The sequence below is a fragment of the Zootoca vivipara genome, chromosome 16 (genome assembly GCF_963506605.1).
Source record: "Zootoca vivipara chromosome 16, rZooViv1.1, whole genome shotgun sequence".
In the NCBI taxonomy this organism is placed as follows: domain Eukaryota; kingdom Metazoa; phylum Chordata; class Lepidosauria; order Squamata; family Lacertidae; genus Zootoca; species Zootoca vivipara.
The window spans coordinates 4,625,781-4,769,959 of NC_083291.1; the positions used below are offsets into that span (position 1 = coordinate 4,625,781).

At 43.9% G+C, this 144,179-nt stretch overlaps 1 protein-coding gene across 1 annotated transcript; it reads right to left on the reverse strand.

Annotated features, from left to right (window-relative positions):
• Positions 1–41,822: 41,822 nt before the first annotated feature.
• ELAVL2 (ELAV like RNA binding protein 2) lies at positions 41,823–97,164 on the reverse strand. Its single transcript, XM_035140883.2, has 7 exons — positions 97,093–97,164; positions 94,164–94,407; positions 72,756–72,859; positions 61,218–61,371; positions 56,295–56,520; positions 44,409–44,447; positions 41,823–42,504 (listed from the first exon to the last, which is right to left on the reverse strand). The coding sequence occupies exons 1-7, from the start codon at positions 97,162–97,164 to the stop codon at positions 42,174–42,176; spliced, it is 1,170 nt and encodes a 389-aa protein (XP_034996774.1). The 3' UTR covers positions 41,823–42,173.
• Between the last annotated feature and the right edge of the window lie 47,015 nt (positions 97,165–144,179).

Consider the following 144,179-nt stretch of genomic DNA (forward strand, 5'->3'; position numbering starts at 1 on the left):
CTGCTAGGAGCTGGGATGATCCATCCATCCATCCTTTGCAGAAGAAGCATGCAGCTGTGTGGCAGAATGTGCCCGCAGAGCAAATCGCTTCAGGAAGACTCGGGGAAGCAAAGATGCAAATATCTGTAATACATCAGTCATCAGATGAGAGTCTGACACGCACACAGCACCAATTAAGCTCCTCAAAGCTGGTCTGACAGTTTTATTTTGCTGGTCCCACATCTATTCTGGCAGCAGTAAGAATCGTAAGCCCTATTCAAGTCTGAAGGGGGCTTTTAAGCACATTCCGCTGAACGCGCTTAGAAGACACGCTGCAGTTGGGGGAACCAGCCTTATCAAGATTTGCAAGGGGGATTATTATTATTATTACTATTTTGTTTCAAATTATGTGAGGGGTACAACAACAACAACAACAACAACAACAACAACAACAACAACAACAACTTATTTATACCATGCCCATCTGGCTGGGTTTGCCCAGCCACTCTGGGTGGCTTCCAACAAAAGATTAAAAATACATCAAAACATCAGTCATTAAAAACTTCCCTAAACAGGGCTGCCTTCAGATGTCTTCTAAATGTCAAATAGTTGTTTATTTCCTTGACATCTGATGGGAGGGCGTTCCACAGGGCGGGTGCCACTACCGAGAAGGCCCTCTGCCTGGTTCCCTGTAGCTTTGCTTCTCGCAGTGAAGGAACCGCCAGAAGGCCCTCGGAGGAGGATCTCAGTGTCCGGGCAGAACGATGGGGGTGGAGACGCTCCTTCGGGTATACTGGGCTGAGTCCGTTTAGGGCTTTCAAGGTCAGCACTTTGGAAACGTACTCGTTTCTAGTACGTTTTGGAGATCCCTTCACACTGGCCTGCTCAACATGGACCACGGGTAACAAACCGTATGGGAAACAGCCCTACTAGAAAAGCTAAGCAACAAATTGAAAACAGCACAGGGACAAACCAAAGAGGATGGCTTTGCCCCCGCGTGGCTCCCCTTTATTACATACACAGCCCAACGGGACAACAAGAACCCACTGAGACATACAAATCGATATGGGTAACTTGACCCAACAACCCCATCCCCTCTTGTAGACGCAAACAAAACTCGCTGCAGTCCGCTGAAGGCAACCAACCCTGGGCCCTAAATCTCTCTCACTACCAATGAAAACTAACAGACGAATAGAAACAGAACCTACCCATGAGATGTTGGCAGAAAGAACATCGCACACGCACTATGTGAAAGGATGAAAGTTTGCCATCACTCCTCTCCCTCCCCTAAACTTTATACTGTCTATAACATTAGTGTCTCACATCAAATATAACTGATCTGTAGACTCTATGAACTGAAAGCAGAGACACTGTGTGTACTTTTGTAACCCAAGAAAATCTTAAAAACTTTTTTTTAATGCTGCCCCCCCACTTAGTGCCCTCATCCTTTATGGCTGAACACCTGAACAGGGTTCAAGTCCTTGCCCATTTCCCCTCATTCCTTTGCAGCATCAGACACGACAGGTGCTGGGTATTTGCACTTTTGTCAAAACCACAGATGTTTTCGGTGGGGCTGTAGCTCAACAGCTTTGCAGGCAAAAGCTGTTTCCGGGAAGGGATGGGAAGACACCCTGCTTAATATCCTAGAGAGCATACGACGGCTGCCCGAATGGTATATGCTCAAAGATGGAAAGAAGAAACAGTCCCAACAAAAGAAGATTGGCAAATAAAACTGAGTACGCAGTGATGGTGAAACAGAAGAATAAGAGACCACGGTGAGAGACTCTGTTTAACAGAATGGGGGAAATGTGTGGAATATATGAAGACAAATCGCAATTAAAAAACATTAGCAGGATTGACATTAACACAAGCAGTACAAAACAACAACTTATAGAGAGCAAAAAGATTAAATTTATTAAAAGGCTGGAATTGGTTATGCAGCAAGATTGTGATATAAAATAAGGAACTGCAGAGAGGGAAGTAGAACCAAATGTTGGTTTTGGTCTAGGTGCCATTTTTGTGGTAGAGTGCAGAGTGGTCTGACTCGGTATAAGGCAACTTTATATGTTCCAATGTTTTGACCCCCATTTTTAGCTGGGTGTTCATTCTGCATTATTTCCAAGGTGTTTATTCTACCTTTAGTTGTTGCTTTGTGTACTTTACTAAAAGCTATGCTTAGTTGTGGTTATGTACGTGACCTTGAGAAGCATATGGAAGGCAATCCATAAACAGATGATGATGATGATTGTAATTAGTATTGTTGGTGCAGAGGCAGAAATCTTCCTTGGTATGAAACGGAGGAGACTTTCCCCCCATACATGCAGAAAATGCCAGACGGGGAAGAGAAGCCAGCTTATGCAAATTAATCGAACGGCAGCCCCTCCCCTGCCAGTGTCCACGATCTAAAAAAAGGCAGAGGTGAGCAGAGTGGGTCCTGCCCCGATTACTTGACCTGAGTGGTGTAGCATGGGGTGGGGAAGGGGCGTTTGGAAAAATGTTGAGGGTGCAAAATTTCAACACCTGGTGCTGCCTCAATTCAGCTATTCTGGGCTCCGTTGAAAAAGAATTCTCCATGTGAACTAGGAAGTGACCTCTCCAGACAATGGAACAACTATTCCATTGATAGCCATGTTCAAATATATAAAAGGATGTCATATAGAGGAGGGAGAAAGGTTGTTTTCTGCTGCTCCAGAGAAGCGGACACGGAGCAATGGATTCAAACTACAAGAAAGATGATTCCACCTAAACATTAGGAAGAACTTCCTGACACTAAGAGCTGTTCGGCAGTGGAATTTGCTACCAAGGAGTGTGGTGGAGTCTCCTTCTTTGGAGGTCTTTAAGCAGAGGCTTGACAGGCATATGTCAAGAATGCTTTGATGGTGTTTCCTGCTCGGCAGGGGGTTGGACTGGATGGCCCTTGTGGTCTCTTCCAACTCTATGATTCTATTCTTTTCTTATCTCTACAGCAATGGTCTCCTGGGTGATCCAGACCCTGTTAGGCAGTTGAATGTGCATGCGAACTGTGTCCATTTCCCTCCTTCCTTTTTGCATGGCCCCGGGCACAGGCAACCCAGCTATGCCACTGCTTGCCCTGAGCCACAGCTTTCTGCACACACAATTATGAGCAGGGAATTAGAGGGAACCCGTTTTGCTTGAAGACTTGTACACACACATACTGGGCCAAAACTGGGTCTTCTGGGTCTTCATCCATTGGAGGAACAGCAGGTGGAAGGAAGGAAGGGGTGGCAGGTGCAATGGGCTGCCCCAGCCCTTGGCTCTTCTGTGCAGCCCTTCATGGAAGCTGCTTTAAGCACCTCCATCAGCCTGCATGATGGGCTGATTGCGTATCTCAGACAAGATGCTCTTAGGACTGCAAGGCTCCCTAAAGTGAAATGGGAAATTAAAAGTTTTAATGCTGATGTTGGGAAGCTCGTAAGGAAAGAGGCCTTATGCTTGATTAATGAGGCCTTCCTCGGAGAGCATCCCCCCACAATGTAAAGGGGGGGAATATAGAGGAGACATAGCTAAGAGCACATTTAGAAATCTTTCCCCGTTGCCGCTAAACCTACGAGGCAAAATGCAAAACATTGCTGGTAAAAGGCTGTCATATTAAATGAATGTTGCCAGCAACCCTTTTCCTGTTCTCTCTTGCTGAAAACGTCTGAGCACATGGATTTACTGCAACTTTCACATACTGAATTTTAAGTACATACGGCAATGGCCATGGAAAATAAATGTCTATTTTGTAACTAACACCCTACTGGCATTCAAATGTGGAATGGAAACACCTGTGTTATTGTTGTTGTTTTTGCCTGTCTTATGAGACGCTCCACAACATCTTCACCAATTTGCCCTCACAAGGTGTCATTCATCACACAATAAGAGCTCTGCTGGATCCAACCAAAGTATCCTGCTCTCAAACCTATATAGTTAGATGTGATGGAAGCTACAGATTCTGCCTGGTCCAGTAGGCACCTTGCTTCCTGGTCTACCCTGTTATGAGACATGCCTGCATTTGAGCTAATGGCCAGCAGGGCAGACTTCGGGCTCCTCTATATTTAGACCTGCTGTGACCATAGTGGAGATCGGTCAATGCCACCCAGAGAGGTGAGCAGAAGATGCCAGAGCCTGCCAACCTGCTTATGTGCCCTATATGTCCCTTCCCATGGGCAAGCTCTTCTGCTGGCTCGCTGGCTCACATTCTGCTTTCACGGTAGTTCGGTTTCCCTTCACAAAGACCAGGGGTAGCCAACATGGCGCTTTCCAGACATTGTGGACTACAACTCCCATTAGCCTTAACCTTGACCTTGCTGGCAGGGGACTGGATAATGGGAGTTGGAGTCCACAGCATCTAGAAAGAACCAGTTTGGCTACCTATGCCTTAGACGCTGGCCTTCGGTATGATCTGGATTTCAGATTGACTCTCCTGTAGATTTATTCCAGTGCTGCATATTCTGGTTCCTGTTTCGCTGGGGTGCGCTGCGTTTCAGCTCCTCGCGAGCTTGGCTGCATGTCAGTACCCAGATAATTGTGGTGAAGTGGGGGGGTCCTTCATACAATCCACAATGCACACTTCCTGAATCCTAGTGCAGCGTAGTGGTTAAAGAGTCAGACCAGGACTGGGAAGACCAGATTCCACTCAGCCATGAAGCTCACTGGGTGACCTGGAGGCAGTTTTCCTCTCTCCACCCAACCTACCTCACAGGGATGTTGTGAAAATAAAATTAATACAGTAGGGGGACCATGTGCACCACCTAGAGCTCATTGGCGGAAAGATGGATGCAAATGTAATAAATAGTAAAATTTAGCCCAAATGTGGTCCCTGTAGCCTTCTAAAAACAATGACTAATATGGGCATCAGGCTATCCAGTACCCCACTATATAATTTGAGCACAGACCGATGAATAATTTAATAGGGGATTGAATTTTGAAGATGTGTGTGCTTTAGATCTGTTTTATATTGGGACCTGTCCTGTGATCATTTTTGGATTAAATACATTTTATAAATAATAAAGAAAATGCAGATCCAACTTCCACAACTTTCCATTTTTATAGCAATGAGAAATGTCCCCCCCTTAAAAAAAACCAAACAAAAATACTTTAATTAAAAAGTGCTAATAGGTGTGTGGAATAAATATGAAAACACTGATGGCTTTCCACATCCATGTGAAAGCTTCCCCCCCCATTAACAATACACAGCTGTGCCATTGGGCCAATTGGGCCATAAAGATGGGTAGAGTTTATTGCCTCTATTAAAATATTTTGGCATTGTTTGTTCATTAAGTCCAGAACTGTTTCATTATCGCTTGGGTCTGATAAACCGACAGAGAAAATGGAAGATTTCTAAGAGGGATAGCCTAGATCTTTTGTACAACGATTCGTTCCGGATCATTAGCCTTGATGGTACCAGCAGATCCTGGACCCACTTGTGGCAATGAATAGTATGGAAAATGGGTGTGTGTGGAAACCCTGTGTTCTCTGCCCATTCCATTATTTACAATAAGCTACTTACAATATAATGGGACGCGGGTGGAGCCTAGGGCTTGCTGATCAGAAGGTCGGCGGTTCGAATCCCCGCGACGGAGTGAGCTCCCGTTGCTCGGTCCCAGCTCCTGCCAACCTAGCAGTTTGAAAGCACGTCAAAGTGCAAGTAGATAAATAGGTACCGCTCCGGCGGGAAGGTAAACGGCGTTTCCGTGTGCTGCTCTGGTTCGCCAGAAGTGGCTTTGTCATGCTGGCCACATGACCCGGAAGCTGTACGCCGGCTCCCTTGGCCATTAAAGCGAGATGAGCGCTGCAACCCCAGAGTCGGTCATGACTGGACCTAATGGTCAGGGGCCCCTTTACCTTTAATTGTGATGTGATGGTGAGACGTTGGGTAACATTCTAAGGTTTGGTCCAATAGTGAGTAGAGCAGGGGCCCCCAAACTTATCCAGCTTCGGGCCAGTTCCTCCGGCGCCAATCGCGCGGCGGGCCAGAGGGCAGGGGAATGCGCTCCCATACGTGTGCACACTCGCTTTTGCCGGCGCCGGAAATGGCTTCTGCACATGTGCAGACATCATTTCCGGTGCACTTCTGGGTTGGTGCAGCACCAGAAATAGCTTGTGCGCGTGCGTATTGGAGCGCGTTCCTCCGGCCGCACGTGCGCACAAGCTCTTTATGGCGCCACGCCAACCTGAAGATGGGCCACCGCACCACGGCGCGCCGATAAGAGCGGCCGGCAGCGGGGGTCTTCGGGGGCCGCACAATTGGCTCACGCGGGCCGCATCCGGCCCCCGGGCCTTAGTTTGGGGACCCCGGAGTAGAGGATGTAACGCAGGGATGGGGAATTTGTGGCCCTCAAATAATCTCTCAGGTTCAGCCCCCTCCTGACACACTAAAATATGCATTCTTTTTAGGGGAAACATCCCACTCCATTTAGCTGAAAGGGTCTGATGAGATCATATATTCCTGTGGAAAGTGCAAGTCTAGGCAATTTTCGGTTTACTTGCCTTTTCTCAAACACGCCCGTATCTCAGGAATCCAGTGAATAGGAAAAATCTGTATAAAAACAGCGACACCAGCTCCTGCATTTAAAAGGCTTCTAGAAGCCGAGGAAGTGTAACAGCGGGCAAGCTTAGGACATGTCTGCCGAATGCTGTCAAACTCATACTTTGATTAAGCATAATAAAACTGAAGAGGCAAGATGCTAAAATGTTAATGAAGTGTTTTTGCTTTCCCAGTCATTGCCATCTAATAAAGTTGGCTTGATCTGTTTGCAAAATAAAGTCATATTACTTGGGACTCAAGGGTAGTCCTTTGGCTGTGGGAGGTAATCGTATTCTAATTTAATAGCAAAATGGCATGCATAGCTAAAATATCTATTATACCGGCTCTCCAGTTTCCAGAAAATTGCATATTGCAAAGGGATGGAGGCATGTCAGAGCTTGTTAAACTGTTGGAATTAACATGTTTAAACTTCATTTACAGCATACGCGATTTGATTCATTCTTCGAGAGCCCATTAACAGAAATAGCTTTTAATGAATACCTTAAATATGTTGCTGGGGAGGAAGCAGTCTACTAGGCTCCCCAGACGCATATGAAAAACAGAAAAAGTTGCAGTAGTGTAAAAAAGTAATCAGAAGAAATGTATCTACACAGAAGCAATGCTGTTTAAAATTTCTGTGTGTGCCTGTATATTCTCTCCTTCCCTCCTTCTCTCTCTTTCTACACACATGCTACACAATGCTTCCCTATCATCTATCTATCTATCTATCTATCTATCTATCTATCTATCTATCATCTATCTGCTTTTTATCTCTGTGTTGAGGTGCCTGCTAACTTAGAGAAGTAAGTCCTATTGAACCTAAGTGGGACTTAAAGGGAGCAAACACGCTCAGATGTATTCTGTGACACACACACACACACACACACACACCCCTACCTGGTTAGGAGTTCAATGCGTTTGTTAAACTGGAAAATGCCCAGAAACACAAAGCCAATCAGTGACAAAACAGATATGAGAGGCTACCGTTAAAATCCACACCAGGCATTTAAATCAGGATCATGCCACTTTAAACAGTCCTGGGCTTCCCCCAAGGAATCCTGGGATCTTTAGTTTGTTGTGGGGGGTTGAGAGTTGTTAGGAGAGGACTTCCGGTTTGCCGCCATTGCCGATCGGCGGGGATCGTCTCGGTCTCCGAGACCCCCACCGCCACCAAGAAGGGGGAGAGTCGCGCGAGCGCCGCGACCACCCGTAGAACCCCAGATTGAGCGTTCTGGGGGCTTGGATTTCCCAGCTGTGCCCCATTTAGTCACGATTCGCTGCCCGGGAAGCCCCCATGCCGGGGGCGCCGAGAGCAGAGGGAACGTGACGGAGCCTTGGGTCCAGTGCTACTTGGATGGCGGAAAGCTCCGATCCGACGACAAGGGAGCGGCAGATACCTTCAAAAATAGAATTCGACCGTGAGTAAAAGAACAAGACTTGATTTGAAAAAATTAAATTTGGACACGGGAGGGGAGTTTAAATTACAAGGGAACGGAGGTCGCTCCCCCCCCACCGATATTTCAAGCAACAGCTAACTAGCCTGCAGCCGTGCTTTTGAAACGACAAGAACTCTCTTAAGAAAGTTAACTTGAGCCCTTCCCTTAGGCGGCAGAGCCAAGGGAAGAGAGGATTTAATCTGGGATTTCTGCAAGGGACGTCGTGAGGCTAAACGATTCCCCCCCCCTGGACCCTGGGAGCGGGACTCTGGAAGCCATTACCAGCGGAGCCGGGAGGAAACAAGGGGAAAGATTGCAGCCTTAAAATAGCCTTTATGTATCAATATTGGTGAACTTTGGATGTATGGTTACAATATAGTGTGATTTTGAGGCAACTTTGAGAATTAAGAAGCCTTGAACTCTGGATGCTAAAAAAAGAGAGAGCCTTTATTTTGGATAAAATAAATAAAAGACAATAGCAACACCCTGGGAACTAACGTACATGCCTCGTGGTGTAATACGAGAAGACAAAGAACTCAGCTAGACAAAACAACCGACATGCAGTCAGAAGAGATCACTGTGCAACAGATTTTGGATTTTATCCAAGAAATGACTCAGGAACTGTGTAATCCCAATAGGATTTTACAGCCCCAAGTGGGGATTTTACAGCCCCAAGTGGAAAATCTACAACCACAAGTGCAGGAGGAAGAACAGGACTGTAAGGAAAATTTTCAAGAAGAAGAAAAAAAGGAGCAGTCGGATGAAGAGCAACCAGTGAGAGTGGCAGAGAAGGACTTTTGTTGGATTCAAGACTCTCCAGATGGAGACGAAGTCTGGGGCTCTGGCCTGTCAGTGAGAGAGGGAGGCCAGACCTCAGTTAGAGACAATCAAATTGTGGTTGAAAAAGATGACTGGGACTGGTTTGGTGTCTCTCTAGTGAGAGAAGAGGGACACAATCCAGTCAGAAGTCTCATGATAATGGGGGACAAGGAAAATGAAGATATGGGAGGGAGACAGGCTGAGCACTTAAAGCAACAAAAGGGGAAAAGTGGAGAATGGTCTGGAATGGAGTGGCTCAGGGAGGGTGTGGGGTAAAAATGTATTTTTTGTGAAGTATTATTTAAAGGACGGCTTATGAAGTTTAAGAATTGGAAAGGATTAAGGTTCAAGGTCTAAGGATTACGGATCTGGGGGTGGCTCTGAGGGAACTGCTACCCAGGAGAGGAAGGGGGAAGAATTAAGAAGTATTGTAAAACTTTATAAAGAGGGAGGATTTGGGAATATGATATATTTCTTAGAGAGAAACTAGAGGCTAAAGGATGTAATTAGAAGAAGTTAAGAGGGTTACCAAAGTTTGAACAAATAATAGTAGTGATGTAAGATTAAGAATTGGAATTGTTTAATTATTCGTGAGTATTGCAAAAGCTGTATAAGAGAGAGAGAGAAAAAAGAGTCGGGCAGGGGGGACGGGGAAGTCGATGATAAGATGCTAATAAGATTATGTGATGTTTCTATATTTTCTTTTTTCTTTTTTTCCTTTTTTTATCGTTTTTGTACCTTTTTTCCTTTTTTTTCTTTTTTAATGTATCTTTTATAAAATCAATAAAAATATTATTAAAAAAAAAAGAGAGTTGTTAGGAGACCCCTGTTCCCCCCACGAAACTGCCAATCCCCTATTCCTGGGGAACAATTAGCTTTCTTCAGACTACCTTCCCCAGGGGTGCAGGAAGGGGGGTGGGGGCGGACCGCACCGGGTGCTCTCACTGAGGGGGGGTGACATTCGGGGTGCCACCCTCCCACGACTCTCAAGCCTACCCCAAACCGTCGGGGTAAGGGGGCAGCTGCACCGCTTTGTCGGCGGCATTCCCCCCTTCGTTTTGACAGTCTGGGGGTGGCTCAGGAGCCGCAGGTGGGCGGCGCGCCAAATGTCCGCCATGGGTGGCTCGCTTCGCCCCCGTGGGCGGCTAGCTCCACCCCCAGATGGAGGGTGCGTACACCGCTCCAGGCATCTGAGCAGCTATCCTGGCTTCCTCTGCTGCATTATACGCTAGTGTAGCTTGATCATTACCGGACCAAAGTTTCAAACGTCTTCGCTCTGATATCAGCAAGATCCAATACAGGTTGGGCTCATTTCTATTCAGGCCCTTCTACCACACCCGAAGCACACTGCAGCTCTGAGAACTGGGCGGTTCTGCTCTTTATGTACTGAGAAAAGGAATAAATCACCCAAAGTGTTCTCCGGAGTTTTGAAAGGAGGCATATAAATATGATCTCCCTACCAAAATGGGTTGAAGCAAGCACTCCACAGGAGAGGTCCCTCCCTGTCTGTCTGCTGCTACAGACACAGACACACAAGAGTCTTACGTAGCGTTAAAACTATCGATTCAATAAACTGAAAGCTTCAAATTCAATCCAGGCTGAAAATTCTCCTTGCAAATTTGGTGTGGGGAGCAATAATGAAAATACTGTTGCAGTCAGTCAGGTTAAAGCAACTGTCTTTTGTTTCAACTTGCTTACTTGCTACTGAGCACTGAAGTTCTGCTAAATGCTTCTTGAGCTTGGCTGAATGTTTTCTTTCAAGGGAACTTCAACTTCAGTGTGTGTGTTTTTTTAAAATATATATATATATTGCAATAAATATATATAATACAAATAAAGAACCGCTTAGAAGGGTTTCTTTTCTTTTTATAATCAAGTGGTATAAAGTTTTCGTTAAACAAATAAATACAACAAAAATAGGATCACCTGTTTATGCAATTCTTTACAATGCTACCATTAAAGGCTGTATAGTGATTGCTTTGTTGTTTTTAACTATTTATTTGTGCTTTTACCTTGAATTTTTACCTTGTGAACTGCTCTTTAATAAAAACAACGAGAGACATATTTTACTCCAAGTACCAATCTGCAAAAACAATCCAGGCTTCTATAATTTTACAATATGATTGGCTAGTTCGTCTAGGATTGGGTGTTGTTTTGTACATTATCATTGCAAAACGTTATGAAAATACTCAGTTTTTCAATTAACTGAGTACCTGAATACTTTACATATCACATTCTTAAAAGCCAACCTGTAACACAGAGCTGGTGCTACTTTTTCTTTCTTTCTTGCCACCATTAATTAATGAACAATCATTTCCATGGCATTCAGAATGACCACAGATCTTAGCAAATGAAACAATGCAACCAGCGAAAAGACATCAGCTTTCATGTATTTAATTTGACAACAAATTAAATTTCTAACCATGGTATGCCCAATGAACATGGAATATACTTACTCAGGGAGGGCACGTCTGTTAAAGTTATGTGTTCTGCACAAAGTGAACGGACAGAGCAATCCCAACTCTGGTCAGGAAGCGACAGGATAATAGAATGGTCGCATCCACTGTTCTGACACTCCCACTAGCTAGACCAGAAGGCAGGCAAATCCCTGTTCTGTGCTGTGCTATGTTCTAGGTGCTATGTTCTTGAAAGACCTACATTGGCTCCCAGTACGTTTTCTGAGCACAATTCAAAGTGTTGGTGCTGACCTTTAAAGCCCTAAACGGCCTCGGTCCAGTATACCTGAAGGAGCGTCTCCATCCCTATCGTTCCGCCCAGACACTGAGGTCCAGCTCTGAGGGCCTTCTGGCAGTTCCCTCACTGCGAGAAGTGAGGTTAGAGGGAACCAGAGGGACTTCTCGGTAGTGGCACCCGCCCTGTGGAACGCCCTCCCATCAGATGTCAAAGAGAAAAACAACTACCAGACTTTTAGGAGACATATGAAGGCAGCCCTGTTTAGGGAAGTTTTTAATGTTTAATAGATTATTGTATTTTAACCTTCTGTTTGAAGCTGCCCACAGTGGCTGGGGAAACCCAGCCAGATGGGCAGGGTATAGATAATATATTATTATTATTATTATTATTATTATTATTATTATTATTATGCCAGAAACATCATGAAGTGATGGCCATGAGGCTAACAATAACAACAACAATAATAGTAGAAAACGTAAAGATGCCCCTGACCATCAGGTCCAGTCGTGTCCGACTCTGGGGTTGCGGCGCTCATCTCGCTCTATAGGCCGAGGGAGCCAGCGTTTGTCCGCAGACAGCTTCCGGGCCATGTGGCCACCATGACAAAGCTGTTTCTGGCACACCAGAGCAGCACACAGAAACACTGTTTACCTTCCCGCCAGAGCGGTCCCAATTTATCTACTTGCACTTTGATGTACTTTCGAACTGCTAGGTGGGCAGGAGCTGGGACCAAGCAAATCTGGTAGCTGTTTTTCTCTTTGACATCTGATGGGAGGGCATTCCACAGGGCGGGCACCACCACCGAGAAGGCCCTCTGCCTGGTTCCCTGCAACTTGGCTTCTCGCAACAAGGGAACTGCCAGAAGGCCCTCGGAGTTGGACCTCAGTGTCCGGGCAGAACGATGGGGGTGGAGACGCTCCTTCAGGTATACGGGGCTGAGGCCGTTTAGGGCTTTCAAGGTCAGCACCAACACTTTGAATTGTGCTCGGAAACGTACTAGTTTAGGATCAGCCCTTCCCTGTCCCTGGAACGTCCTGTTCTGAGAAATTCCATGGGCTAGAGTCAGTGGAAAATTCCACTCGGGTGGTGCTCAAGGGACCTGCAAAGCGATATATTTGCAACATGCCAAACATGTCAGGACTGACATATCTGAAGTCGGCAGGCAACCAGCACTTCTTAAATATCCCCAGACCCCTATCAGCTACGACTGTGCATATTTCAGCTAAGTCATTATCTTCCCAAGACAGCATATTTCCCAATAAATCCCGATTTTTCAGTTTCCCATTATAATGGATTGATGTCAGTGGAGATAAACCTGGACTTTAGTTCTGTTTAAACATATGCGGGGAAAAGAAATATGGGCTTCAGTATATGGAGTAAATAGTCATTTTCCTATTGCTAGAATACCAGGGTGTGTGTTTAAAAGATTTCCCTATCTCCTGTTTCTCCAAAATCTTCAGCCTATATTAAATGAACAAACCTTTCAAATGACGCAACATTGCTCAATTTAATATCTCGAAAGTGCTAGCTGTTACTCATGCATTAAAATGCAGGTGATCTTTTCTGCCAAGTTTCAAATAACGAGGAAGTAACCTGTATTGGTGGAATCTGCAGAAATAAAACCAGAGCCTGTGGCAATATATGCATTTTCAAAGGTGAAATTCTACCTAGTCACAAAAATTTGAATTGGATCCATTTAGGCAAATCTCATCTCAGACGTTTGTTATGATTGAACGGCCCTAAATCTAAGTTCTGGATTATCCAAATCCTGAGAGAAGTCAGACGAGAAGTTATTTCCAGTGAATCTACATTTGCTCCAGTTATTCTGCCTTCACCAGTTTTATCTGTGTTAAATCTTTCCCACTCAGCTCTGGTAATTTTTTACCTTGTGGCTTGGGATATGGAGATAATTGGTTTTTTTCAACGAGCATCAATCGTTCGTGTCAACTGAACCAGCATATAACCCATGTGCTCGGCTGGCAGTTAGGGAAGAAAAAAGTTTAGAAATAGAAATAAAGTTCCACAAGTGTTGCTTTGGAGGGAAATTGATTCTGAGTGTTTCCTTTGTGCTCAACATACAGATTTGTAAAGGGAGATCAGAAGAGTCTGTAGCATTTCCTCCAAGAATACATCCCTGTACTATGTGGACTATGGGACACGGGTGGTGCTGTGGGTTAAACCACTGAGCCTAGGGCTAGCCGATCAGAAGGTCGGCGGTTTGAATCCCAGTGACGGGGTGAGCTCCCATTGCTCGCTCCTGCCAACCTAGCAGTTCGAAAGCATGTCAAAGTGCAAGCAGATAAATAGGTACCGCTACAGCGGGAAGGTAAATGGTGTTTCTGTGCACTGTTCTGGTTTGCCAGAAGCGGCATTGTCATGCTGGCCACATGACCCGGAAGTGGTACGTCGGCTTCCTCAGCCAGTAAAGCGAGATGAGCACCGCAACCCTAGTCGGTCACAACTGGACCTAATGGTCAGGGGTCCCTTTACCTTTACTATGTGGAGAAGTGGAGAAATACACTTTCATAAAACAAGAAACACACACACACACACACACACACACACACAGAGAGAGAGTTGGACACTTGGTTAGAGTGTCCAACTAGGACCTGGGAATCCAGGGTTCAAATCCCCGCACAGCCACAAAACTCACTGGGTTACCTTGAGCCAGTCACTGCCCCTCAACCAAACTTACTTCACAGGGTTCTTGTAGGGATTAATTGAGGAGGGGGAGACAACCATAGATGCCACCTTGAGCCCTTTGGAGGGAAGGTGGGATATAAATGCAATTAAAAAAAAACTTTTTATTTTATGTGAAAAGACTGGGTCCCAAATATAAAGACCCGTGGCAAAATATTTTGTCCTACAGAGGGAAATCGGGTCTCTGGAATATTAGGAATGAGCTGAACTCTTCACAAACACTTCTGTGCCCTGTAAAAAGTGCCCAGACTTTCGGGGTGACAGCGCTATGACTAGGAGCAAAAACATTCACCACTTCAGAGAGGGCTGGAAGAATTTCCCTCCTCCTTGGTTGAGTCAATGGTGCTGTTACACATGCAAATCTGATTGGTTATCTAGTATTGTAGCATCCCTACCCTGGCTAGGTGATCATCCCTTACTGGATGGGACTATGAAACATGAAGGGACGCGGGTGGCGCTGTGGTCTAAACCCCTGAGCCTAGGGCTTGCTGATCAGAAGGTCGGCGGTTCGAATCCCTGTGACGGGGTGAGCTCCCGTTGCTCTGTCCCAGCTCCTGCCAACCTAGCAGTTCGAAAGCACGCCAGTGCAAGTAGATAAATAGGTACTGCTGTGGTGGGAAGGTAAACGATATTTCCGTGTGCTGCTCTAGTGTCGGTCTTCCATTGCACCAGAAGCAGTATAGTCCATGACATGGAAAGCTGTCTGCCGACAAACGCCGGCTCCCTCGGCCTGAAAGTGAGATGAACGCCGCAACCCCATAGTCACCTTTGACTGGACTTAACCATCCAGGGGTCCTTTACCTTTACCTATGAAACAGGAAGCTAAACACACGGGCCAAAGCATTGCAGAGATGGTTTAATGCACAGTTGGGAATGTTCAGGCCAGCCTCACACCCCAATTCTTTGGTGCCTAAAATGTTCATCTGCAAGCATTTGACGCAGCCCCAAATGTTACACACAAACATCTATCTGCCAATGAAAACATTTGCCAACTCTGCATAATGTATCTATACACACAGTTCCCTTTTGGCAAAGCATTTAGAAAACAGCTCAGAACCTGACTAGCTAAATCCGTCTTCTCCCCTGCCATATTTCATATTTACATTGCGTATAGAGTCAACACAGCATGTGTTCAGCTATTTTTCTTCACAAACCAAGCATTTCTCCAATACCTACATACATTCCAATTCTTTCAGACCAATTAAAATGCATCGTTGAGTTGGCAGCAGCATGAATTATTGGTCAAGCAGCTAGCATATCATTACATTTTTACAGTTAAATGCAGGATTGCTCTCAACCATAAATATTCACGATTAAGCTACGCCGGTTAATATTCATGCATAGTCAGGCTTGGAAACAAGGGTAAAAAAACTGGGAATCTTTAAGGATGACAAATGTTACATGACTAGGTTGATATTCTCTGCATCATCTCACTAAAGAGCATGCAGCTTCAAGAGAAAAGATCTGTACCTGCGGTGGACGACAGGTGAAACCAGAGTGCATAATGTACAGATGCGAATAAGGAGAGGGCCACAGTTGTGGTGCACCACAAGTCTCAGGGACTAAAACAGAAAGAAACAGCGGAATGCAGATGTCATATCTGTCTACCACCGCTAACCATTGCCTGATGGTGTCTTTTCTTCTGGTCACACTAGAAGTCCCTGGTGACTTCCTTAAGGAGCACCACCCTCTTTGAGGTTTGTCTGTGGCTGTCAGGCTTCGGGGAATCAGATCCCTCCCCCGGTGGCAGTAAATAAGCAGATCAAACAAAAGGAGTGCAGTCTTACCAGATAAGTTCTTTAATAATCACAGCGGGAGACAAAGGAATGCATCTCTCTCTAAAAAAATGGCGTTGCTCCCAATAAAGGTTTACCCCCTCCATCCCCATTAATCTACGTCACTACGTCGGGTAATCTGAGCTTGTTGCCATTGCACGCTCTGTTCTATCACCCTCAAAGCCTGCCTAGTCTTGGGCGAAGGGGGGTCAGAAATGCTCCCCAAGGACCCTGAATCTGCCAGCTGTCTCCTGGTGGTGCTTCTTCTTCTTGCTGCTCCTCACCCAGTATTTCCCAGCTTTCCCCCTCTGGACTATGCCCTTCTGCAAACCACTGTTCTAAATCAATACTGTCCTCCTGCCCTTGGGAAGGTTCAGAAAAGGTGGGGGGGATGGCTCCCACCATTTCTCCTTAGTCCAGTCCCTGACAGTGGCCCATTAGCTTGTGGAAAGGGCCATGGGCCCAGTGGATTGCTCACAGAAGGGAGACTAATTCCTGGTGTTTCTGGGTAGGGCTGGGTGTGTATCCAGTCTGTGTATGTTGCCGCCAGTCAGGGTAGATGATACAGACCTAGCTAGACCAACAGACTGACTTGGTATAAGCCCATGTTCCCTATCTATCCTTGCAATCTCTGCTTCGTGGCAAAGCTTGAGTCAGGCAAGAAAAGTACCCAGCATACATGAAAACCCAGAAACATGTGGATCAGTTATGGGTTGCCATATTTCAAGAAGTAAAATTCTGGACGTAAAAAGTTGCTGGGTTTTTTGTTGCTGTTGTTTTTGAGAAAGCTGTTGAGCTTTTTTCGGGAAAGTTGTTGACATTTTGCTGATTTCCCGAAATTACCCCCAGACACTAATTCCGTCATTGGAATCCCAGACACGCCTGGGAAAATCCAGACGTATGGCAACCCTAATTAAAGAGAAAACGCTTGTTGCATGAGTTTTCTGACTTTTAGAAGACATCTGAGGGCAGCCTTGTTAAGGGAAGTTTTCAATGTTTGATGTTTTATTGTGTTTTTAATATTCTGCTGGGAGCTGCCCAGAGTGGCTGGGGAAGCCCAGCCAGATGGATGGGGTATATTATTATTATTATTATTATTATTATTATTATTATTATTATTATTATTATCATCATCCTCCTCACCCAACACAACCTGCAGCACCATATAGCACCCTCATACCACTTTCACAGCCACAGCTTCCAACGAAAAATCCTGGGAACTGTAGTTTTTTAAGGGTGCTAGGAGTCATTAGGAGACCACACATCCCCCCGCCTCCCACAGCTACAATTCCCATAGAATAGTTCATGAGTAGGCAAACTAAGACCCGGGGGCCAGATCCGCCCCAACCACCTTCTCAGTCCGGCCCGCGGACAGTCCGGGAATCAGCGTGTTTTTACACGAGTAGAATGGGTCCTTTAATTTAAAATGTATCTCTGGGTTATTTGTGGGGCCTGCCTGGTGTTTTTACATGAGTAGAATGTGTGCTTTTATTTAAAATGCATCTCTGGGTTATTTGTGGGGCATAGAAATTCATTCACCCCCCCCCCTTTCAAAATATAGTCCAGCTTCCCACAAGGTCTGAGGGACAGTGTACTGGCCCCCTGCTGAAAAAGGTTGCTGACCCCTGGAACAGTCTAAAAAACAATTCCTCTTTCCAAGAAACTTTGTACCACTGAGAGGGGAATAAGAGTCTTCCAACAACTCTCAACAAGCTACGCTTCCAGAATTCTTTGCGGGAACCCATGGCTGCAAAGGTGGTTTCAGAGTGCTTTAAACGTGTGGTGCCAATGTGATAATACAGTGGTACCTCTGGCTGTGAACGGGATCCGTTCCGGAGGCCCGTTCACAACCTGAAAAGGTCGCATCCTGAGCGCTGGGTCTGCGCAGGGACATTATGTAATTTGTTGCTTCTGTGCATGCGCAAAGTGTGATTTAGAGCTTCTGCACATGTGCACAGGTCACGGACACGCCGAACCTGGAAGTAACCCATTCCGGGAATTCCAGGTTCGGCGCATCCGTATCCCGAAAAGACGCATCCTGAAGCAGACGTAACATGAGGTATGACTGTAAAGAGTCACATTCCTGGAATTATGGGAGGGAGGCTAGTTTCGCAAAGCAGAGACTGGGAAATTTCCCATTCTGCCTTCTTCTGGGGGGTGGTCACCCAGTCCCGTGCTCACGGTCACAATCCTCTCCCACTTCTCCAGCAAGTAATGTACTTTTCCGTCTAAAAGACGACTCCATGTATTGGATGACCCCTATTTTGGGGGACTCAAATTAAAGAAAATGGGGGGAGATGGCACAGGGTTGTTGAGCTTTCCTTTGGGGAGGGGGGATTGTCCAGAGTTGTTGAGGTTTCTTTAAGGGGGGATTGCCAGAAATTGCTCACAAACATGCGCCGTTAAATGCGCCTCCTGCCAGTCACATCAACGGCAGAAGCTGAAAATCGCCCACCCAACGGCCAGAGCTTCAGCCAATCAACACCACCCATTGACGCAGCAACCAAAAGCATGCACAATAGCCGCAGACAGCCTCGGCAGCAACCGGTCAAACGTCCATCTTATGCATGTGTAAGACGACCCCAACTTTTTAGCATGATTTTTACATAAATAAACTTTAGACTTATACACGGAAAAGTACGATGGATGTGCAGATATCTGCTTCGGGCTGGGGCAATGATCAATCTTAAATGGAGAGGACTCGGGAGGATTTTTTTTTTTAAAAAAACCAGCCTTTAAAACAAAATATATGGGCATTTATTTAGGTCTAATGCGCAAAGATGCCTTTATTTCTGTTACACGGCGCTTCAGTAAATTCTGTTTACATAGCAATACTTTCAGCTGCCATATTGCTAGCCTTTAGAAATAATCACATCTGACAAGTGCAGCAGAAATATATGTTCTCGACTATCACGCTCCCGACAGCCTTCTGCAAAAGCGCACTTGACCTAAAAAGTTAAATATAAGCTCTTTGGAAACAAAATGCAAGCCTTTTGCCTTCCAATAAGGCACAAATGTGCATTGCACATAGTAGGGTTGCCATATTTCACACAGCAAAAAAGAGGACACCATGAAGATTCTCATTTTAAATACTCCTACTATAAGTAAGCTATAGAAGCTGTGATATATTGCTGGGGGGGGGGGCAGGAGAAGAAAAGAGGAAAGCAAGTCTTCAACCACCAGTTATGTCTACGTCTCTTCCAGAAAATATAGCCAGAGACATTTTGTCAAATGCAAAAAACCCCACCCGGACAGAAATTTCACCCCTGAAAAAGAGGACATGTCCTGGAAAAGGAGGACACATGGCAACACAGGACAGTCTGAACACTATTATTGTGCGATTGATGCATCCTGCTCTGAGCACAAATGCACCAGGAATCTGCTATGTGTTTCCCATAGCCATTTCCCAACACAATTATTGATAACCGTGTGGCTAAAAAGGGATTCCATACAAGGGGAAGGCGGGTAAGAGACCATGTGCCTTAAAAATTGTCTCAAAGTTACAAGCCGACAGATTTCATACTACGCCGATTTTTGTTTGTTTCATGCATGGATTACAATTTCAATGCTTTCAATAATACTACAGTTTTATTCAAGCACATTGGAAACCCAGAATAGTCTTGGGTCAAAGAAACACATGAGTCATCATGTCTCTGTTTTATTTAAATTTATCTATTTCCCCAAACTCTTTCTCTTTAATATAGGCCTACATCATGCTGCTAATCCATAAAACTATCAAAATAAATTATAATTATTATTATTATTATTATTATTATTATTATTATTATTATTATTATTATTATATACCCTGCCCATCTGACTAGGCTGCCTCAGCCATTCTGGGCAGTGTGGGAATGTTAGGGATGTGGATTAGGATATATTATTAGATAGATCCTATCCAAGCTTGTGTTAGCAAGCTTCCAATATCAGCAGAGTGACATTCCCCTTTTGTGCACAGCAAAGTGTGTGCGTTCAGGTTTGCTAAAACCTGTGCAATATTATACTTCCTGGCAAAGTCCCCTTTGGCCCTCTTAAAAGAAATACACAACACAGTGTTTATAAAATAAGATAGAGTTTACTTACAGTTTCATCCTGAGTTAACAGCATAATCTCAGAAAGGCAGGCTTGCTTAGAAAAGGTTACAGAAGTATTCATTTGGAGTCCTCTGGTCTCTCTCTTGGTAGCAGGCCAAGAAGAGGGAGAACCATCCTAAACGTGGGTCCTGTGCAGATGTGTTCCCATTGAAGGAGAAATGGCTAAGTGAGAGAATGGCTCCTGGCTAGGGGCTTTTCTCCCAGCTAATCCATCTCATCTGCATATCTGGAGGAACAGGAACTTAGTCAGGTGTCCCTCCAGGTGAGTTCCTGTTAGTGGACACTCTAGGAACTGTTGTGACTTGTCTGCCCTAGTGTTCCATCCCACAGGCGGCTTCCAACATAATATAAAAATACAACTAAATGGCAAGCATTAAAAACGTGTGCGCTTTTATAAAATTTATAAGCTCTCCAAGTAAACCATTAGGAGCAAGCATGTCGCATGGAAACTACACTGCCACATCTGAGGACACAGGGATATTGGACATTTTCTCCTATGAGCATCAACATCTGCAGCTGGCATCCCGTGATCAGTTGACTTATTGCTCTTATTCTTATTATTTTAAAATGAACGTGATCATCACCCTTCTGTAAGAGGAAAGCTTTGCTTCTACACCAAGGGTTGGGCCAGACATGTCTCCTGAAAAGAGGAGTTCCACAGCTGCGGCATAAGAAGGACCTCTGCTTCTTCAAGCCCCTCAACCCAGAGCTTTCCAAACTGTGTGTTGCAACACTGTCGTGCAAACACTCCCTGCACTCCTCCCAGGGCTGGAAAGGGGTTAGTTTAACCTCCAGTTTGCCAGTAAAACTGAATGGCTGTGTCGCGAAATGATGCATGTCTAAAAAGTGTGCAGCTAACGTGACAAGTTTGGAAGCTCTGCCCTCACCTAACCTCCAAAGACCACATGGAGAGCAAGGCTTCCCAAGAAGATCTTATGCCCCTTGGTCTATATTCAACCAGAAAAGTGCAAAGCCCGTGTTCAGATTAACCTTCCACCATGCATTCTAGTCTAGACAGGTATCGTTTCAATCACAGCATTCCGTATTTGAATAAGATTTTTTTTTCCTTTAAGGAATCGCACAAAAGCAAAAAACAACACCCCCTTATACTCTTGAATAGGGGACCCAGGTGGCGCTGTGGGTTAAACCACAGAGTCTAGGGCTTGCTGATCAGAAGGTCGGCGGTTCGAATCCCTGCAACGGGGTGATCTCCTATTGCTCGGTCCCTGCTCCTGCCCACCTAGCAGTTTGAAAGCATGTCAAAGTGCAAGTAAATAGGGACCGCTCCAGTGGGAAGGTAAACGGCGTTTCCCTGCGCTGCTCTGGTTCGCCAGAAGCAGCTTTGTCATGCTGGCCACATGACCCGGAAGCTGTCTGCGGACAAACACCGGCTCCCTCGGCCTATAGAGCGAGATGAGCGCCGCAACCCCAGAGTCGGACACGACTGGACCTGATGGTCAGGGGCCCCTTTACCTTTGCCTTTATACTCTTGAATATAACATGCACTAAGGATTGTATTTCCAGGCAAAGACATTCCACTTCTCCCAGACCTTTTGGCCCTGCGAGGCGGGGTATCTTTCTGTATGTATTTTTGTCTTTTTATATTGCAAAACGCCCTGTGATCCTTGGATGAAGGGCTGTATAGGAATCTAACAAGCAGCCAGCCAGCCAACTAAGCCAGCCTACTGAAATTAATAGACCTAAGTTAGTCATGTGTCCATTAACTTCAGAGGGCTCGCTCTGGGAATAACCAATGTTGCATACACAGCTAGGCCACTGCGTTCCCCCAACACAGGCCCATCTGTGCCAAAAAATTACCTGATGTTGCCAGGTGTACTGTGATGTATCCTCTCAACTACTGACCATTGATGTGTTTGGGATAGGACTTCCAAGCCGTGTGAACACAAGAGATGCTGTAAACGGGGAAAAGAGCGTTCCAAGGTGGCATTAGTATGAGCACATTGCAAGAAGACTTGGCGGCATGTATTCAAGCAAAAAAAGCAAGAACCTACCTTCAAACAGCTGATGCAGCCATACCTTCAGAGTGGAAGTATCCCCGCCATGTTGGTATTTGGGGAACTGGAGACAGACGGATTTATCATACTGGATCTTCGACAGCATGGTTCTCCTTGCGCTGCCTGGTGTTTCGACAAAAGAGACTGAAGCAGAGGCATAGGCAAGTGGTTAAAAGCAGTAACAAACAAGGAAGGACCAGAAGGGAGAGTTCCAGTCCCAGATCTTTAGGGTCCAGGCTGTGAGTGTGGCAGGTTAAGCAGATGGGAGATAGAGGAAGATATTTGGGTCTCCCAGAATCAGAGCGTCTCTGCAAATGTAGTAAACAGGAACCTGATACTTTGGAGCATATTTTCTTTTCTTGTGAATTTGGAATTCATGCCAGAAGACAATTATTAGAGGCCTTGCAACTCAATTGGCTGATTTCCAAGCTACCAACTGTTCAGGTCCTACTATCGGACAGGGATGATCAAATTACTACAGCCGTAGCTGAATTTTTGAGTGCTGTCCATGCAGAAAGGCTGGGCCATTACAAAGAGAGTTAGTGCTCCTTAATTGGTAGGTGATGTGGCAGTGTTCGGTTGTAGTATTTATATATATCTATACTCTTCCTGGAGTTAAGGAACTGACTGGGATAAGCCTTGCTCAACTGAGTCTGTATTTTATATAATCTGTATATAAATTTTATGTGATAATGTGTGGTTTGATATGCCTAATAAAGGATATTTGTTTGTTTGTTTGTTTGAGGAGGGTTGGGGAACAAGGGTCACTTCAACAGCTTCTGGGCTGCAGTCTGCACCATTGCTGACCATCGGCCATGTTGGTTGGGGTCGAAGGGAGCTGGAGTCCAGAAATCTGGAAGGCTACAGGTTAGCCACTCCTGGGGCAGAGGAAGAAGACTATGGGCTCAGGCATTGAAAGTCTAGGTTCCCAGACTCTACGTCCAGTTAGAGCCGGCAAGTCCTGCACGGCAGGGGGTCTGTCTCCATGACCTTTGGGGGTCGCTTCCAGCTCAACGATTTGATGATTCTAGGCTTCTTTTTCAGTCTCTAGCATCTGTGTGTCACTTTCTTGTGCGATGTGAGCTCAAAGGGAACAAAACAAGAGCCCCTGCTTCCTTTATAGTATCATAAAAAGGTAAAGGGACCCCTGACCATCAGGTCCAGTCGTGTCCGACTCTGGGGTTGCGCGCTCATCTCACATTATTGGCCGAGGGAGCCGGCGTATAGCTTCCAGGTCATGTGGACAGCATGACAAAGCCGCTTCTGGCAAACCAGAGCAGCACATGGATACGCCGTTTACCTTCCCGCTGTAGCGGTTCCTATTTATCTACTTGCATTTTGACGTGCTTTTGAACTGCTAGGTTGGCAGGAGCTGGGACCAAGCAACGGGAGCTCACCCCGTCACAGGGATTCGAACCGCCGACCTTCTGATCAGCAAGCCCTAGGCTCAGTGGTTTAAAGACAGCGCCACCTGGGCCCCTTTATAGTAGTATCATAGAATCACAGAATTGTAGAGCTGGAAGGGACCACAAAGGGTCATTGAGTTCAACTTCCCGCAACGTAGCCATCTCAACACGTGCTTCCCTCCGCTCCAATTTGACACCATACCAGACCTTGCTTAGCTTTGCAAATGTGCTGGCAGCTTTACTGCTGCACCACTGCTAGAAGGAAATTAAGCATTCCGGTTTTTACTTTTTTTTTTAAGGATTAATACTGAATTATTATTATTTTTTTAAAAAAATGGCTGCTCAACCGCTTTCCCGGTGGGAGCCGGTTGCAGATCTTCGCTGTCCGCCTCCTTCCCGGCCAAATTCCCCTCGGCTGTTGCAAGCACAGGGGCGTGACCTCGGTCAGGATTAAGCATATTTTATTTATTCAACCCCCCCCCCTTTACGCTGAGCATCTCGGAATATGCCAATTGTATTTGCTTTAGCCTTCCAACATGGCAAAGTTTAGTCGCCCCGAGAGGAAGCAACTCGTCTGCGGATCAGCCTGTGAGCTTAGGGCTCGGCAGAGATTTGAACCTGGGTCTTCCTGGACTGCGTCAATCACGCCGTCTGCTCCAGTGTCGGCTCTCCAATTTTACGACACTGAACTGTTATCCAGTGTTTGTAAGCTCACAGATTCTGACAGAGACGGTGCACCAAAATATGCTGCCCTGCTTAGTAACACATGCAAGAAAAAAAAATATTTATGTCTCTCATTGAGGCACAAAGCAATCGGAATTTTAGCCTGGCTGCTGCTTCTGTTAGCAGCACATTTGGTTCGTCTCCCCTTGTCAGTGCTCTGAAACACACTGACAAAGAAATGCAGATCCCCAGAGCAAAACTGAAACAGAGGTGCAAATTAGAATCACACCTCCCCGTCTCATTTGGGTATCACTTCTCGTCTTGATAAACAACACTTAGTTTCACTTCCCTACTCGGTGGCAAGTAGCCATAGCAAAACCAAGAGGCCTCAGCTGGTCCGCGGATTTGGATAAACAATGTTTCTCGAAAGACAAGAGTTATCTGCTCTTATAAAGGAACCCGCCGATCTGAAGAGCGATTCTGTAATAAGGAAAAGTTTATTGTTCCTGACAGCTTTAAGAAAAAGAAAACAACCCAAAGCAACCAAACAAAGAGAAAATGCTAGTTAAGGGTTGGATTTAGATACAGTGGTACCTCGGTTTACAAACACAATTGGTTCCAGAAGTCTGAACTTAACCTGAAGCGTACTTAACCTGAGGCGAACTTTCCCACTGAAAGTAATGGAAAGTGGATTAATATGTTCCAGACGGGTCCGCGGAGTACTCAACCTGAAGTGTACTTAACCCGAGGTATGAGTGTAATTGGTTCTGGAAGTCCGTACTTAACCTGAAGCGTACTTAACCTGAAGTGAACTTTCCCATTGAAAGTAATGGAAAGTGGATTAATCCGTTCCAGACGGGTCCGCAGAGTACTTAAACTGAAAATACTCAAACCGAGGCGTACTTAAACCGAGGTATGCCTGTACAAACATAACAACAGCAGCACAACAGCCAAACTGGCGTCCTCACAATTAATTGTGGCGAGCAGCTATTTATGTATGGCAGGTATGTCCAAAGTCGGTTTTGGGGGACCAAATCCGGCCCACCGATCAGTTAAATCCAGCCCATGGCAGTTTATTTCCTGGGGTAAAATCCTTTTTTAAAAAAGCAACAACTCCAATCTTTAAAAAAAGCTTGGGCAGCCCTCACGCATGCTCACTTCATCAAATGTGGCCTTCTTTGAAAAAAGTTTGGGAACCCCTGATGTATGGAATACATCCAATTAGCTGGTTGAAGATGCTCTCATGTGAGATGCTATTAAAATTAAATATTTTGCTGTACACACATGCACTGGGGGGTCAACAGTCACTGAAGTGGTCAACCTGGCCAGAGTGTGTGGCCAGGGTTCAAATCGCCACTCAGCCATGAAGCTTACTGGGTGACCTTGGGCCAGTCATTGCCTCTCAGCTTAATCTACCTCATAGGGTTGTTGTGGGAATTAAATGAGGAGGGGGACCATATAAGCCTCCTTGAGTTCCGTGGAGAAAAAGGTGGGGTACACATGGGGGAAAACATGATAAATACCTAAATAATGCTTTATTAATACAGTGGTACTTCAGGTTAAGTACTTAATTGGGTTTCAGAAGTCCGTACTTAACCTGAAGTGTACTTAATCTGAAGCGAACTTTCCCATTGAAAGTAATGGAAAGTGGATTAATCCGTTCCAGACGGGTCTGCGGAGTACTTAAACTGAAAGTACTCAAACCGAAGCTAAACAACAACAATGATTGTACAGTGGTACCTCAGAAGTCGAACGGAATCCTTTGAACTTCCAAAATGTTCGGAAACCAAGGCGCTGCTTCCGATTGGCTGCAGGAAGCTCCTGCAGCCAATCGGAAGCTGCGGAAGCCGCATCGGATGTCTGGGTTCCAAAGAAGATTCGCAAACCGGAACACTCACTTTCGGGTGTGCGGCATTTGGGAGCCAAAACGTTTTCACAAGCCGTTTGTCAACACGGTACGACTGTATCAGCAAAATTACTAACAGTAGATAGGAAAGTAGCCCATCAAAGTAGCACGGTTGGTAGAGCATGAGACTCTTAAATCTCATGGGTCACAGGTTCGAGCCCCATGTTGGGCAAAAGATTCCTCCATTGCAGGGAGTTGGACTAGATGCTCTTCGTGGTCCCTTCCAACTCTACCATTCTAGGCTTCTATGCCAATGATAAGGTATAAACGGCATCTCCAACTCCTCAAAAGATTCCATCAATGGTGTCTCTGAAAATTTTTCCATATCACTTGGGAAGAAAGGTGAACCAATGTCAATGTACTGGAAGAAGCAAAGATCACCAGTGTCAAAGCAGTGATTCTTCAACATCAACTTTGTTGGACTCATAATGTTGTGCGGATGCCTGATGATCGTCTTCCAAAGCAACTACTCTATTCCGAACTTAAAAATGGAAAGCGTAATGCTGGTGGTCAACAAGAGGTTTTAAAATGCTCTCAAATCTTTAAAAATGTAGAATAAACACCAACAACTGGGAAACACTCACCAGCAAGCGCTCCAATTGGAGAACAGCCTTTACCAAAGGTGTCATGGGCTTTGAAGACACCCGAACTCAGGAAGAAAAGGGAGACATGTGCTAAGAGGAAGGCACGTTTGGCAAACCCTCACCGTGGTAAACTCCCGTGCGTAAACCTATGTCCCCACTGTGGAAGGATGCATCCAGAATTGGCCTCCACAGTCAGTTACGGACTCAGGGTTAAGACCATGTTCATGGAAGACAATCTTATTTGGCTACGAGTGATCTCCAAAGAAGAAGCCTTCTCTTCACCATGAGGTTTTCTTCTTTTAATACAACTTTTTGGTATAGAGGATCATTCACTCAAGGTGCCTTACTTGTGGGGGAGCTCATGAATGAGAATTAGGTCATCATGAGAATGACTCAAGGATAGCAGGGGTGGAAGCCTGACTAGAGCCACTCACCGAGTTCTTAGATGAGCAGAAATCTGAACCAGGGACGCCTCAGCTCACAGCTCATGCTCTTCATTCCTTAATTCTTGCACATGCCAAGATAATTAGCAGTGCTATTTTGTGTACCTGCCAGTTGTTTGCTCAATAGGCAGCGGAATATAGAGGGGAAAGAGAAAGAAACCGGGGCGGGTGAGAGAGGGAGAACCATTACTGAATCCAGCTCAATGAGTCATTTAGGGGCAGAAGGAAAAGAATTAGCTCTCTGAAAAGAAGTCACACAGAGGTTATTTCCAAAGAGGGCTCTGCAACATGCATTTCACGTCAGCAAATACAAAGGCAGGCTTCAAACGACAGCAATGTTACAGAGCCGATGGACCAAGCTGTGTGTTTTGATTCCGAATGCACCTGCCGGTTGCCTTCTTTGTGTTACCTTGAAGACGATGCGTATTTAAGAAACGCCCCCCCCTTTGGTAACTCTACACATTTGCACACATGTTGAAGGAGAGCATCAAATCTCCCCCCCCTTTTATTATCACTGTTGGAGGATAAGCCATCTAACAGCTGCGACAGCAACTGTTCCAGCTAATTGCTCCCAGCTACAAAAAGAACAAACAATCACTACGGGAAGATGCTTTAACCAGTGAAATATTAATACATCTTTCAAACGTTAAAGCCTTACTATTTGAGCTGTTTTGCCTGCACAACAGAAAGATTTGGGAAGAGGGTGGGTCTTCCTCCCCCCCAATATCCACCAACACATTCCATCACTTGTCAACATCAGAGGATAAGGAGAAAGATTAATACCTGGCTTTCCATTTTCAGCAGATCCTAGAAATGGTACTTCAGATGCCGAGACACAGCTATGTCAATCTTTTACAGGCAGCAAATTCAACAAGGCCATCCCGCAGCACTATAAGGACTAAGAGGCCCTTCTTTGTAACAGGAAGACTGGAAGCTGCTCTATCTAGTTCAGCATTATCTACACAAGTGCCCTTCAGACTTAGGTCACCAGTTGCGGTAGGACTACAACTCCCATCACCCACTGCTAGCTAAGTCAATGGGTCAGGGATGATGGAAGTTGTAGTCCTACAACATGTGGGGACCCAAGGGTGAAGAACACTCATTTGCAGCAGGGATGAGGGACCTCATGTCTTGGTTCCCATTGGATGAAGAGCTGGAACACATGCAGCGTTTTCTACCCAAATCTTTACTGTTCAAAACAGAGGAGTGTACAGGCAAAAATGAGGTCCAGGGGCACAGCAGGTGAAGACAACAACAGCACACCCCCTGCAACCCCATTATAAGGAAAGGGGTCAGTGACCTGGACGATGGAGGAAGTGTTCCTGGGCGGAAGAGACGCAAGAAAGATCAGAACATTGGGCTACCTAAAGGTGGACAAGGAGGTCAACTATGGAAGGCAGCCAAGTCCCAGTGAACACACCTAAGCGACCATCGCACCCAGTGGTTGCTGGGATTCTCACAAGAAAGCTGCATTGGGGAGCTCTTGGTGTGAGATACCCCTTTTTAACACTTACAAGCCAAGAAAGCCAAGAAAGATGCTGTCTAGGTTTGTCATTGCTTTTCTGCTTCTTGGGAGAAAAGCAATGACAAACCTAGACAGCATCTTAAAAAGCAGAGACATCACCTTGCCGACAAAGGTCCGTATAGTTAAAGCTATGGTTTTCCCAGTAGTGATGTATGGAAGTGAGAGCTGGACCATAAAGAAGGCTGATTGCCAAAGAATTGATGCTTTTGAATTATGGTACTGGAGGAGACTCTTGAGAGTCCCATGGACTGCAAGAAGATCAAACCTATCCATTCTGAAGGAAATCAGCCCTGAGTGCTCACTGGAAGGACAGATCGTGAAGCTGAGGCTCCAATACTTTGGCCACCTCATGAGAAGAGAAGACCCCTGGAAAAGACCCTGATGTTGGGAAAGATTGAGGGCACTAGGAGAAGGGGACGACAGAGGATGAGATGGTTGGACAGTGTTCTCGATGCTACCAACATGAATTTGACCAAACTGTGGGAGGCAGTAGAAGACAGGAGTGCCTGGCGTGCTCTGATCCATGGGGTCACGAAGAGTCGGACACGAGTGAACGACTAAACAACAACAACAAGCCAAGAAAGCATGTTTTAGATCTCTTAACACAGGTCCCTTGCGCCTTAGGTTTCCAGAGATCTCGAGTGTACACATTTGGTTTGCAAATTACAAATATCCACCGCGGGGATCGCTGTGTCTTTAAAAAGACCACTCAGGAGTGACACTACCTACCCCCTGTGAGGTAGTATTTCTTCTTAAACCCTGTTATAAAGGAAAGTGGGCTTTCTATTGACAAGGTAAATGCAGGAATTTAACGTTGCTCTTGCGTTCTTTCACCTGAAGTGGGGTGCTTCATATCATACCCAGTAATTAGGGTTTTAAAAAAAGATCTTCCAGAACAGTACGCAGAGGAAAATGGAATGAGGAAAAGTACTAGTAAGATCATTTCTCTTTATGCCTGGGTCCTGGATGAAGTGTTAATCATGACTAAGCTTTTGTTCCCAATCCAATCACCAAGGCAAGCGCAATCACCATAAGAAAGTACTTGCACTCCACAGCAAATATCAGCAGGCAGAGCTATTCAGAGGAGACTGTCTTAATCACCCCAGTAAATATAGCCGAATCGCTTGTGGGCCTACGCTCACCTTTCGCACTCATGTGCGTAGGCTGGGGGGGGGGGAGTGTTGTCAGCAGCCAGGCTCAAAGCCCGGTGACTCTCACGCCTGAAGTTCTGCATGTGTGAATTGGCTCCTTGGCTCAATCCAAGTAACTGCTCGGGCTATGCCAGAAGCACCACCCTGATGACCAAAGGAATTCCTCCCTCCTCTGCAAAACTCCAGCCTGATGCGAGATATAACCTTGCACTGAATTGGCAGCACCACTAATGAACAAACAAACAAAATGCAAAAAGGAAAGAATGTCTAAGGGCCGGCCTTACTAAATAAAGTAAGGAATGCAACTGTTCACAATCCATCTGCATTGGTGAAGACCAGAACAACAAAATTTGTAGTCATACCTTGGATCCCGAACGCCTTGGTACTCGGACGTTTTGGCTCCCGAATGATCAAAAACGGGAAGTGAGTGTTCCGGTTTTCTAATGATTTTCGGAAGCCGAGCATCCGGCGCGACTTCCGATTTGCAGCCAACCAGAAGCTGCGCTTTGGTTTTGGAAGTCAAACGGATTTCCGGAACTGATCCCGTTCAACTTTCAAAGTACCACTGTATTGTCACCTGCTTTATTTTCAGCAGATACTTACCGTGAAAGGTATTTCTGGATCCCGTAAAAGCTGCCGCCATATTGGGGCTAGGTATGGCGCTGCCTGGTGGTCAACAGGCAACATTGCAAGCTTGCAAAATAATAATAATAATAATAATAATAATAATAATAATAATAATAATAAAATTCAAACAGGAAGCTGTCATCTTGGCTCCTCCCTGCTCCTCCCTCCCTCAGTTTTTAGATAACAAGCCAGAAAACGAGGAGATTTGGTATTAGTATAGTATTAGTATAGATTCACTGAGACTCCCTGGTAAGAAAGGTAGAAAAGTAATAAAGGGAGAAAAGTATGATGGGGGAACTATCAGAAAAGGCATGCAAGGGTAGAGGTACCACAGAATAAACAGCTGCTGAAGGCCCAGGATCTAGAAATACCTTTCACAGTAAGTACAACGGCCTTTTCCGGAGACCCCATAAAAGCTAAGGCCAAATTGGGATATGCAAAAGCCTTTGGAACCATGAAGGGTGGGGGAAATAGAAAGCAGGACATACTGTAAGGCCCTCCTGCAAAAGGCAGCCTCAGGTGAGGCGAAGTGTCAATTATGTCATGATAAAGGAATGTAAGGTAAAGGTGAAGGACCCCTGGACGGTTAAGTCCAGTCAAGGGTGACTATGGGGTTGCAGCGCTCATCTCCCCTTTCAGGCGTTTGTCCACAGAGTTTTCTGGGTCATGTGGCCAGCATGATTAAACTGCTTCTGGAGCAACGGGACACCGTGACGGAAACCAGAGCACACAGAAACGGCGTTTACTTTCCCGACACAGTGGTACCTACAGTCATACCTCAGTTTAAGTACACTTTGGTTTGAGTACTTTCAGTTTAAGTACTCCGCGGACCCGTCCGGAAGGGATTAATCCACATTCCATTACTTTCAATGGGAAAGTTCGCTTCAGGTTAAGTACGCTTCGGTTTGGACCCGTCTGGAACGGATTAATCCACTTTCCATTACTTTCAATGGGAAAGTTCGCTTCAGGTTAAGTTCGCTTCAGTTTGGACCCGTCTGGAACGGATTAATCCACTTTCCATTACTTTCCATGGGAAAGTTCACTTCAGGTTAAGTACACTTCAGTTTAAGTACTCCGCGGACCCATCTGGAACAGATTAATCCACTTTCCATTACTTTCAATGGGAAAGTTCGCTTCAGGTTACGTACACTTCAGTTTGGACCCGTCTGGAACGGATTAATCCACTTTCCATTACTTTCAATGGGAAAGTTCACTTCAGATTAAGTTCGCTTCAGACTTCCGGAACCAATTGTGTACTTAAACCGAGGTACCACTGTATTTATCTACTTGCCCTGGCATGCTTTCGAAGTGCTAGGTTGGCTGGAGCTGGGACAGAGCAATCGAGCTCACCCCATCATGGAGATTCGAACCGCCAACCTTCCAATCGGCAAGACCATGAGGCTCAGTGGTTTAGACCACAGCACACAACTCACTGTGGAATGTGGCAACCATATGGGTGCTCTGCCAATCTTTTGTGGAGGGGTATTAAGGGAGAGGGCTGCAGGGGTTGCTGTAGGCCTGGTCGAGTGAGCCTTGATTCCAATAAGTAGAGGGAAACATAAGCCAACAAGATGGATCCTTTTAGCCATCTAGCTTGGGTAGCAGCTGAGACTTTTTTCCCCATCAAGGGAGGAAGAAAGGAGGTAAAGAGCCAGCTGGTCTGACATAGGGATAGTGTACGATGGATATAGACCTCTTGTGTTCACTAAGCATCAAGGGACTGTCATGTCTACTGATGGACGCACCGGAGAGAAGCTGAATGACAGAAGGATCAGTATCCGTTGGCAGCGCAACTGTGAAAGTACCTTTGGTTGGAAGGAATGATGGGTTGGTTCGCAGGAACGCCCTATCCATCCCTGTGGAGAATCCCAATGATGTCTGATGACTGACAGCGCACTGGTTCTGAAATGCATCTGGTAGAGGTAATGCCTACCAGGAACAGAACTTTAAAGGGCAGTAAGCACAGCGAGACCTACTTTTAGAAGACATCTGAAGGCAGCCCAGTTTAGGGAAGCTCTTAATGTTTAACAGACCATTGTATTTTAATATTTTGTTGGAAGCCGCCCAGAGTGGCTGGGGAAACCCAGCCAGATGGGCGGGGTATAAATAAATAAACAAAAACAAACAAACAAACAAACAGATTATATTATTATTATTATTATTATTATTATTATTATTATTATTATTATTATTATTATATGGATGTTATAGACTCAATAGGATAGTATACAGGTCCCAGTTGAGGAACATATTTGGGGCGAGAAGTCTTGCTCCTCAACGGAAAATGAAGCAGGAACTGGTGAGCTGACATGGGTCAATCCATGACTTTGGAGAGGATAGATGGAAGTGTTGAAGCCTGACAATGCAAGGTATTGGCCTTGAGACCTATAGGTAAGCCTCCCTGGCGAAACTGTTGGCCGCCTGGGACAATTCTATTTATTTGACACCCAGGAACAGACCTGGCATCAGGTCCTCCAATATAGGTGTACTGAGGACAATCTTTCGGAGGCCAGAATAGTGTCTAGTGTTGGAAGACTGGCTTTTGAGGAATTCCTTACGTCCAACTTCCATAAATGTAGGTGTAGCCAATGTGGGTCCAGGTGCACAGAGGGCCCCGAGAAAGGTCTTACCTGATGGTTAGAGGGCATGAAAACTGCAAGGTTGGTTAAGGACATGAAAATGCAAGGTTGCCTTGGCCCTTTCTTCTTAAATCTTGCTTGGGCTTTTGCTATCAGGGATAACTGAGGAGGCATTCTGTAGCCCCTATAGCCATGGTGCTGTGAGGGCAGCAGTTGCTTCTGTTGACCAGAAGTAAAATTGGAAGACGGATATCCTGACTTGTCGGTGTCTATAGTGGTGAAGAGACTAACCTCCGCTTCCCTGAAGTGACAGGTTATGATGGAAGATCTCTGGATGAAGTTTTCATTCCCCACGTTTGAGACATTCTCTGCTCAGTCAATTGTACACTAGGGGTTTCTGCTTTGATGGAAAGCTACCTAGAGCAGTGTTTCTCAACCTTTTTTGGGCCAAGGCACACTTGTTCCATGAAAAAAATCACGAGGCACACCACCATTAAAAAAGTTTAAAAATTTAACTCTGTGCCTATATTGACTATATATAAGGGTAGGATCAGAGATAACAATTGTGACTGGGGATGGTAGCCTTATTGTGGAATTATTATTGGTGTTGTTGAGTTGAGAGCTATAATCTTGCAATCACACATTTATCTATATTTTCACAGAGGGAGGCAGAGGGGAAGTGAAGGCAGTGAAAGTAAGGGGAGAGGGCAAAATAAGGTAGTGGGTGGGACGGAGAAGGAAAGTTTTTCCTGGGGAGGGAGATATTGATGGGGAAGCGGAAGGGTTCTTCTGGTTTTGGCTTTTTGTTGCTTGTTTTCCTTTTTTCTTTATCTTTGTCCTGGGGGGGGGGTGTTGGTGTTGTGGCCGTTGGGGGGGTCGGGGGTTTCCCTCTGGGGGGGGGGAGAGGTTCCCTACCCTCTCACCTGGGTTGGGGGGTGGCGAGGGGCCCTCTCCTCCCTATCTTTCCCTTTTTCCTTTCTTCTCTTCCCTACTCCTCCTTGGGGGTGGTTGTTTCGGCGGCACCAACAGCGCCAGCGGAATCAGGGCGTCCCTTGGCTCCCGGTTCTCCACGTGGCTCCCCGATGCGGTGATCCCTCACCTGGGGGGGCCTCCCTCCTTTTCCTCTTCTCCTGGGGTGGCGACGGCTGCGGCGACGAGGCAGGGCCTTCGCGTGGTGGGAGGTCCCGGGCTTCGGAGCTCTTCCCGCCTTTGGGTTAGGTCCGGCGGGCTCACTGGGGGGCTTTAGCGGCTCCCCGCTTGATCCGCTGGGCGATTCCGACGCCCACGCGGCCGCCGCGGAGTCCGCAGCCCGGCGAGTGTTCTCAGGCCTTGAGGCCCAGGGGTCCGTCGATCCTCCGGCCGAGCGCTTTCGGTGTCGCTCCGGTGGGGTCGCCGGGCTCGCTTGGCGCCCGCGTACCGGCGGCGGCGGTTCCGGTGGTCCGGAGGCTAGGCTGGCGGCACGGGCACGCTGGTCGCTCTCAGGAGCTTCGCGCTGCCGTGCCGCGCGCCATCTTGCCTCGCCGGAAGTGTATTAGTGTTATTTATTGGCGGCCGCCAGGCATGTGACAATGCAAATCGCCCTTCTCGTCGCCGCACGTCGCGGCACACCAGCCAGCGTCTCGCGGCACACTAGTGTGCCGCGGAACAGCGGTTGAGACACGCTGACCTAGAGGAGTAGTTTGGCGGCTTCCTGCTTTGAGGCACAGGTTTTCTTACCTCCTTGCCTCTTTATGTGTGTGCCTTTACAATGAAGACTTATCACATGTGAATCAGGATTGCCCAAATGCACCCGTGAGCTGCAAGTGTTGTACTGTGAGTGTGATCGCTCGAAGTTCTATTATGACTAATTGGTGGGAGAGTTCTTCCCTGGACCAGGGATCCTGGTCTGGATGTTCTTCACAAATTGTTCCCCAACCTGTTGGAATGACTTCTGTGGTGGTTAGTATTGGTGGGGGAACATTGCCTAGGGAAGCCATCTGCAACATCAATGGAATTCAGCCATCAGTTCAGAGAATTTCCCACTGACGTGGGCAATCGGATGAGAATTCTGCACTTGTGAGTGATAAATCTCTGATGGGGAAAGAGGAGCCACTGAGTGGGGCGTGAGTGAGGTCTAGCCCACGGAATCACTGGTAGGGCAGATACGATTAGCCCTAGCATCCTTGATATTAACATTAAGACCACAGATTGATGGGGTCAGATGTAAGGACATAGTTGAGAGGTGGTTGCTTTTTCTTCCCAGAGATAATGCACATGCTTGAATGCATGTGAGGACTCCCGATGGATCGTCTGGTGGGATGGGAAGGGATGGCCCTTTGTGTCACTGATCATGAAGCTGGGACCTAGGAGGCTGATAGGGTCACATAAGGTTTTCCGTTGATTGATACAATTATGTAGTGGCATTGCGTTGTAATGGAGATGAAGGCCATCATAGGCACACCTGAGGCACCTGCCGTGTGGTGGAAAAAATTAGGAAAGACTAGGTAGGCTTCTGCCAGGTAAGATTGAGGGCTAGAAATCTCACCTTTTAGAGACTCCCAAAAGTGGTCTCCATCCAAAAAAACAGTAGTCCTTTGTGAACTGGTTAGTAAAGGTAGACTAGAATTCCTGATCTGCATTCTCCTGAAGAACATGCTCCACCACTGCTACATCGAGTCAGTTTTGTATTGCGTCTCTGAACCTGACTCTCTCGGAGGGGTTTGATGAGACTGGAGAAGGGAAGAATTTGTGTGAAGACTAGGTTAATTCCAGACAAAGACCATTGTGGATAGTGTCTAGCACCCATCGGTCTAACGTGGAATGCTGCTGACTGTGGGAGTATCGCATGAGCTACGGGAGTGGGCACATTGCTGCGAGTGATAGGATCATTCTGTTGTAGGTAGGAGTAGGATGGCTAAATTCTTTTGAATCCTCTGCCCTGCTTGTTCTGGGGAGTGGGGAGGACCAAAAAATTCTTGTCGGATTGAGAAGGCGATTCGGCCAGATCCGGCCCCTGGGCCTTAGTTTGCCTACCCATGGGTTAGGGGTTAAAGTAGGGAGAAATTGCTCATGTTTATACAAGTGGGATTTTCTTTCCCTTCAGGTGACACTCTGGAGTCAATGAACATTGGATGAGACCCGTTTACTGCAGTGGTTTAGAATTGGTTGGTGGCTCTCCAGATAGTTCGCCTATCATCTTTGACCACTGGTCATATTGGCTAGGGGAGATTTTGGTTGCTGAAGAGCCACACATTCCACATCCCTGGATTTATTAAGATGGGGAAAGAATCTGTTGTCACAACCATAAGGGTATCACTGGAAAAGAGAGTAAATGAAACAAGAGATTTTGGAAAGGGGGGGGGGGAGATCCTTTACAGTGGTACCTCGGTTTATGAACACAAGTGGTTCCGGAAGTTGAAAGTAATGGAAAGTGGATTAATCCGTTCCAGATGGGTCCGCGGAGTATTCAACCTGAAGCGTACTTAACCCGAAGCATGGGTGTAATTGGTTCCGGAAGTGTGTTCATAAACTGAAGCGTTCATAAACTGAAGCGAACTTTCCCACTGAAAGTAATGGAAAGTGAATTAATCCGTTCCAGATGGGTCTGCGGCGTTTGTAAACCGAAAATCCGTAAACCGATGTGTTCATAAACCGAGTTTCCACTGTACTTTTGCTAGTGGGATTTCATGTTTTTGTTTCACTAGTCAAGATCTATTTAGTGATATGCAAGTGAAATGCTACTGAGCTATGTTTTTTTTTTCAAAAAAAGCCTTGTAAGCTATTTTAAACAATCCAAAAAGACATACATCGTTAAATGAATAAAATTACTATTTTCTAAAGCTGCTGCCAAGCAGCTTCATTTGATAAACAAGCATTAGTGTTAAAATGTATTATTCAAACCACTTACATCAAAATTTCAACAACGTTAAGCTAAAGAGCTCCAAATGCTTTAAACCATTCATCCCCGCCCCAAAAGATGATCTACTCCCCCAAGCATTTTATAGCTGATGTTTCCCATTTCTTCTCAAGTTGTATTCTATTCTTTTAAAGATATGAATATATGGAATGGCGCACTAGCATTCTGATCATAGACAACATTTATGTGTTTGTTTGTTTTTAGGATAGTGAAGGGGGTGCAAGAGACAGCTTACACTTATTTTCAAAATAAATGCTGCCACTCACTGTTTGGAATCAAGGCAATCTTCAATATTTTCTTTTTCGTTTCCTATCACTCCGACACACCACCGAAAAAAATAAATCCTCAGCTTTCCATCTAATTAGAAGTGGCCTCTACCACTTCATAATCATATGAAAGCTTTAGTTATTAACCTGCTGATTAAAGACTGCAGAGTCCCAGTTTCAGCACACTGTTATTGGGTTGATGCTGATGGTAAACAAACATGAAATAAAGAGCAGCAAGTCAGATGTCTGCAGCAGTTCATGCACACATCAACATATGAAAACAAGGAGCACTGTAATTTAGCACCTTTCTACAAAACAAGCCATTCGCACTTCCCGTTTTGATGAAAATGATCTCTTGCCTTTACAGTACTGAACATTTTTAGTGGGTAAGGATTATCTCAGTGGTAGAACGCACAGTGTGCGCGCAGAATGTCTGAAGTTCGACTCCTGGCACTAGGAGAGATCTCTGCCTGAAACTTTGTTTTAAAAGAGGAAGAAAAGGCAGTCCATAATGAGGTTCATGAATTAACAGTTTCTGTAAAGACAGCTTCCTCCGCTCCCAATATTTCGCTCATCTCAGATTAAGGCTGGGCGATATATCGATATAGCTTCCAAAACCGATTTGAACTCCATAGTGTGATATCAGTTTCGCAATATTTGACATGGCAATACAGTGAAACCTTGGTTCCTGAACACCTCCGTCGTCGTAAGTTTTGGTTGCCGAATGCCGAAAACCTGCAAGTAAATGCTTCCGTTTCCGAACCTTTTTCGGAACCTGAACGTGCGACACGGCTTCTGCTGAGAGCAAGAAGCTCTTGCAACCAATGGGAAGTCACGCCTCGGTTTTCTGATGTTTCGGAAGCTGAACGGGCTTCTGGAACGGATTTCATTCAAGAACTGAGGTACCACTGTATATCACAAATCATGTTTCTTAGGGCTGCGTGATATATTATCCAAAACTGGTTTGAAGTCCATATTGTGATATAGGTTTCATAATTTTTGACCTGGCAATATATTGCGAGTCCGTGTGTGTGTGTGTGTGTGTAAAAGGGGGAAGAGAGAGAGCTATGCAAAAATCACAACGTGAGAAAAACCATGAAGACAGCCAATAGTTCTCTCGATTCCTGCACCCCCTTGTTAACTCTGCTGGCTCAGCAAATCACAAGAGCAGCGCCAGCAAAAACCACTATGCAGGAAAATCTGTGAAGCCAGCCAATGCCTCTACGTAGCTCCATCTTTATTTCAGGCTTCGCAATATATCACGATGTTTAGCTGGTGATATATCACAATGTTGAAAACCAGGTATCGCCCAGCCCTATCTCATATTTTTAACAATTATGGAGCGAGGCGATAGCTCATTTCCTTGTTGACGACCACTAGAGTCCTAGGTTCAAGGGGCTCAGAATGCTAGCAATCCATCCACCCTATCTCTTAGACCCTCCCCACCATGCAGAGATTGAAGAAAATAGAGCAGGGCGACAGGTTCTGCTGCTTCTCTCGACTCAAGTGTAAAAAAAGTTGTTATGGCGGTCACCATAGCAGCACCACATCGGCATCCACACTCCACACTTTAAAACAAGCCTTAAACAGAAAGGAGACCCCTGTACTACAGTGGTACCTTGGTTCTCTAACGTCTTGGTACTCAAACAACTTGGAACCCAAGCTCTGCAAACCCAGAAGTGTTCTCCTCTGCAAACTTTTTTCGGAAGCTGGACGTGCTCTGTTTTTCCGATTTTGAGTGCCACACTTCCGTTTTGAGAGTTACACTGAAGTCTATCTGTTTTTGCTATTTATTTTGCTTTTTTGTTTTCGCGGCTTTTTTTTTTACTGTGTGGAACCCAGTTCAGCTACTGATGAATGGATGGATTTGATTGTTGTTTATTCCTTTCACTTTATGAATCAATGGTCTCGTTAGATAGTCAAATTCATGTCAAACTGCTGTTTTAGGGGTTGTTTTTAAAAGTCTGGAACGGATCAATCCGTTTTGCATCACTTTCTATGGGAAAGCACACCTTGGTTTTGGAACCGACTTCTGGAACGGATTAAGTTTGAGAACCAAGGTACCACTGTATAAGCCTAACATAACCCCTGCCATTGTTGTCTCTCTTCCTGGCTTTGGCTTCAGGCTCAACTCTGCTTTTTTTTTTTTTTACAAACAGCAGAAAGCCACTCAGGTGCTCAACAGAGGAAATTTCTATTGCCTCGGGTTAACAGGGGGAAATACCAGTTTTTATTTCGATACTGTAATCACATCCACTTCTGTATGCCCCCTTACTAGCTTGCATTAACACCTGCCATCTTGAAGAAAATGCTTCTGCCACCTTGGGAAGGGGTCAGGATGCAAACTTGCCTGACTTGTGGGTGCATGTGAGTTTGTGGGACTGAAACACCCACTTTCCTCAAACCAGTGTGTGTGTGTGTGTGTGTGTGTGTGTGTGTGTGTGAGAGAGAGAGAGAGAGAGAGAGAGAGAGAGAGAGAGAGAGAGCGCTCTTATGCCCACGAAAGCATACTCAAAAAAACAAAAATTGGTAAAGACCGCTGTACAACACTGTTCTTTCCCTTCAACTTTTGTTTATTGATGTACTGAACATGAAAAAGTACAAAGGATCCAAACACAAAAGAAAACATGTACAGCCTCTTTTTAAATACTCAACAGAATATATTTTTGTTCTACTCCAACAGATGTGAATTAAGTCATACTGTACAACTTCAAATAAATACCAGCCTTACATTTTATTAAGTGCTCTGATAAACAGTGCAAAGTGAAGCCCAACAGACACATGCCTCCTCATCAATGCCCCCTTTTGCGTGGATTTTTCATTTTTATTTTCACTACAGTCGTATAAAGGCTGCAGGTACCAGATGTTGGACACGCCCCCCACCCCCACCACAATGGAACCCCATCACCTTCTGAAGCACAGGAAATTTGTGTTAATGCGGATCCCAAAACGAGTGGGGTGGAATTAGGATTAAGCCAATTGATCTGAGGAGCATTGAATGAGTCCGGCATGAGAAAAGTTGTTTTGTCACTTTAGCACACTTTATTCTCTCACAGGTTTTTTTTTAAATGTACTGTACTATACTGAAAATTTTATAACTACAATTCTTTTCTTAAAAAATAAGAATCGGAAAGCAACTGCAAATATCATGTACAAGAATGTTATGCATAGCACATTGCTTGGTTCTAAGGGGAAGCTTGTGAGCATCTCAGTTTATACAAAAAGCAGGACGGATCTATATAGTTAGTCAGTGCATCCTGGGAAAGGCTCTGCGGCCTTCAGCTTTTTAAAAATTTATTATAAGCTAGATGCTAATCAGAAAATATTTGTACTTTTTTTTGACCTTAAATTTCTTCCATACATGGTAAAGTCTTTATTATTTTCCCCAAATAAGTGTTTTTTAAGCGTCATACAAAGTTAAATTTCAATAGCATACAGGTATTTATGATTCTGGTATGAAAAATGTAAGGAATTTGTTCAAAACCTATGGTTATACTCATTTTTTTTTACCACAAACATATTTATAAACAAAAATTTGGCATCACCATAAACAGCTGAAGCTAGACTATCTACAGACAAAATTGCAACGTATCTGATACACTGTAAATTCAAGTCCTCAGGACAACAGAAATGAATTAAGCAGACCTCAAGTAACAATCTTAATGCCATTTATACAAAGGAAAAGGAAACATACAAAAACATTCAGAATTTTGAACATCACTTGGCATGTTAAATAAGGGAAAACGGAAAAACCAGAAGGAAACTCAAAAGTTATCAGCTGAAAAGAGGTTCATAAAACAAAAAAAAGATATTATTTACATTACACAAAGCTCAGGTGTTAGCCTTGAACGTAACTTTCAAAATACCTTCAAATATATCCAACGCAAGACTGCTTCTTTCCTGGTCTGCCATTGGTGCAAACCGTGTGCAAACATCTTTTTTTAATTTTTTTAAGACAAAACAATTCTTCAAACAATACTGGAAGTACATCACTAAACACCATGAGCTCTATCTGAAGGGAATTCTATAGGAAGAACAGATTTTTTTCCCCTATCTCAGTTAATTTAAATTTCTTGCCTGCTCTTATATACTTTTAATTTTTTTTCTCCTTTTGTTTCAAAACCACACAAGTTAATGTGAGCCACCTATCACATAGTAACCAGGATGTTCAGAGACTGCACCAACGATTACAAAATCAAAAACCAGCCGTGCATTTCTCAGTGATTCCAACTTCTTGAGTAACAAAGATCTCTAAAGAATTTCTACATCATAAATCTCTCTAAAGTGTTTTTTTCCCCCAACCACTGCAAATTTCCTGGTAAGTTTTAAAAGCTCACTAGGTGTCATATGAAGAGATTTCTCAAAGTATTCAAGTCAAAATATTTGTTCCAGGACCTGTAAAAAGTTTCTCCAAATTTTCTCTTTTTTATAAAAATAGATGCTTTGTTTTGTTTTTTTTAAACCCACATCAAAGAGGCTCTTATCTCTTTGGCAAGGTTCTGCTTTACGAAAAGTTCTCCATTAATCTTACAATAAGCTTTTATAATGCACCACCCCACCCCTTCCCCCAGACCCAAATAATAATAATTACAAAATAAATACTTTCAAACTTTATAAATAAAAATGTAAACTTCGAAACACTTTTCTTGAACAGACTAAACTGCAAGGCATTAAAGTGTAAATCAAACACAACGAAAGACTAAACCAACTCAAGGATCGTTAACACAAAGCCTCAATTAACTACTCACAGGTTCAAGGCAGTCGTGTAAAAGAAATCGTCTCCCCTTAAGCTCAAACATTTTAAAAGGTTCCGCCTTCTTCAAAGAAGGCAATAGAATGCATTGTGACAGGTAAAAAACCCTGCACCTCGTCCATATTCAAACATAAGATATTTAAGAAGTTTTTTTTTATATAATTCAAATACTAGCAATAAAAAATCTCGCATATTTCTTAGGATGCTAGTCTTTTATCCCCGCCCCCCCCATCTCAACACTGACTTACAAAGACATTTACTAATGTATAAAGTTTATTTTAACTTGCCTTTGTCGAATAAGTTTTCAAATATAAACTGGGCCGAGGGCAACTCATTAGGCTTTGTGCGTTTTGTTTGTTTTAAACGAGACCTGCAAAACTCTGTCTCCAAGGCGGTATCCGTTCAGGCTGGCGATAGCCATGGCCGCCTCGTCATAGTTTGTCATAGTCACAAATCCAAAGCCTTTGCATTTGTTTGTGTTGAAGTCGCGGATGACCTTCACGTTGGTGACCGCCCCGAAGGGTCCGAACATTTGCCACAGGATGCTCTCGTCTGCGTCGGGAGCTAAATTGTAAACAAAAATGCACCATCCGGTCCCCGCATGTCCCGGGATATTGATCCCCGCCAAACTGGTCATTCCATCAATGGTCATTGGAGAAAACCTACTAACCAACGGAGAGGGGCAAACACAAGAGAGAGAGAGAGACAAAAAGGAGATGTTTTATTTTAAGGAGAAGGCTAGTTCAGAACATGAATTTAAAAATGCAGTATGGTATCAGCATGCTGCACAAGTTAAAACTGAGAGCCTTTCTGCCTAGTTTTGTGCCTCAAATACGCACTGATGGAACGGCCTTGTTTCCAGCGCCTGCAAAGCATGCGTTTGGGGGTGCCAACTTGAATGAAATATTGGGGAGGGCCAGGTAAGTCCTGCCACACATAATCACATGACACAGAACACCCACACCCCATTTGAATTGCAATGGCCATCAACTTCAGGAGGCCCTGGCTCCTTCAAATATTTTATTGGGGGGTAGGTGGCAGCGAATGGATCTCGGCCCCTAGGAGTTGGCTCCTTTGCAAACATTCATTGCTGTAGCTCGGCAGTTTTCATACTAGGTAGAGCACAGGGCGCAAGCACAACTCAAGAAAAATGCACATCCAGGAATTATCATTAAGGCTTTCGTCAGGCTTTGTGGATCCCCTTCGACAAGACTATTCTGCTGTTTGCCTGCATTGGGCCTCAAACGTCCTCAGTGGCGTGTGCCTCAAAGCCAGGAGACATTTGAGAAATGCTGAAAGTGTCGGCGCTTGGAAGCCAACTCCTCATACAGTTAAAAATGAGGCAAATTGCAGCCCTCCCCACCAATTCACCTTCTCTGGAAAATCACCTTGTCACTGCACAAAAGTCGAAGGGAAAAGCTCCCCCCAGCGGGCAAAATGTTGGCCTAGCACTGGTGTCAATATTTTTGTGAAGAAGTTATTTGTAGGCTGTACTCTTATCGTACAGCTCCAATGCAGATAGGGTCATCTAATCCTTTCTTCTGCAGTGAAGTTATCTCCATTTACTGAATATTTTTGATTTGTTCCTTTATTATAGCCTTGCGAACTATCAATTGCTCAAAGATCCCCCTTGTCTTATGGCGCAGTATCTAGTCGGACCCCTGAGCTGCCCTAGGAAGACGTTAACAGCGACACATCTGACTAACAGCGACACATTATTTAGTTTCTAGTTGTCCACACCTTTCCTTCCTGTCGGGACACTCAACGTGGCGTTTGCGGACTGGTCAAACTTTGCCTTAGCCACAAAAGCAAGAACAAAGGGTCCCTAAGACAACTGGGTATTAGAAATCCAAATACTGTACTTGTCTCTTTTTAAAAAATGCAGATCTGCAATGAAATATCTACTGCAACCCTTCACTATTCGTGAAGTTGCAATACGGAAATATTACCACCCTGCAGGTTGCGTTAAGATTTACCAAGATAATACACGTGAAGGACTTTTAGCACTAAAATAATTGCATCTGCGTTACATAGCCATTATCATTGCACCAAGTGTGGCCCTTATAATGCCAAGGTTATGGGCTTGATCCCCTTATGGGACAATTGCAGGTTCCTGCATTGCGGGGGGTTGGACCAAATGATCCCCACAGGATCCCGTCCAATTTCATGGATCTCTGGACCATCTGCTGGAACAGATACAATACTATTGGCACTGGTGGGGAAGGTTGAATAAGCAAAACTCTAGTGCAGAAAGGCCCTAAGTTGTTGCAGATTGCTAGAATGATACAAAAGGCAATGCGATAAAGATTAATAAAATGCCAGCCGTTAACTGAAAAAGACAAATACCACTGAAAACAATGCTGGAAGCTCTTGAAATTATGGATGTGATGACGAGACAGAATGTGTTAAGTGATGTACTGAAATAAAAAATAGCTTTTGTTTAATGTCTGAACATGCAGAGACAATTCAACTAAAAATAAATTGGCTCCAAAGTACGTTCAACTCAAAACAGTATAATTTATTATTAGGAAGGGTTAAGCGTTATGGACCTAACACAATTCTTCATTACCTCTTTACTCCATAAGCCATATTGAGCAGATTGTCCAACCTGCAAAACACATTTAGCAAAAGTGTTCAGTCTTTGGATCGTATACCTTCAAGTGCAAGTTGCTAGTTGGGTCTTGAAAGGCTTCTCACAGAACAGACTTACAAGGCTGAAGATGCACAATCAATATATATTACCTCCATCGTTCTCTGCCCTCCCCGCCCCCGATACAGAGAGATCCTGCAAGTATCCCCACAAAGGCAGCCTTGATTAAATTTCCATTAGGTGTTTATGCAAAAGAGCAGCTCAGCCTCAGGAGGACATAAAACAAGGCTTTCCAATTCCACGCTACCAAGACAATTAGGGATTTTTTTAAAGGGACAGAACACACGTATTAAAATACTGGTTCAGAAAATGAATTTCACACAGAAGTCTTTACATGAGGGACCAGACCATTTTGTCCACACTCCCACCCCATTATTGGAAAACCCTTTGGGCTGAAACACGTATTAAGTTACTCCTGCACACGTTTCCTAGAGTCCGTTCCTCAAGATTTCTGACAAGACATTACGTTCTCGTACCACAATTAAATATTATGCTCTGGGTTTATCTTCAAATGTTTATAAATGTTGTGCCCTGCACAGACACTTGCTTAAATGTCAACCGTGCTGTCACACACTGCAAACATTTTCTACCGTGCCAGCGTAACTTGCAGAAAGGAATGCCGATTTGATTTTACTTTTAACCCACCGTGAAACATGAACGTTTTACGCAAAGCAAGAAGTTTTATGCTCAGTCAGAGCGATAGAGATAACCAAATGGGTCAGTGCTGGTTCCTATCACTTACTGTTGAGAACTCAGAAGCCACACTTGAGAACATATACACTTACTTACTGTCCAGGGGGGGGGGGGAATCTCCTCCTGCCCATCCCATATTAACTATATTTGGGACTGCAACTCCCATCATCCCTAGCTAACAGGACCGGTGGTCAGGGATGATGGGAGTTGTAGTCCCAAAATATCTGGAGGGCCGAGTTTGCCTATGCCTGGCTGAGTGAAAGGTCGGCACCAGCCGTTACCACGATTAATACTAAGTCACTTTAATCCGCTCTCAAAATGGATGTGGCGATCGGAGGACCAACTCTGCATTGCAAGTGTGACATGAAGGCTGGCAACATTAACCCCGCCATGTGGGAATCCCTTGCAGATGACTGCAGGGCCCTGGAGACAATCGGTGAGGTCAGATGTCCGCAGCAGTGACCAGAGGAGGAATGACCGCTGGGAGGAATGCAGAGAGAAGAAACACTGTGATATACTTGCACCAGCACAACAAGATGCCTTTGTTTCCCTGTGAGCTGAGAGGGTTAATAGCTCAGCAGTCGTCCTGTATCACGGGGCCTGTGTGTGACGTGTCCATGTAAACAGGAAGTAGTACCTGTTGCTGTTGTATACTTTCTGTGATATAGGACTGTGTGTATGTATCCTGTTTTTGTTCGCGTCGCAGCTTCCAGCGAGATGGGTTTGAACTCTCCCAGCTGAGTTGCTCTAAGCAATAAATCTTCTTTGTTTTAATGAACAAGGAGTCGGCGTGAGTTATTTTCCACAGGCACGGAAAGTCGGATTAAAGTTTCCGCTGCTACAGGCTGTTATCTAAACTTGGGAGGAAAGTTTTCTGGACGTTTTGAAACAGAAGCAAAGACATTTGTGACGGAGTGTACTGGGCGAGTATTTTTTGCAAGTGTCTGCAAAACACAGCTAAAATTGTTCGTAGGCAGATAGATTTCTCTGCTATCCTTCTGTCTCACAAAGCTGTGTTATTGGTAACTGCCAGTTAGACAACTGGACAGGTCAAGACTCCCCACCTGCAACAAAACATGTCTCTCCTGTATCGGTCTCCACAGTCACAACAGGCGCCCTAACTCTCCAACAGTTTGACTTCACCCTGAAGACACTCTCTTCCATTTCCCCCTGAAACAGATGGATGCCAACCAACCAAGCAAGGAGGAGCAGAAGTGCAAAGATTTGCCTTGTGCGCTCACAATGATGGATGCAACACTAAGCTGCTGCTGACTTGGGATTTGGAAACACACAAACATCTATTTCTGAGCTTTGACTGAAGCAGGAGTGGTTTGGGGAGTTGGCCAACCCTCACACACCGAGGTAGCTCCAGTCATCCTGCCGATGTCTTCAGAAGAGACTATCATTCATGACCATCTTTGAGAACCGGCACTTCAGCGGCTCTCGAGAGCGATGGCGACAGGTCACCCCTCATTGGAAGGAGTTCATCCGAATACAGAAGGGCAAACAGCCGTGCTGCTGAGCAGCGCTATTAATGAGCGACCGGAAACCAACACAAAGCACACACATACAATCTGGAACTCAGCTGCCCGAGTCTCTTTTCTTGGGGTGGAAGAGTTACTACATACAGTGGTACCTCGGTTTATGAACACAATTGGTTCCGGAAGTCTGTTCATAAACTGAAGCGAACTTTCCCATTGAAAGTAATGGAAAGTGGATTAATCCGTTCCAGATGGGTCCGTGGCGTTCGTAAACTGAAAATTCGTAAACCGAGGTGTTCATAAACCGAGGTTCCACTGTAATGGAAATCACCTGAAAAATCACCTGGGGCCCTTGGATGAAGCCCAGGGAACCCATGTAAGGTATAAATCTGTGGGGAAAATTAAAAATAAAGGATGCGTATGTCCCAGACATTAGCCACCCCTGACCTAAAGGGCTTGTTTGTCAATTAAAGAGTAGACTTGGGGTGGACAGGTGTACAAAAGCACAGGAAAGAATGCAGCAATCTTGAAGCAGAGTGTCTAAACCAGGCATAGGCAAACTCGGCCCTCCAGATGTTTTGGGACTACAGCTCCCATCATCCCTGACCACTGGTCCTGTTAGCTAGGGATGATGGAAGTTGTAGTCCCAAAACAGCTGGAGGGCCGAGTTTGCCTAGGCCTGGTCTAAACCCTGAGAATCAGAGAGGTGAGTGATGAGGCCAGTAGACTTCTCCCAAATGCAATGCTCTGTTTTATAAAATGTTCATTGCATCTCTGATTTTTTTGTATTGCAAGCCACTCAGGGAATGCAGAGACGTAACATTTAAATTTCTAAAATTAATAAATGATAAAGCTTAAGTGGCAATATGTAAAAAGAAACTGATTTGTTTTCATTCTGCCTTTCAAATCTTTCATTCCGCCTTTCAAATATGCTCGCAACCATGATTAAAAGCAGTTTTAAAAGTACAAATTGGAAGCAGTGCGTTTTGAGTTTAATGAAAGATCCTGAATTCCTAAGCATAAAAGTGTGTGCTTTATTGGCTTCTTTTGAAAGAAATTAAATTTCCGTAACAAGGTAGTCACCTTAAGAGGAAGTGGCTCGTGGATCAAGCCTGCTTTAGTCCCATTATTTAGAAAAAGGAGCATATTCTACAGGCTACAAAATACATTGGTCTGTGTTCATAAGATTCATTCATCCCATTATCAAGCCAGCCACAAAGTTGAGGTTGGATGGCCATCTGTCATGTATGCTTTAGATTCCTGCATTGCAGGGGGTTGGATTCCCTTCCAACTCTACAATTCTTTGATTCTAGGATAGCAACATTCATACAGTAGTACCTTGGAAGTCGAAAGGAATCCGTTCCGAAAGTCCCTTCGACTTCTAAAACGTTCAGAAACCAAGGCGCAGCTTCCGATTGGCTGCAGGAAGCTCCTGCAGCCAATCGGAAGCTGCGTCGGACGTTCAGGTTGCAAAAAATGTCCATAAAACTTCCAGGTTTGCAGTATTTGGGAGCCAAAACGTTCGACTTGCAAGGTGTTTCTGCCGATAATTCCCTGTCCAACACAAGCCACTTTGACACTGAACACGTCCACACTTTGACCCAATTTCCGCACCCAAAACTCCCAAGAAGCAGCTCTGTTTTAGACCTAGCTATTGCAACCTTCAAATATCTGCGGGTAATTATGCACAAACTAATTTGCACAATTATAGAAGTAAATGGAAGACTATGTTAAGCACTTGATGTTATCAGCCTATGGAATAAATTACTTAATTACGCAAATTGTTCAAGTGAAGGGAAGTTGTCACTATGAAAACACTCTGATCACCTCAACATGAGATGTATGAACAGTGACAAAGTCTTGGAATTAATCGTTGCCTTTTTATGGAAAGAAATCCTCTGGAGATGAAAACATCATATGAAAACTGGAAGTGGTGCAATAGGAACACTGTTTCTTATGTCCCTCAGTTGCCTTTGGCGAAAACCTGTCTTGAATAGCCTCTGAAACCACATTACACACTTCCATGTATGTGCTCCTCATCTCATTGTTGGCCCTAGTGAGGCTTAAAAAAGCAACAAAACTCAACTCAGACTAGATGCGATCGTGGGATGAACAAGCAAATCATGAGCATCAACAGGGTTTTAAAATCACTTTTGCAACCCATCAAAATCTATTGCCTATGCTTGCTTTTCAGCAAATTTCATAGCTAAACTGACATGTGATTCATTGTAATCAAATAAAAGTTTTGTGAATGCCAAGGGATACACATCTCTTCATTTTTTTCGGCAGGGGGATATACATGAATTCTGTCAATTAGGCAATTATCAGCATTTACTGGTGAAGAAATAAATAAATAATAGTTAAAAATAATAATAATTATTATTATTTATTATTATTTCTACCCTGCCCATGTGGCTGGGTTTCTCTAGCCACTCTGGGCGGCTTTCAACAGGAACATTAAAAACAGAATAAAACTTCAAACATGAAAAACTTCCCTAAACACGGCTGCCTTTAGATGTCTTCAAACATTCATCAAATTAATCTGAGGTTGTCAGTAGGCAATTAACGACACGCACAAAGTTCTGGGCATTTACTTGGTCGGTGGCCACGGAGAGAGAATATTTGTAAGGCGGAGTGTTTGTTGCTCTTGAATGCTTGCTTAAAAGTCTGCCCCAAAAGTCTGCCCCATACAACCTTTCAAACTCTTGCTATCACCTTTTTAATGATAATCAGTGTAGCTATTTCAATTCAACCGTCTCTTAGTTCCAACTGCTCCCATTTTGCCGTGCTTTAATCCAAAACATGCCACCACCAACTAGTAAGAGGGGCAAGAGCAGGGGTCCCCAAAACTAAGGCCCGGGGGCCGGATGCGACCCAATTGCCTTCTAAATCTGTCCCACGGACGGTCTGGGAATCAGCATGTTTTTACATGAGTAGATGTGTTCTTTTATTTAAAATGCATCTCTGGGTTATTTGTGGGGCCTGCCTGGTGTTTTTACATGAGTAGAATGTGTCCTTTTATTTAAAATGCATCTCTGGGTTATTTGTGGGGCATAGGAATTTGTTCATTTTTTTTTCAAAATATAGTCCGGCCCCCCACAAGGTGTGAGGGACAGTGGACCAGCCCCCTGCTGAAAAAGTTAGCTGACCCCTGGGCAAGAGCAACACTTTATTTGCAAACAAACAGAATCCATGTATTTCTATAATGAAGACCATTATTCTGAACCCTGAAATTTCTATATACTTGACACACAACTTCTACATGGTATTTTAGCAGCAAAGAACTAACCTTGACTGATGAAGCATAAATATCAATGCTTGGGGGGGCGGGGGGGGGCAATGGTAGTTGCATTAATGAATGCAGGATTCCCACTTTTCCAAATCAAATTGAGACAGGCATTAAGATACCTCTTTAAGTATACAGTTTTAAAGCTTTTTTTTTGCAAGTTTTACTTACGATGTCTATGCTTTATAATTAATTTACAATAATTATCATATTGCACTTTTTTTGTTTACTATTAGTGAGCTGCTCTGGGAACTAGGGCTGGGCGATGTATCAAATAGATTATCCAAAAACCGCTTCAAACTCCATTTCATGATATCGGTTTAAAGTCGATAACCAGTTTAAAGTCTGTATCATGCTATAGGTTTCATCATGTTTGACCTGACAATATATTGCAAATCACTATGTGTGTGTATGTGTGTGTGTGTGATGCAAAAATTACAATGTGGGGAAAAGCCAGCCAGTGCCTCTACATCAGGCATCCCCAAACTTTGGCCCTCCAGATGTTTTGGACTACAATTCCCATCATCCCTGACCACTGGTCCTGTTAGCTAGGGATCATGGGAGTTGTAGGCCAAAACATCTGGAGGGCCGCAGTTTGGGGATGCCTGCTCTACATAGCTCCAGCCTTATTCCAGACATCGTGATATATCAGTATTTCACGATGTTTAGCTGGTGATATATCACAATGTTGAAAACCAGGTATCTCCCAGCTCTACTGGGAACATAAATTTATGTTGAAGGTACAGGTTTTAATTAAATAACGCAGGTGTACACGACCTTTACATCTTAAGTCTCGTGTCCTAACTGTTGAACATTTGGGATGGGAGTTGAGAAGCTTGCAACACCTTTTCTCCCCACTGACTCCTGCTTCTGCCACCAGTGCAGCCAAGACAGAGCTAAGATCAGGCACCCCCAAACTTCAGCCCTCCAGATGTTTTGGACTACAATTCCCATCATCCCTGACCACTGGTCCTGCTAGCTAGGGATCATGGGAGTTGTAGGTCAAAAACATCTGGAGGGCCGCTGTTTGGGGGTGCCTGGCTAAGATGAAGGGAAAACATGGGCAGCCATTCTGGACCAGGAATATTTCCTAGACCTTTGGCGGCCCAAAATTTGAGCAGCCGAGTAGCAGCCCGAGTATCTGATAACTTGCAGAAAACTTATTAGGGCGAAGCAAAGGTAGGTATATGTTAAGTCTGGTCTATTTTACTGTATTTTACTGTATTCTAAATATAACTTTAAATGTAACATTCGTTGGGAGGTTAAGGTATAAATACCACAGATCTAGACACTGGCAAATGCACAGTGGGAATCCCCTAAAATCTTGGATAAGACCTACACTTAGAAATGAGACCTCAGATTAAAAGAAACCAGCATAATTCTCAAATCACTTCAGAAGTAAGAGCAAGAGGCTACAGGACATTCTGGATTCCAAAGTCTGCAAATTACATTTATGTAATGTGAAAAAGGGTAAGATGGAAAAAGGGTAAGATTATCAAGGAACTATATTGTTCTGGCAAATTCCAGACAGCAAATGTGTTGATACATTCATCCTGCTCTAGTATAAAGCATGAAAAACTTGCCTTGTGTTTTAATTAAGTGATGGGCAACCTTTTGAACTTGGTGTTTCAAAATTCGCAATAAAAACCCGAGCATAACTCAGGTGGTGTGTCACTTCGAGAAAAAAACCATTTCGCGATATTTATAGTTTAAATAACAAATATGTATAATTGTAATATATAACTCTATTTAATAAACCAAAAACTAATTATTTAACCAAACCAAACCAAAAACCCCTTATTTATCACAAAGTGCCCAGAGTTGTTGAGTTTTTTTGGGGGGGAGCTGCTGACCAAAGTTTTGGAGGTTTTTTGGGGGGGTGCAAAAGTTGCTTTGCTTTTTTTGGGGGGGTGCCCCAAAGCTGCTGCGCTTTTTTGGGGGGAAAGAGAACAGAAATAAACGACGAATAATACATTCGCTGGAACTAACATGCAGCACCGACATAGTCTGCCAAAGCGGCCAAATACCAGCACAGAACGAGTTAAAAAACGAATGTTGTTACACCTAATCATAGTCTGCCAAAGCGCCAGGAAAAAACAGCACAGAAAGGGTTAAAAAACCAATCTCTGGCTACCAGCAACAACAACAACAACAAAAAAGGATCCGGGTTTTAACAGCGGAGACAAGCTGTAGCGTGAGGAGGAGTGGGAGAACAAATTTGGGGGGGGGACAACAACAGCGTGAATGGGTCGATGGGGCGCATGCCAGCAGTGAGGGCTCTGTGTGTCACGTCTGACACGCGTGTCATAGGTTCTCCATCACTGAATTAAGCTGTTGAGCAAAGTGCTTGGGCATGAAGTAATATGCCATCAGAAACATGGGTCCAAGTGAAACTGATGGTCTTAATTTTTAATTGAATTTTAATTAAAATGGAAAAGTTTTAATTGAGGGAACTGAGTAAGAGGATAATTTATCAACCTCTGTGACTAGTTATCTGTGCTACAGCTATTATACATAGGTGTCACAGTGTCTTTTTTTGGGGAGGGAATTCCAGTGCCAGATTGGAGCTGATTAAGCACACCTGAAAATCTTCTGCATTGCATCACGATCTATCCTATCCCAGCAGTGAATAGGCTACAATCCTAAGGACAGGCCCTTGAAGAGCCCAGGACGGGAGTCTTGTTAGAAACAAAAAAGCAGCTCATCCCTGGCGGGGAACCCACGGGCAGCTTAGCCCTCCGATGTCCCGGGCAAGTGTACCGGGCGGCTCCCGCTATCTGCCCAGGCCTGCCAAAGGATGCAACCGGTAATTAACACCCACTGAAAATAGTCCGACTAGCTTACGAGTCACAGGCAGCAGTGTCAAGAACTAGAATCAGAGGTGCCGAAGTTCTCCTGTGTCACATTCAAAGAATGGCTTCAAGGGCTTGTGGAAATTAAACTAGAAGAAAACTTTGAAAGCTGCTAGGATCAAGTTCTGAGCCTTAAGTTCCCTGCCCTCTACTAACCCATGCTGTTCCACAAAATGGCAGTAGGAGCAGCAGTCAACAGAGAGGGAAGGTAGTTTTTCCACTTTGATACACTGAGTAGCAGGTACACTGGGTTGTAAGTCCCATAGACCAGTCTAGCTACTGCACTTGCAGAAGTCCTAGAGAGAAACACGTCCTTCTCCTCTCCCTGTGTGCCATTTCTGCTTCCTGACATTACTACGTGATGGAAGACAATGGAATGGGGGTTCTGAATTTTTAACGGGCTCTGGGTTGGGTTCGGGAGAAAAAACGTTCAATTTGGGGGGAAGAACTTTGAAAATCTCCAAGTCCCTCTGGGATGAGCCAAGGAGATCTTGCCCATCCTCTACGCCAGGGGTGGTCATGGTTGCCCACTCCATTTACTGTTGGACTACAACTCTCATTATCCCTAACCGCAGGCTCTGCAGACTGGGGATGGTGGGAATTGAAGTCCCAACAACATCTAGACAGTAAGAGCTGTTCGGCAGTGGAATTTGCTACCAAGGAGTGTAGTGGAGTCTCCTTCTTTGGAGGTCTTTATGCAGAAGCTTGACACGCATATGTCAAGAATGCTTTGATGGTGTTTCCTGCTCGGCAGGGGGTTGGACTGGATGGCCCTTGTGGTCTCTTCCAACTCTACGATTCTATGATTCTAGAAGGCTCCATCTCATTTGAAAACTTAATAGTGGGGGAAACCACTCCGGTTCACAAAATTAGTGCTGAAGGATGCCTTGGCAATAAAGTGCGTTCTCCAGTCAAAGAGAGCGAGGGTTGCGGAAGGGGTTAAAGACAGCCCCAGGGTTGGGGGTGGTGTCGGTGGAGAAGGAGTGAATGTAATAGGACCCTTTTGGGTTGCTGGGGAGAAAAGCATGTAGCAAGTTTGATTGGCAGGTACTGACCCTTAAATCCTCAGCGTCCTCCAGTTTGTTCCACTTTTGCAAAGAGCTTCGGATCTCCCTCCCGCCCACCGCCTTTTCTTAATGGCTAGCCTGACATTGCTTTGCCTGTCATGGGGTCGCTTGCTTTGCAAGGGCCAAGTAGGAATTTTGCCAATTGGCTCTTGCCATTGGTTTTTGCCTACTGCTTAGCAAACCGTCACAACTTGTTAGGTTGGCGGTTAGGCATTGGTTATTAATTCTGGTTGGTGGAGGGGCTTGGCATGGAGGTGCCTACCCCTCATTAAATTGTCGCTCCACATAGAAGTATTCCGTTAAAGGAATCCTGGGGCTCCGGGGCTCTAGTCCATACACCCCCGCAATGGGCAGGGCTGGGGCCATTACAGAGCATGAGCCTTGGGGAGCATTTCTGGTCGGGGGGAGAGTGCCTGGACACAGTTACCTCCTCTCCCATGGGGTGTTTACTTGACTTCCCTATACGGCTAGGGAAGTCGGAGCTGATCTGTCCAGGGCGGGGGACAGATGGATTAACCAATGCCCAAGCCAACACTCACATTTAATTTGTATTTGAATAAAGTTGTGGCCAAAATAATGCCAAAACCCAAACTAAAATTCTGAGTGCTCTGTGAGTTATTAGGGGGGATGTCTGGTACCCTCGATACGCCAACGCCAACATATTCTCTCTCTCTCTCTCTCTTTCAAACTTTAAGAAAGGTACAGTGGTCAAAGCAAGCCTATACTGGAAGTCGTTAAGGAATGCAGGTACCCAGAAGTAATGGCAGCTCTCAGAATTCATCCCAACATTTCCCAACAAGTACTGCGTATTCCAATGGTTCTCAAAGCTACCAACATGAGTCTGACCAAACTGCGGGAGGCAGTGGAAGACAGGAGTGCCTGGCGTGTTCTGGTCCATGGGGTCACGAAGAGTCGGACACGACTAAACAACAACAAAATTTGCGTATTCCAGCACGCAACGCCACATTCCCCTTCAGATCCAGCTGCCCCCACTCGGAACACAATGAATATCACTCACAATTTGTAAGCGTGCAGGTGATCTAGGGGAAAGCTGGGCTGGTGGGATCTTGGAGAAAGACTGCTCAGTTTGTGTGTCCCAACCCTGGCAGTCGCCATTTCTGCAGGAGTTTCTTTACCTCTTTTTCATGTCAGTGCAGCCATTCCCCAATGGCCTTAACTTCAGGCACAGGGCATTCTGGGGTTCCTCTTCTGAGCAGTGCTACCTCTGCCCCGGCACTCAGTACTGGAGCAGGCATTCTGCCTATGGAGAAAGGGCAAGTCTACTTTTATTCAATATTCAGCGGCTTGACAAGAGTATCCTTTTGATGAAAAAAACACAAAAAAAAACAAAAGAAAACCTCCGGGAAGATTAGAAAAATCCACTGAATACTGAATAAAAACAACTGCCTTTGCTCCGATAGAAGAGCTCGCCAGGACGAACGCTTTTAAGGGTGAACAAAGTTAATGGAACAAAATGCAAAGAAGTTGCCTGGATTTCGTTTAAGCATGCCATTGGCCAGGTGCTTAATTGAAACATTAAAATTAAAGTCCTGGCAAAGCCTAGGTTCCCCTACCCCCCCCCCCCGCCCAATGTGAGTATTCTGCTTCTCTTTGAAGGACACCAACTCATCCAATTCTGTTTTTGCTCTACTTTGCAGCAATTCTCGGCCGACTCCAACTCTTTATAACCTTCCTGGAAAACCCGGATTCTAGTGCAAGCCAGTGTCAAAGTTTAGAGCATGCATGTGCAAGTGTGCATACGCACATGACACAAAATCTCTCATAGCACGGCGCTAAATAGAAAACCCCAAAGCGGTTACTGAATGTAGATCAACACAGTATTTGTTTCAATTCACACCATCTGTCCTTTTCAGTACACTAAAATATCACAAGTGAAAAACATATGGCTGCAAAGCTCTGTGTCACAGGAACAGAGACCCACACAAAAAACTGTGCAAACTACTTAAAAAAACAAAAAAACCCACATTTTTCCCCCACAGGAAAAAAGAAGGAACAAGGTTAGAAGGATGATCCAGAAAGTAGAGAAGCGTGAACAATGTCCAAGGCAAATTTTTAAATAAAGAGGATTGTATGGTTGAGAAAGGATATCTGATTTAGTAGAATTATTTGCTCTAGAAGTTTAAAAATAACCCTAAAATCCTGGTTGGAAAAAAGAATGTTTCCCCATTTTAAAGCGTTACTAATTAGTGGTTTAAACTCTTCTGTTTATAGCTGCCAACAGATTGCAGTGCTGTTAAATAAGTGTTTACTGCTATGCCTTCCAGACACACACAAAAGTTTAAGAAACTCAATAACTCTCATATGAGGAAAAGCAATTCCTACCAGAGAGAGGACAACCTGGTTCAAAGGAAAATTCAGACTGAATGGTTGGGGTCTCAAGGGGGCTACTGTACATTTCCACTTACCTAAAACGTTGAGCCTGCTGAGCTAGAGGTCCGGGGTACCTTCTGTTTGGAGACTGGTACAGCTGGGAAAGGATGGCCTGGTTTGTTTTTTGGCTTGGATTGTTGGCGAACTTTACAGTGATTGGCTCTGTGGCACTCGGAGGTTTCTGTCCGTTCAAGCCTTTGATGGCTTCTTCTGCCTCAATCCGCTTGTCAAACCGGATGAAGCCCACACCCCTTGAAACTCCTGCATAAAGGTAGAAGGCTCGTTCACTGCTCTCTTCCCAAACAATGCCCACCCACCCAGCACACCCATTTTCATAGCTACATGTAAGCCAACAAGCCATGTGAAGCAACGGAGGACAAGACCATCTGCAGAAGCTGAAGAGGTCATTCCCGCCCCCACCAAGGTTGTAACACACTTGTTTCCCAAACTTGGGTCTCCGGCTGTTTTTGGACTACAACTCCCACCACCCCTAGCTAGCAAGGCCAGTGGGTTATGGAAAATTGGGATTGTAGTGCAAAAAGCAGCTGGAGAGCCAAGTTTGGGAAACCCTGTTGTCGTAGGAAAGGGAGTCAAGGGGTTAGGACAGGCTTCCCCAAACTTTGGGCCTCCAGATGCTTTGGACTACAATCTCCATCATCCCTGACCACTGGCCCTCTTAGGTAGGGATCATGGGAGTTGTAGGCTAAAACATCTGGAGGGCCGCAGTTTGGGGATGCCTGGGTTAGGACCTAACAAATGGGTACATAACCTTTTCTGCGGTGGCCCCATGCTTTAGGGGTAAGAACAAAGGGTGACCCGAAAAACAACACCTGCGGTGCTGAATATTCTGAAGTGGTTCACCATCATATCCAACCCGCTGTAGCCTGGTCCTGGTTGTGTGCAGCAACAGCTGGAATGTTGGAGGTGACACAACAGTGGGCTGCTCCAGGGAGCCCCATCAACTGTGGTGCCTTCCCCAAAAAGCAAGCCTAGATTGAGAGACCAGGGTGAAGTCAGCAGGTTCCAGGAACCCTCTTCAATGCACAATTTTGGGGGGTGATCTGTGAGTTTGTGCAGGACCTGGTGAGACCCAGGAAAGATGGGTTGAGTCTTAAAGAAGCGCCAGCAGGCAGAAATATCTTCAGTGGGGAGGTGTGTCAGGAGGAGAAGAAAATGCTACATGTGTGTGTGTGTATATATATATATATATATATATATATATATATATATAATATTATTAGTATGTTGCATTAATTGTTTTATTGCATAATTTTGGAACATTTGTCCTTGTTGTTTAGTTTTCTGGAGACTGCTTAGAGCAGTGTTTCCGAAAGTGGGCAATACCGCCCTTCTGGGGGTGGGGGGCAGACGGGTGCTGGAACGATCCAGGGGGGTGGTAGCAACCTTGTATGCAATTGGCAGGCCTTGAAGAAATACAAGCGGGAGGTGGTAGCATAAGGAAAGGAAAGGAAAATTGGAAAACCCGTTCTTACTACACCAGTTTCATCAGTTGTGTAATGACATTTACTGTCAGGTCAGGAGGTGTTGGGAGGCAGCAACCAGGCCTCCCCTGGATCCGGTGATCATGCTGGAGGCAAGGGGTTTCCAAGGCTTGGGGGAACTCTTTTCGGCTTCACCCAGGCCTGGGAAGTGGATTGTAGCCTGCCTGCCTATTTAGCCAATGGCAGGTGGGCTGCAGCGCTAGCCCCACCCTTGGGGCAGATGGGACTGAGCCATCAGGCTTCACCTGAGTAATTTTTTTCCTGAAAAGAGGGCGGTAGGCCAAATAAGTTTGGAAACTTCTGGTTTAGTGGTATTTCCACCTATTAAGCGGTACACAAATTGCTTCACACTCAACGTAATGTTAACACTTAAGCTTAAGGGATCAGAGAAGATCATAGCCTTCTGGAGGCACAGAAGGCCCCCAGGTTCTAACTCTGGAATCTCCAGGTAAAGGTAAAGGGACCCCTGACCATTAGGTCCAGTTGTGACCGGCTCTGGGGTTGCGGCGCTCATCTCGTGTTATTGGCCGAGGGAGCCGGCGTACAGCTTCCAGGTCATGTGACCAGCATGACAAAGCCACTTCTGGCGAAACCAGAGCAGCACACGGAAACGCCGTTTACCTTCCCGCTGTAGCGGTACCTATTTATCTACTTGCACTTTGACATGCTTTCAAATTGCTAGGTTGGCAGGTAGGGATGGGCAAAACCCCCTGCCTGAATCCCCTGAAAGCCACTGTTTAATTAGTACAACATAAGGCAATGATATTAGGTGACTTGGTTAATTTTCAGAATCAGGCACTTCTACTCAAAACCACGCCATTTTGCTTTTGCGCGTGAATTATTATTATTTGCCTTTCGCTTTTCCATACACGGTTACTTTGTCTGCCCAACGCCGACACAAATCTGTGTGTGGTGGAGAGGGAGAATTCTCTGGACCTGCCTTTCCTAGGTTCGGGCTATTCCCGATTTTGCACACACCGCTATGAGCAGCGAGATGTAAAATCACATGTGTCATACAGGAGGGACTGGATTAATGCATACGGCAGGGGAGAAGGCAACACACAACACCAGGACTCTACCGAGAGCCCTAGTCAATGGCTATGTTATGTTGCAGCTGCATCTACCCTCCTTCAAGGAGTCAGGCTGGAGGGAGGCATCCCCACATGCAGCAACAGGACTAATTTTAATGTGGATTTCCATTTTGCAATGTTAACTGGGAGTACGCCCTAATCAGCATTGAAGTTCCAGAGTCTACCAAAGCACAGGAAAACTTTACAATCCTCCCAATTGAATGCATGTTTTAGAAACACACATTGTTTTTAAGTAACACCCCCCTGGAATGTGCTATTATATTTTTTTGAAGAGGGAATTTCAGGGAACCCTGAAAAAACTCATTAAAGGTAAAGGGTAAAGGGACCCCTGACCATTAGGTCCAGTCGTGACCGACTCTGGGGTTGCGCGCTCATCTCGCATTATTGGCCGAGGGAGCCGGCGTACAGCTTCCAGGTCATGTGGCCAGCATGACAAAGCTGCTTCTGGCAAACCAGAGCAGCACATGGAAACGCCGTTTACCTTCCCGCTGTAGCGGTTCCTATTTATCTACTAGCATTTTTGACGTGCTTTCGAACTGCTAGGTTGGCAGGAGCTGGGACCGAGCAACGGGAGCTCACCCCGTCACAGGGATTCGAACCGCCAACATTCTGATCAGCAAGCCCTAGGCTCAGTGGCTAATTCCCGTGTAATACTGCAACAATGCATCTTTTTTAAAAAGCAGACAAAACAGCAGGCCTGCAGATAATGCAGCGTTCTCTACAAAGTATGTCTGCATAACCGTGGTTATGTTGATGGTGACAAAAACAAACCCCTGTGTTGCAATACAGAATAATCTGCTCAAATACAGCTGCAACCATGGTTATGGACATAACTAATATGTGGTACTCTAACCTTGCCTCTTGGTTTACCACAGCCCAATAGGATGCTGGTCTAGACATGCTTTTGAGTGATCCATCGGTACGGTTATGTTCTTACAGTGGTGCCTCGCAAGACAAATTTAATTCATTCCGCGAGTCAATTTGTTTTGCGAAAAATTCATCTTGCGAATCGCTGTTTCCCATAGGAATGCATTGAAAAAAATTTCCCCCATAGGAACGCATTAATTAAATTTCAATGCATTCCTATGGGAAACCGCGATTCGCAAAACAAATTCGTCTTGCGAGTCACCATCAGATGAGTCTTGCGAAAAATTCATGTTGCAGGGCATTCGTCTTGCGAGGTACCACTGTACATACTGAATTTTTCCTGTGTATAACACGCCCCCGTGTATAGGACGCCCTCTATTTTTTGGGGGGACGACGACTCCAAATTAAGAAAATCCCCCCTATGCACTATCCATGTATAAGACGAGCCTCAAACTTTAACACAATTATTTAATAAGAAAACCTAGTCTTATACACGGAAAAGTGCGGGACTTAGCCTTTGCATATGCAGTTCCATGGCTGAAATGGGACCCATGCACAGAAACCTACTTTCTGTTCAAATCAAAACCTTGGTTTAGCATAAGCAGCTGATGGTCACAAAGTCACCTGGTCCCATTTAAATTTTGTTCATGACATTGAAGAAAACGCTATCTAGCGCGCAACGCTAGGAAATTACGGCAGAATAATAATAGGAAAGCCTGCTGTATATTTTCCTAGGATTTGAAATGTGTTGGGAGAAAATAGAAGGTCCCTGAACCCTTAATAACGAGAAAGGGTGCTCCATCCTCCAGCCCCTCTAACGGATTAGTCTACTTTACTGAGATTATATTATATCAGAAACAGAAAAACTATCGAGCAATATGCTTACTAGGATAGCAGTGCCTGGAGAGTTAAGACTGAGTTTAATATTTATGCATCAAATCAATATGCCTTTCAGACTTGTTTTTTTAAAAAACCTGTGGGATTTGTTTTCCTCTAGATCTCACAGTTAATATTCTTCAGCACTAGGATAATGCAACATTATATATATATATAAATCTAAGTAGCAATTACTAGTTTGCATTTCATGTAGACTTAACCTAAGATAACAGCAGAGCACTTCCATGTTAAGATTTTGTATTTCCTTATTTTATTTTTAAGGCTGTTTATTAGCACTTTATAAGGAGTACAGGGACTATTTTCACTCGGCGGCTTGGAAATGGGGATTATAGCAGCTGTAAATTTATTACAAGGCATGAAACAGGCTTCAAAACCTGCACCTTCGAGGTGGAAATGACTCAGGGTTGGCTGACTACACTCTACAATCTATTTTAGTCCATGCATATTTATGAAAAACTCCGGCAGAAAATTGCATTTTCTGGCCCATATATACCTTTGATATATTCTGAAGGCAGGCTTGCTGTATTGGAAGGTGGAATATCTCACAACCTGCTAGGCTGAGAAAGGCGAGAGAGATAGCAGGCAACAGCTGTCCACTTACCAGTGACTTGGTCCACTAGAATACGAGAAGTAATGATACGTCCGTACTGGGAGAACAGCTGCTCCAATTCTTTCTGGGTCATCGTTTTTGGGAGACCACTGACATACAGATTTGCATCTCTAATGGAAGCTGAACTCGGTCGCGCATAGGAAACCTGTGGGATGAGAATAAAGCGTTGGCTGTTTCGTCATGAATGGCCATACAAGGAGAACGGAAAGATTGAATTGCGTTTCAAAACCAGATGGGCAATCGAAACGGAGAACCCTGCAGCCTTTGCAACTGGCACCGTGCCGATTGGATAGGTTATCCAATGCCAACAAACTATACCAAATAACTTAGACGTATATTTAAATGTCCTTGTTTTTCGCAATTGCTCTCTAAATTGTGTGCTAAGACACCAACGGTTACAGAAGTCGTTGACGCCATCTCTTTCATCTTCAGCGATGGGTCAGAATTTATAGCAAAATGAAATCAAATCAAAAGCCATCATTGACAAAAAAAAAAAGAACCAATTAGCTAAGGAAGGGAGAAACCTGAAACATATCTAGGGAGGGCAAAAGGAGAGGCAAGTACCCCCTCTCCACAGTGATCCGTGAGTCATTGGGGGTTAGTATAATATACACTACTGATTGTCAGTGTTAGAAACTCATGATATGCAAGCCATAGCTGCCAAGTTTTCCCTTTTCTCACGAGGAAGCCTATTCAGCATAAGGGAAAATCCCTTAAAAAAAGGGATAACTTGGCAGCTATGATGCAAGCTAGGCGCCAATTGGCTCCTTAAACCAGGATTACAGTCACCTAAACTGAATGCCTAGTTGCCATTTGCGGGGGCAATATGACCTGTCACCTGGGCATTGTCACATGGCCGACAGCCAGGTGCAAAATGCGCCTGGTGCCTTGCAAATTTCAAAGACTGCTGTTAGTAATAAAAGCTATAAATGGAAGCTGTACTATGATCTCATTTAGCCAAAGCAAAAAATGTATTTCCCTTTTACAATTTCCAGAACCATCAACAGGGAAGCAGGGCAAGAAGTACATCAGCAGCACCCGCTTTCTGCCCCCAGAGCCCCCAACACTTGTGACACATGAATAATAATAATAATAATAATATTTTTTTATTTGTACCCCGCCCATTTGGCTGAGTCTCCCCAGCCACTCTGGGCGGCTTCCAGTCGAGTATCAAAACAATACAGCAATAGCACAATTACAAAAGTCACAAACAATACATAAACCACATCAAAAAAGACACAACCGAATAGAAAACAATTTCGACATAAATCAAAATCTAAAACTAAGAACACATCCTTAATAGAGTTTAAAATAACTGTATTGAGCATTTGGGGCATTTACTGAGAAGAGGATCACAGACTTGCAGAGTTCCATGGATTGTGTTTCCCATCGCCCTCACAGGCTGCAACAACTACCCAGCTGGCAGCATTTAAGCCAAATGAAAAGCTAGGCCTGTCACCCAAAACAAAAATCAAAAATAACCGATGTGTTATTAGAGACTGTACTGCAATTGAAACACCAACAGTTGCAAAGGTGGCAGGCCAACACTTGTGATTCCAGGAATGGGTCCCACGGCGATCAAATTTGAGGTTTTTGTCAAGAGGACAGAAACAAACCTACCAACTGTGCCAACAAGAGAAAGCCAAGAAGCAGAAAAGGACCTAAACCAGGCATAGGCAAACTCAGCTCTCCAGGTGTTTTGGGACTACAACTCCCATCATCCCTGACCACTGGGTCCTGTTAGCTAGGGATGATGGGAATTGTAGTCCCAAAACATCTGGAGGGCCAAGTTTACCTATGCCTGCCCTAAATCCTTCTTTCTTTTGTGAATGGCAGTGCCCTGTATGTACAGTGGTACATCGACTTACGAATTTAATGCGTTCCGAACGCACATTTGTAAGTCGAACAAATTTGTAAGTCAAATCCCATAGGAATGCATTGGGAGAAAAAATTCGTAAGTCGAAGCAGCCCTATCTAAAAATCCGTAAGTCGAAAAAATCCTATCTGAACCGCATCCAAGATGGCGGACAGAGCTCCGTTCGTAAGTAGAAACATTCGTAAGTAGAGTTATTCGTAAGTCGAGGTACCACTGTAGTTGCAGAAATCCATCTTGTTCTCGCATTTTTAACAACAACCACTTTTATTATTTATACCCCGCCCATAGTTTTCCCGACTGTTTTTCCTTTCCCCTCGCCTTCACACCTGCAGATTGGCTCCATGTTTGAATGGTGCTCATCAAAGCACCACTATTTGCTGCATGACATGGCGAGAGTTGGCCTTGCGCGGGACCAACATGCTGCCTTGGTTTCAACGCCGCCGCTGCTGTAACGGACTTTGCTACGATTTAAGCTAACCAAATTTATTTCCTCCTGTTGATATCTCAGTGATTTGGACTAGAGTGAGAAAGAGGTTTGCAAGCTAAACGTGCCGAAACAATATCAAATTGCTCTTCGTAGGTTATGGGAAATTTTAAACTGTGGTGTCTCCCCCCCTCCAGCTTGCCAATGTGGGAAGGCATATATCATACTATGCAGGGCGCAGAGATTGGATGCCTGTCACCAGCCTCCAAGTGTTTTTTGCTTGCCTGGAAGGCATTGTTGAAGTTCAATGCAAGGATGCAACAGTGTACAGTATTTGTGTGTGTGTGTGCCGAACTCCGATGTTTGTGGGGTCTACTGTATTAAGTTGTATGGATTGCTCCACTCAAAAGGCTGCGCACGAGGGAGGAGGCACTGGCCTCTGGTTAAAAATGGTCCGTCCCCCCCCGATAGAAAATGTGTTTGATATAACAAAAATATTGTCCTAAGCATCCATGAAACAATTTATTTACATTTCTTGCAGGGTGGGTTTGATTTAAATCAAATGGATTTAAATCACAATTTAAATCACTGGTCAGTAAGGCTTGATTTAATTTTTTTTTTTACATTCTTGCTGGCATAATCTTAATATTTACAATCAGATGAAGGTTTCATTTTTGGAATAATAAAATTTCAGAATGGTTTTTACAGTTCTCTCAAAGATTACTGATTTGGTTATTCTAGAAATACATAGATGATTATGAAATTATTGCTTATACTGTATTTGGAAAACTTTTCTGCTGTAATTTATTGGAAGGAGAAAAGTAATCATTTCCTTAAGAACAATTTAAACAATTTATTTAACTAAAACAATAACACTGTAGCATATGTATCCATGTGTGTTAACTGATGTGGTTTAAACGATTAAAAAAAAAAAAAACCAGACTGAGTTTAGCACACATTGAAAACTTTAAACAAATCCTTATTTCCTGATGGATATAGCCTTTGGATGTAACTTAAATAGAAAACTATCTCTAAAAGATTTTTCCTCCAACAGCATTTTATTTTAAAAATCCGATTTAAATCAAAAGAAATCTGATTTAAATTTTAAAAAACCCGATATTTTTTAAAAATTGAAAAATCATTGATTTTTATCCATCCTGCATTCTTCTGAGCTGTCTTGAGTGTGAATGTGGGAAAGTGGCGTAGAAACCAGAGTCGGGGAACCAATAGCTCTCAAGATATTGCTATACTACAACTCCTATCATCCTGACTATTGGGCCAGGCTGGAATAAGAGCTTTTCAACAGGTTTTGAAGCAGAGGTTGGATGGCCAATGGGTCAGGGGTGCCTCAGCTGAGATTCCTGCATTGCAGGGGGTTGGACTAGATGGCCCTTGGAGTCCCTTCCAACCCAACAATTCTATGATTCTGCGATAGATTGCTGGAGCACATTTGGGAGGCCACAGGCTCGCCATCCCTGAAATAAATAAGCTTGACGATGGAAGAGATTGATGAATATTTCAATACTGTCGTTCAGGCAAGTTCTCCCAGCAGTTTACAGAAATTGAATAGCATCCACAAACAAAATGTGTGTGTGTGTGTGGCATCCCACTCAGACTCAGAGTAGACCTGCTGGAATAATTGAAGTCCAGTGATTTTAATAGGATTACTGAGTAAGACTCAAGGGCTTTTTTGCATCCAGAACTGGGCACTATTGCCAAGATGAGAACAAACTTGTTCATGGCAAGTTCCAGCACCTCTTTTTTTCTAGAAAAATAGCAGTGATATGACTGATATTTGCTATCGGTCAAAACAATTCTGATCACAATTTTTAAAACTCGTGTAGACAATTTAAAAAGGGACCTAGATTTTTTATTATTATTATTTTTGGTCCCAACACAAATTGTTATTCTCCCTCGCATCTGCAGAAGCACTTCACTTTATCTTGAAAGTACAGTCCTGTGGTATTTAATTACCCTGTCAAGAGCACTAAATGGCTTGGCACCAAGCCCTTTCCCTCAATCTCCACTGATTGATAGCATCAATAAAATCCACTCACTTTAATTAAACCTCCAAATAGGACCTCCTTTCGCCACTCACTACGATCAATGTTCTTTAATATGGAAAGTACAAAATGCAGAGGTTGCAAAGGGGGCTTCTTCCTCCTCACCTTCACAGTTCATTTCCTTCAGATGTTCTAAGGGGATTTTTATACAATGCATACATATTTCACCGTTCTCTTGACACGTTGGGTAATGGAAAAGATCGCCGTTAAAAACTGTCGCCTACCAAACCATACTTCTCACTTGCATGAGATTTTCTGCGGCTGTTTTTCTCTTCTTCAAATATGTACACTGGAAAGAGGCGGTGCTACTTTCCCGCAAAGTATATTTGGTTATCTATATTTTCTAACGTCCGACAACTGTAGTTCAAGCATTTATCCCGCTCTGAAAAGCATGTTCATAAATTCAGAAGTTTGCAGAATACAGACGGCACTGGAACAATTTATTACACCAGTGTATGTGTTTGGAAGTAACCCTTGCTGCCAAGTGGAAGCGAGACCTTCCTTAAATACAGAAGCCTATTTAAGCTATTTGTTGTCTTTGTCCATGGAGTTTTCTTGGCAGGGATACTGGAGTGGTTTGACAGTTCCTTCTCCAGGTGGATCACGTTTAGTCAAAACACTCCACTATGACCTGTCCATCTTGGGTGGCCCTGCACGGCATAGCCCATAGCTTCTCTGAGCTATTCAAGCCCCTTCGCCACGACAAGGCATTGATCCATGAAAAGGTCCGTATAGTTAAAGCCAGGCATCCCCAAACTTTGGCCCTCCAGATGTTTTTGGACTACAATTCCCATCATCCCTGACCATTGGTCCTGTTAGCTAGGGATCATGGGAGTTGTAGGCCAAAACATCTGGAGGGCCGCAGTTTGGGGATGCCTGGTTAAAGCTATGGTTTTCCCATTAGTGATGTATGGAAGTGAGAGCTGGACCATAAAGAAGGCTGATCGCCGAAGAATTGGCGCTTTTGAATTATGGTGCTGGAGGAGACTCTTGAGAGTCCCATGGACTGCAAGAAGATCAAACCTATCCATTCTTAAGGAAATCAGCCCTGAGTGCTCACTGGAATGACAGATCCTGAAACTGAGGCTCCAATACTTTGGCCACCTCATGAGAAGAGAAGAATCCTTGGAAAAGACCTTGATGTTGGGAAAGATGGAGGGCACTAGGAGAAGGGGACGACAGAGGATGAGATGGTTGGACAGTGTTCTCGAAGCTACGAACATGAGTTTGACCAAACTGTGGGAGGCAGTGGAAGACAGGAGTACCTGGCGTGCTATGGTCCATGGGGTCACAAAGAGTCAGATATGACTAAACGACTAAACAACACCAACATTTAAGCTATTTAAGTGCAATGTGACTTTTAAGCATGTACATTAAAACTTCTTTGCTGCCTGCATTTTTAGGTTTACCTAGAAATAAAAAATCAAGAAACATCCATCTCGCTACCAAAGAGGCAAGTCAATTTTAAACTCAAACGTGGCTTGGCTCTTCAACAGTAAGCCTGGTTGCACTTGGAAACAGAAAGCAAAGCAAAATAAATGTAGGCCTGTGAGCTCTGATACCCTTTAAAAATCAAGTTCCTTTATCCGACTCTTATATGAACCAATACATTTCACAACAAAGTTTGGCAAAAAACAATTTCAGTAACTGGGACAGTTATTGCATAGGTAACTATTAAAACTTTAGAGCAGTTGCGTTAAAAAAAGAAGAAGTTTCAAATTCCACTTGCCAACACCTCCGTAATGGCAATGCATTTATGATTTTTTAAATACTGCTGAGTGGGAAGAAAACCTACAGAGATAAAATGAAGGTTGTTTTTTTTTAAGCTATATTCCCCTGACAGGTGATAATTATACATACACACATTAATTGACAATGCCGAAGAAATGTCATGTCAAGAAATCTTCCATGAAAGAAAAATGGAATATTTGGCTAGCCTTTGCCCGGTGAGGAATTAATTCTAACCTGCACTGTGGATTTAAAGACAGGTTTGTTTGTTTTGTTTTTATTAGCCAACCAAAAAATAAATAAGTAGGAAGAGTTGTTCCAATATTCCTACTCTTCTCTCTATGAGCATTTTGTAAATGCAATTTACAAAAGCCCCAATTTGCTTTATCTTACCCATAGCATGTCCTGCCTAGAGCTGACAACTAAGCAGGTTAGTGAAGTCTAGTAAATTTAATTAGATTCTTCTATTTTTCTGAGAGAGTAGGGAGGGCAAATTGCTTTGGCTGAGCAACCGAGGAGTTTCTATCCTGGTATCATCTCTGGCTGCCCATCTCACTTCACAACGTGTCGTTGTGACTAAAAATGCAACCAATGTTATGCTTTTCTCTTCAGAAAGCATAGTATCCCACTGTTTAAAGTCTGATGACCATGCTTAACGTGCGTCAAATCCACCAAGGGCCAGGGATGCCTAAAAAGTAGCCTTCTGGCTTCTACTTCTCATGTAGCAATGAGGTATTTGCACCAAGTCCACCTTCCCTACCAAGATTTCCTCTTCTCCATCACTGTATCGGAAGGCATGCAACGTAATGCTGCCATGGCAAAAAGGGATTAGACAGAGGTCTGCCTGTAACTTTGGAAACCAAGATGTATGATCAGCAGGGAGGGTAAAGGCAAAGGTAAAGGTAAAGGACCCCTGGACGGTTATAAGTCCAGTCAAAGGCGCCTATGGGGTTGCAGCGCTCATCTCGCTTTCAGGCCAAGGGAGCTGGCGTTTGTCCGCAGACAGCTTTCTAGGTCATGTGGCCAGCAGGACTAAACCGCTTCTGGCGCAACAGGACACCGTGACAGAAACCTACCTCTTTTAAAGACCGGCATGTGAATGAGTCAGCTTTAACTAAAGCCTCTTACTGCTTTGTGCAAGCCACATCTCCTGAATCTTTACTTCATGGTTAACTGCAATGGTAGAAGTCCACTAGAGATGCAGGTGGCACTGTGGTCTAAACCACAGAGCCTAGGGCTTGCCAATCAGAAGGTCGGTGGTTCAAATCCCCGTGGCGGGGTGAGCTCCCGTTGCTCGGTCCCTGCTCCTGCCCACCTAGGAGTTCGAAAGCACATCAAAGTGGAAGTAGATAAATAGGTACCGCTCCGGTGGGAAGGGAAACGGTGTTACCGTGTGCTGCTCTGGTTCACCAGAAGCGGCTTAGTCATGCTTCCCACATGACCCAGAAGCTGTACGCCAGCTCCCTCGGCCAGTAAAGCGAGATGAGTGCTGCAACCCCAGAGTCGTCCGTGACTGGACCTAACGGTTAGGGGTCCCTATACCCTTTACCTTAGAAGCCCACTAGATCAGGCATCTCCAAACTGCAGCCCTCCAGATGTTTTGGCCTACAACTCCCATGATCCCTGGCTAACAGGACCAGTAGTCGAGGAAGATGGGAAATGTAGTCCAAAACATCTGGAGGGCCGAAATTTGGGGATGCCTGCACTAGATGGTTCCATTTTGGCTCTAAGTCCTAGAGGACCTGCTCCCTACCTTGCAGGCCTTTTTCTACCTGACCTGGGAGGGCAGGACCCTCACCAACCCCATCAGCCTCAGCTAAGGTAAAGGACCCCTGGACGGTTAAGTCCAGTGGAGACTATGGGGTTGCAGCGCTCATCTTGCTTTCAGGCCAAAGGAGCCAGTATTTGTCCACAGCCAGCTTTTCCAGGTCATGTGGCCATCAGGACTAAACCGCTTCTGGCTCAACGGGACACCATGACAGAAACCAGAGCACACGGAAACAGGGGCGTAGCCAGGATGAAAATCGGGGGGGGGCCAAGGGGCGGGGCCAAGGGGCGGGGCCAAGGGGCGGGGCCAAGGGGCGGGGCCACATCGGAGCAGCCCGAAATCGGGCTGCTCCGACTCCCTCCTTCCCCTCCGCGATAGGAAGGGACGAGGGGGAGCCAGGATCAGCCCGAAATCGGGCTGCTCCGACTCCCTCCTCCCCCTCCGCGATAGGAACGGACGAGGGGGAGCCAGGATCAGCCCGAAATCGGGCTGCTCCGACTCCCTCCTCCCCCTCCGCGATAGGAACGGACGAGGGGGAGCCAGGATCAGCCCGAAATCGGGCTGCTCTGACTCCCTCCTCCCCCTCCGCGATAGGAACGGACGAGGGGGAGCCAGGATCAGCCCGAAATCGGGCTGCTCCGACTCCCTCCTCCCCCTCCGCGATAGGAAGGGACGAGGGGGAGCCAGGATCAGCCCGAAATCGGGCTGCTCCGACTCCCTCCTCCCCCTCCACGATCGGAAGGGACGAGGGGGAGCCAGGATCAGCCTGAAATCGGGCTGCTCCGATCCCCTCCTCCCCCTCTGCAATCGCTGGGGCAGGTGGAGGGAAAGCCCCAGAGCCGCGCAAAGCGGTTGCCTGGCTTTCCCTCCGCCCGCCCCACAGCCAGCCGGCTAGAAGGGAGGTCTCCCTTCTCCCTTGCTGGCTGTGGGGCGGAGGGAGGGAAAGCCAGCCAAACGCTTTGCGCGGCTCTGGTGCTTTCCCGCCGCCCGCCCCACAGCCAGCCAGGGAGAAGGGAGACGGCACCGGGCGGGCAGTGGGGCAGGCTGGCCAGTGGCCCTGCTTCTAGGGGGGGCAATTGCCCCCTCCCGCCCCCCCTGCCTACGCCCATGCACGGAAACTTTGTTGCCCTTTCTGCCGCAATGGTACCTATTTATCTCATTGCACTGGTGTGCTTTCGAACTGCTAGGTTGGCAGGAGCTGGGACAGAACAACTGGAGCTCACCCCGTCACGGGGATTCGAACCGCCAACCTTCTGCTCGGAAGCCCAAGAGGCTCAGTGGTTTAGACCACAGCACCCCCTGGGTCCCTCAGCAGGGAAGACGAAGTGGTTAATTGCTAAGACAAAGTCTTAGTTTAAGTCCTGATGATAACACAAGCGTGACCACACTGCCAAGGCCACTATACACACTGAAGGGGTATAGGTGGCATCCTGCAGGCAACACACAAGCACACTGTACTCAAAAAGGTTCACGCTTGGCTCCAGGTCATGCGTAGGCAAACTAAGCCCCAGGGCCCGGATCAGGCCCAATCGCCTTCTAAATCTGCCCTGCAGTCCATCTGGGAATCAGCATGTTTTTACATGAGTAGAATGTGTGCTTTTAATTCAAATGCATCTTTGGTTATTTGTGGGGCATAAGAATCCCCCCCCCCAAAATAGTCCGCCCCCCAAGGTCTGAGGTCTAGTGGACCGGCTCTCTGCTGAAAAAGTTTGCTGACCCCTGCTCCAGGTAATAACCGTGCAAAAATTCCCGGGAATGGATTCCGAAATAGCATAGCACATTCAAGGAAGGTGACCTTCAGTATGAGTAACATGCTCATGGGGTGTTTACAATGCAGTCAAACTAACCATGTATGTTTGCTAGATGGGCGCATGAAGTGTACAGAGTTTCCCAGTAAGTTTAAGGGGGGGGAGGTGTAGCCACCTACCTCCACACCTGGCCAGGCCACTTCCTCTTTGCACTTTGGCTTCCCATCACCAAGCCATAAATGTGAGAACCATCTGCATGCCTGAGCTCCATTGCTCAGACACCATCTTAAGCCGTTTTAACCCCGCCAGAACAAAGCTGCTGTATCTGTTACTCTTCAATAGGTATTCCGAGTGAGTAAATTCTATTTTTACGTTTTACAAGATTTGTTTGTGCGATTACTGCTTTAAGGTGAAAATACCTTAAAGCATCCTGGGTTACTTAAACAAAAAGGCTACAACAAGCCTATCTAAGCTTCCCTTTTAAGCTGCAAAGGGATGCACTTCTGCTGAACTCACAGATGTGAGGAAGGAAGTATCGTATCTAATAGATATACTGTATTTCACTGCATAATGGTCCTGTTTTTAATGCTGATTTTGTTTTTCAAAAAAAGGGGGTGCGACCAGAGGCATGGGGAGAGCAAGCGGAAGCGGAAGACAAAGCAACTGTTGCTATTTGGGCCTGTATTTCTGTAACACACCACTTGAGGCGACGGCTTTGCAAGAATGGAACAGCCGTTCCAAGTTTGGACAGGAAGTTCCAGTGAGGAATGCCGCGGGAACAGAAAAACGAGCGGTGATGGCGCCACCTGCAGCCAGGCCTGCTAGCGCCCAACGCATCTTCCTGCAGCCCAGCAGACCCCAGCATTGGTTTCCGCCAAAATTAAAGGTTTTTTAAAAAGATTTTAAAAAGGAGGAGGAGGAGGATGGGGAGAAATGTTCCCACCTGCTCCGCTTCCCCTAGGAGCTCGTGGCGGAGGAGGAAAGAAAGGGGCCTGAGGCTTAGCAGAGCCTCAGAAGCTGCCCTGCGACTATTATGCAGTGAATGCTTTGGGAACGATTTCCAGGTCTTGGAAAAAATGGGGTGCGACTATTATGCGGTGGCAATGATTATGTGGTTAAACACTTTATCCTCTCCTAGCATCTAAACCAGGGATCCCCAAACTGAGGCCCGGGGGCCGGATGCGGCCCAATTGCCTTCTAAATCCGGCCCGTGGACGGTCCAGGAATCAGCATGTTTTTACATGAGTAGAATGTCCTTCTATTTAAAATGCATCTCTGGGTTATTTGTGGGGCCTGCCTGGTGTTTTTAAATGAGTAGAATGTGTCCTTTTATTTAAAATGCATTTCTGGGTTATTTGTGGGGCATAGGAAGTTTGCTGACCCCTGATCTAAACACTAGAACGCTATGTATTATTACCAAGTGTAAGAATGCCATTTCAGAAAACAGTGGTACCTCTACTTACGAGTAACTCTACTTACGAATGTTTCTACTTACAAATGGAAATCCGTCCGCCATCTTGGATGCGGTTTAGATAGGATTTTTTCTACTTACGAATTTTTATATAGGGTTGCTTCTACTTACGAATTTTGCTTTATATAGGGTTGCTTCTACTTACGAATTTTTTCTCCCAATGTATTCCTATGGGATTCGACTTACAAATTTGTTCGGCTTACGAATGTGCGTTCGGAACGCATTAAATTCATAAGTAGAGGTACCACTGTATTTGCAAATGCCTGCTATGGGGATAAAAACTTGCCCTAAATATCCTTGCATATGCAAACTAGTAGAATAGGCCCCGGGAATCAAAGGAATAAACCACCAATTCCAAAACCAGGTATAGCTTTTGGAAACCCTCAGGACAAATAGCAACGTGCATTGTCTTCCAGTAGCACTTAATTCCCTCCATAAAAATTCTACATACTTTTATTGTTTTGGTTTGAAGTCTCAATCCATTCAGTGTGTTGATCGCCTTTTCAGCATCCTTAGGGTCAATGTAGTTCACAAATCCATACCCCAAGCTTTGTCCTGAATGTAAAAAAGAAAAAAAGAGGAGGAAGAAAAATATTATTACCGAACGATGCAAGCAATTACATTTGTATCTTAACCCTTTATTAGCAAGAGGTAAGTAAACTAGTTTACGCTGAAGACAAAAAAAGACAGCCTAAGTAACTTTTAAAATAATTTATAGTCACCGACTAATTTACTTCCTAAGTACTCACTGAAGCACACAAACAAACTATGCTATTGTCAGAAGAACAGCAATGGTGCAATTTGTCACAGAACTTTAAACAGATGCTGGTACACAATGTTTGGAATTTCTGAAGCACAAGTTAGCATACAGCAAATATACTTAGATATACAAATATAGGTATTCTATTCAGGGAGCCTGGTAAAATGGATCCAAGCTTTTTGCAGGGTGAGCTCTGCTCTTGAGATATGAAACACATTTTCTATCAGGGTAGGGGTACCATTTTTAACCAGAGGCCAGTGCCTCCTCCCTCATGGGCTGCCTTTTGAGTGGAGCATAGGGTTGCCAGACTCAATAGAGGACAGGACTTCTGTGCCTTTAATTGCCCTGCTCTCTTTTGAGTCTGGAAGCCTTAAAGAGAAACCAGCAGACTGCTGTTTTCTCTTTACGGTTTCCAGACTCAAAAGAGAGCAGGGCAATTAAAGGCACAGAAGTCCTGTCCTCTATTGAGTCTGGCAACCCTAGTGGAGCAATCCATACGACTTAATACCCCCACAGACATCAGAGGAGTTTGGCACCCACCCACACAGAGATTTCTCCATCCTTGCAGCCATGAGGCATCGTTGAACTTCAACAATGCATTCCAGGCAGGCAAAAACACCTGGAGGCTGGTGAGAGATACCTGCTTATGATGCAATTATCCCCCATGTTAGGCAACAGTCGCATATAATAAATATTGATAGTGGACATAAAGTGCATGTCCTTTCTGATACACTGGTTTGTTACTTGTGGACACATGCATGTTCCCATCAATTCCCTCTTTCTCCCAAAGGTCTCCTGCGCTCTCCAAAAATCTGAATTTGGAGGGTTCACCCCAGAGAGCTGTAAGACGTGTTGTGGGGGAAAGGGAAAACGAGTCCCTTGTCTTTCTACCAGTGGGAACCACCATTGTATCAAATGCTATTTTGTTGACCTGTAAAAGGATAGCAAAGAGGAAAGCAGGCTGTCACCATAAAAGACCTATAAACTATTAATATTTATTATATTGACAGTGACATAAAGTCAGACATGAAAGATGCTACAGTGGGGGGGGGGAGTATTTGAGCCCCTGCTAAATTTGCCCGTTTGCCCTCTGACGAAGAAATGACCAGTCCATAATGTTAATGGTAGGTTTATTATTGCTGTGAGAGACAGAATAACAACAGGAAAACCCCCAGAAACACAGAAGACAAAAGTCAGAGATTGAGGTGCATTATAATGAGTGAAATAAGTATTTGATCCCCTATCAACCAGCCAGATGTCAGGCTACCTGGTAAATTCACTGTATGTAACCTGTAATCCCGGCTCATTACAGTACCTGTACAAAAGACACATGTCTACAGAAGCAATCAATCCAGCAGATTCCAAAGTAGCCACCATGACCAAAACCAAAGAGCTGTCCAAGGATGTCAGGGACAAGATTGTAGACCTGCACAAGGCTGGACTGGGCTACAAGACTATTGCGTGACGAGGCTACCAGAAATCCCCCTTAAATAACTCACAACACACACACTATTTTAGGTTTGGGTTTTTGGCATTATTTTGGCCACAACTTTATTTAAATACAATTAAATTTTGAGTGTTGGCTTAGGCTTTTGGTTAATCCATCTGTCCCCTTCTTGGGACAGGACCATCTCCATCTGTCCCGCTTGGGACAGGACCAGCTCCGACTTCCCTATGCGTATAGGGAAGTCAAGCAAACACCCCATGGGAGAGGAGTAGCTGTGCCCAGGCATTCCCCTCCTCGACCAGGAATGTTCCCCAAGGCTCGTGCTCTGTAATGGCCCCTCAGCCCCGCCGATGTATGGACTAGAGCCCCAGAGCCCCAGGATTCCTTTAACGGAATACTTCTATGAGGAGCAATATTAAGTATTTATTAACCAAAGCCTAACCGCCAACCTAACAAGTTGTGACAATTTGCTAAGCAGTAGGCAAAAACCAAGTGGCAACAGCCAATCAGCCAAATGGCAAAATTCCTACTGGACCCTTGCAAAGCAAGCGGCCCCGTGAGAGGCAAAGCAAGGTCAGGCTAAAACAGGGGTCCCCAGACTTACCGCGCAGTGAGCCGGTGCCCGCTGCGCCGACCGCGCGGCGGGCAGGAGGGCAGGGGAGTGCGTGCGCAGCGGGCCGGAGGGCGGGGGAGTGCGCGCCCGTGCGCATGCGCACACGGGCGGGGGGAAAATCGCCGAAAACCGCTTGTGCGCATGCGTATGGGCCTCCCCTGACCCGGAAGTGCATCGGAAATGACCTCTTCTGGGTCGGGAGAGGCCCATACGCATGCGCAAAAAGGATTTTCGGCAATTTTTTGCCGATTTTTCTGATCGTCGCCGCGCCGTGCGCCGTAAGAGCGGGCGGCGGCAGCGGGCGGCGGGGGTCGTCGCGGGCCGGATTGGGAGGCCGATTGGGCCGCATCCGGCCCGGGAGCCGTAGTTTGGGGACCCCTGGGCTAAAACCTTCAGAAACCGCGGCGGGTGGGAGGGAGATTCAAACTTGCAAGAGTGAGGCAAAAACGAAAGACGCTGAATATATAAAGGGGGCCAACCTGCCAATCAAATGTTGCAGCATGCTTTTCTGCAACCACACCCCCTTATCCTTCAGCTCTGGCTTAGCCCAACCCCCACCCAAACCCTCAGGAATTTCTTCCTAGCCCTTCCGCAATCCTCATTATCCCTTATTAGATAAGGAGCTTTGCTAAGCAGCTTGGTGAGAAGGTGACAAGAGTTTTGTCTTCTGGGTTTCTGGGGGTTTTCCTGTTGTGTTATTCTGTCTCTCACAGCTACAATAAACCTACCGTTAAAATTATGGACTGGTCATTTAGCAGGGGATCAAATAATCCCCCCACACACACACACTGTACATATGTATCAGGAACACTACATGTGGAGCAGAGGAAAGCAGGGAGGTCCAGCATCTCTGCGGCTTAGAGGGATGGAGCAGGGTCCTGTGGTTGCGCCAATGGAAGGTCTACCACCAGAAAGGGGCTCCCATGAGTCCTATGGCATGTTCCTGCCCCAGCTACACAGTAAGGGAGATTAACAATTATATGTAGTGTGAAAAAATGCACAAGAAAACTAAAGTGCATGGCAATAATACCAGGGTTTATTTTATACCATGTAAAGGATGCTCTAGCACAGTGGTTCTCAAAGGGTGTGGTGCGCCACACTGGTGTGGCAGAAGCAGCATGGCAAGTGGGGTGGGAAGATTCAAAACTATCAATGGAACATTTAAATATTTCAGCATAGTGCAGTATAGTATCAAAATTATTATTTTTATTTGCAGAGTATGGATAGATTTTTTTTTTCAAAGAGCAAGAGCATTGGAGGTGGGCCTGGATACCTCAGCTGGTACAGCATGAGACTTGATCTCAGGGTCATGGGTTCGAGCCCCCACATTGGGCAAAACATTTTTGCATTGCAGGGGGTTGGACGGGACAAACCTCGTGGCCCCTTCCAACTTTATAATTCTACGACTCTAAGTGATATCGAGGATATCACTTAGAGAAAGAAGGAAACCAAAATCACGATATGCACTTCAAATCGTTTTTGGATGATATATCAATATTATCGCTCAACCTCACCCCTGGAAGTTGATTACATGTTAGCAGAGAGGAAGAGATCATGGTAGTGAAGGCAGTTTAGGATTTCACTTGCACAACAGAACTTTCCCCCTCCCTCCAAAAAAATCTGCGCCAAAAGATTAGGGAACCCCCAGAACAATTTTTTTTTAAAGGGCGTGTGGAGGGGAAGGGGAAGTTTTTTCTGGCAAGTGGAAATCCTTGCCCTGATGGAATGAGCTAGCTAGATACCACCTAATGCACTCACACTTTAGAAAAAGTAATACAGGATGTTTTACTCCCCCAAAATGTTGCATAGCTACTATTTTTAATCCGACAAATTTCACTTGAAAATATCTCAAAGGGGTATGTATCATTGAAAGTCCAGTGTGGATCAGTGGAAAACCTTTTCCCAGTGGACGTTCAATTTCAAACCTTTGCTACGAAGAGAATTTCCAAGATTGGGACATTAATAATGCTTGTCATATAGCACAAGCTGAAAGTAATTTATACAGTAGTTGGGAAATGAAATTCCCCAACCTGTGGATAAGCTTTCAAACAAAAACGTTTGAAAATGAATGTTTGGCAAAAGGCTCTCCCCCCCCCATTTTTTTTAAAAAAATCCTGATTCAAGTGCACAGATATTTAAAAGCAAACAAAATTAATGTGGGGGAAAGGCAAAATGTTTTGTTGTTGTTTTCGCAGCACTTTTTTCCAAGATGTCCCCTTTAAATGCATGAAGTAACTTTTGTTCCCAATTAACTGCTTAGCAGTTTTAGGAGTTGCATCAGTACTTAAGCTTTATGACTTTCAGAAAAGACTGCTGGTTTACCTAATTCAGTGGTACCTCTTGTTGCGAACGGGATCCGTTCCGGAGCCCCGTTCGCAACATGAAAAGGCCGCATCCTGAAGTGCCGCATCTCTGCATGCGTGTGACACAATGTGAGGCTTCTGCGCAAAGCGAGATTTAGCTCTTCTGCGCATGCGCGCAGGTTACGGGCGCACCAAACCCAGAAGTAACCCGTTCCGGGTTTGGCGCGTGAAAAGACACAACCCGCAGTGGACGTATCATGAAGTATGACTGTATACAACTTTTGTGAACCCAACACTACAACTTTGGCCTGCAGGACATAGAATCCATTCTCTTCTGCCTCTCCCTCCTACTGGGACAACCCAAATGTTTTCATACTGTCCCCTCTTTCCCTCCACCACCATCTCGCTGCCACAAGGGGCGAGGGAGCAGGTAGGGGGAAAACGGCGGTGGCAGGGGTGCAGTAGGGGGGGCATGGTTTCTACTGGCACCCACTGAGTATGGGTGTGTGAGAGACAGACAATGTCTGAGATATACTGACGGTTGCCATCTGCTTTCTAATGCTATTTTTATATTGTTTTAAATGGTTTTATTATTCTTATTTCAGTTATTATTTTTCTGACCCATGCCAGAAAAATAAAATTATTTTTCTGACCCATGCCATGACCATAAAATTTTGAAGAATGGAGGAGAAAATTTAAAAATAAAAAAGATGACAAGACAACTGAGCCTTTATACCAGGCTTCCTCAATCTCGGCCCTCCAGATGTTTTGAGACTACAATTCCCATCATCCCTGACCACTGGTCCTGCTAGCTAGGGATGATGGGAGTTGTAGTCCCAAAACATCTGGAGGGCCGAGTTTGAGGACACCTGCTTTCTACTAATACCAGAATGATCAATTCCAGCAGCAGGCAAGCTCTATGTGCACCTTTCCACCCTGCAGAATACTTCATTTATACCCCACTCTTCGGCCACAAAGCACGATACAATACAAAGCCCGTGGAAAGTACTGTATTAGCAAAATACTTCCGAGTTTAAATAAATCACTTTGTCACTTTCATATCTGAATCAGCCAGTTGTACTCTTGGATCATTCATTGGGCCCAACGAACCACAAATTTTGCTAATGGGAACCCACTCGAAGTCGGCGCTTGCCTGATCTCAGAGGGTAGAGGGTGCCACTGTTGAGATGGCTCTACTCCAGATCCCAACCAACCAAGCTTCCATCACCAATGGTGTAACTAGTAAGGCATTCGTATGTAATCAGGTAAGTCACAGCAATCCAAGTATCAAGAAGGAAAAACTATAGGGGATCATCCCACAGGGGGGAAAAAGGCATGCTCAGCTCTACTCTGTTGAGCAAGATGATAGATCCCATTCCTTTTCCCATTCCCACAGAAGAGTTGAGTGGGAAAGCAATTTTTCACCCAGCTCACCTGCTACAAAGTTATGCAAAGAAAAAAAGAGAAGCGAACTTGCTCTCCTGCTCCCGTTGCATTTAGTCCAGCACCAACAGCCCAGCATGGGTTAATTCTGGTTGCTTATTTTTAGGGGCCTAAGAGCCCATTTACAGTGGCCAAGGCTGAAGGTGTTTCTTCAGCAAAACCATACTGGCAAGGGTAGAAGTGTTATTATTTGTAAGATTTCTTAGCTGCACAACACCAGGAAGTCCCAGAGCAGGTTACATTTTTTTATTTAAAAAAACACGGTATGAAGGTTGGTTAAAACAAACGCAGAAGGCTAAATAGAACATTCACAAATCATAGAAAGGTATGAGTGGAGTTTGGGAGTCCCTTGAGCCATTTTATATGCCTGTTGTCTTTGTCCATGGAGTTTTCTTGGCAGGGATACTGGAGAGGCTTGCCAGTTCCTTCTCCAGGTGGATCACGTTTAGTCAAAACTCTCCACTATGACCTGTCCATCTTGGGTGGCCCTGCATGGCATAGCTCATAGCTTCTCTGAGTTATTCAAGCCCCTTCGCCACGACAAGGCATTGATCCATGAAGGGAAATCAGCCCTGAGTGCTCACTGGAAGTACAGATCCTGAAGCTGAGGCTCCAATACTTTGGCCACCTCATGAGAAGAGAAGACTCCCTGGAAAAGACCCTGATGTTGGGAAAGATGGAGGGCACTAGGAGAAGGGGACGACAGAGGACGAGATGGTTGGACAGTGTTCTCGAAGCTACGAACATGAGTTTGACCAAACTGCGGGAGGCAGTGCAAGACAGGAGTGCCTGGCGTGCTATGGTCCATGGGGTCACGAAGAGTCGGACACGACTAAACGACTAAACAAGACAAACACGAGCCATTTTTAGCAGGATAAAAGAGAATATCCTCACATATGGACATCATGTGGTCAAGGTTTAGGAGTTGGAACAGGCAGTCCACCTGAGGATGTCCAATTCACCACTCAGTGGTATGGGGTACAGGTGACAGTGACAGAAATACCTATGAACAGCTAGTGGACCCATCTTAAATAGGGAGACAACTCATCAGGTGCTAAGAAAGGTTGAAGGAAAGGGCTCCAGTGTCTTGGATTAATATAAATCTACACCAGTGGAAAGGAATTTAGTAGTTACGTTTCAATCCACTGTGGATCCTTTAAAATTCTTATCAACAAAGCTGTTGCTCCATCTTAAATTCAAAGGTAGCCCCACGTAGAGCTCATTGCAGTAGTCTAAGCGGGAGATAACCAGAGCATGTACCACTCTGGTGAGACAGGGCGCTGGCAGGTAGGGTCTCAGATGGAGTTGGTAGACAGCCGCCCTGGACACAGAATTAACCTGCGCCTCCATGGAAAGCTGTGAGTCCAAAATGACTCCCAGGCTGCACACTTGGTGCTTCAGGGGCACAGTTACCCCATTCTGGACCAGGGAGTCCCACCTCACCTGCCCACCCTCTGTCCCGCAGAAACAGTACTTCTGCCTCAACCAAGATTCAACCTCAATCCATTAGCCACCATCTCCCCCCACCCCCCAAAAAATATCCAGGAGATTTTAAAGTCTTATCTGCAAAAAAAACCCAAACAGCCCACCTCACCAGTAGAGCATATTTCTGCTAGGAAGCTCAAAGTAAGGAAATTGAACAGGAGTAAAGATGAACTGCGAATTTACACAGCTAACCTGCACATCCCAGAACAGTCAACTTTAATTCTGAGATAGAAAAATGGAGATTTGTTAAATCAGTATAGAAAAGAGAAGCAACGATTGAAGATAAAGAAAATGAGATGCAGTAAATTAAACCTGAATTGCCTGAGGCAAACGGAAAGTTTTAAACATATTTCTTCACTTTCACACTTTAGGGATGTGAAGGATTATAAGCCAGCCTCTCTGCTACCAATAGGGTTAGCTTCCGCTTCTGAAAAATAAAAATGTGTTTGTGCACGCAGATCTAAAGGCTCAAGTTGAGTAATTTACGCTCATCTGGGTATTCATCCATGCCATTATGCTTCCCATGCTGGGTAATTATAAAAATACCAGCCTTTGACAAGTAAAAAACAGGGACATCATTCAGACTGTCAGCTGTAATGAGTCAAGAATTATTATTGTATATTAGAATTTGAACACAACGAAGTACACACGCTGGTGAAATCACCCTTGCAACTTCAGAAATAGAACCTTTATGAGTTAAATAATTAACCTAACTCAACCAAAGCCAAACCACACTGCTTTCAAAACTCCCCTGAAATTTTTCCTCTCTTTTTAAAAAATGTAACGTTAATAATGTTTCAGAACATGGGTAGGCAAACTAAGGCCAGGGGGCTGGATTCGGCCCAATAGCCTTCAAAATCCGGCCCGCGGACGGTCCGGGAATCAGTGTGTTTTTACATGAGTAGAATGTGTCCTTTTATTTAAAATGCATCCCTGGGTTATTTGTGGAGCATAGGAATTCGTTCATCATCATCCCCCCCCCCCATATAGTCCGACCCCCCACAAGGTCTGAGGGACAGTGGACCGGCCCCTTGCTGAAAATGTTTGCTGCCCCCTGTTTTAGAACAATCCTTTTTGCTACACAGGCATAAGCAAAAAAACAAACAAAAACAAGCTCTTAAATATTCATGCGAGAAACATACTGGATGCAGGTAAGATCACAGCACAAAACCAAACTTATGAAACGTTGCAGAATCATAGGATATTAGGACGAACCAGCTTCCTACGCTCTTTCCATGAGACTCTCCTCTGAAAAGGCAGAATTCCCCGTGCGATTCTACCCGAAATGGCATTTGAGAAGGATACAGCAAGCAGGGAATGTAGGGAGATCAAAGAGGAAATTGACACACCCCATAATTCCATTTACCCAAAAATCCAGTGGTATAATTTCTTCCAAAGCGTTATGTTAATCTGCTTCTGACTCTGGACTTTGAAAGGCAGAAGGAGAGCTTTCTCTAATGCTTAGCTAAAGTAACCATGCTCCCCCATTTTAAATACTAAACCAGAATAGACGCATGTGGGCTTCAAGGCACTCAAGAAAGGGAGTGAAAAGGAAGAAGCACAAACAGGGCAATTCAGAATGCCAGACACAAAATTTCAGGCCATTAATATCATTAAGCACAGATGTTTAAAATGTGTGTGTGTGTGTGTGTGTGTGTGTGTGTTTCTAGTGTTTGGTTTTTGCACGTTTGAGAGTGAAAGGAGGCCTTTTTCAAAACCAGACAATTAAAGGCGCCGTTCATATTATGAATTATGAATTCAGAAACTGGAGAAGTTTTACACATTCTAAACCCCTAGCAAATTGGTGCTTTTCCCCATTAACAGCTACAGGAAAAACACATGCATAATGAATCACACAAGAATGTTGCATCACTTGGGAGAGAAAAAAATTACAAATGAAAACCGTGAAACTGTAAACATTAATGGATATTCCAGTAGCAAGCTTCAGAATTAAACTCTAACATAGTCAAAGCTAAAGATCTGACAAGTGAGGGAAGAGGGCCTTCTTGTAGCACCAGGGGTAGGCAACCTAAGGCCCGTGGGCCACAAGCGGCCCACGAGTGTTGTTTAACCAGCCCATGAGCCGGCCGCTCGTTGAGTCCCTGCGCACTGCACTAAACCAGCATGCACAGAACCGGTAATCGCATCTGCGCAGACGCCGGAAACCGTGGGTGTGTGCACTCACTCACACGCACGTGCAATCCAGTCCACGGAGGGATCTGCGCTGGAGTGAACCGGCCCAGGTGAGGTAAACCTTGCCGACCCCTGTTGCAGCAGGTAATTTATTTATACAGTATTTCATCAATAAATAAACTCTGAGAGCACAATGTTTTATTTAACTATTAAACTTCTAAGTCCATCCTTTTTGGGGGGTGCTAGGTGCAGGCAATCATATGTAATAAGAGCATGAGATTGGGTGAGGGAGTAAAAAGTCACACCCAATAGCCATTGATTTGCTTTAAATTTTGATCAACACATACACACATTAACTTTGACCATTTGCACCAACAGAGGAAACTTCTCTCCAAATTTTGAAATATGCCGCTTTCTGGAAAAGTGCAAATGGGATGGGGTTGAGGAATGTAAGCAGGTACAATACTAACTTGCTAATGAAACTTTGAATTCATAAAGAACCTGGACGCTGGACCATAAAGAAGGCTGATCGCCAAAGAAATGATGCTTTTGAATTATGGTGCTGGAGGAGACTCTTGAGAGTCCCATGGACTGCAAGATGATCAAACCTATCCAGTCTGAAGGAAATCAGCCTCGAGTGCTCACTGGAAGGACAGATCCTGAAGCTGAGGCTCCAATACTTTGGCCACCTCATGAGAAGAGAAGACTCCCTGGAAAAGACCCTGATGTTGGGAAAGATGGAGGGCACAAGGAGGAGGAGACGACAGAGGACGAGATGGTTGGACAGTGTTCTTGAAGCTACGAACATGAGTTTGACCAAACTGCGGGAGGCAGTGCAAGACAGGAGTGCCTGGCGTGCTCTGGTCCATGGGGTCACGAAGCGTCAAACATGACTAAACAACAACAATCACTTTAAGAGCATGGAATGTCTTATGAACAACTCAACACTTGGGGCAAAAATAGCACCATGAGAAATCCATAACTGTTAACGACTGCAATTGGTCTTACAGGAAAAAGCAAGGGGTGAGATGGCTAAAAAGAGCTTTATCATGTATAATGAGATGAGAATCCAATGCCTCTATTCAGGCCAGGTCTCTCCATGGTTTTAAGTTTGGTCATTTAAGTTAAGTTGCAATTCAGCATCTTCTCTTTCCAGTCTATTTCTGAAATTCTTTTGTAATATTGTAATAAGACAGCTACTTTGAGATCTTGTATAGAATGTCCTGGGAGATTGACGTGTTCTCCTACTGGTTTCTCTGTCTTGTGATTCCTGATCCATTTATCCTTTGGCGTAGGGTTTGGCCTGTTTGTCCAATATAGCTGAAGGGCACTGTTGGCATTTGATGGCATACACAATGTTAGAAGATGAGCAATTAAATAGTCCTGAGATGGTAAAGCTCAACAACTTCAATCCTATAAAAAGCTCAACAACTTTGGCCGGCCCTCACGCACATTCACTTCATCAAATCTAGCCCTCTTTGAAAAAACGTTTGGGCACCCCTGGATGTGATGAGCACAGACTCTTGGTGGGCAGAACAGAGGAAGATGTCACCTTGGCACAGATTGGCTGCCCTCACTGTGGCAGTGCTGAGATGTAGATGTAACGGATTAGCCCCAGGATGGAAGATTTATTACACCTTGGATTAGAAAGAGTTAATCCACCTCCAGAGGGAAGAAGAAGGTTGTGGGGCCAGGATAGTGGTGGTTTAGGTTAGGCTTAGGCTTGAAGTTAAAGTCTGACAGAGTCAATGTATAACTGTAACTCAGCTTGTAAACTTATGCATCGTTAAGAGAAGAAAAGCCTATGTTCTCAAGAAAATAAAATTCATCTTCTTTTTGTGCCAAAGAGTATCGTCTTGGTTATTCCAGCAGTATATTAAAACTCACAGAGGTGGAGACTCAGAAAAGGGCAAAACTTACCTAAGGAAAAGGGGTAAGGGTTTGTGTCCTAGAGTCACACAGGAAGGGCAGTATGGTGAAAACCTAGAGTGCCACAAGTTTGCCAGGGTGATATGGCAGACTGATACAGTGGGGATCTGAGTTGAGGGAGTCCCTGTTCTGTAGGCAAGAGGTTGTTCATTCAAATAGCCCTGAGTGTTTGTGAGATCAGGCCACGAAAGCTGGAATTAGACTCTCTTTTCTGAGAAGCCCAGAATTGAGGGGTTTATTTTAAGGTGTAAGGAGTTGAGTGGGGATTGCTTTACCCCTGTACCCTTTCGTCTCATAAACTATAGGCAACATGGTCGAGGGGGTTCATTGCAGTAGACATCTGCCCTGGCTCTGTGTACATCTTCAATGACAAAGTGAATGGAGTGATTCAGGTGAGTTTTCCCTTATGCCTGAGTTGGACTGGCCGGTCAACCAGGTGTCTCAAGTCAGATCTGGGGCTCCACTAAAGTTCTGAGCTACTCTGTGGACTCTGGGTGCCCTCAAAATGCAGTACTTTGCAAGCGACCACTTCCATTTTGCTGGTTTACAAAGGAAGCCAAGCTGATGAGGGAAACAGAGAGGAGGGTGTGGAGAGATGAGGGATCTTTCATTTTGACTGATGGGTCTAGTTGTAACCACCCTCCCCATCATTCTCACATAGTACTGAAACTCCCATTTCAGCATAAGGCAGCCAGCTAAATCGTCTCCCTTCCACCCCCCAAAAAAGCCCCAACCCACCGATCTCTCCCTTTTTTTTAATCAAAGGGAGGGAAGGAGGGCAAGCAAGCAAGCAAAAAGATAAGACTCCTTTAAAAAAAAAATACCATTCTTTCTTAATATGGAGGAAAGCTACAACATAAACTCCACCAGAAAATCAAAATTAAAAACCGGTGGGGGTGATTGTGAAGGAGGAAAGTGCTTTCCAGTTCTATTAGGTTCTTCATTTACTTTGCTGCTGGATCTTTGATTGTGTCTAGCCGTGGGGGGTCCCTCTTGTTAGCAGGCTCTGCATAATTAGCTAAGCTCTAAGTGGAAAGATACCAGGTGAAGCTGAAAGAGCTTGCTGGTTTGTGTGAGGGCTTAGGGTCATTTCCTATCAGTTAGGAGGGAGGAGGGAGAGAGAAAACAAAAAGCAGGAGAAACAAATTATCTGCAAAGTATCTGTTCAGCTGAGCTACCCCCCCCCCTCTTGTTCAGGGGTATATTGCCTTGTTGAAACACTTATCAGGATGCTACAGTGGTACCTTGGTTCTCAAACGCCAAAAACCCAGAAGTAAGCATTCCAGTTTTCAAACATTTTTCAAAAGCTGGACATCCAATGCGGCTGCTGGCTATTGTTTCTGGGGCGCCTGCACCAATCAGAAGCTGCATCTTGGTTTTCAAACATTTCGGAAGTCTAACGGACTGCCGGAACGGATTAAGCTTTTGTTTTTGCTATTTATTTTGCGTTTTTGAGGCTTTTTCGGTTAATTTGTTTTTGTGACTGTGTGGAATCCAGTTCAGCTACTTACTGAATGATTGACTGACTGTGGAAATGGATAAAAGCCCCACCCCCTCTCATCCAAACAGTCAGACAGACAGACACATAAACATAGGTGTCTTTGAGAAAGGAATGAAGAAATAAAACTCTCAACCGGGGGGGAGGGGAATTGAACTGTTGGGCCTAAGACTCCTGATGTATATTTTGCTCCAGAAAGCTTAGTTTGGTCAGAATTGAGTACACACTTTCAGAGTTAATGTTGAGTACATTACGTCTGGGAAATGTGCTCCCATAGCCACAAGGGGGTGAAAATTTGCGCCCCGGGCTGTTTAGACTAGTCTACCCATGTACTATCTGAAACGCGGGTGGCGCTGTTGGGCTTGCCAATCAGAAGGTTGGCGGTTCAAATCCCCGTGACGGGGTGAGCTCCTGTTGCTTGGTCCCAGCTCCTGCCAACCTAGCAGTTCGAAAGCATGCCAAAAAGTGAAAGTAGATAAATAGGTACCGCTCCGACGGGAAGGTAAACGGCATTTCCGTGCGCTGCTCTGGTTTCGGTATTCCATTGCGCCAGAAGCGGCTCAGTCATACTGGCCACATGACCTGGAAAAACTGCGGACAAACGCCGGCTCCCTCGGCCTGTAAAGCGAGATGAGCACCGCAACCCCAGAGTCGTCTGCGAATGGACTTAAAGTGTCAGGTGTCCTTTACCTTTTGCCTTTACATTACTTCTGGTAAATGAGCCACTATAGCTGCTAGGGGGCCATGAAAATTTGCGCCCCAGGCTTTTTAGACTCGTCTACCCATGTACCCCATGGCGTGCCTCGGTCCATGGGGTCACGAAGAGTCTGACACTACTAAAAAACAACACCCATGTACTATCTGAAATCAAAGGGGTTGCCAGATGAGAATTTTTTCAGCTTTCCTACCCCACTAATATAATCAGCTAGGCTAAGTAAGATTAGAATGAGCCTCGGTTGCTATAATAAAAGTTTTCTGCCATCTCTTCAAAATCAAGACTTACACACACACACCCAACTGCACCTTTACTTGAACAATTGAGAAGAGGAAGTATTTTAGCTGAATCTTTGCCTTACAAGCTAAAACATGCAATTCCCCCCAATCCATGGTAATTTGGGGGTGCCGGGCGGATATTTGCACCCCGGCGCTGCATCTGCTAAAGACGGCTCTGCCCACGATTGCCAGTGCACAGATTTTCTCAGTCGGGTAAGAGATTTTTTGCTGGGGAAGGGTCTGTTTGCGATTGCCTGTCGCTGTGGCAAGTGGGCGATTGTCGGCGAATGTCAGCGTTGATGCTGCATGTGAGCAATTTTTGGCAATCCCCCCCCCCCAAAAAAGCTGTAAAACTCTGGGCAATCCTCCGCAGTTCAGACCCCATGCCTGTTTATGTGAAAGTAAGATATATATTCTTTGCTTCGCTGTGTCTCATTTTAGACTTGCTTACAATGAATTGTGTTTGCCATATTGATGCCCATTCACCCGGGGTGGAGAGATCCTTTTGAAACTCACTTTCAGGTTGAGACTTGAGAGAGGTTTTAAATAAACTATCAAGATAAAACTAAGGCGCCTGGACGAACTGGAAGTGATCCACTTCTTTGAGAAGTGACTCCCATCCCGCAAACACGCCCCTGCTAGACAAAGCCTCAAAACCACACAACACAAAGGCTGGGTGGTTAACGAATTCCGCACATGCTTATGTAAGTGAACAATTGCCAAGAAAGCCTGGCACATTCACATCTGAATTCCAACATCTCAAAAATGAGGGGGATTGGTAAAATATGGTAAAATATTTAAATACAACAAACAAGAAACTGGCTAGAGATGCAGTTGGATGAGGATGGAGTCAAATATGCGCTAAGAGAACGATGAGGAGATTGTAGACTACTTGCTGAAGAAATTGGGCAGATAATAATAATTAATAATTTAATAATAATAATAATAATAATAATAATATTTATTTATACTCCGCCCATCTGGCTAGGTTTCCCCAGCCACTCTGGGCAGCTTCCAGCAGAATATTAAAATACAATAATTCATCAAATATTAAAAGCTTCCCTAAACAGGGCTGCCTTCAGATGTCTTCTAAACATCAGATAGCTGTTTATTTCTTTGACATCTGATGGAAGGGCATTCCACAGGGCGGGCACCACTACCAAGAAGGCCCTCCGCCTGGTTCCTTGTAACTTCGCTTCTCGCAGCGAGGGAACGGCCAGAAGACCCTCAGCACTGGATTTCAGTGTCCGGGCAGTTCAGATACCTGAACTGAACTTTTGTCAAAAAAGGAGTGTGAGGAACAGAGGAAATTAGTGGAAACAGGGATTGTTTTAGGCCTTGTTGACAAAATAGAAATGAACAAGTCCCTGGTTTTGGATGTGTAGGCATGCACAATGCATTTAATTAGGGTATGAAGGCAAGGATTTTTTTTTAAGGTGAATATTCATCAAACGAAAGAAACTAAAACGGAACTAAACTTTTTTTTAAAAAAAATTAAGAACTAAATTTTACTTGTGCAATACATACTGGCTCCTTTTCGCTTGCATGTCATGAAAGCAGCCCCTTAGCCCCATAGATCTCTCTCCACAAAAAGGTGGAGATGCTTGGTTTTTTGAAATACTGGGGTGTGTCAGGGCCACTGTAAAGCTTTACTGAGAAACAGTCATAACAGTGCCATGTTTGCTATTCTCTGTGCTGAGTTTTATACCATTTGTGCTCTATAGCAGACATCCGATCAGATTCATCATTTGCAACAGCTCCCTGGAAAACCAAGGAGCGTTGTGGGATCTGTAACCAAGAGGGCACTCGGGAGCAATTCTGTTGAACCATTCTGGCACCTTGCAAATATTCACTGTTTAGAAAGTCAAGTCTTTGGAAATCAGATAAATGTTGTTTTCAAACAATCAATAGATTTCTTGGGATACTGTGTTTTCCAGACTTCCTTTGTGCATGCGAACTTCTATGGCATCTCAAGGGTGCCACATCAACCACACATGTTTTAACATTATGTGGAAATGCAGCCATATCAGTGCAACTTGCGCAAGCTCCCACTATTGCATTAAACAACATCACGCAAAAGCAACACAATTACTGTTTCCTCTTTCTGTGCTGAGCAGCTAACACATGAGGGCCAGCCTGTGAATCGTGAATTCGCCCTGTAAAGTGACCCTATTCCCAGGTAAACCCTTCACACAAACCCTCAGATCCCATTTCCATAGTCTCATAAAAGAGGCATAAAAATAAAGCTGGCAGCCATCTTCCCCAATTCTTTAGTATGGTAATAAGAAGAGATGAAGTGTGGAACAGAACAATCTCAAAGAGGCAGACAGAGACCTAGTTTTCCAGTGAGCTAAGCAATGCAGTCAGATGGGCAAGGTACTACTATATTATTATTATTATTATTATTATTATTATTATTATTATTACTATTCCATTATGTGAGCACACACCTATACTCTGAAGTAGTATAGCCTAGAGACAGTTCTAGCACACTATGCAAAAGTTAGGCTCAAAGTAAAGTTTATCAAGGGGCAAACTTTGCCCTTCGCCAATTTATCCAAGCTTGGTTAATACAAGCATGGGAACTTGCTATATACAGTACTTGATATGCAAAATGCGAGCAGTTTATTTCATGCCCTGTGTGCCTGAATATCAACTCACGCGAATTTCATCAATTAAGGATGCAGTGCAATGACAAAAAGGAAGCACATTACTGAATGGACTTGCCTTCTCAGTCCATAAAGCTCTGATGAACCTCAGTCATCTTCAGAGTCAAGTTTCAGCGATTCCATGGGACACAAAGGAATTCCATAGAGGTACAAGTCATTTTATTATGGTCAATTGCCAATCTCAAGACAGTTAACACCAATGGCAAAATTGAAAAGCTCGAAAGAGGAAAACATGATGTAAAATCACGTAGACATAAAAGCAGTTCTAGGTGGTCATCTACCTCTCAGAAAGGAAACCCTTCTCACCTAGGACTGTCTTAACGGTCAATATATTACACTAATCCAGGATGCTAGTCATTATATGTTGTATTTCAATTGCTGCTGCACAAATTTTGGCTACTTGTATGTTATAGCAGGATTCTTATCTAGGAGCATCAAAGGGGGAAGAAAGTGTTCAGAGAACCCAGTATATTTCTGGAGTATAGGAGTATAACACCAGAGCTTAAATCACTACAGAACAAGCACTGGAAAAAGCACGTGTCCTACAGTTTCAATTTGGCCAGAGTCACAGGGGCAGCATCTCTCCATATGAGACTTTTCTATTGCTTCCTTCAAGAACAGCAGATGGGAGAACACAACATGAAGAAGAAGAAGAAGAAGAAGAAGAAGAAGAAGAAGAAGAAGAAGAAGAAGAAGAAGAAGAAGAAGAAGAAGAAGAAGAAGAAGAAGAGGAGGAGGAGGAGGAGTTGTTTGAATTTGATATCCCGCTTATCACTACCCTAAGGAGTCTCAAAGCGGCTAACGATCTCCTTTCCCCTCCTCCCCCACAGCAAACACTCTGTGAGGTGGGTGGGGCTGAGAGACTTCAGAGAAGTTTGACTAGCCCAAGGTCTCCCAGCAGCTGCATGTGGAGGAGCGGGGAAGCGAACCCGGTTCCCCAGATTACAAGTCTACTGCTCTTAGCCACTACACCACACTGAGGTCATTTTCAAGATGTTAGAGAGAAGAAGAAGAAGAGTCTGGATTCGATATCCCGCTTTATCACTACCCGAAGGAGTCTCAAAGTGGTTAACATTCTCCTTTCCCTTCCTCTCCCACAACAAACATTCTGTGAGGTGAGTGAGGCTGACAAACTTCAGAGAAGTGTGACTAGCCCAAGTTCTCCCAGCAGCTACATGTGGAGGAGCGGAGACACGAACCCGGTTCACCAGATTATGAGTCTACCGCTCTTAACCACTACACCACACTGGCCACATATAGCCAGGATAAAGGCCCTACAATGTTTAGGCAGTTCTGGATTGCTTAGATACGCCATAGGAGGGTACCTGCTACAATAGCTGACAATCAAAGAGGGGGACCTACCCAGATCAGTTTGGCATTCTAGTTTGGTGATACGCTGCTTGATGGCTGGTTTAGCCTGATCAAAACCCATTCTGAGCAAATGATCAAGGGGAAAACCCAGAGCTAAAATTTCAGTTTTGACTGCCTAATACCATCCAGACTGAAATTCATCCTTAAGGACAAGGGGAGCTAGCCCAGTAGGAAAGAAAGATAATCTTAGCTAATAGTTGAGTATAGACATCCATACTCTGGCCCCCACAGAGGTACGGAATTTGGGCTAATGGTTCTGGAGGAGCCGAGCTACTTTGCACACAATATAACTAGACACAATGCGAATGTAAGTATCTGAAGACGGGTGCATGCACATGAAAGCTTATACCCAGAACAAACTTAGTTGGTCTCTAAGGTGCTACTGGACAATTTCTTTATATATTGCAAATGTAACAGTAACAGATACAGGACTTGAAAGTGCCCCTGGGAAACATGGAGATCAGATTCAGTCTCCCTTGTTTAGAACATTGCCACAAACAGGTTTTTTCAGCAAGCATGAACTGAAGACTACAGTTACAATGCAAGACTACAATATGGGGAATTTTCTTTCCAAATATAGTTGTTTTTGACCACTTTGCTCGGTCCCAGCTCCTGCCAACCTAGCAGTTCAAAAGCACGTCAAAGTGCAAGTAGATAAATAGGTACCACCCCGGAAGGAAGGTAAACAGCATTTCCGTGCGCTGCTCTGGTTCGCCAAAAGCGTCTTTGACATGCTGGTCACATGAGCTGGAAGCTGTATGCCGGCTCCCTCAGCCAATAAAGTGAGATGAGCGCCGCAACCCCAGAGTCAGTCACGACTGGACCTAATGGTCAGGGACCCCTTTACCTTTTTATAACGTAAAGCAAAACATGTATAAATCCTAGCTGCCTATTTTGTAAATTTTATTTCTGGTAGTTTCTAAACCTGGTCTTTTGGTTTGCTTCACTCTGTTACAACTGCTAAAAATAATAATCAGTTGAGGCCCTAATGTCTGCACAGGATTCTGTTAACAGATCTCTCCCTAGAGTTCTTCGATGACCATACTGCAAGTCGGAAATACCTACATTCTCCCTCGCCATCTCCCTCAACGTTCCCAGAACATAGGACTTCAATCAATAACAGGTGCTCCTCTTGGAAAGATAACAATTTTGCACTCCTCCAAATTTGGACATTTCTACATAAGATCGGTGAAGCCTGGAAGAATAAACAGTTGGCACCCATTTTCAAGTTGAGTGGGCATGTTTAGGACAGCTTTCCTGCTAGTAATCCAAAATGAAGATGTTGCCAAGGATTGAGCTGTGGTTGCCCAACAAGCGGCAGAGCAGGAAATTCGCAATTTGCCATGGCAGTTCAGAACTGATTCCAGAAGGGGTCTCAAAAGCTACTGCGCTATTTCAGCCTTTTCCCACCACAGTGGTGGTGCAGGAACTTTCTCAGCCAACGAATGAGCCCAGTGGGCTTTGCTCTGAGAAGGACCTCCTCTGCCCCTTCTTCAGACAGAGGAACTGGGGAGGTGGTGGAAGCCAACAGCATGGTACAATCCTTTCCCCCGGGTCCTATAAGAAAGTATTCTCTATGCTCCCCATCTCACTTCAGTGAGGGGCCACTGGTTCTCCACAGAGCCTCTTAAACCCAGGCTTATTGCCTTATCCATTGCAGAAACTGTGACTGGACAGGAGTCCCCTCAAAACTTATAATTACAACTTGCTTGAATTGCAATTCTTGATTTTCCAAAAAAAGACGCTCTTCCATTATCAAATACAAGCAGTGAATGTGCAGATGGCGAGCAGAACAAAGACTTAGCAAGGACCACACACTTTCTATCCCCTTCCATAAAGTGCATTAAGCCAAACCATGCTCCCCCCTCCAATCACTTAAGTGGCTAACATTTTATATACTGCTAATTATTCAACCCAACTTTCCAGCTGCAAGTGCAATTCTTTTCAAGCACTGGAGAGTCACAACAACTAAGCTTCTTTACTGCCTTTTTTGGCCCAAAACCTCAGGAGAGATTCCAAGATCCAAGTGTCAATATGGCAGCCAACTTTGGAACAGGGTGATGAATGGGAACAAAGAGGGGGAAAGATGGCAAGCAACACTGGGATGCTGCCAAGAGAATAATGCAAATGCAGAACCTTGAGACAAAGTCGGGGGGGGGCTTTGTCAAACTATTAGCACATGAGCAAACTTAGGTTTATCAGCCAAGGGTGACCTGCAATGAACTAGAAAAGTACAGGGTGGATTCAGTGCCTTGAAGTCAATGGAATTTGCTGCGCTTGAGAGAGACCTGCAAATCCATACCTTCGTGTTATGTACCGTATTTTTCCATGTATAAAACGCCACCATGTATAAGACGATCCCTATTTTTTGAGCCCCAAATTAAGAAACAATTAATTCAAACATTCCGTGTATAAGACAACCCCCAATTTTAAACTTAAAAAAAATGGGGGGAAATATAGTCTTATACATGGACTATAAAATACAGTTTTTCACATGGTCTACTTCTGTGAGCAGAAAACAGCTGGGGGGTGTTTAGTACCACGTGGCTTCCTCAACTTGGACTAAAACACTAACTGATTCCTGTCCTTAAGGTTCACTGGGCATCCATACCTGTATACTCTTTGGACGTTTTCTGATCCTATATTGCACTTTTTAAAAGACCTTTATTTTACTACCCAAAATTGCCACCGTTGGGTTTTGTTAAAAGGAAAATTATTTTCAGCTCTGCATTGGCTATGAAGGGTTAAGGGATATATAAGGCCAATTTTTAAAAATTTCCAGAAGCGTCCACACATGACTCATTTGATCTTTTTTCTCAGAACATTTAAGGTGGATTGCAAAGGTCAGCTTCACTTTCTGGTGTTTTCCAGTCACCTTCGCCCCATGACAACAATTAAGCTACAAGTAGGCAGTTTCAAAATCTGTCAAGACTTCATTTTTCTGTAGAGAAAACCAAGAATTGCTAAGAAGATGGACGTGCATGTTGCCTTGGCAATAATATATTGCTCTCCAAAAGCCTTTGCAGCCTCCCCAAACTATTCTTTGATATTAAGCTTTCTAGTTCTCACATTACAGATGAGATAAAACACCACGTTCCCCACCACCACCATTGAAATTCGGAAGTAATGCAGAAATTCAGAAGTAATTCAGACTCCTGTTTAAGCAGTGACACCTATGTGTCGGTGCATATGCAAAAACCTAGTGGGTTACGTACCTGTTATTTTGTCTCTTACAAGTTTGCAGGATTCTATCTCGCCAATGCTCCCGAACAGACTTTTGAGCTCCTCCTGTGTCATATTCTGAGGAAGATAGTTGACTATTAAATTGGTTTTGCTGTCCTCCGTGTTTCCAGAGTCCACTGGTGATGAGCAGTTGTTGTTTATGGTAGTAGGACCATTGGCTGTGTTATTGCAAGTTGGCCCATTAGACAGTTGTGTTTCCATGGCAGCAATTACCTGCTAAAAACAGAGAAAATGGGAACTGTCAGAATTCATATTTCAGAATCTATCAGCGGTTCTAGCCAAGAACTTAAAGCTTTGTCACTATAAAACAGTGCCCAATTGTCAGGTCTGCAATAATGGTCTTAACAATAAAATGAAACAGTTTTAATTATCTAGCAATAAAATCCATTTAGAAGTTTTTTTAAAAAAACAACAACAACAAAGGTTTTACTGAAAGATTTTATAAGTTAGGGCTGGGGGAGAAATCCCATGGGCTTTAACTGACAGCAAGGGATTAGAAATATTTTTCCCCCTAAGCCAGGGCTGTTATTTCAGTAAATCCTAAGATTCAACTGTGCAAATACAAAATTCAGATGAAGTCTCAGAGTTGTTCAGATAAGGGGAACACAAACTAGAAATTTCAATGGTGATTGCAAAAGCTAAATTAACAATGGCAATCAATGGCAGACTTCACGAAAGGCATTACTAGAAACGATGTACTGTTTTGGTTACTTTTGCAGTATTGAAGAGAGTTGGCTGCATTGGTCACAATGCTGGCAAAATACGAATTTCTGCTCCAAAATCTTGCATTTAAGTGAGGATTAAAACAGAGTGGGCGTTTGCCTTCTGACATAAGCCCTTTTTTGCCGGTGACTCTAAGATAGGAAAAGGTGCACCCAACAATTATTACAAGTATTTTGACGTCACCTGCTCTTCTCAATGTTCCTAGAGAAGAGCGTCTAGATCTTTGTATCTAGGCTTCTAGTTTAACTGGACTAACCTCAAACACTGCCCACCAGAAGAACTGGGGTTGCTCATTTAAGATATGGCTATTCTAAATGTGTGAATTCATTTCAATTTAAGGTTTGCTACTGCTTGACAATCGCTGGGTACTGCTGACATTTTACAGCTCAGAGCCTGAGATTTCAATCAAATCTGGCGAATTCCATCAATTTAAAGAATTTCAATCCATTTCTTTTCCAATACGAAACACAAAACCCTATTTCAACTTGCACCAGTAAAACTGTTCTCTACTCTAAAGCTCCACAAAGGAACCTTCAGCTTAGAGTCAGCAATATGCCTTTTGGCAAAACATGCTTTTTTCTGCCTTTGTTCAAGAAGACTTACAATTGTATATTGACAATAATGGGAATAAGTCTGTATTTACGTTAACTGCACATATTTTGCGAAGGGATGAGGGGATTATGGATTAACCCAGGAGATAACTGGGTTCCAGGAAAAAAGAAGAAGAGAAAGATTCTCTTCAGTGTGTGTATCTAAAGAATCACATCTTCTTGACAAGCAATCCTTTCACTTCAACCAACAAACTCTACACAAAAGACTCTAAGCAAAACTAAACTGCCTACACACAAAATGACCAAGAACACTTTAAGCAAGTCACTGTTCAAATATTCCTGTTATACCTGCCAGAAGTTGAATAACTGTTGGGCCAAAACATTGCTTTCAGACTAAAGCTTTCTAAAAATAAAAATGTTTTTTTAAGTGTTTGTTGTTTGAAACAATTTTTAAAAGGCTTCTTCAAACAAAAAAACCAACCACAGTATCATCCTATAGCTGCATACTGTATTTTCATATTCAGACAGCAAGAATGAAATCCTATACCATCATTCAAATGAACAAATTCAGGAGTCTGGATTCCATGGAACAGCTCAATCGTTAGATAATGATATTTTTAATCTCAGGGTTCTAAGGTTCCAGCTCCATGTTGGGCAAAAAGGTTCCAACTCTACAATTTTATGATTCTATGTCAGGCACCCTCAAACTGCGGCCCTCCAGATGTTGTGGCATACAACTCCCATGATCCCTAGCTAACAGGACCAGTGGTCGGGGAAGATAGGAATTGTAGTCCAAAACATCTGGAGGGCCGAAGTTTGGGGATGCCTGTTCTATGTTCTGTAATTCTGTCTCAGCTACAAGACCATCTGCACTGTTCCAAATAAAGCAATGCTATTAAACAGGGGTTTTTTTCCCCAGCCAGAGCTCACCGCAGCCTCTCTCATGTGAGAGCCATTGGCCTTCTAAGAGAACAAGGGAGATGTTCATGTGAGCTCCAGCACCTCTTTTTCTAGAAAAATAACACTGCTAATAAATCTGTATTTTAATACATAGTTCCTATCCCACTGAAGGTGTCAGAATAAAATCTTAGCTGTCACCTGATACAGATCAGGCTTTTCAATATATTTAAAAATATATTTTCCTCTCTCTCTCTCTCTCTCTCTTTTTACCGGCCAAAGTACCGTAATTTGAATGGAATTCTATTAATTTCATCAGTAACCAAAAAAATACACAACATAAATATATTTTCTCTCTCTCCAAAGTTACTGTTATTCAGCATTCAGACCATACCAAAACCAGCTTTAGTGCAAACTCTGCTCTTTTGAAAGCAAGTGTTCGACTTATGTGTTCGATTCCAGTACCAAGTTACTATGAGGAAAGTCGGGGGACGTTATTCGAGGAAGTCACTTGTATTATTTTACAAGTTCAGAGGATGCCCTGAGAGACCCCCGTCCCCAAACCGGGGAGACAGACTGATTCCTGCACCACCAAAACTTGAAAGAGAAGGTGTCGTATGCAGAGGTATTCCGAATATAATTTGAAGTGTTTGGTATGGCCTCAGCACTACTTTTCAACATGTCGAAATTTATCCTACAGAATTTAATTAAAAAAAAATATCCCACAGACCCCAGTCCACGGCTCAGCCGCCCACGAACCACTTCTAAGCAGAGAAGCCACATCACACAGTCTGACTGCCATGTTAGTTTGGAGTTGCCGGCTGCAATATGGACACAAAAAGTACCGTAATGTTAGATTAGCAAAAGATAATGCAACAAATCAGTCTGTACAAATTTACCGTTAATTGTCTTTATTATTCCCAGCACGTCCATGCAGTGTGGCTTAATAGAATTTTCAGGCAATTCCAATCTAATCTTTTTCAAATTCGTTTAATGTGCCGCCGCCATTGCTTTGCATGAATTAAGACACTTTTTTTAGAAGCTTGGCGGTTTTTTTATTTTTTAAAAAAAGGGTGGCACAAGCTAGCTTCATTTGCACCCAAGCCTTAAACCCAGTGCTGCTTCTCCAAACCCCCCCCCCAAATGTTTAGGGGTGCTCTCGTTTTGACTCAAGAAAACCACCATTTTATATTTCAAATCGGGGGAAATAAATACAGTAAATGGAAAAAAAGTATGAAGATTCACAAAATGTTTAGGGGTGTGCGTACCCCTGCGTCCCCCCCCCCAAGAAAAAGCACTGCTTAAATCTTTAATAAATGCATGGGTTGTAGAGAAGTGTCTACGATGAGCACATTGGGGCAGGCAGGGAAAGGGAATTAAATGCCTAGTGGAGACAGGTAAAATGAGAAAATGTAGCTGAACTGTGTGTCCACAGGCAATTTTATACATATTCCCCTTAATAAAAGCCTTCTAAATTACATATCAGTTCCCGTCTAGCTCTGTAGAATCCACCCTGTTCATAAATAATATCCTTAGTAGGATGTAAGTTGCTTTGTTCAATTTGATGTTGTAATAGCACCCTCATTCAGTGTGTATTTATTGGGAAGCATTAGTGAGAGCTGAGAAGCATTGCAGAGATGGAACAACAGAGTCACTATAAAGAAATTGTCTTCAATAATGCATTGTTCCCAGGCACACAGAGAAATTAAGTTAGGCCCCTTGCAAATTGTAAACCTGCCAGGATTGAAAATTTTGCGAAACTAGGCACTGACAAATACTGCTAATGTGTCGTTTGCAGCTTTCTGAACTTGGTCAGCGCTGGCAAGATAGTCAAGGCAGGACAGAAGTGATTTTTTAAGAGAATACACAAAGCTATCTTTGCTAACTCTTCCAAGCTGGACTTATTTGCCAAAATACGATTGTATGTCAATCTGTCCTGTTAAAACATAGATACATGTATGTAAACACAGCATTGGGTGGGGGGGGACTGCCTTTTGGAGCAAATTCATTCTTCGGGACAATTATTTTTGTGCTTTCAATCACACAAATTGAAGAGCTTAGCTCAGTCTTGCAAAGAAGAGATCCACAAAAATTCCCAGCTAATGGGAATAGAGTTACTGAACACCACAGCTTTCGTTAGGTTGTTTGTAGCACAACAAGAGCTTGAAATAAAATATTATCTTCCAATTTACAAAAAAGGGGGGGATGCCACCTTATCACTTATACACAATGCAAGTGCTACAGACAACCATGTACACGGCAGGTTCAAACTTTCATACCGCAAACATCATTTGGTCAAAAGTTCAAAATCGTTAAGATTAAAATGCAGCCGTTGCAAAATTAAGTATATTAATAGTCAACTAGCTCACTGGATTGCTTGCAAATCTGCACCCCTACATATATGGCCTCAATTAAGTGGTAAGGCACCTAAGCTGTAGAATTTTTCTCTATCCACTGCAAAAAGCACATACTCTGCTGTAAAACAGTGAATCCTCCAAGGACAGAATTATCAAGTTACAAGTTGAATATGAATGAGATAAGCTGGGGAAAATTCAACACGAGATGGAACACATACTGAACAGGAATGACATTTATTAGCTGTTCATGTAATACCTTGACAAACCTGATAAAAGCAGTTGTACAGGATACATTTAGTGTCCTGTCATTGTACACATTCGCTAGAAGACACATCACACTTCACTGTATCATTTTAAAAAAAAACTACATTCTTCCAAAGGAATAAAAGATGTCTGCAGCTTCAGTGGCACCGTGAGCTTTTAATACAATGGTAAGCAAAGACGAAAAGGCTGTGCTCTTTCTGAGCCAAGCCAGAAGATGATGGCTGCTTAGGACTATATCCAGACCTTCAGCAGGGGCAAGGCAGGCTCCACAACCAGTGTTGGAAACTCAGGTATATAAGCCAGGCGCCAAACGACTCATTAAACCAGGGTCACAGTTGCCGGACCAGAATGACTAGTGGACATTTTGGGACTGGGCGGCTCAAAAGCCGTATTTCTCAATGGTTCCTGAAATTCGTTCTGATTGTGCAGGTAAAATAGGACGGATGGAATTCTACAGGATGCGTTGCTAGTGTGTGAAAACAGTCGTCAAGATCCAAAGATCTCCAGAAGGTGGAGACATCAAGGTGCCACCTGGAGCAGGGGCATCTACCTTCACTTGGTCACAAGTGGCCGATAACCAGGTGCAAAATGCACCTGGTGAAATTCAAACGCTGTACACAACCAGTCTTTCCTTTCCCCTGAAGCCCTCTGTAGCACCACACCTCCAAAAGCCTTTCCAGAGGGCAGGAGGAGACCTATCAACATAACTGCCAAGTACCCCGTTTTCCCCGGGAAACCCCCATTTTTTCATCCGTTTCCCGGCGGTCCCCGGTATCTCTTCATCCCCCGTTATTCTCCCTTATATTCTCCTTCCGGCGGCCATTTTTTCTGATTTGCCCATCTACGGGCACAAAAAATGGCCAGCGCCGGCTTCAAAAGTCACGTCTACGCATGTCCGGAAGTGCGTAGACGCGACTTCCGGTGGCGCCGGCCATTTTTGGTGCCCATAGATTGGCAGAGTGACACCGGAAGTTGCGTCTACGCACTTCTGGACATGCGTAGACGCAACTTTCGAAGCCGGCGCCGGCCATTTTTGGTGCCCATAGATGGGCAAAGCGACACCGGAAGTTGTGTCTATGCAACTTCCGGTGTCACGCACCTCCCGGTCCCGGATTCTGCAGTCCAGGACTTGGCAGGTATGCCTATCAAATGTTTCCCGCAATGTTTGCAATGGGCATGGGAACCAATACAAAATATTTGGCAAAGAAATACAATGTCCTGAAACCGACTACCTCTATCTCTGTGTTCTTGCTACTAATAACATGCAACGTGTGAGATATCTTTCTCACTATTAAGACAACACAGAGCTCCTTCAAAGGACACCAAACCTCTACAAATTGCCAAGGAAATTTCCCAGGACTAAGGGGAAGTGGAAATGAAAAACCTCAAGAGAACTATTTTATGTACTCTTAACGTGCACAGAAGCAACACTGGCCGTTTAAGATTAAAGGGAAATTGTCTCAAGAATAAACGGCAGCCTTTGGGAAAATCCCTCTTCTAACATCACAAAAACACCCACTCAATTGGAATGCAAACCAAGCAATTAATGTACAGAGGTTTGAGGTTTGTAAGGAAGCACAGCGGACATGGCAGAGACAAGCAAGTTATTGGAAGGAGGACAGCAGACACTACAAACACCACTCAGGTTAGCGACCGAAATAAATCGATTTAACCAGAACACTGGAAACTTTTAGGATGTGTTCTAACTCTAGGAACAAGTAATGGTGTGTTCTTGAATCAGCACCATTGCTTACAAACAGAAAAATATCCTACCTTGTCATTTAAGAAACAAAGTGAATCGCCTTTTAGCGATAAGAAATCGGCAGGTTATGGCAAGCGATAATAAATAGCATTAGGGCCCATGGTAGAAATACACAACACTCACAACAGGACTGGCAAATCCCACATTCTCCCAGTATTATTTAAGCCAAGGAATGAGCCTATGCTTAATCCCTATTTCTGCCAGTGGAAGCCCGTGAAGAGGCACTGGGGAAAATAGGGATAAACATGGCCTCATTACAGAGGGGAAGAAAACATTTTGCTAGGCCCGTGACTAGTATGGTGCATAATGCAATTTCAGTTTTGTTGTGTTTTTACGCAGGTAACGGAAGTTGTCTGCACAAATTCAACATGCCCAATTATCCATTAACAGACTTTAGCTACCCTGACACAAAATTTTAGGTATCAGCTGCAGGCAAGCCAAACACGCGAACGAAAGTCGAAATAAAATTTCTCACAAGGTCAGCCAGCCTATTTTTAAATTGCTTGTATCTAGCATACCTTTTAACACCCCCCGCACCCCCATTTTATGTACCTGCATATCCATGGGCAGAAACGGAACAGTAATGTAAATTCAAGCTAAGAGTATAAGCTACTTATTTGCTTTCATTCTAGTCTGCTGTTACATCAAACACAAACCTTTGTAGTACCACAGAATCATTAGTTGTTCCATACGGGCATCGAACCTGCAACCTTGGCACTATCAGCGCCACACTCAAACCAGCTGAGCTATCCAGGCTTTTTCACTTTTTACTTGCAACCCGAAAGGATGCCACCAAGTTTAACATGGCCCAGAGCCCAGCCAGCTGGCAAAACGCTGCCCATCCAGCGGGGGGGGGGGGCTTAATTGGGCCTTTGGATGCCAACATTTTGGCGGGAAATCCCCTTTTCCTTGATTCTCTTCCGCCGAGACCACATAACACCAGTCCTGAAAGACCTACATTGGCTCCCAGTACGTTTCTGAGCACAATTCAAAGTGTTGGTGCTGACCTTTAAAGCCCTGAACGGCCTCGGTCCAGTATACCTGAAGGAGCATCTCCACCCTCATCGTTCTGCCCGGACACTGAGGTCCCGTGCCGAGGGCCTTCTGGCGGTTCCCTCACTACGAGAAGCCAAGTTACAGGGAACCAGGCAGAGGGCCTCCTCGGTAGTGGCACCCGCCCTGTGGAATGCCCTCCCACCAGAGGTCAAAGAGAACAACAATTACCAGACCTTTAGAAGGCATCTTAAGGCAGCCCTGTTTAGGGAAGCTTTTAATGTTTGATGGATTTCTGTATTTTAATATTTTGTTGGAAGCTGCCCAGAGTGGCTGGGGGAACCTGGCCAGGTGGGCGGGGTATAAATATATTATTATTATTATTATTATTATTAGGGCTCCAGTTGCTGGGGATGGTGGACAGAACTGAGGTCCACAACCATCGCCCACCTGGGAAGGGATGGGCAGCCAATTTGACCTAAGCTTCTCCACCCCTATTCCTCTTTCTTCATAATCCTAGAAACAGTACATGAGAGGAAAAAGCCTCTTGAGTATCTCGGACTCTCACTGTTTGTCAGGTGCCGTCAAATTGCGAAAACACTAAAATGCTTCATAGTGTGCTTCAACTCCTGGCATTAACCTCCTGAAAAGGCTGAAAGCCACGGCAGAAGCGATGTCTGAACAAGACAAGAGAGCTCCAAAAAAGAGCAAACTTCAGTAGCCTTGCTACAAGACCTGAAGACTCTGGATCAGGCCTAGGCAAACTCGGCCTTCCAGATGTTTTGGGACTACAACTCCCATCATCCCTAGCTAACGGGACCAGTGGACAGAGAAGATGGGAGTTGTAGTCCCAAAACATCTGGAGGGACAAGTTTACCTACGCCTGCTCTGGATTTTCACCAAGAGAGGTGGTGAAGATACTTGGGCCACGCCTGCAACTGGAAGCAGCATGCAGATGGATTATCCAAGATCACTCCCAAAGCTAAGTCTAAGTTGTTCCAGAAGCTGATCACCATTCTCCCTGCTACAAAAGAAACCCTGCTTCTATTTCCGTTACCCCAAGGATCCTGGAAAAAGAACTTTTCTTAAGTGTAGGGCTGGGCGATATCTGGTTTTCAACATCGTGATATATCGCCAGCTAAACATCACGATAAACTGATGTATCACAATATCTGAAATAAAGATGGAGCTATGTAGAGACATCGGCCAGCTTCACGGTTTTCCCTGCATCGTGTTTTTTGCCAGCGCCTGCTCTCGTGATTTGCTGCCCCTTGCAAATCCTCCCTCAGAGCTGACAGGGGCTGCAGCAATCGAGAGACGCACTGGCTGGCTCCGCAGTTTTTCCCACATTGTGATTTTTGCATGGAGCAAATGCATATACGTACGTCATGATTCACGATATATTGCCGGGTCAAAAATTATGAAACCGATGATCACAAAATGGACTTCAAACCGGTTTGGGGTGATATATTGATATATCGAGAGCTAGTGTACCATAGTGATGCAAGCATAACCTGGGAAATAAAAGCCAAATATTTGCTCATCAGCCTTGCACAAACCACTCCAATCTACTGTTCCACCTCCCTGTGTTGGTGTTGACCTTTAAAGCCCTAAACGGCCTCAGTTTTGTATACCTGAAGGAGCGTGTCCACCCCCACCATTCAGCCCGGACACTGAGGTCCAGCTCCGAGGACCTTCTGGCAGTTCCCTCACTGCGAGAAGTGAGGTTGCAGGGAACCAGACAGAGGGCCTTCTCGGTAGTGGCACCTGCCCTGTGGAATGCCATTCCAACAGATGTCAAGGAAATAAGCAGCTATCCTATTTTTAAAAGACATCTGAAGGCAGCCCTGTTTAGGGAAGTTTTTAATATTTAATGCTGTATTGTGTTAATATTCAATTGGGAGCCGCCCAGAGTGGCTGGGGAGACTCAGCCAGATGGGCGGGGTACAAATAATAAATTATCATTGTCATTGTCATCATCATCATCATCATCATCATCACTGTCTGCAACACAAGGAGCACAATAGGGACCACACCTTTATAGGACTGTTGCAAAGGCTCTCTACCAGGGTGGATTTGATTTGATTTAAATCAAATCAATTTAAATCACGATTTAAATCACTAGTCAGTAAGACTTGATTTATTTATTTATTTATTTTACAGAAAGACTCATTCTTGCTGGTATAATCTTAATATTTGCAACCAGATGAAGGTTTCATTTTTCAAATAATAAATTTTCAGAGTAGTTTTGACAGTTATATCAAACATTACTGATTTGGTTATACTATTAGAAATACAAGGACAGGCAATTATGAAATTATTGTTTCTATTTGGACAGCTTTTCTGCTGCACTTTATTGGAAGGAGAAAATCAATCATTTCCTTAATAAAAATTTCAACGATTTATTTAACTGAAACAATAACAATATAGCATATGTATCCATGTTTGTTAACTGGGGTGGTTAAGCGATTTATTTTTATTAACCCTTAGACTGAGTTTTAGCACACATGAAAAACTTAAAACAAATCCCTATTCCCTGATGAATAGCCTTTGGACTATTATGTAACTTTAATAGAAAAGATTTTTCCTCCCAAAGCATTTTATTTTAAAAATCTGATTTAAAAAATAATAATCTGATTATTATTTTTGTAATAATTGATTTTTATCCACCCTGCTTTCTGCAATGTACGCCAAGGCACTTTGGTCATCTGAAAAAAATGTCAAATACCCTGTTTCTCCGAAAATAAGACGTAGCCATAAAATAAGCCATAGCAGGATTTTTAAGCATTCAAGGAATATAAGCCATACCCCGAAAATAAGCCATAGTGATAGGCAGTTTAACCTTGTACAGTGGTACCTCGACTTAGGAACGACTCGACAACTGAATTTTTTGACTTACGAATGGGGGTAATGGCCACGCGCTTACGAATGTCTCGACATCCGGGGGAAACCGGTAGCGGTTTTAGATAGGGATTTTTCGACTTACGAATTTTTAGATAGGGTTGCTTCAACTTACGAATTTTTCCATTTTCAATGCATTCCTATGGGAAACAGGAGTACAAGGAGGCCCGGCTATCAGTGTTAGAAACTCAAATATATAAGCTAGGCATCAAATGGCTCCTTAACCCAAGGTTACTGTTATGTACTAAGCTTGGATTCTAGAACAATAGGCAGGTAGGATCCTAGAATGAATTTTCTTAATGGCCACTGCTCCTGTTCCAGCTGCACAGAAAAAGCAATTTGGCTCCATAAATTCATTCCGATCATGCAGATAAAATATAACTGATAGGATTTCACAGGATGGGGGATGTGCATGTGAAAGTAGTCCAGATCTAATGATCCCCAGATGGTGGCCATCCTGGAGCTCAGGCATCTTCACTTGGCTGCAAGTGGTTGAAAGTCAGGTGCAAAATGTGTCTGGCGCCCGGCTAATTTCAAACACTGCTTTATTGAACTAGCCTACTGCCTTGCCTCCTCTGAAGAAGACAAAGGTTATGTAAAAAACGACAGCACACTAAAAAAAGAAAAAGGAAAAAAAGACAGCACATGTTGGTGCTAATGAGTAGGTCCTAGGTGAGACGCAAAATTACACCACCTATGTCACATGTTCATTCACACAATTTACACCAATACAGTGGTGCCTCACAAGACGAATTTAATTCGTTCTGTGAGTCAATTCGTTTTGCGAAAAATTCATCTCGCGAATCCCATAGGAATGCATTGATTGGGTTTTTTTTGCCCATAGGAACGCAATAATTGAATTTCAATGCATTCCTATGGGAAACCGCGATTCGCTAGACGCATTTTTCACAAAACGAATTCATCTTGCGAGGCAACCTCCGATCGCAAAGCCCATTCGTTTAGCGAAAAATTCATCTTGCAGGGCATCCGTCTAGTGAGGTACCACTGTATACCCCAACATATATAGTACTTTACTATTGCTATAAAAGTATATTGGCACAAAGGAGGATAGGATTTGCATCAAATATTTGCAACATGTTTTAAGTAAGTTATCTGAGGATTATCAGACAACTGCAAAGGAACAAAAAGTAGAGGGGAAAACTAATAAATGTGGTCCATGAATTCTTCACTCACACACACACACACACACACACACACAATTTAGTATAGGCTAAATTAATAGGGTACCAAGGATGCAAAATAAAGAGTGGGAAGAATCCTTTAGAAACAAGGCAGATACGCAAAATACTAATGAAAAAGCACATTGACACATACAATATTTGGTACCTGCCATTCTAATGCAGAGGACCACATCCACAGCCCACATCCTGCTCTGCAAAGAACATGTTACCACTGTGAGCTTTTAAGTCTCAGCCCTATTTTTGATAGAATGAGACTTAAAAAGGTATTGTTAAAGGGATCAGACAGCAAGCCATTCATAATTGAATCCTGAGTTGCAGGCTTTCTTGGTCCATTGCTGGAGCAAGGACATTCTTTGATGCACATCTTCTCAGCCTAAGAACCACCAGCAATTTGTAAAGCTCAATGAAGCTCCATGCATTATAGGGTCTCATTTACTTGCTTTTGCAGATTTTAGCTATGAAAAGTCTTTTCCTTCAACCTTAACTCTTAAGACTGGAGTCTGTCAATAAATATAGTAATAGTTTTATGATGGTATATAATAATTAAATAAATAAATAACAAAAATTACTACTAGTAGTAATAAATAATAATAATAATAATAATATTTACACCCCACCCATCTGGCTGGGTTTCCCCAGCCATTCTGGGCAGCTCCCAACAGAACAGTAAAAACATGATAAAAGATCAAACATTAAAAACATGATAAAAGATCAAACATTAAAAACTTCCCTAAACAGGGCTGCCTTCAGATGTCTTCTAAAAGTTGGATAGTTGTTTGTTTCCTTGATATCTGATGGGAGGGCGTTCCACAGGGTGCCACTACCGAGAAGGCCCTCTGCCTGGTTCCCTGTAACCTCACTTCTCGCAGTGAGGGAACCACCAGAAGGCCCTCGGAGCTGGACCTCAGTGTCCAGGATGGACGATAGGGGTGGAGACGCTCCTTCAGGTTTACAGGGCAGAGCCGTTTAGGGCTTTCAAGGTCAGCACCAACACTTTGGATTTTGCTTGGAAACATACTGGAAGCCAATGGAGGTCTTTCAGGACCAGTGTTATATGCTATCTTGTGCAGCCTTTTTTTTTTTTTTTAAGGACTTACGAGGAGCCACATTAACAAATATGCATCTTCATTGAGACTTTCAGAAAGCCTTCTGATCGCTGTGTAAAGTTCTGTGCCTGAAAAAACTGCATTAAAGCATTTGGCTGCTCCATAATAATACTTTTATCTGCATTTCTACAAAGCTCAGCTATATTTCGTCAATAGCCCATTTAGGTTTGTTACAAGCATTTAAACAAGAGTTCCTTCTGTATGGTTGAAATGGGGAAAATGTCATCATTTTCTTTTCTTTTTAACTACTTTTTATTAGGGTTCATGAGGAAAAATACAAAGATTATACCTTCAAATCTCTCATTTTTGTCCAAACTAAAAGATGAAACCAGAGGCAAAATAAGAGGAAGAGGAAAAGGGAAAGGGAAAAGAACGAGATAAAAAGAAATGAATATAAAAATAAACAGTAGAGCTGAACAATAATATTGCTTAATTGTCTGAAACCGGTACAGTGTTCAGATCGCGATACCAGTTTCAGGCCGTTTGAGCTGGCAATACACCGCGCACCAGCTCTCGAATTCCTTCCCCTCGAGCATCCCACTATTCCGGAAGGTACAGTATTTATGTAAGTAGTTAAAAACATGTGATCATAACCTCAGGAAATTATGCCTCAAGACCAAGAGGGAAGGGAAAGCAGGCTTGCTTGCTAAGGAGCACACAAAGGAGAAGTGTGTTGTCTCATGCAACACACCTTTTCACCAAAGGTGTTTCATTTACACCTAAAAATGTGAAGTGTGGATGCAAACAGCTGCTGTTTGCAAACACTTGCAATACAGATTTTATTAATATCATAGGCTGATATTCTTTCCATTTATATCCCATCTTCCCTCCAAGCTGCCTAATGCTCCCTTTCGATTTTATCCTCACGCCAACGCTGTGAGGTTGTGGTTAGTCTGAGAGATGGTGACTGGCCCAAGGTTACACAATGAGCTTCGTGGCTGAGTGTGGAAATGAACTCTCATCTCCTAGGTCCTTAATTCTTCCTACGGGACTGCCTCTCCTGGTATGCCCCCCGGAGGACCTTAAGGTCCGCAAATAATAGGCCCCAGCAAGATTAGACTGGCCTCGACCAGAGCCAGGGCCTTTTCGGCCATGGCCCCGATCTGGTGGAACGCTCTCTCACAAGAGACCAGGGCCCTGCAGGATTTGACATCTTTCCGCAGGGCCTGCAAGACGGAGCTGTTCCACCAGGTCAGGGTTGAGTGTGATTCTTCTCTTTCTGTACAGGAGCAAGCACTAAAGAGGCCTCCTAGCCCGCTCACATGTCCTTTGTAAGACCAGTGGTAACAGCTGGCCCTGGAGAATATTAACTACTCTCAATTTTACCCGTGGACTGCCATCTGTCCAGATTTTCATTTGCTCTGAACTAATTTTAAGATGTATTTTAATTAACTGATTGCCTGTTTTTATGTTCTTATCTTCTTTGGATACTGTGTTGGTTTTATGATGTTAGCTGCCCTGAGCCCAGCTCCGGCCGGGGAGGGTGGGGTACAAATAAAAATTATTATTATTATTATTATTATTATTATTATTATTATTATTTATTTATTATTATTATTTAAAAAAAATACATTTTATTCCAATTTTCCAAATTCAACAAATTAACAAAACCAATCTTTTATACAAAATCTTATATTCACATCTTTTACCTTGCTCCGCCGAGCTATGACTTCCCCCCCTCCCTTCATGCGGGTTTCTTGTTAATTCCTTTTTTTTGCAGTTCCTTTTTTAACATATTGGTCAATTCGTAAGGTTTATTTTAGTCCTGCGAGAGTTTTTAATGATCTACAGTTTTTCTCCATATAGTCCACATATTTACTCCAGTCCTTTTGAAACCTTGTCTCCCCCTGGTCACGAATCTTGCATGTCAATCTAGCATGTTCAGCATAGTCCATCATTTTTATCTGCCACTCCACAATTGTAGGTAATTCCTGTAATTTCCATTTTTGGGCTAACAAAGTCCTAGCCGCGGTTGTTGCATACATAAACAGTGTTTGATCTTCTTTTCTAATCTCTCCTCCTATTATTCCTAACAAAAATGCTTCTGGTTTTTTTGGAAAGGTATATCTAAACATCTTTTTCAATTCATTATATAAACTTTCCCAAAATCTTTTAACTTTTTCGCATGTCCACCACATATGATAAAATTCACCATCTTTCTCTTTACATTTCCAGCAACTTTTATCACCCATTCTATACATTTTAGCTAACTTAACTGGAGTTAAATACCATCTGTACATCATCTTATATACATTTTCTTTCAAGGCAGTACATGCTGTAAATCTTAAAGTTTGATTCCATAATTTCAACCACGCATCATATTCAATATTATGCCCCAAATCTTTTGCCCATTTAATCATCACTTCTTTTGTCAACTCATCTTTTGTATACCACTCCAACAACAGATCATACATCTTTGCCAAAAGCTTTGTTTTGCCTTCTAGCACTTCTATTTGAAATTTGGATCTTTTATCCTCAAAACCTATTTTTCTATCTTCTTTAAGCACATCATTTATTTGATGGTATTCTATCCATCCTGTTAACACTCCTTTAATGTCCTCAAAAGGTTTTAAACTCCCTCCTTTTTCAGTTTTCGTCAAGATTTCCTCATACGTGGCCCGCCTCTTTTCCATATTTACTTTCTTAACTGTTAATACCTCTGCTGGTGAGACCCACCAGGGTGTTTTAGTCTCTAACAGCCTTTTATTTCTTTCCCACACCTCGTACAGAGATCTTCTTATCACATGATTCGTAAACCCGGTATGTGATTTCTTTTTGTCATAACATAAATATGCATGCCATCCAAATCTATTGTTAAAACCTTCCAAATCTAACAAGTCCGTATTCTCTAGAGTTATCCATTCTTTTATCCAACAGATACAGGACGCTTCATAATAAAGTCTCAAGTCTGGCAGGGCGAATCCACCTCTTTCTTTCTTATCTACCAAAATCTTATGTTTTATTCTAGGTTTTCTCCCCTGCCAGACAAATCTTGATAAAATCTTTTGCCACTCTTGGAATTGCCTCGTACCTTTAACCACAGGTATAGTTTGAAATAGGAATAACATCTTAGGTCATACATTCATCTTTATTGTTGCAATTCTTCCTAAGAATGACATTTTCATATTAGTCCATCTTTCCAGGTCTTTCTTTATTTCCTTCCATACTTGTTCGTAATTATCACTGTAAAGATTAATATTCTTTGCTGTCATCCATAGATTATTTATTTATTATTATTACTACTACTACTACTACTAACTATACCCCACTAGGGCTGGGTGACATACAGTGGTACCGCCGGTTACGAACTTAATTCGTTCCTGAGGTCCGTTCTTCAGCCGAAACTGTTCTTAACGTGAGGCGTGCTTTCGCTAATGGCGCCTCCTGCCATCGGCGCGCAACTTCCGCTCGCATCCTGGGGCAAAGTTCGCAACAAGGGGCATCTACCTCCGGGTTGGCGGGGCTCGTAACCTGCAGCGTTCGCAAGGACAACGGTACATAACACGAGGTTCCACTGAATCGATATATCATCCAAAACCATTTTGAAGTCCATATTGTGATATTGGTTTCATGATTGTTGACCTGCCAATATACTGCAAATAATGTATATGTATGTATATATGTGTTATGCAAAGGTCAAGGGGGGAGGACGTGAAGCTAGGCCAGGCATCCCCAAACTTCGGCCCTCCAGATGTTTTGGGCTACAATTCCCATCTTCCCTGACCACTGGTCCTGTTAGCTAGGGATCATGGGAGTTGTAGGCCAAAACATCTGGAGGGCCGCAGTTTGGGGGTGCCTGAGCTAGGCAATGCCTCTACATAGATAGCGCCATCCTTATTTCAGACATTGTGATTTATCAGTGTATTGTGATGTTTAGTTGGTGGTATATCATAACATAGAAAACCAGATATCGCCCAGCCCTACACCATATTGGTATATATCCCAACCTTCAAATAAAAAATCAGTGTGCCTTTCAAAGCACCAGGATAACACATTACAAAATACAAATTTTCGGTAAGAAATCTAAAGCAGCTGAAAACCAGATCCATTTCCAATTTGTTTTTTTTTAAAAAAATAAAAATAAAAATAAAAAGTTCAAACTTATCTCAAAGGTTTCGTTAACAATATGTATTTCATCTATTGTTGTGGTTTCGGTTTTTGTTTGCAATGCTACCCCGAGAACTTGACTAAGGGGAAGGGTTTACCCTTCTTAAAAACAACTAAAATTCATAACAAAATGCCTTCACTTTGTTCCAAAACGATAATATAGGCGAGCCTCTTTGAAAGCATTTCGTGGACAGCACTCGGCCACGAGGAAAGCTCCTCTCACTGTACCTCAATTGGTACTGGCACCTAAAGAACCACTTCCAACATTGGCCTTACAATACAAGACGATGATCCTACAAGATGTGACTGACAGCTGGAGGCTCAATTTCCTTCCTTTTGCATAAATGGACTTTTATTAAACCTTCCAAATTATTGCATAAATCCAATCATTCATATATCCCCCCTCAATAGCTGCATTAAAACACATCTACGTTTACTTTCTCAGTCCCAAAAATCCATTCTCTACATTCTTCTGTTGCTCGGCTCTCAAATCCTGCACATGATTTCATATAAGAGTGTTAGTTCGATAGGTTGCCCACTAATGGGCCTCCGTTCTTCTATGAAAGTATCATCGTGTCGTCCTCTTGGTTTTAAGCAGTCGGTTTGGCCATTTCTGCATAGGCTGAGGTTCGAATTTATTCCAAATAGCCCGAGGAGCTCACTTAGAACTTCATAGCATACATACCAGGGAGCAGCTCTCTAGTGCCACCTTCTGGAATCCGATGTAGTAAAGAAACCATTGTGAAATGTTACAACCCGGAGAGGCTGTCCGGAAGCAGACTGTGGCTGAGAGTATCTAAAATAAGGTTGCCAGGTGTCCCCGTTTCCCGGGGACAGTCCCCGGATTTACAAATCAGTCCCCATACAAAATCCATTGAAGTTGAAAAGTGTCCCTCGATTCATTGAAAAAAAAATCTGGTAACCTTAATCTAAAATACCTTGGTTCTCAAACGCCTTGGTACTCAAACAACTTGGAACCCAAACACTGCAAACCTGGAAGGAAGTGTTCCAGTTTGCAAACTTTTTCTGGAATCTGGACATGCTCCGTTTTGAGTGTTATGCTGAGGTCTGTCTGTTTTTGCTATTTACAGTGGTACCTCGGGTTACAGACGCTTCAGGTTACAGACTCCACTAACCCAGAAATGCACTATAAAGCATGTCGGCAATGAAAATAATTAGCTAATTGATTCATGCATAATAAGCCCTATACAGCATCACAAATCTCAAGGAAACACCTGCTAAACACAGAACGTGGCCCACCAGAGATAGGCAAGACCAGGCGTCGGCAACGTTTTCCAGCTGTGGGCCGGGGGCCGGGTCATGCGCATAAACGATTTCCAGCGCTGCGCTACCCATGTCCGGGGCACCGGGAATCGCTTCTACGCATGCCCGGAAGCCGAAAATTACACCTGTGCAGAAGCAATTTTCGGTGTCTGGGCATGCACGGTTTCTGGCATCTGCGCATGCGTAGTTAATCGCCAGTGTTGTGGATCCATTCCTACCCAAAGGACGAAATAGTACAACTACTTCAATTCCGTGTTGACTTAAATATGTGAACGAGAAAAGGGATGTGTCAAGTCATGTCCAAATTCTCTGGACCTTGAAAAACGCAGAGACCATGAAATGCACTGAAAGAGAGCTTGCACCAGTATTACAGAGCCTTTCATCTTCCAAAATATAAATTCTGCTGATTTCAGTGGAACACGTTTCCAAATGAACTTTATATGAAGAGAAATCATAAGCTAATTCTCCAAGTGCTGTAAATTTAGAGTGCTTAGTGACTTAAGTTGCTCGAGAGCCACAAAGAAGTGGCTTAACCCCGGATCAAAAGCTTTGCTATCGATAAGTAGAAGGAATGGAACAAACATAATGTACATGCCCTATATAATTCCACAACTGATTTATCTGAGCTTTTTTTGCACAATGATGAAACACCATCCAGGCAGAAAGTCTACTACACAAAGAGCCTATTGGGTTTGTAACAGCCACTTATCAGCTCACCTGCGGCAAGAACAAAGGGGTCTCAAGCAAGCAGGTACTGACCCCCAACCTCCCCATGTTACAGGTTTCCAGTGAAAACCTACCTCTTTTAAAGGTCAGCATGTGAATGAGTCAGCTTTAATTGCTCATGTAAGAGGCACCACGTTCTAATTAAAGCCGCTTACTACTTTGCGCAAGCCATGTCTTCTAAATCTTCACTTCACGGTTAACTGCAATGGTAGAAGTCCACTAGATCAGGCATAGGCAAGCTCCGGCCCTCCGTATGTTTTGGAACTACGATTCCCATCATCCCTAGCTAACAGGACCAGTGGTCAGGGATGATGGGAATTGTAGTCTCAAAACATCTGGAGGGTCCAATGCACGCAGCGAAAAGAGGAAGCTCAATGCTGCAACGCAGGGAATAAATGGCCCCTCATCATTCACTCATAACATTGCTACGCCAAATTCTCCCCAACGACTGAGGGGTACCCAATCCGATTTGTGGCCATCTATACTAACCCGCCCAGCAACAGAGGGATGTCTTGGTTACCCCCACCGTAACTCGTGATCTCCATGATGGAGAACACGCTTTCTCAAAACAGCTGTTTTCTTCTCACGGGTTTAAGCGGAAAACCGAGCCTTCCGGAAACTTCTCCTGTGCCCCAAGTTGACTGGGATTCAATTGAGATGGTCAGACATATTTAGTAAACAAACCTGATGTTAACCTGTATATGGTATAAATCTCTCAAGTGCTTTTCTAATACCCAAAAGTACACACACCAAAATGGTCAATTAGGTAAAGTGTCAAGAAGTGTACAGTGTGTTTTAGTGTCATAGTCCAACTAATGTTAATCTTTAGTCCAAATAATGTTAATGTTATCTTTAATAGCATGCTTGTAAAATATTTACAAAATGTGAGAAATTCAACAGCATGCTTCTTTGTGTTTTAGGATAGAAGGAAGTCACTTACATTTTTATGTTAGGTTTTTGTTGTTGTTGTTGTTTTACTTCATGCTATGCATTGATATATTTTCCTGCATGGAAGGTTCGCAGGAATATGCCCTAAAAAAATTAAGTGTTTTAAAATGCTGCTTTACTGATGTATTTAAAGATTGTGAAAAGACACCAGGACTGAGTTTAACAGTTATATGAGATCCTAACAGTGAAAATCAGCCAACTTGCAAAATTGCTTAGGTATCCTGCCTTGAACTATCCTGCAGATCTATTATGCATATTAACCAAAAATTCTAGAAAGGGAGGAAGAATAAAAGTCTTAAACGAACCAATTAAGCGAAGGAGGGCGGGTTGGATTTTTCTCTTTAAAAAACTTGGTCAAAGCCAACATGACTGGCGTCAGTGGTAAACTCCAGTAAACAGATATGTGGATGTTAGGAAGAGAGAAAAAGAGTAAAAACAAGCTGGAAATGGTTTATTTTCGAAGATTTCAGATGGTGCATGAATTAAGCAGCAGCAGCAGCACACAGAGAGGAGCTTTGAAATTTTAAACAACCCTCCACAAGGGGGACGGAAAGGTTTTCAGCTCCAATTCCAAAAAAAACACACCAACCCAGCTAAGTTAAGGAAAATTGTAAAAAGAGCAATTGAGCAAGTCAGCCAGAGACAGATATCAAGTCTGTTCTTCTTGTTGGACTTGCCACTGGTTGCCTATCTATTTAAATAACAAACCTGTCTTGTTTTGCATCCCACCTTCTCCAAAAAAATAGTTTAAGCAGCATATAACACATCCAAAACACACACAAATCCCAACAAATGGTGGTAACTACAACATCAGCAATCTGCATTTGCCTCCAAAGCCACCAGAAATCATTTCCAAATGGAGGTGCAGCGTGTGGGACAATACAGTGTCACGACCAGGTTGCCGGGTTGATCGGTGTTGCCCCCGAAATGAGAAGGTGGGCTAGCTATCCTCAAATATCTGAAGAGCTGTCACATAGAGGATGGAAAAAAGCTTGTTTTCTCCTGTTCTGGAGGTTACAACGCGAAGAACCAGTGGATTCAAGTCACCAAGAAAGGAGATCCCGACTACACGTCCAGAAGAACTTTCCGACAGTTAAGAGCTGTTTGCCGGTGGAGCAGATTCTTGGAGGTTTCTAAGCAGAGGTTGGATGGTCATCTATCATGGATGCTTTAATGGAAATTCCTGCGTTGCAGGAGGTTGGACTACAAATGACTTGTGGTCCCCTGTGGTCTAAACCACTGAGCTTCTTGGGCTTGCTGATCAGAAGGTCAACGGTTCGAATCCCCACGATGGAGTGAGCTCCAATTGCTCTGACCCAGCTCCTGCCAACCTAGCAGTTTGAAAGCACACCAGTGTAAGTAGATAAATAGGTAAACGGCGTTTTCATGCACTCTGGCCTCTGTCATGGTGTCCCGTTCCACCAGAAGCGGTTTATTCCTGCTGGCCACATGACCCGGAAAAGTGTCTGTGGACAAACGCCGGCTCCCTTGGCCTGAAAGCGAGATGAGCGCCACAACCCCATGGCCATCTTTGACTGGACTTAACCATCCAGGGTCCCTTTATCTTTTTCCCCTTTAATACTGATTCTATTCCTCTTCTCCCTCCACCTCAAACAGATGCGGCCTGGCCCTGTACATGGGCTACACCCCTCATAACTAGGAACAGCTGGAGTGTGAGCACAAGACTGCAATACGTAGGCCTCAAGCTGTGAATGTCTTGTTAAGATTTAAATTCCCCACACTGAGTCAGCCTGGAAAGTAATAGGGGTCTAGTGCAACGGCCACGATACAAGTGGAATAGGTTAGTGCTGCTGCATTCTGCAACCATCAGTTTCAAATGAAGCACTGGTGGCCAATGTACAACATTGTCCAGATGGTCAATGTACAACAACTGCTACAAGTGCATGGCATTTACAACAACTGCTATTAGTGCATGGATAGTTAAAAAGCAGAGACATCACCTTGCCGACAAAAGTCCATATAGTTAAAGCTATGGTTTTCCCAGAAGTGATGTATGGAAGTGAGAGCTGGACCATAAAGAAGGCCGATCGCCAAAGAATTGATGCTTTTGAATTATGGTGCTGCAGGAGACTCTTGAGAGTCCCATGGACTGCAAGAAGATCAAACCTATCCATTCTGAAGGATATCAGCCCTGAGTGCTCACTGGAAGGACAGATCCTGAAGCTGAAGCTCCAAGACTTTGGCCAGCTCATGAGAAGAGAAGAGGATGAGATGGTTGGACAGTGTTCTCGAATCTACCAACATGAGTTTGACCAAACTGTGGGAGGCAGTGGAAGACAGGATTTCCTGGTGTGCTCTGGTCCATGAGGCACGAAGCATCGGACATGACTAAACAACAAAAAGCATTGCCTGCCACCCTGCGTTATCCTTGTACACTCATTTCCATAGAAAGAAGTGCAAAAAAGAGTTGAGACTCAAAGCTCAATGAATACGACATGAAATTTAATGCGTTTCGTTTTCTGGTCAACCAATATCAGTTTCTGCTTTTGTATTTGTCGTCATAGTTACAGACTTTTAAAAGCACGCTTCTGTACACTTTCACGCGCTATAGTCCGACCTGTTCCACCCAAAGGGGTGTTTTTCTTCTATGTCCCCGCCGCCGCCCAGGCCCTCACATCTCTACATGTGCTCAGTCGTGAAAACTGCTTTTTCCATTTTAAAAAGGGCATGCTGCCCTTACCTTAATATCAGGCGCTAGAGTCGGGAGCAGGTTAGCAATAAAACACCCGGCACCAGTGAAGTGAACATATTCCAGGAAGCCAAGATAGCTCAGACCTAGTGGTCACTGCAACTCTTCCCAGTGGGTTTTGCCCCAGTGAGGCAGTTATGAGCAATGATGGTCCCCACTTTCCCACCACTGCGAGTCTTCCCCTAGGTCCTTTCCCAGCAATTTGAGGCTCCTTCTCTTCCCTTTCTTTGCTCCACCCCCTTCATATACCTTCTTGTTCCGAGAGACCAAAGAGGAGGGGAGATGGTCACTGTAGGAGGGGGAGACCTCCCAGCTTCTTCTGCATCCTGGCTCATCGCTGCTTCTTGACCCCTCCTCCTCCTCCTCTCTTGCCTCTATTCCCAACTGCTCTCTGCCCCAGCCTCTTCCTGCTCACTAAACCCTGTTGCCCCTTCAGCTTCCAACACCTCCTCATTCCAGTCTGCTCCCTCTTCTCCCTCGTCATCGTCCCACCACCAAACCCTTGGGCTCAGAGACCTCTTCCCTTGGGGGTTCCCCAGCTGATACCCACCCACCAACCCCATAGCATCCAGCCGGTCCATGACACTCAAACAGATCCAATACTCAGGTTAGAAACAGGTCAATGGAAGTTGTCTCATGTGTTAATGCTTTGCACTGTTCTGTCACATTCTTAGGCACCAGCCCCTGTAATGCAGCCCTGTATCAGGAAGTTTATACATGTTTGAAGTTTTATTATGTTTTTATATTTTGCTGGAAGCCACCCAGAGTGGCTGGGGAAACCCAGCCAGATGGGTAGAGTGTTGTTATTAATTTATTATTATTATTATTATTATTAGTCTGAGCAGGTCATTGTGCCCAAAAACGGACTGAAGGAACAGAAGCATTGACAATTTGTTCAGAAACAGACCAAGATATTCTCACTCTATCCTAGCCCATGTTGACTAGGCAGTATGGGCAAGAGTCACACTTAATTCCTTCCTGCAACCTTTCTCCAGTTTTCATAAATACTAAGCACTTGCGCCTTTACCCTTCAGCTACAAAGATTCTCTTTCATTACAGCCATACATTCACAAGGTAAAGGACCCCTGGAGGGTTAAGTCCAGACAAAGGTGACTATGGGGTTGCGGCGCTCATATCGCTTTCAGGCATTTCTCCACAAACACCTTTCCGGGTGATGTGGCCAGGAGGACTAAACCGTTTCTGGCTCAACAGGACACCAGGACAGAAACCAGAGCGGACGGAAATGCCGTTTACCTCCTGCCACAGCAGTACCTATTTATCTACTTGCACTTTTTGGTGTGCTTTCCAACTGCTAGGTTGGCAGGAGCTGGGACAGAGCAGCAAGAGCTCACCCCGTCGTGGGGATTCGAACCGCCGACCTTCCAATCTGCAAGCCCAAGAGGCTCAGTGGTTTGGACCACAGCGCCACCCGCGTCCCTATATTCACAAGGTAAGTACCCAACAAACGTAACGAAACGGCCCCACTTTCCCCAAATCCATTTGACAATGCAATCAAAAAGCTTGCTATTCTAGGATTCTGAAAGCATCCCTTCCCGAAACACGTATAAAAGCATTTTACTAAATGTGCCCCGTATACTTAAGTTTGCATTCATACTCCATTTTGTTTATCACCCACTATTACCTTCAGAAAACAGAACGTTTACATCACTGCCACAATTCTCAAGAGCCCATCTCTCGGTTCTGCTCAGCGCAAGCTCCCAAAGTTACCAAACTGAAAAGAGTTTGGGGGGGAAACTGAAGATGCTGTATTATTTATCAAATTTAAACCGCCTAACACTCCAAGGAACTCCAGATCCATTATGAATACCTTAACAGCACACACGACTTCGTGGTACGTTTGTGAATAAAAATCATTTCCCCCCCAAAATAATAATAAATACACACAGTGTGCAAGCTTCTGCAACTGTACATGTCTTTGCCAAACAAGAAAGGAAGGAGCACAGAAACAGGATATCATTGCGACTAAAAAACAAGCCTTAGTACAAAAAACACGGAAGAAAGCTAATGGGTGCTTTTTAAAAAAAAGATGGGGAAAACACATACCTTTTTAATCTTGAATCTAAGAATAGCGGCAGGTGTGTGTTTGCTCTTTAAGGTCTTTTAGCGTTTTTAAAACACTCTTTCACTCATTCTGAAATTACACCTTGGAGAAGAATGTCAGTATTTATGGTGGGAAGAACCAAGAAGATATCTGGCAAGAAGAAAATATTTTTTTGTGCATGGGACTTTTTCTGTGTGTATTCTAGGGCTTTCTCATCTCCCAGCAAATTATAGTGTCAAGTAAGTACAATTTCTGCATTTCAAATAAAAGGACACAACTAATTCTATGTTGCGTAGTATGTTTCAGCCCCTTGATATCAGCTAATCATAATATGCTGCCAGCGACTGCTAGAATAAAATTTTCTTTCACTTGAATTTTACATTCTGCTGTGGTTTCTCACCTGCCTCAGATTTTCAACAACTGTTAAGAATCTAATAAAAAGTCTGGTAACACACTCAATCTATCGACAAATTAGCATGTGAAGTAGAGGGGCTTTTCTCGAATCCTGCCATTTTCCACGTTGTAAAGTTTCTGTGAACATGGAAGTTTTAGAATCAAAAGGTTTGGATCGTTCAGAAAGGTGCAGGATAAACCTATGGATTGCAGGCAGACCCAAGTCAGAATATGACCATTTGGACCAAGAGTCAAACCTTGGTAGATGAGGATCAGAACTCATGAATCACCGCAACAAGGCATAAAGACCTTCAGGATTCATAAACGCAATGCCCAACTATGGGTTGGCACCATAAAAGAGGCTCCACCAGTTCTGGTCCATTAAAGGTGAGTTATGTTAGTATTTTTAAGATGCAATGGGATATAAATCAAGTAAATAAGGATTCAGTTTAGCTAATTTGTCTGTTTACCTTAACATCTGAAGTCTGACTCTACACATTTCTACTCAAAAGGAAGTCCCACTGAATTCAGTAGGCTTGACTTACAATTAAACATGCATAGCATATAGTGCAGCTGATATATAATGACAACATTCTATTGATTTTAACCAAATATTTTCTCAGCTCTCCCATTTCCAAATACAGAATTTTGTTATAATTCGCTAGATGTTTTAACTGTTTGTTCCATTGTTTCACAGCAACATTCAATATGCTTGTTTTGTAATCCCCATAAAAGTATGAAACTTGTTGAACAAAAAAGGCTGATATTACAGCTGCTTTAGGAATAACTGACTTATATTTGACTGGTCTACTGACCAAATATTTTACCACTAGTCTATGTCTACTCCCAAGTCACAGGTGTCAGAACAGACATGTAAATATCTTAATTGTGTGTATACAGTACATGTTTATCAAAAATGCTTGATCAAGGCCTTACCAATATTAAATAATCAATAATTTAGAAATCTTTACTTGGAACAGCAGGGCAAATCAATGTTATCAGATACATCTTCATGCATCTTCCATGCCCGCAAATGAACTATCAAGTGGGTTCCCAATCTCAGCACCCAACCCAAGAGGGTCTTCGTAGGAGATGCTCTTCCAGATATTTGGGGCCTCGGTCATTTAAGCACCAACACTGAATTGAGCCTGGAAACAAGCCGGCAACCAGGGGCAGCTGTTTTAAGATAGGGGTTATATGTTATCTAAATGGAACCCCCCCCCCAGCCAATAATCCGGCTGCTGCATTTTGGACTAACTGAAGTTTCAAGGACAGCCCCACGTAGAGTGCATTGCAATAATCCACCTGGAAGTTACCAGAACATGGAGTACAGTGGCCTGCTCACCTCTGTTCAAAATGGGTCATACCTGGCGGTCCATCTAGAGTTGGGGAAAAAGAAAACTCCTAGCCACCAAGACCTCCTGAGCCTCCAGTGACCGCGTTGAATCCAGGAGAACCCCAACAAGCTGTGAACCCAACAGGCTGAGTGCAACCCGATCCAGGGCAGGCAGTCCCCACAGCTCCTGGACACTGGAGCTGGGAAATATCTGGGTTTTCAACATCACAATATATCACCAGCTAAACATCACGGTATACTGATATATCACAACGCCTGAAATAAGGATGGAGCTACGCAGAGACATTGGCTGGCTTCAGGGTTTTTCCCACACAACACACATCATGATTCGCGATACAGTCATACCTCGACATCCGAACGACTCGACCTCCGAAGGTTTCAACTTCCGAAGTCGACAACCCCGGAAGTCTTTTCGCCGCATGCGCACTTCAACAACCGAAGACTTCGACTTACGAAGACTGCCGCGGAACAAATCGTCTTCGTAAGTCAAGGTACCACTGTATATTGCCAGGTCAAAATTTTTGAAACCAATATCACAATACGGACTTCAAACCGGTTTTGGACGATTTATCAATATATCACCCAGCCCTACTGAACATGAGAACCTGGGGCACATAACACCTCTGACTTTTCAGGGTTCAGCTTCAGTTTATTGGCCCGCATCCAACCCACCGCTACTTCCTGAGATGCTAGGTTCCTTACAGTTCAAAGCAGGTCCTCCCTCCAACTGCAACAGGAAATGTAAAAAAGCAAATTTGACTGGTAATTATTGCCTGAATGACCCGTACTTATCCTATATTCCAAACACGGTAATTTTCTGGGAAACTAAATTATAAATACATGTTGTGTTCCTAAAATGACAAAGTAATTCTCTCTGTATAAGAATGCTTAACAACAACATTGCATAGTTTCAAATTTTCTCCAAAATCTCTGTTAAGCAAAAGAAGAAGAAGAAGAATATGAGGTTTTCCATGGCTTCAGAATTTCCAGGAATTTATACATCTGTAAAAGAGACTGAAGGACAGAACTGTACCCAAAGCAGATAGATGTGTTTTAGCAGGTAGCTATGCCTCAAAACACAATACAATACATGCAACTTTATTTCTATGTATCATCTGCATATAGATGGCCTCACATTCTCAATCTTCTGATGAACTCTCTCAGCAGCTTCATTCATATAGATACATATATGTGCATGGTAAACAGGATGGAATCCTGAGAAACCCCACTACACAATTTCCATGAGACCAGGCAAATGTCTCCTCATGCTACCCTTTAGAGGCAATCTTACAGCTAGGAGCAGAACAAGCACCATTCCTGTATTTCCAATTCTCATCCCACAAAGCCTCTCCCCGGAGGATACCATGGTCGAAAAATTTGTAAGTCGAAAAACACCATTGGAAACGCGATTTCCCATAGGAATGCATTGGAAATGGAAAAATTCGCAAGTCGAAGCAGCCTTATCTAAAAATTCTTAAGTTGAAAAATCCCTATCTAAAACCGCCGGGGTTTGCTTTCAGATGTCGAGACATTCATAAGCACGCAGCCATTACCCCCATTCGCAAGTCAAAAAATTTGGTTGTCGAGTAGTTCATAAGTCAAGGTACCACTGTAATTGGAATTACCAAAACTTCAACTTCTCAATTTCTACTCCTTTCCACACTCTGGCAACCTGGTTGCTGAGTATCCAGTTGGCGAAACCACAAGTCCCTTCAAGCCAGTGGTCTTAAATTCTTCCCCTTTGTTGACTTCGAGTAATATAGAACAGAAAAGGTCAACAGGGAGATGGGGGGGGGGTTCCTCCAGGCTTTGGAGCTGGGAGGGAAATGAGGGTGACCACACAACTGCCAAGATATTCTCTGTCCACCCCTGTACCTCAAAACTGGTAGACTGGCCACTCACCAGACTCAACTGAGGGCAGGGGACGTGCCCTTTGAGTGAAATTTTTGATGGCCGTCCATTCGTATCATTACTGCATTATAAAAACTGACAGCAATTCAAGTCACCTAGCCAAGCTGCATGTTTCATTAAGTGTGTGTCTTAAGTTTCCATCTGCTTTCTTTTAAAAATTTGCAACTGCTTGAGCAATATGAATTAGAATCACTTTGTGCACGGGAGAGGGCTTAAAATCCCACCAAGTTGCTATTTGTACCAATGTACAAGTAGAGTAGGCCTACAATCAATCATTCATTCATTTATTCCTTGCCCATCTAGATGGGTTTCCCCAGCCATTCTTGGCTGGGCTCCAACCACAATAAAACATCAAACATTAAAAACTTCCCTAAACAGGCCTTTCTCCAGGCGTCTTCCAAAAGTCAGATAGTTGTTTATTTCCTTGACATCTGATGGGAAGGCATTCCACAGGGCGGGCGCCACTACCAAGAAGGCTCTCGGTAGTGAACATTAATTCCTCTGAGTTAAATTTAGTAGAATGCAAGGGTTATTTCCCCAGCCGGAACTCAGTTCCGGCACCTCTCAGATGGGTGCCATTGCCATTAGAAGTTCACTGTGGTTTCCAATACCTCTTGTTTTTGAGAGAGAGAGAAATAGCACTAGTTGAATGCCGGCCATCAGCATTTCCCCTCCCAAACAGCTTCATGAGGGATTTGCTGCAGGGGGGAAAGGGGAGCAAACCCATTTTGTTCTTTTAAAAAACAAAAACCCAACTCAAAATTGACTATTTAAAACATAAGCTCTGAATAAAGACAACCCTCTGGAGCAGGCTTCCTCAAACTCTGCCCTCCAGATGTTTTTGAGACTACAATTCCCATCATCCATGACCACTGGCCCTGCTAGCTAGGGATCATGGGAGTTCTAGTCCCAAAACATCTGGAGGGCTGAGGTTGAGGAAGCCAGTTGTGTCAGAAAAGGATCTTTGTTCCAAAGGCAGCTTCTGTAAAATGAAGACAGAGATGTCTTGCACAAATCCCCCTTTACTCCTGAAGCTCACCACACTGTCCTGAGAAGTCCTATCAACCCCCTTATTTTGCGGGGGGGGGGGGGTTGCCTTTTCCCTCCAGTCCAAAGTCATCTCTCCTGGACCACAGACACAACCCATTGAACACCACATGCATTGACGCCGATTTATTGCTGAAGGAGTGGGAAATAGGTGTGTCTTAAAAGTAATTCAGTTTCAGTATTCAAAATAGTGCTAATTTGGAGCGACAAACTCCCTTGCACAGATTCCCAACTTTAAATAGAACAGATTCCCAACTTTAAATAGAAACCGTGCGTGCAGTCAGCTCCCAAGAGTGAAACACTTAAATCCTTTTATTACAGTTCTGCGGAAGTATCGTTGGTTACAGTTATCAAATCCCCACTGAATATAGCAGGGTGCCAATCCTCCTACTGCGTTGCAGCAGAGGCGTTGCAAGACTTCCTCAGCCTGAATGCCATGGTGCCAGTCTGATATTCCAAGAGTCACGCACCAGGATAGGTGTGTGGTCAAGATATGCACACACATGCACCACAAATACACACAACTGCCCCTCCCCAAGGATGGGATCAGGGGCTTCTGAAGACATTGCCTTTCATGACTATTCTCAAACAAGGAAGGAGGGGGCTTCATCTCCCAATCTCAGCACTGTGGTGCCAAGCACTAAAACCGGAAAGATTAAAAGCAGGCAAAGGGATTTTGTCCCCATCCCCCCTCCCCATCTCAGTGCTGAGTTCAGGATATAATAGTGCAGCATCTGGAGAAGCCTGCAGGCCACAGGTTAGCCCCTCCTGCATTACAAAATGCTCTCAACACCGAAGCCCCAATGGCAAACTTGTTAATTTGTATTTCATTACTGTGGGATATGATACATAAGTAGCAGTCAAGTACAACATTCCTTGTTTTCCTAGAGTGGACATGTTTGGTCCAGCCAATTAAAAACTTCCCGTTTCCTCCTGGCTAGAACATCCTTCCTTTGCATGTGACTAGAGGTGGCCATGACCTTACCTGTGCAGGTAACAAAAGCTCAAGGCATGCAGCACACACGCTCTCTTTTGACTTCCTCTGTTGTTGGAGCAGCTTTTTAGCTAGAAATGCCCTGTTGGCTTTCAGCCAACAGAGGACACTGGGAGTATCCCCATGTGCGATAGATCTACAGTGGTACCTCTACTTACGAATTTAATGCGTTCCGAACGCACATTCGTAAGTAGAAAAAAATTGTAAGTCGAATCCCATAGGAATGCATTGGGAGAAAAAAATCGTAAGTAGAAGCAACCCTATCTAAAAATTCGTAAGTAGAAAAAATCCTATCTAAACCACATCCAAGATGGCGGACAGAGCTCCATTCGTAAGTAGAAACATTCGTAAGTATAGGTACCACTGTACATGTATCTATCTGCAAAGGTAAAGGCAAAGGGACCCCTGACCATTAGGTCCAGTCGCGGATGATTCTGGGGTTGCGGCGCTCATCTTGCTTTACTGACTGAGGGAGCCGGTGTACAGCTTCCAGGTCATGTGGCCAGCATGACAAAGCCGCTTCTGGTGAACCAGAGCAGCGCACGGAAACGCCGTTTACCTTCCCGTCAGAGCGGTACCTATTTATCTGCTTGCACTTTGACGTGCTTTCGAACTGCTAGGTTGGCAGGAGCAGGGACTGAGCAACGGGAGCTCACCCCGTCGTGGGGATTCGAACTGCCAACCTTCCAATCGGCAAGCCCTAGGCTCTGTGGTTTAATCCACAGCGCCACCCGTGTCCCTTATCTGTAAGTAACAAAATAAACAAATACACGGTGTATCCGTGTATCTGAAGAAGTGTGCATGCACACAAAAGCTCATACCAATGACAAACTTAGTTGGTGCTACTGGAAGGATTTTTTTATTTTGTTTCGACTACGGCAGACCAAAATGGCTACCACCTGTATCTTTAAGTAAGTCTGCCTTCAGGGATCCCACTGTGAACTGATGTGAGTGAACTTCTTTTATATACAGTACTTTAAACAAGACTGTGGCGTGTTTATTCTTTTTAAGAGGGATATAAGGAAACTTACCAGGAACATACAATTCAATACTTACACAAGCCTGCAACCAGCTATCCGCTGTGCGTTTAAAAGGGGAATGTAAAACTCTGCTAAGATAAAACTTGCTAGCGCAAGTTAGGAAGGATATTAATAAACAATATATCCTCTCCTGCCTCCCTGAACATCCCCACAATTATAATGCAATAAAGGGGTCTCAATGAACGCAGATCAAATGTTCCACGTGGAACTCCTGCATTTATATCATCCCCCTGCTGGCAGTTCAAAACTATAAGGAGGGCCTTCTCGGTAGTGGCACCCGCCCTGTGGAACGCCCTCCCACCAGATGTCAAAGAGAAAAATAACTACCAGAGGACACCTGAAGGCAGCCCTGTTTAGGGAAGCTTTTAATGTTTAATAAATTATTGTATTTTAATATTTCTGTTGGAAGCCGCCCAGAATGGCTGGGGAGGCCCGGCCAGATGGGTGGGGTATAAATAATAAATTATCATCATCATCATTATTACAACATTATAGTATATGTATCCCTGTTTGTTAACCGACGTGGTTAAACCTTTTGTAAAAAAACAACAACAAAAAACTTCAACTTCAACTGAGTTTCAGCACACACGAAAAACTTAAAATAAATCCTTATTTCCTGATTAATAGCCTTTGGACTATAATGTAACTTAAATAGAAAACTATCTTTAGAAAGATTTTTCCTCCAGAAGCAGTTTATTGTTAAAAGCTCATTTAAAAAATAATAATCATTTTCTTAATAAAAAAAAATCATTGATTTTCACCCACCCTGATCTTTAACAAATCCAATAGATGTAAACAGGGTCAAATACTACCCGCCAGGTTATTTGCACTCTTTGGTCATCTATCCTCCCATCTTACATTCAAGCCAGGCTCAAATCAGATTCTTTTCCTTGGCTTATGAGCTAGATCGACTACGACAAAGCTAAAACAAACAAAAAACCAGTGCACTATTCTGCTCAAACTCTCTTCTTCCCCTCTCTTCCTCAAGGCAGTTATTCTGTGGCAGCTTCCTTATCAGAAGGCAGCAGACATGACACATTGCACCTCTCCGGATGCATTGAAAGCAAATACACCATTACAAGAAAAAGCTAAAGGATTGGAGAGGCAGAATATATATATTCAAGCCGGCATTTGTCCACAGACAGCTTTCTGGGTCATGTGGCCAGCAGGACTAAACCGCTTCTGGTGCAACGGGACACTGTGACGGAAACCAGAGCGCACGGAAATGCCGTTTATCTTCCTGCCACAGCGGTACCTATTTATCTACTTGCACTGGTGTGGTTTTGAACTGCTAGGTTGGCAGAAGCTGGAATAGAGCAACGGGAGCTCACCCCGTCTGAGGATTCGAACTGCCGACCTTCCAATAGGCAAGTCCAAGAGGCTCAGGGGTTTAGACCACAGCGCCACCAGCGTCCCTCAGCTTGGGTAGGGAAGAGCTAAGCATTCTGCTTTTCGTCTTGGCCACACAAAAATACAATCGTACCTTGGTTGTCGAATGCCTTGGTACTTGGACGTTTTGGCTCCCGAACGACGCAAACCCGGAAGTGAGTGTTCCGGTTTGCGAATGTTTTTTGGAAGCTGAACTTTCGACGTGGCTTCCAAATGAGTGCAGGAAGCTTCTGCAGCCAATCGGAAGCCACACTTTTGTTTTCGAACTGTTCCGGGAGTCGTATGGACTCCCGGAATGGATTAAGTTTGACAACCAAGATACTACAATATTAGTGCACTAGGGGATATTAATCATTGGTCACGCTGGCTGTGACTGATGAAAACCGGCATTATTATTATTTATTGCATTTATATACTGCCCTTCATCATAAGATCTTGAGGTGGTTCACAGAATAAAATACAGGATAAAACACAAGCAAATAATTAAACCAAAACAATAACCCCTCCTTCCCACAGACACATATAAAAGGCTGTAGGATATTCATCAGCCCAAGGCCTGGTTGAAGAAGAATTTTTTTTCCCCTGGTGCCTAAAAATATATGATGAAGGCACCAGGTGAATCTCCCTGGGGAGAGCATTCCACAGACGGGGAGCCACTGCAGAGAAGGCCCTGTTCTCATGTTGCCACCCTCTGGACCTCTCGAGGATGAGGTACATGAAGAAGGACCTCAGAAGATGATCTCAGGGTCCAGGTAGGTTCATATGGAAAGCGGCGGTCCTTGAGGTAATGTGTTCCTGAGCCATTAAAGGCTTTATAGGTCTTCTGCTGCCACAGAAGAACAACCACAAAATGATTTATTAGAAGCATTTTGCTTTTTTAAGAAGAAAAAATCTAGCCTGTATTTTCAAGTGACTCCTCCGTAGCCTAAAAAGAGAACCACACATCTTCAGGAAAGCATTTCTGTCTGGGTACCCAAGAAAAAAACGTGATTCTTACTTGCCACAGATAGAGATGGGGGTGAAATTTGATTCAGTTGACATTTAAAGGCAACCCGACCTAATTTGCCCTTTCCAAAACAATACACTCAATGAAAACACAGCCATCCTTCAAAATTCACGCTTCCCTGAATTTTGCAATGAAGTTTTCCACCCAAATAATGTGTACAAAAATGCATGTTGTTAGCGAAGATAAAATTGCATTATGTTAGGGGAGACCGCTTTGCAAAAACATGCACATTTAGCAAAATTGCCTACAAAAACGTTTAAATAAGGAGAAATATGCTGACAAGTTCTCATGAGGATTTTTTTTAAGCAAAACTGTTCTGCAAATATGAACATCTCAAGAGCAGAAAAATGAGGAACCGAGAAAACTAAATTGACAGTTTCCCCATCACTAGGAAATCTTGGAGATTTTTCATGTTTTTAATGTAACATTTTCATTTACATAATTTATTTATATAAGTAATATTCTTATTTAATTTTATTTAACTTGTTTTAAAAACATTGTGTTTTACAGTTGTCATTAACTAGGGTGAAGGGTGGGCAATTAATAGTAGTAGTAGTAGTAGTAGTAGTAGAGATGATGATGATGATGATGATGATGATGGACACATGTTGGTATCTGTCCATCGGTCAGTTAAAGTGCAAGCACAAACTCGAGGGCCTATGTTATCATCTGTCACTCACCCGGAGGTCCCATGGCAGATATACACCGACTTCAGAATCAAACTTAAGCAAGCGTAACTACAGTAGGAAGCCAAAATACAAATTCCAATATACCTCACCCCTTCCCCAAAGTCCTGGGTAAAAAGGTACATCTTCATCTGTCACCAAAATGAAAGACGATAGTGAAGATGCTCTGAAGTTATGTTCCATTATATTGCCTCGCCTATTCCTTTATGGGACGCGGGTGGCGCTGTGGGTTAAACTACAGAGCCTAGGGTTTGCCGATCAGAAGGTCGGCAGTTCGAATCCCTGCAATGGGGTGAGTTCCCGTTGCTCGGTCCCAGCTCCTGCCAACCTAGCAGTTCGAAAGCACATCAAAGTGCAAGTAGATAAATAGGTATCGCTACAGCGGGAAGGTAAACGGCATTTCTGTGTGCTGCTCCGGTTCGCCAGAAGCGGTTTTGTCATGCTGGCCACATGACCCAGAAGCTGTACACCGGCTCCCTTGGCCAGTACAGCGAGGTGAGCGCCGCAACCCCAGTCATCCGCAACTGGACCTAATGGTCAGGGGTCCCTTTACCTTTACTCCTTTTTTGGGTTTGCATTCTGTTATTTTGTTAAGCTATTTTACTCATGTTCACCAGGGCAACCCAACCATGAGGCAAGGAGAGGCAGCCACCTCAGGCGGTAGGATGCATAGGGGCAGCAAAATCCAATGTAGATCTTCACTGCCCCCTTGTTCCCAACGTAATCTTTATTCACCCCTTCTTCCCCGGCAGGGAGAGGGACGCCATTTTGTGGTTTGCCTCAGGTGATCATCATTCAGGGGTCAATGATATTTGAGTTGTCCTCAATCAATCAATCAACAATAAATAAAATCAAGACGTCTTGGTTATTATTCACAGGACTGCTTTCGTGAATGGCTTTGAGCATTTCACATCCGTCAACGTTTTCCATCAAATTGCCTCTTCTTTGAGCCTAGCATGATGTTCTGTTCTCAGATGACAAAGCTCTCGAGTCTGGAGTGCCCTCTTCCTCTAGCACTGCAGAACACACAACAGCAATGTTTGGAGACATTGTCTTTCCAAGCGTAAACATAACCAGATGGGCAGCAAAGGGCACCTTTGCGGGGAAGTGTGAACAGAAGGAAAGGAAGAAGATGCCAGCCAACCGAGACGCCACCAGCAGAGCCTGTCAGAGAAGAAGCTTAGAAGGCTGAAGACGGAGAGTCAACTGAACATTTGACTAGTGTTACTGCTCATCAATGAATAATACGGTCCACAAAGCTGGTTATCTCACGGCGTCACGCAAAATACTGTTTTCAGCGGTTGTGAGATGCACCACTGCTGCTAAGTGGGAAATGCTGTTAAGTGGGAAATGCTCCACTTTGAGGAGCCCAAGCAAAACGGCACCTGCAATTTTTGGTTCATAGAATCATAGTGTTGGAAGAGACCACAAGGGCCATCCAGTCCAACCCCCTGCCAAGCAGGAAACACCATCAAAGCATTCTTGACATATGCCTGTCAAGCCTCTGCTTAAAGACCTCCAAAGGAGGAGACTCCACCACACTCCTTGGGAGCAAATTCCACTGCCGAACAGCTCTTACTGTCAGGAAGTTCTTCCTAATGTTTAGGTGGAATCTTCTTTCTTGTAGTTTGAATCCATTGCTCCGTGTCCGCTTTTCTGGAGCAACAGAAAACAACCTTTCTCCCTCCTCTATATGACATCCTTTTATATATTTGAACATGGCTATCATATCACCCCTTAACCTTCTCTTCTCCAGGCTAAACATACCCAGCTCCCTAAGCCGTTCCTCATAAGGCATCGTTTCCAGGCCTTTGACCATTTTGGTTGCCCTCTTCTGGACACATTCTAGCTTGTCAGTATCCTTCTTGAACTGTGGTGCCCAGAACTGGACACAGTACTCCAGGTGAGGTTGCGTGTCCCCAAAGCCACCCCCTCGTTGATGAATAAGACACAAGGACGCGGATATTAGGTTAATTGTTATCGGGCAAATTTAGGCCACAACTTGGTTACAGAATGTGAGCGGTATTGGCTTAGGGCAGGCACCCCTAAACTTCGGCCCTCCAGATGTTTTGGACTACAATTCCCATCTTCCCGACCACTGGTCCTGTTAGCTAGGGATCATGGGAGTTGTAGGCCAAAACATCTGGAGGGCCGCAGTTTGGGGGTGCCTGGCTTAGGGCATTGGAATTGATCCGACTATATCTGACTCCTGCCCGTCACGCAGGGAGTCCAGTAAGGGTCAACCACCCGTAGGGGGAGCCCCGTTAATGCAAACCAACTTGAGCTCCCCCTGGGTTCCTGATGGGGTCATGGCATAGCCCTAGCCACACACCTAGATTCCTTTAACAGAATACCCTTGAGCTTGGAGGGGCAGGCGATGGCCACACACCCCCTCCCCCATCATAAGATCAACCAATACTAACCGGCACTCGAGCCCAAAGCTTGCCACCAAATACCCTCACACCTGCAACCAATCTTTTACGCCTTCTGCAATATCAGCTGTTGAAAACGCTCCACTTTGAAGAGCCCAGGCAAAAAGACACCTGCAATTTTTGGTTGGAGTTGCTGTGTCTTAACATCACCAATTGGAACAGATGATGAAAGGCAGTTTGGGTTCTTTAGATTACCTTGAGGATTAAGCACAATACTACTGCAGAAGTACTAAGTTGCTTGCAAGGGTTTGTATTCTCAACAGATCACAGGGCCTGCCCAAGACCTTGATTTTGTCTGAATTTCAAAAAGCTTAACTTGGAAAGCTTTCAGTGTGAGAAACTCAGATATAAGCTAGGCGCCAAGTGGCTTCTTAAACCAGGGTTACAGTCACCAAAACAGAATGCTTAGTTGCCATTTTGGGGCCGGACACCTTGAAAGTTCTGTTTTCCCCAATACTTTTAGGTTCCTGAAATTCATTCTGATTGTGCAGATAAAATATCACGGATAGAATTCTACAGCCTGTGCTGCTAGTGTGTGAAAACAGTCAAGATCTAAGGATTCCCAGGCATTCATCTCCAGATGGTGGAAGACATCAGGTGCCATTCTGGTGCCCGGGCATCTTCACTTGGTTGCAAGTGGCCGACAGTCAGATGCAAAATGCGCCTGGCGAATTTCAAGCGCTGTTCTGAATGCTATCGCTGCAAAGTGTCAAACTAAACTTGGGGTCCAGATTATGGATTATGCTCCAGTTTTCAAAAGATGTGCACCACAGTGGGGACATACATCAAGCTTGTAGTTGTCTGACAAACAGATAAGGCTACAGGTGGGCCCACATTTCCATGAAAGGATCCCGAAAGGCAGGAGAGAATATAAAGTCAACATGAGGTTCCTCTGATTATTGGGAGATGGGGTTGGAGAGAACTATGAAAGCAAACACAGTGGTATCTTGGTTCTCAAACAACTTGGAACCCAAACACTGCAAACCCGGAAGCAAGTGTTCCAGTTTGCGAACTTTTTTCAGAAGCTGAACGTGCTCCGTTTTGAGTAAGCCTGTCTGGTTTTGCTATTTATTTTGCGTTTTTTGTTTTTGCGGTTCTTTTTTGTTTTGTTTTTGTGACTGTGTGGAACCCAGTTCAGCTACCGATGGATGGATTGAGGGCCTGCAGTACATTGTTTATTGCTTTCATTTTATGTATCAATGGTCTCTTAAGATAGTAAAATTCATGTTAAATTGCTCTCTTTAAAAGTTTGGAACGGATTAATCTGGCGGTTCTCTCACTACGAGAAGCCAAGTTACAGGGAACCAGGCAGAGGGCCTTCTCAGTAGTGGCACCCACCCTGTGGAATGCCCTCTCACCAGAGGTCAAAGAGAACAACAATTACCAGACCTTTAGAAGGCATCTCAAGGCAGCCCTGTTTAGGGAAGTTTTTAATGTTTGATGGATTTTTGTGTTTTAGTGTTTTGTTAGTAGCCGCCCAGAGTGACTGGGGGAACCCGGCCAGATGGGCGGAGTATGAATAATAAATTATTGTTATTATAATTATTATAATAATTATTATTATTAATCCATTTTGCATTACTTTCTATGGGAAAGCGTGCCTTAGTCGTTAGCTAGGGATCATGGGAGTTGTAGGCCAAAACATCTGGAGGGCCGCAGTTTGGGGGTGCCTGGTATAGAGGGAACCAACGTCAAGAGTTGCTAACATAGCTCCTCTTGGTAAAGGAAAATTCTCCAATTTAGCTATAAGGTCTTTGGTATCTCGGATGTATGTAGTAATGGCAATAGAATATTCAAATATAAATGAATCAAGATATTTGGACAAGGGTTCAGGAAGCGAGCAGACGGCCAAAACAATAGGACGGCCAGGAGGTGGAATTACATTTTTGTGAATCAAAACACTATAGGGAAAGATGGAAACCCTAAACATTTACTTCTGTAAATGCTTCTGTTTTCAAACTTTTTTTGGAACCCGAATGTGCGACACTGCTTCCGCTGAGTGCAAGAAGCTCTTGCAACCAATGGGAAGCCGCGCCTCAGTTTTTGAACGTTTCGGAAGCCAAACGGGCTTCCGGCTCTGATTTCGTTTGAGTACTGAAGTACTACTGTACAGTGGTGCCTCAACTTACAGATTTAATCCGTTCTGAAGGCACCTTCGTAGGTCGAAAAATTCTTAAGTTGAAAAGCGCCATTGGAAACGCGATTTCCCATAGGAATGCATTGGAAACGGAAAAATTCGTAAGTCGAAGCAACCCCATCTAAAAATCCGTAAGTCGAAGAAACCCTATCTAGAACCGCCGCGGTTTCCGTTTGGATGTCGAGAAATTCGTAAGCGTGCGGCCATTTGCCCCATTCGTAAGTCGAAAAATTCGGTTGATGAGTCGTTAGTAAGTCGAGGTACCACTGTGTGTGTATTTCATTCATGCATTCATGTGTATTCATTCCCCAAAGAGTTTGAACATCCTAAACATGTGTACTTCTTAATAAATTACACTATGTCCAACAACCCTACCAGATGGGTCATTCTTCAGTGAATCCACTGAAATTTTCCCCCACTCACATGGTAGCGTCTCCTTTAATCCAACCCTAATCTTTAACAGCCCAAGACTTGAGAAACCGGGTCTCTCTAAAGAGGGAACATGGCACCAATACATGGCTGGCCTGTGTACTACAAAGTGCACTGCGAGACCAATTAATTCTTGTAACATCATTATTCTGCTCTAAGCCACAATAAAGAAACACATCGGATCCGAGCAAACAAGCCAGAGCAACCCGAGGACACTTCACTTCCATCAGAACGTTGTCAGGAACAATTCCTCCCAGTACACAATTACGAATTTGTCATCTCTGCAGAGACTCGCGTTCTTAACATGCAGTGTAGCTCTTTGCAGTGAAATTTAAGCATCTCCCTCCTAAAAAGTTAGCATCCGCTTATATTACCACTTGCACTGTTGAAAAATGGCCAGCTTTACAAGAGAACTCTTTTTGTAAAACCAGAGAATCCTCTGTTCTGTAATTTCTAGAAATTTTAAGAGACAAGCGAGGCCGACACACAATGTTAGAAACTCAGATATAGAAAGATGGAAGGGGTTAAATTTGACATTTTCAGGTAGGATAGCCGCTATTAAAATGGCAATACTGCCGAGAATCTTATTTCTATTTCAAATGCTACCGGTGATTGGGAGGAAAGAAATTTTTGACAATTGGAGGAAAGATCTGAGCAATTTTATCTGGCTGGGGAAAAAAGCAAGAATCCAATACAAATTATTGACAGATGTTAAGGAGAGAGGTGGATGGGGAGTCCCCGATTTAAGAATTTATTACGCGTCGGCTTGTCTATGTTGGCTCAAAGAGTGGATCTCTCTGGAGGATAAAGAGCTCCTAGAAATAGAGGGATTCAGGAATACAATGGGGTGGCATGCCTACCTCTTATTAGAGAATAAAGGGAATTCTAAACATTTCTCTGATCATGTGATAAAGAAATCAATTTTTGGAATTTGGAAGGAATTCAAGAATCTAATTGAACCTCAAACACCGTGGTGGGCCTCCCCATTAGAGATGACCGCGATGGGAGGAAGGGGCAAAAATGAGAGGTGGCTGACTTACCAAGATTTAATTAAAAAAGAAGATGGGGAACTAACTTTAAAATCATATGAAGAAATCAAAACATCCTGCGCCAGCTGGCTTCAATACTGTCAAATTAAGAGTTTATTTAAGGAGCATAAAGAATTAGGATTTAAAAAAGAGAAATCAAAATTGCAAGAAATTATAATTGACAATAATATAAAACCTCTATCTAAAATGTACCAATATTTGTTAGAATGGGAATTAAAAGACGAAGATACGAAATGCGTAATGATTAGGTGGGCCCAGGATTTGGGAAGGCCAATTCTCAAATCACAATGGGATACATTATGGAAAAAAACAATGAAATTCACGGCCAGTGCGGGTATTAAAGAAAATATAATGAAATTAATGTACAGGTGGCATTTGACCCCGAATAAATTAGCGAAATTTTATAAAAATGAATCCAAGATGTGTTGGAAGTGCAGTAAGGAGGTAGGGGATTATTTTCACTGCTGGTGGGGATGTCATAAAATCAATAAATTTTGGAGAGATATATATGAGGAGATGAAAAAATTGATAAGAATCACCTTCAGAAGGAAACCAGAGTACTTTTTATTAAGTCTGCTACCCGAGAATATTCCAGAAAACAAAAAAAATGTTTTCCTCTATGCAAGTGCAGCGGCAAGACTTCTAATTGGCCAAAAATGGAAGAAAGAGGAGGTACCCACGGTTCAAGAGTGGCAGTTGAAGTTAATAGAATTCATTAATTTAGCAAGGATGACAGCAATAATTAGAAATATATCTAAAGAAAAATCTTTAATGGAATGGGAATGTGTAGAAGTGTATTTTAGGAATAAAGGAATTAAAACTGAGCTTGCGATTTGTTGGGATTAGAGCTGCATGGGGATATAGTTATAGTTAAAATTACATTCACATAAATAATAGTAAAATTTAAGGAAGTTAGAGAGAATTAACGGTTAAGAAAAGGGTAATGCAAGTACCAGGAAGATTACAAGTAAAGCGATATATAAAGGGTTGGGAAGGAATTTTAATTGGAGTGATTTTATTGATGGATTGTAAATTATATTAATTGTTGTTTGTTTGTTTGTTTGTTTGTTTGTTTGTTTGTTTGTTTTTGTTGTGTTTTGTTAATTTGTTTATGAGTTTGAATTCTCTTTTTTGTTTATGGATTTGTTGTAATTTTTTTAAAAAGATGAGAAATAAAGTTTGTTTAAAAAAAAAAAAAAAGAAACTCAGATATATAAGCTAGGCGACAAATGGTTACAGTCGCCAAAACGCACCGCCTAGTTGCAGTATGGGGGCCAGGCGGTTCGAAAGTCGTATTTTTTAACATGACTTTTTTGTGCCTGAAATTCATTCTGATTGTGCAGGTAAAATTTAACAGATAAAAGTCCACAGGATGTGCTGCTAGTGTGTGGGAACAGTCAAGATCCAAGGATCCCCAGGCATGCGACTCCAGATGGTGGAGACTTCAGGCGCCATCCTGGCACCCGAGCATCTTCACTTGGTCGCAGTGGCCGACAGTCAGGTGCAAAATGCGCCTGGCTCCTAGCTAATTTCAAACGCTGCTAACAGAGTATACTATGCTTATCAAAGTAGTCCAACATTCATTCAACTGTTTATGGATAATTGAGATGGCATGGTGATGTGGTATAATACGAAAGAGCCCCCTCTCCCAGCAGAAAAACCCACCCAATTTATTGTAACACCTATTGGTGTTCATCACTATGCTCCTAAGCATCATTACTGCAACTTTTAAACTTCTCTTCTTCCCCAGAGCCATGGCTTTTGTTTTAATGAACGAAAGAAAACAGTTAGCACAATACAAGCAAGAAAACAAAATCTTACACTGGGAAGGCTTCACGCACCACTAAATTCCTACATTTGCCTTCTACATTTCGCTTAACAGCTTAATAACCACTCTAGAACCCAATCCTGAATACTGGCTAGGTAGGTCGACCAAAATGTTTTGAACATTGCCTTGTAGAGAGGAATGTTTGCTTACAAACACCTACCTAATTAGGGCCGTTTTGTTTCTACCAAACAATAAACAGGTACAATACTGGCTCCGAAAATGAAATAAACCCCCAGAAGTCTTAGTTCAGTACAGCTTCTTAACTGAATATTTACATCAGGCCTATAAACACTAAGAAAAGCCATAAATGCAACTTACTGCCAATTCTGCATAGCAATTCCAATGGAACAAGAACTGGCTTCCACCTGACCTGCCAGTCAAGACATCACTTATCTCTGTATCCATGCCACTATGTTGCTGTATTATTTACAGGCCCATCACCACATGGGGGGAGCCGTTTTCAGAAATGCCAGCCCAACAAGGGATCATGCAAATTGTCTCATGGTGGCCTAAGGAGCCTACAGAAAATCCCTCCCTCCCTTGCCAGCCTAGTAACCTGCTTGCATGAAACTCCTTGTCTCCTGCGGCACCTAGACTAGTTGCTAAATACAAGGATGCATCGTGTCAATATATGATTAAAGAAAAGAAACTAGATTCGGGTGTGAAGTCAACACAATTCAGAGTCTTGGTGCTGACCTTCAAAGCCCTGTAACAGCTTTGGCCCTATATATCTGAAGGAGCATCTCCACCCCCATTTTTCAGCCCAGACACCAAGGTCTGCATCCATGAACTCAAAAGGTAAACTTTATCATGTAGCTCCAGTAATAGGAGCTACACCCGGTGAATTTCTGTGTTAGCTGGTTCCTAGCCATGTACCTTATTGAGGTGTGTAAATTACAGGAAGCGGGTGGCGCTGTGGGTTAAACCACAGAGCCTAGGGCTTGCCGATCAGAAGGTCGGCGGTTCGAATCCCCGTGACGGGGTGAGCTCCCGTTGCTCTGTCCCAGCTCCTGCCAACCTAGCAGTTCGAAAGCAGGTCAAAGTAAACGGCGTTTCCGTGCACTGCTCTGATTCACCAGAAGCGGCTTTGTCATGCTGGCCACATGACCCAGAAACTGTACGCCGGCTCCCTCGGCCAGTAAAACGAGATGAGCGCCGCAACCCCAGAGTCGGTCACGACTGGACCTAATGGTCAGGGGTCCCTTTACCTTTAAATTGTAACTTGATCTATGTTTATACCATGTATTGACTTGTGGAATAAAGCCTTCAGGAGTAAAACAATAATAAATAATACTAATAGGAATAATAATAATATATCGCCCCGCTCATCTAGCCTGAAGAGTTCTGGGCTCAAAATGCTTGTCTGCTATTTAGTGACATTTTAGCTGACCCTAATGGGGGGGGGGGAGTGTTGCACGTATGAGAGCAGACGAGTAGGTATTATTTAACTTCCATAATTGCCCTGCATAGATAACCCAAGTTTTGTTTCATGTTTGGAACTTCGGAACGCCGAACTTTCACGAGAGCTTCCCAAGGATACAGCAGGGAGAGATAAATAGCATCTCTGCAGTTGCCCTTTTGATACACGCTAAACAGTTTCAACTAGAAAATCACTTTTATTTCTCACTAACAAAAGCCACTGAAGAGAAGCTTCTTTGGTGAATTAACATTTGACGTTGACAGCTTTTTAATTAAAAAGAAAAAGAAAAAGGCAGAGCAAAGTAGAATGGTGGACAGTTACTAATTAATTGTTTGTAATAACAGACATTTATAAACACACCAGAAAACAAGAGCCCAAAACTTTCCTGTAACTAAAGGGTTTATCCCAGCAGTTTTTGCGTGTCCCGCATATCAGCAATAATCTCATGGAAAGACGAACGAGGCCATTGGGCAACACTGCACCTATTATTGATGAGCCCCCAAGCTACTGGAGGTAATGGGGCCCTTTATATGTCCAGCTGTCCTTTGTCAACAACAAATTGTCACTTTTGTGTTGAATATATGCTATATGGCAATTTATGGACCTAATAGGTAAGCCATTTGCACATGCAGAATGTAGGCACCCTAAACACAGAAATGAGCAAACCAGTGATATTTTAGGGAGCAGGCGGGGCCCATGACTTACATCATAGGAGCCTACACAACACAAAACACTGTTGCTGTATGTAGGTTTTACTTTATTGGTTTTTCATCTTATATTTTGGAAATGTACATGCCGTGGTTTTTTTCCCTTAAATTTTTTGGGAGGCCCCCAAGAGAGTGGGGCCCTAAACTATAGCTTGTTTAGCTTATACGTAAATTCGGCACTGATTATAAAGTACGGTACTCTGAAAACAACCATATGAGCCTCTAGATGCCAAAGCTTTACCATCCTTCTCTGTTCAAAAAAGAAAGAAAAAACTTTAGTCCCATTTTATAGATGGGGAATCAGATGAAGTGATGTAGATAGAACAAATCAATAAAAAATTCCTTCCAGTAGCACCTTAGAGACCAACTAAGTTTGTCATTGGTTTGAGCTTTCATGTGCATGCACGCTTAGGTAGCTGCCGATGAGCCTACTGTTCAGCCACATTTTAAGGCACCAATTGGATTCAGGTCTAATCACATTAATCCCAGGTGGAAGGAGGAGGCAGAAAGGAGCTCTCGATTCGCTAGTACTTATAGAGTAAGATGTGATTATCTTCGAATTGCCGCCTTGGGGTAACCTGCTCAAACAGTCCCGCAAAGTAATTACTCAGCCTGCAATTAAACTTTGTGTCCATTACCACAGTTCTCGATTTTACCTACTTTGGTTTCCACACACACACACACACACACACACACACCAAAGGATGCCAAATATTTACTCCCAACCCCCAAAAGGGTCTTGCGTGTTGTGAGCTGGTTTGTGTTGGCAGCTGCCTTCTGGACGCACAACCCATTGGGCTTCCACAATCTGCTTGAACATTCAAGTGGCAGGTTGAATAGATGGGCAATGAAGGCCATCTTTCAATGGCTTCCACTAGGACCCCAAAACATTATCCTTTTCAGGAAGCGAATTTTATTTCTATCAGGATCAAATCAAGCAAGAGCTCGTTCCAGACTACTGGCATGCACAATATTCGACTGAGGGTTGTTTCGAAGACTTTTTTTTCATGCAACCATCAAAGAAAATAGAAAGAGCACGTTGACACAGAGAAACAAACACAAGAGCACATCATAGAACCAAAGTCAAAAAGAGCTTCCTTCTTACCAAGCTCAGCTTTTATTAACAAAACCACAAACGCTAACAAGTGCAACTCTCTCCTATAGCGCCACACCAATCACAGCTTATGCTCACACCTGCGGTGTGGTTTCCAACTCAGATATATAAGCTAGGAGCCAAATGGCTCCTTAAAGCAGAGTTGCTTGCAGCTGCCAAAATGGAAATGCCTACCTGCCATTTGTGGGGCCAGGCGGCTGGAAAGTTTTTGGTACCCGAAATCCATTTTGATTGTACAGATAAAATATGAGGGATGGAATTCTACCAGATGTGTAGTATTAGTGTGTGGAAACAGTCCCGATCCAAGGATCCCCAGGCCCCTAGGCATGCACCTCCAGATGGTAGAGACGTCAGGTTCCCTTCTGGCAGCCGGGCATCTTCACTTGGTTGCAAGTGACCCGGACAGCCAGGTGCAAAACGCACCTGGTGAATTTCGAACGCTGCACAAAAGCCATGTTGAGATGCACGGACAAACTCCCAGACAGACAAAGCAAACCCCAAGCAGTTGTCTTACGCATTCCCCTTTTTCTACTTTTACCTTTTTCCATTGCTTCTCAACAACTGCCATTACAGCCAGTAGTACGCCAATGCACAAGCTCCATATTCGTTTCAACGAACAAGCCAATATTAACCAAAATTTGTCCAGGTTAAAAACAAACAAACGAAAACTCGGTTCATTGAAAATGGAAGCAAAAGCTCCTGATCTCTTCCTCACGGCCATGTCGGAGGAAAATGTGGGGAGGGGCACCCAGGCCCATGCGCTTAGCTTTCCATGCGAATTAGACCCCCTGCGCAAGTCCCGTGTTGATTCCAGCACCAACACACCCCTCTGCTCTGCCCACTTCTCTGCAATTCAGGGAGAACTCAAGGTGAAAAGCTCTCACCACGGGGAAGAAAGCAAAGGGACCTTCGAAACCATTCTGAAAAGGTGAAATGCAAAGAAGGCTTTTCAGGAAGGCTACTGCACTTGGCTTGGAAGCATTCCAATATACAGCATGTTATAGCGAGGCATTTTGCCAACATAAGGTGATGGCTGCTACTCAAATATGGCGCAAGAGAGGTGTGAGAGAGCCGCCACTCTCATCCCATGGCTAGCTCTCACCTTGCGCCAATGAAACGGGAAGCCTTATATCGAGTAAATGATAATAAAACTCCTAAACCATCAGTGCAACATAGAATTTCGCTGGGAGGAGGGGGTCCGGCTTTGTGGTGGCTACCACACCAAAACGTTCACATGTGGATTTTCACAGCAAGGTGTTCTTGTTTTTACACGTTCTCAGAGTTTCGTGGCATCACCGGTGCCGGTTCCCAGCAAGCGAAAGCTGGAGGACAGTGGTGCAATTTCCTGTGGCCTAAAGGCCAGGGCGCATTGCCTGCTACGTTACAGAAAGGGAAGCTCGAGACAGAATTTAAAGAAAAAATGCAAATCACGTACCCAGAACGGGATACAGTCCTACTCGTGTTGTTGTTTCCACAGCGCAGTCGCTTGTTGAAAGCAAAGCCGAACGTACAAATTGCGGTATTGCACAAGACCCCCTGTCAGCTATCACTTAGGAGAATAGCTTCCTCCATGTCTCATTCTGTACAGTGGTACCTCGGGTTACAAACGCTTCAGGTTGCAAACACTTTGGGGTACAAACTCTGCTAAACCGGAAGTAGTACCTCGGGTTGAGAACTTTGCCCCAGGATGAGAACGGAAATCGCGCACCGGCAGCAACGGGAGGCCCCATTAGCAAAAGCAGACCTCAGGTTAAGAACGGTTTTGGGTTAAGAACGGACCTGTGGAACGAATTAAGTTCATAACTGTATTTATAGAGAGAGCAGAAAGCGAAGGGATGATATCAACCACATCAGCAGGCATTAAAACTTTGGGACAGCAACTGCACAAGCCAGAAAGCCGAACTCTGGCTCACGAAGAGTCGTTTGCCAAAGGCAAGCAGATACTGTCCCCTGATTTTCACTGCGCTTCAGAGGAGAAGCTTCACACACAACTCAATGGTTAAAGCAGCTAGAAGAGAAGGAGAGGGTGAAGAAAAAGCTGTGGGAGCTGGGGGGCCTTTCCCCATCCTTTGACCCCCCCCCCGGAAACCCAACAAACCTGCTGTACCTGGAACTGGGTTTGGAGAGTGCACCTTTACTGGGACACCTGAGTGGGCAGCCTGAAGGGAGAACCACACACTTGAGCCTGTCCGTAAAAAGCAAGCCTGGAGTGAGAGATTAGGGCGATGCCTCTTGTTTCCAAAAACTCTTCCTGTTGCAAGACTTTTGTGGGCGAGCCAAGAGTTAGTATGGACCCTGAGTGAGAAATTGGGAGAATAAGAGGGAGGGTGTTTCTGAAAGAAAATGAACCGATATCAATTTGCATATATTAGTCACTTTGTATTAATGTGACGTTTTTATATGCAACTGTGTGTTTTTGTAATGTTTTGCTTATGTTGTGTGTTGTTTCTTCTGTGTGTTTTTTTGTAAACTGCTTAGAGGTATTTTTAATATATTAAGCAGTATAGAAAATAAATAAAGCAAGCAAAGAGATTAATTTTAGGACACTTGGGCTGGGTGATATATCAATACACCACCTAAAAATCGGCCTGAAGTCCACATCGTAGCAACGGTTTCATAATATTCGGCATGACAATATATCGCAAGTCACGATGTGTATTTGTGCTGTGTAAAAAATCGTGGTATGGGGAAAACCATAAAGCCGGCCATCGCTTTTCTCACAATTCCTGCTGCCCCTGTTGCTGGGTACTATAAAGTAACAATTGTAATAGTATGTTAAAGGTAAGTAAAAATGTATCGGTTTGGGACCCCTAAACAGCAGCAGTTGCCAGAACATTGACCCGTTCGCCTCTACAAAGTTACACATCCTTATTTCAATCATCATGATATATCGGTATATCGCGATGTTTAGCTGCCGATAATGTATCACAACGTTGAAAACCAGACATCGCTCAGCCCTATAGAACACATAATCCTTTCCCAACAGGAAGGGTTTCGCGTTGCTTTTCGAAGAGTTTGCATCGTTATTGCACTCAATCCAGATAAAACATGTCAAATCAAGCCTTAAATTGAAAATGCATAAATGTTTGCCTGGGAGTGTGGGCTTATCAACACTTCTTCTTGTCCTGTTGCTTCCACCCCAGGGAAAAAATGCTCTTTTAGCGCTCAAGCAGAGCAAATGGCAATTCGGGCTCCTGCCGCCGCCATCGATTGCCATTTGTTCCAAACTATCACTAGAGAGCAAGTTTTCCCCTGGAAAGGAGCAAAGGACAGGGACTGGTCAGACCCGTACTTTCTAAACACACCATAGGCGGAAATGTGGACAGCGCTCAAGTCTCACTGAGATGAACGGGGCTTCCTTTTGAGTAAGCTCCTAATATCTGGTGTTGTATTGTGTTTTAATTTGATGGAAACTGCCCAGAGTGGCTGGGGCAAACCAGTCAGTTTGGTGCCATATAAATAAATTATTATTATTATTATTAAGGTTGTATTTTCCAATGTTGTCTCTGATCACCCTAAGAAAGAAAGAAAAGGTATATAAAAAGCCCAAGGCTCTTCCTCTTCAAGGAAAGTTGAAAAGTATTTTGGTCCTTTTTTAGTTTAGGGGGAGGGGAGAAGATGCACGAAATTGTGACTCACTGGGGGAACAGGCAGGGAAAATCCTCTCTCAGGACAGAGCTCATGGTTACGCAATAAACTGCAATATTTCACCAAGGACAAAAGGGAAGAATTTTGCAAAACACGCAATTGTCAAGTTCACCGTCATGGAATATGGTCATATTCAGATGGGTTTAGGAGAGGGTTAAACAAATTATGTGGAGGCTAGGTCTATTAGCAGTAGGGTGGATTTGATTTAAATCAAACTGATTTAAATCACGATTTAAATCACGATTTAAATCACTAGTCAGTAAGGCTTGATTTAAATCATAGTTGATTTAAATCATAAAGACTAATTCTTGCTGGTATAACTTTAATATGCAAGTAGATGAAGATTTCTAGAATAACAACTTTTCATATTAGTTTTTTTATCCCCAGTTTAATAGGTTAATCATTCATATTTGGACAACTTTACTGTTGTACTTAGGAAGGAGAAAAATAATCATTACCTTAATAATAACAATTTAAATAGATTTATTCAACTGAAACAATAACATTTCAGCAAATGTTATTTGCTTAAACAAACATCCATGTTTGTTAACTAATTTGGCTAAACAAAAACAAAATATATATATTTTAAGAAACTTAGACAGTCAGCCCAGCCTACACATGAAAAACTTAAATACTGTCCACTCCAAACAATCAGAAAAATATTGTTTCTATTCTATTCACTGAACTTCTTGAAACTTAGCACTGAAGGGGTTGTTTCTGTATTCATAGGTTTGTAGAACAATAGGATTAAGGTCTTTTTCTCAACTCTGTTCATGTTATAACATTTTTGCTGTGAAGAAGAGGCATG

Bases quoted from the DNA above. Each gene is read 5' to 3' on its own strand.
- ELAVL2 (XM_035140883.2), bottom strand. From the start codon at position 97,164: ATGGCAGTCAGACTGTGTGATGTGGCTTCTCTGCTTAGAAGTGGTTCG. The intron at 72,860-94,163 runs GTACGTAACCCA...TTTTACATTCAG, and splicing joins TGTAAGAGACAAAATAACAG to GACAAAGCTTGGGGTATGGA. The intron at 42,505-44,408 runs GTAATGAAGAAT...TCCGTTGGTTAG, and splicing joins ATGGCTTATGGAGTAAAGAG to TAGGTTTTCTCCAATGACCA.